Raw genomic sequence first — 122345 nt, forward strand, 5'->3', positions numbered from 1 at the left:
GATTTGTTTTTCTCTTCTTCTTTATCTATTTATTTTTTTTGGACAAAATTTTTCTCTTCTTCTTATCATTCATTATTATGTATAATTGTAATATAGTGGAGAACTTGTAGAATAAAAAGAACCGACTTGTGTGGTAGAAAAGATACAAAAAAAATAAAATGTTAAAATGATGTTTAGGGAGAAAAGTTATTATAATTAGATTCATGGAAAAATGTAATAAGATGGTAGGATACATTACAAAAACGAGAAAAGAAAGTAAGACACATTAGACACGCATGACGGACGCAGATTACACATTGGTCGGTATATCGGCAATTCTGCACATATAAAAAGTCTGTTGAAATCAATTGCCTACATCTGGGTAGAAAGTGTTCCTAAGTAAAACAATACATATATGGTACTTAATCTATACAAAAAATTATTTGGGTCAAAATTAAGATTTTGAAGGTTTACGTTATTATTTGTGACAAAAAAAAGTTTATTTTGATATGTGAAAGAAATAAATTTTTTTACATCATATGTACAATTAATCAATTGAATCAAAGATAAAGATAATTTGACCTTCGATAGTAAAAAATTAATTTTATCCGAAATAATTAAACTGCTAAAAAATAGATGATTAAGACTTTGTCGGAATGAAAGTCAAATGCTCTTACAAAAATTAAATTTGAGATACTATATCTTAAAAACAAATAAGATAGGCATCTTAGTCTTTACTTAACAGTGAGGGGAGGGGGTTCCTTTATCTTTGTGTGTATGTGTCTATATTATCCAAAAATTTTATTAATTTTTTCCGTTGCACATTCGATATATAACTTTTCTCTTTTTTTTTTTTAGTTCCTTTACATATTTGTATACAGTCTATAATACAGTTACTGTATACATTAATGTTCAAAATGCACGTTGTTGTAATGTTTAAACTAGATCTGGACCCGCACGTTTGTACGGGGTAAATTTAAAAAATTTTAAATCTTAAATTTTTTTAAAAATAGTTAAAAATTATATAAAATGTGAAAATATTATAGTTTTGATTGATATACAGTAGTGTTACAAAAATAATTTTATTTTATGTAGTGTATTAATAGTTTGGTGTAAATGGAAAATTTATGGTTAGTGAAGAGTTGTGTGTAGATGTTTTAAAACAATAGTGTGTTAACCATGGGAAAACACATGATAATTTTTTAATTGTTGTAATAATAATTTTCTAAATTAATCTTTAAACTGATTATATTATTATATGGTCCGACAATTTTAATGTAGTGATACATGTGTTACATATGTTATTTTTTATGTAGTGGGCAACATTTTATAGGTTACTAATAAAGTCTTATTAGCCTAATATATATTTACTGATTTTTTTAAATTATTATATTTAATTAAATAAATCAAAACATGAGATGAAAGTTTGGATTGTCTAGAGCTTATGAATTGCATTCAAATCAGAAAATATTTCGAGATTTTGACGAATCTAAAATCTCTAATTTATTCGAGGAATATTCTATATTTCAAAATACAAAATATCTAGTTTATATTATATTTGGGAAATATAATAACTGTTTCTTAAAACATTGGAATAATCAAATTTGCTTTTTTATTTCTTCCATCTAAACTAATCAAAATTAATTAGTATAGTTTTATTATGGAAATTTTAAAAATCAAAAATAAACTATTGTTTGTTATTTTTCAATTATATTAAATTGGACTGTCGTTTCCGGAAATATCTGACATTACCTCGCCAAATTAAATAAGTTAACATATCTACAATTTCAAAAAAAAATTCTTCCATTAATCATAATTTTTTTTTTTGGTCAAACCATTAATCATAATTTATTTTTATATTTTCTTAAAGAAATAAATTAAAATCGAAAATATATGATGATATTAAATTGATTTTTTTGTTTTCCGGAAATATTTCAAAATATATTACGAAATTAAATAAGTTTACATATATACAATTTTGAAATTAATAGTTAGATTTTTTATGGAAACTAATTTAAAAGATTTCTATAAATTTTGGGTAGTTATTAATTTGTTTATTTTATGGGAACTACTTCAAACAATTTCCATAAATATTGGGTAGTTATTAATTTGTTGATTTAATTTTGGATTTTGTTTTATATAAGAAAACAAATATCAAATGGATATTATATTTTTATTCTTTTTCAGATTTAAAAATACCAATGGCATTTTTTGTAATTAATCTACCAAAATAAGGTTACTTATGTTTGAGTGATTCCCAATTAATAGTATAGATTGTTATGTAGTTCTTAAATTCTTTATTTCCTGATTTCAATGAAATTTCGAAGCCTAATTAGAAAAGAACAGGTCCAATGAATGTGGTCGTTTCTTCTCGTTCATTAATATAGTTGAAATATCTAAGTCGTGTTTCTTTCGTATCAACTAAGTTCTTACGGAAAGAAGTTTTGCCAATGCACGAAAAAAATAATGAATTATCTCTATTTTAAGTAAGAAAAACAAAGAATGTTCATGCTATAAGACTATAAGTGATTTATGACAATAAGACATTCTATCTTACAACTCAAAAGGTTTGGCTCAAAACCACTATCATTGACTTAGATCCTAAATTTCCAAATCGAGTATCTTGGGATTTTGTGCCTTCACGCAAATAAATCAAGCTTTATACTTTCAGAGGTAATCTGCATTTTGGACTTCATATTATTTAGATATGCTTGTTAAAAATGACTTTTTACGTTTTCCAAATAAATTAAATTTTAAAATTGATAAAATAATGGTTATATAAATAAGCTAAAAATGAAACAATAGTACTTCTAATGATTAAAATTTTTACATTTCGAATCAGTTTAGTTTGAATATATAACGACTGTTTATTAATAATTAATCGAATAGATAACTATGATATGAATTTGATATTTTCACTTATATACACTAGCTTGTACAGTAAAACCTCTATAAATTAATAATGTTGGGACCATGATATTTTATTAATTTATAGTGATATTAATTTATCTATAAATTAATAATTATTAATTTATAGCGTAAATTAATATTTATTAATTTATACAAAGTTTTGTTTTAATTGTGAAAACTTTTTTTAAAAAATACGAGCTAAAGCAATGTGATCTAACTAAGATTAATGTTTTGGATGTTATAAATTTTATAGTTTTAGGTTTTAGCCTTAAACACATAATATTTTGAAAAAAATAATTTATTTTGACAATGAATAACAACGATTATAGAATTCACATATAAAAACGATATACATAAATTAAAATTCACAAAGACATCTATTGTTGTATTTTAAAAACATATACGACTATTAAAAAACAAATTCTGCATATTCAAAATTTGAAAACTTACAAAAACTTTTGGCTATTTTTATGAAAAACACTAAAACTATATATATATATATATATATATATATATATATATATGTGAAAATTCCATGATTATTAATTTATGATATTATTGGGACTATATTTTTACATAGAGATTTCAAAAAATTTATTATCTTATCATCTTATCGAATTTGGTTAATTTTTACATTGGCCCGACTCGGGACCGGCCAAATTTATTAATTTATCGTGTTTATTAATTTATCGAGTATTAGTTTATAGAGGTTCTACTGTATATCATTATCTTAAAAATTTAGACTATTCAAGTGACTATTATCTTTTTTATCTTCTACAACTTAAATATGCTTATTATTTGAATCTATGCTAAGAAATAACGTAATATCATCGATACATCAATTATAGTAAAAATATTAGTTCTTATAACTTTTTAAAAAGCTATATTTTATAGTGAAAAAACCTACAAATATGTGAGAGCTAGGAAGCTGAATGAGGTCCATGTTGAACCCATAACGGCGTTAGATTATTTGTTTTCGATGGACCATATATTTCAAAATATGGGCCAAATTAGCTAACCGAGGATTAAAAATTGTGATATGGCATATTAACTCAATCACATACGCACAATTAGCGTGTTGTCAATAAAGCCCGAAAAGTATTTCTTTCTAGAAAAACAATAAATGGCCGAAACCCGAAATGATCCAATTCCAAACAAACCAAAAGCTCAATTCGATTTAAATTCGTTATACTTTTTCTAAACCCTAACAAAATGAAACGAAGACCAAACCCGAACCAAGATTATCCATATTTAGAGAAGCATATCATTATATTGATGAGATGAAAATAAGGATCATCTACTGCTTAAACCCTCATATTGTGTTAAATATCCACAGTGGATGGGCTCACTAGCCTTTAGTCATATTATATTTTTCATATTCTCATATGCTCTTAGTGTTTTCAAACCTCATTTTGATGAGGAATAAAGTTCAGAGCCGACTTGCTCTGATACCAAATAAAGTTCAGAGCCGACTTGCTCTGATACCAATTCAAATCAAGATCACTTTATCTTGACTGTTCTGATGCCCAATTCAAATCAGGAACACGTTACTCTGACTAAGTTACTGAATGATTCAGAAAGTGATTCAGCAACACGAGAACAAGAGATTAAAGAATAACCTTTCTTTATTGATTTAGAAACTTCACAAAACTAAATCTCTCTCTTCTGTCCTCTCTGAGGTCTTATGGAACAACTCTCCATAGCCTCTCATATATAGAACTTATCTACCCCTAAGTCTATATGAGTCTCTTTCTCTAGACTCTCATGAGATCTGTCTCAACACCTCCACGTGTCTCAACTCTCATCTTCGGATGCTGGAGCTCCTCTGGTAGCAGAACTCCCCCTGAGCTGTTCTGAGCTCACCCCGAGCTATTCGAGCTCCCCTGGGCTATTCGAGCTCCCCGAGCTACACTAAGCTCCTTGAGCTTTCTCTCAAGCTCTCTCTCTTCTTCTTCACGAGCTCTCCTCTTGAGCTGCCTTCACGAGCTCCCTCTGAGCTGCTCTCACGAGCTCTCCTCTGAGCTACCCTCTGAGCTACTTCGGCTATACGAGCTACTCGAGCTCCTTAAGCTCCTCCGAGCTATTCGAGCTCCTCCGCTTGAGCTACACGAGCTCCCCTGCTGAGCTGCTCCTCTTGTTCTTCATAAGGCTCTTATTTATACTAGAACCAAGCTTCTTCTTTGCCTATTGTGAATAGGAAGACTTACAAATCTTGTCCAACTTGACATTATTTGTATTTCCTTTTCTCTTGATTTCCTTTCTTGGATTTCCTTTCTTGTATCTCTTCTAGCATCTTCTAGAAGGAGATAACTTGCTCCTCAAGTTAGTTGGAATTATCCAACATTCTCCCCCTTAATTCCAACTTGAATTCCGGGAAGCTTGATTCTCGCCAATGCCTTAGTAAGTGTGTCCGCCTTCTGCTCCACACCTTGAAAATTCTCAACTTCAACCTTTGTTGAGATACGATCTCTTGCTCCTCCTCAGCTTTTAAGATCTTCAAATTTGACAACTTCAAATTTGACTGCATCTTAGTATCCACAAGCATTCCTTGAGCATCTCCCTCTTGTTCTGCTCCTTGAATTACTTCTTGTACTAGTGCTTGTACTACTTCAACGATTCCTTGAACACAACCTTCTTGTTCTGCTCCTTGAATCACGTGTTGTACTACTTCATGTAATACTTCATGTACTACTTCAGCGAGAAGTATTCCTTGAGCACAAACCTCTTGTTCAACTCCTTGAATAACTTCCTGTAGTACTCTCTGTACTACTTCAACGACTAGTACAGAATACCCAAATATCATAATCCGACTTGGTTTGATATTCTCTAGAATCCGACTTGATTCTAGCATCATTAGAACCTGGCTTGGCTCCAATATTGACCAATCATCTACCTTCTTGAGATGCGGCCTCGTGATCACACTTCTTGACCAATCATCTACCATCTTGAGATGCGGCCTCATGATCTTCTTAGCTTTTAATAAGCTTGAATGACGTTCGGCTTCTCCCCATATATCATTCAGAATCTTTATTAGGTGCCTAGAGACTCCTCCTCTATGCAACCTCGAATCTTCATTAGATGCTTAGAGACTCCTCCTCTATGCAACATCGTAGCTTCATTAAATGCCTAGAGACTCCTCCTCTATGCAACATCAAATCTTCATTAGATGCCTAGAGACTCCTCCTCTATGCAACATCATCGAATCTTCATTAGATGCTTAGAGACTCCTCCTCTATGCAACATCGAATATTCATTAGACGCCTAGAGACTCCTCCTCTATGCGTAATCGATTGAGCTCCATAAACTCTCCTCCTCTATCGGTGCGAAAGGTTTTGATAGACAAGCCGGCTTGCTTCTCTACACACTCTTCAAACCTTTTGTACCGATCGAAAACTTCAATCGATATGTCAACAAGGAACCACCTGTTCTTCTTGATCTTGGCTCGTCTCTCACTTTCATCATAAGTTTTCTAGAACAATCCGGAAACTGTTTCTGGACATACTTACATAGTCTTCAAGGTACTACAGCTGATTCAATTGTTGACCTGACCTTCTCAGTTGTGCTAGTCCTTGAACTACTTCACCAACCTCACCCTCGTGGTTGTCTTGAGTGATATCCTCCATGACATCATCTTCTTCATGTCCTTCTCCAGCATCTTCTCCGTGAATTAACTCCAAACTTATATGACCTAACCGAGCATGTCATGTTCTTGTAGATTCATTAGCAATTCATTCAGTCAGTCCTTCAGCGAGTCCTTCAACGAGTCCTGCAGCAAGTCCTTCAGCACGTCCCTCAGCAAGTCCTTCAGCTTGCAGACATGTTGCCTTGCTTATCTCCAAACAACTTGATGCTGACCAGCCTTGTCGCATCACTTTGGATAAATTCTGCTTTTGGTTGTGAACACCGGTTACTCCTCCTTGAGATTGCAAGACGGACCTTCCTTGTCCCATGCCTCTGCCGGAACTGTCACCTCCAAAGCTTCCTCTACCATAACCAACGTAGTTATAGCTTCCTCTGTTATAACGTCTTCTTGTTATAACCGCCTCAGTTTCCTGCTCGAAACTTCCCGTAGCCTCCACGCTTAGGGTTTGAGGTCCTTGGTCTTCACTTTGGGTTTCTTCCCAACACGTTCTTCATACTCCAGTAACCTCCCAACAATGTCTTCAAACCCTATCCGCTTTAGGTCAAGAACTTGCTCCAAGGATGCTACAATATGAATGAACTTGTTTCGTGGTTGTGTATTCTCGCCTGCCATACTTGCTTACGAGTCACATACCACCGGTCTTGTCTAGAGTCTTCACACTAAGCTCTGACACACCACAGATCTTGTCCAGAGTCTTCAAACTAAGTTCTGAACTTGTACAGAGTCTTCAAACTAAGCTCTGCCATACCACAGGTTTCGTCCAGAGTCTTCAAACCAGAAGCTCTGATACCAAATAAAGTTCAGAGCCGACTTGCTCTGATACCAAATAAAGTTCAGAGCCGACTTGCTCTGATACCAATTCAAATCAAGATCACCTTATCTTGACTGCTCTGATGCCCAATTCAAATCAGGAACACGTTACTCTGACTAAGTTACTGAATGATTCAGAAAGTGATTCAGCAACACGAGAACAAGAGATTAAAGAATAACCTTTCTTAAGAATAACCTTTCTTTATTGATTTAGAAACTTCACAAAACTAAATCTCTCTCTTCTGTCCTCTCTGAGGTCTTATGGAACAACTCTCCATAGCCTCTCATATATAGAACTTATCTACCCCTAAGTCTATATGAGTCTCTTTCTCTAGACTCTCATGAGATCTGTCTCAACACTTCCACGTGTCTCAACTCTCATCTTCGGATGCTGGAGCTCCTCTGGTAGCAGAGCTCACCCCGAGCTATTCGAGCTCCCCTGGGCTATTCGAGCTCCTTGAGCTTTCTCTCAGCTTTCTCTCAAGCTCTCTCTCTTCTTCTTCACGAGCTCTCCTCTTGAGCTGCCTTCACGAGCTCCCTCTGAGCTGCTCTCACGAGCTCTCCTCTGAGCTACCCTCTGAGCTACTTCGGCTATACGAGCTACTCGAGCTCCTTAAGCTCCTCCGAGCTATTCGAGCTCCTCCGCTTGAGCTACACGAGCTCCCTTGCTGAGCTACACGAGCTCCCCTGCTGAGCTGCTCCTCTTGTTCTTCATAAGGCTCTTATTTATACTAGAACCAAGCTTCTTCTTTGCCTATTGTGAATAGGAAGACTTACAAATCTTGTCCAACTTGACATTATTTGTATTTCCTTTTCTCTTGATTTCCTTTCTTGAATTTCCTTTCTTGTATCTCTTCTAGCATCTTCTAGAAGGAGATAACTTGCTCCTCAAGTTAGTTGGAATTATCCAACAAGGAATGTGGCAGCATATGAGTCTATATCTGTCGAGCTAATAGTCAACTACGTCAAACTTAGAAGAGACATTTGCTCTCTTGATTGCTACAGCTGTTGTGAGTTGTGACTAAGCAAAATCTCTCGGTTGGCAACCCATATGATATTGCTGTTACATGGTCTGGTTGGTGACCCAGCTGAGGGTGTTAAATATGTACAGTCCCAAAAGAGTTTGGGCTCAACATTTGACCCAATATTAGTTTTTGATATTTGGTCACCGGCGTTATACATTTCTTTGGAATTTTTACAAAATTTTATACGAGCATTATTTGTATGTTATAGTTTTCTTTTTTCTTTATATGTAATATAGAATTATCTTTGTAGGTTTCTATTTCTTTTGGTTTTAATCTTTTCTGGTTTTCCTTTCAGAGATATTTTGAATTCAAATATCGGTTGTGTGTTATTATAGTTCGAATTCAAGTATCTGCATCTGTTTGAATTGTAGCCGACCAAAGAAATTGTAGCAAGTTTGTGTGAAATCCGATGGTGGAAGAAGAGAAGTTTGAGGAAACACAATTTAAATGGATACCAAGAACCGTAGATTGTCTGGCCAAGAGTCAACTTCCAGGAAATGTATCTTTTCACTTTCATTATTATGTTCCAACTTCCACATAATACACATTATGATTCAACTTCCACGTTCCATATTACACATTATGATTTACAGGCTTGGGCAATATCGTAGTGAAGTAGTTTGATGTTACATATTATAGTCGTTTTTTTGACATATTGTCAAACTAATACTAATGAATTAGTATATCTGAGCTTCGCATACAATGATACAAAAACTACTATTTTTTTTACTAAAGAAACAAAAACTAAACTATTGAAAAATGAAAACAAACACTAGCGGAATAGTCAATTCATTAGCAGACTACAATTTTGACAAGTGATTTTGTTTTTAAACAGAGTTACAACTAGGCCTGCGCATAGATATTGAATTTAATATCCAATAGGATAATTCTAAACATTCGGTTCGGTTTAATGTTGGGTTATGTCGGGTTCGGGTCGGTTCAGGTAAAACATTTCAGACCCTATAAATATCCGAAAAGATAGGTACCCATTTGGCTCGAATATTTTGTATCTAAAATATCGGATATCCATTAAAAAAACTTTAAAAATTTGTCAAAATTAAATAAATTTAGTTATATTTGCATAAATTTAGCTAAATTTTGACAAGATAACAAATTATTTTTGGATAGTTTGGTTGTTTTTGGTATTTAGGTCTAAAACTAATTGATATAGTCGGATGTATAATTATAATTTTGGATAATTGGATTATATTAAAATTAAATAATTAATATTTTGGATATTTAATTATAGTTTAGGTATTCGGGTACTCTGATTGGATATCAAGTCGGTCCGGGTATTATCTGATACCCACGGGTAAAACAAAGCATAACCCAATGAAATAATATGCTCAATACCCATACCCTATCCAACCCACTTTTTTGGGTCGGTTCCGAGGTGGGTTTTCGGATTCCGTAATTTTAAAGAAATTGTTAATTAGTCAAATGAGTTGTTGATATACGATATCACACAACTAAGAAATGGGATCTCACGGAAAATAAGAAGAATCTCTCTTTTTAATAGACGAACCGAAAAACGTAAACAAAGTGGGTCGGTTACAAAGTTTATCTCGTTCAAATGATACAAGTCCAACTACGAGATCTAGCGCTGAGGTCGAAGCTGAGTTGAGGTCGTAGCTGAGTTGAAGTCGTAGCTTGGGCATATTTTCTCTGTCAGCGCTAATTTCGGATCCTTGACAATACTTGATATTTTGGTATTTATAAGTAACAATCTCAGTTGTCCTTCGACTGGTATGACGATTCTCCCCTCTGACCTAATGACGTTTTATGAGCTTATCATTGTTCTAGGCTTTTCTTAAGCCAAAGATGGGTTGGGCTTGGATGGTCAAATCCAGTCCATAACATGAGTGACACGATCGAGCATACTGATGTTTCTTGTATATATTTATTAGTCAGATTTAACTCCATTTTAGAACTATATTGTCGGTTTCTAGTTTCTACTGTTGTTTTAGTTAGATATCAACGGAAAGAATTTGGTTTTATAAGTGTTTTTTTTTTTTTTTACATTTACTTTCAATTGCTTTTTTTTTTAAGTAACGTCGGCAAAAATGTCTTTTTTCTTTTAGTTTTTGGCTTTCTTTTTGGGGATTTCCTTTTGTGATTCTTGATACGAATCGTCACATATAATATATGCATATATTTAAAAACGTTAATCCACACACGCATACAGCCACCCTTTTACATGTCAAGCCATGTGCCAAAAAAAGCGATTGAAATGTTGAAAAAAGGTGAAATAACACTAGAGTATCCCTTGGATGACAATAAAGAGAAAGATGGTTCTAAGAAGTGACTAAAGAAATATATATACAACCCTATACAGGAAGGCCAACATATATGTATACATACAAACACGTAGATATTATGAAATTACAGTGTAAGTGACATCGATCTCGGTATGTACTGTAAAATAAAGCTGTATAGTTTAAAATCGTTTAACAAAAAACAAAACGATGTATGACTAGACTCATGGGCGGATGCAGTGTATTATTATAGGGTCAGTTGACCCCTATGAATTTTGAAAATTCTAATACATTTTATTAAGAGTAATTATAATGACCCCAATGCATTATAGTTTTTGACCCCCATATCAAACTAATTCAACTACATGGAATAAAAAATTGTCATTAAAACAACAAAAGAGCCAAATAAGTTTGGTTCATTAGAATTTTAAACCAAATTCTAATGTAATAAAATTAAAAATCCTTGACTTATTTAAAATAAAGTTCAACTATGATCTAATATTATAATTATTTATAAAAAAAAAAACCCACAATTTTTTTTGCTTTTGTTAATCTTTGTGGACCATAACAAAAAATTTTAAATATTAATTTGATTGATTTTTAGATTTTTTTTTCTTAAGTGTAGATTATTTCTAGACAAAACTAATAATAAATTTTATATAATATATTATTTTCTATTTAAAAAATTTGACTCCTATAACGAAAGTTTCTAGCTCCGCCACTGACTACACTACACGTTGGATTCATCATTTTAGACTTTTCTCCGTGTTTTTTTTTCATTGTAACAGGGTAAGTAATAATCATTGAATATGAGTATTATTCTCCGAAACATGCAGAACTAAAATTCTAGAATCGTAAATGCCTAAAAGCTTATGACATCAGACAAGTTGACAAAAAAAACAAAACAAAAAACTAAAACCAACGATAAGCTGTTCTAATGAATATAAAATTTGAACTTTCAATATAAATTTCTAATGTATTACGTGTCTTATCCTTTAATGTCACACCCAAATTTACATACTTTTTTGATAAATATTTAGAAATTCTCATTTTCTTGTCGTTAACCAAAAAAGGTGGAGGAAAAAGAGAAACATACACATAGATTTAAGGCCCTTTTTACGTATGCGCGTCATAAATGAAAAACACTTTGATTAGTATAAGAAAATTTAAATTTTAACTAGTATAAAGAAAAAAAAAAAGCACACGTAAAAGCTTTTAGCCATGCATGCACGATGTTTACTGGTTATCGAGAAAGCATTATCGTTGTTGGATAAGGCCTTAACTTTCTCTCGTATCATAAAGTTTTTTTTCCCTTTCTTATTCATAAATCTTGCCTCTTAAATCCTTATCCATTATCCACACAAAATTCAATTCTGTAGGCAGCTTTATGAATGAAATAAATTCTAGTAATGCTTTACACCATTTTGACTCGATTATATGTATTCTATATATCCACTATTCGAAATGGCCCACGATATCTGTTTTTAATATGACGTCAAATATCTTATTTTGTCTAAAGCCAAATTAAGTACAGTATGTGAATATCTTGGTTATATGCAGACTATACTATATATAGTTCAATCCAAATATAAAATATGAGTGTCGGACGTCAAAAAGAATGAATAGGTACTTTGTAGGCTCATTATTTAATTATATTCAATTTGGTCCTTATTATCTTTTATGACGATAAAATTTGAATTTTCGATCCGATGAATTTATATTGTACGTAAAAATATAAAAACATGTCGGTCCAACCCAACCTAGAGCGGTCAGGCAGGTTTAATGATGGGTTGGCCTGTTTATTTAATTTGTTAAACAGTGGGTAAATTGTGCAATACTCTTCCTTAATTTACTTACCAATTCTACAGTGTTCTCTTTAAGAAACTTCTTGTCCTGATATCTAGCTTCTGTCAACGAACCTCCCGCTATAACACTTCCCAAATTATTAATGAAGGAGAATTTAAAGGTACCTTATTATTCACCTTCAAACCAGGCGCACATGGTCCAAGTTGGAAATGGTTAACTAATTTAGTCACCTATCACTATCAAATGCCAACAGTTGGGTGTGAATGTGATGCATCATATATTTGTAATACCAGACCAAGAGATATGGTAGAATATCCAATATGGAAAACGAATCAAGTAAAGCCTATAAATGCTCTCTTTTTCATGCGTTAAAAGGGTACTATAAACCCTTTCTTTGCAGAAACTTAAGCTTTGTTCAAAACGTGATCTTATTTTCTAATTTCAACGTTAAAATGTCCAAAGAAAAACACTAGACCGGGGCATTCTTGACTATTTTTCAACTAAACACATGTTTGTTTACTGCCCCATTGTCGATTGACGAAAAGAAAAAACGAAACAAATCTGGAACCAAATATATGTCCCTCAGTAAATAAGTACAAAGTAGATCGATCATATTCATGAATATAGTAAACCAAAATCATTAACTTCTAACATTATATATAAATAAAAACTTGTATCATATACTCGATAATAAATCAAATTCTCTTTAACTTTACACATAGACATATGTAACTTAGCACAATCTGTTCGGCCGTGTATGGTATACTTACGTCATTATCAAATCAATCTATATGGAACTGCCATAAGTCGACCGGCAGTCCATCCTAAGCCACGAAAACAAACTTTTAAACAAAGAACTAAAAGTTTCCAGCCAACTATAAACAGGCCAATCTGGATAATTGACTGATTTTGACTCATTTTCACATATTTAATTCCAACATCGAACGACTACATATTTTTTTAGTTCAATAGCTTGAGATGTAAATTTCTTATAAAGTTGTATATATTATATATACATTGGTGTTCAAATAAAATGGCTCTTGGTGTCGCGAAAAAGAGAGAAGATTTAATATTATAGAATCGAAAAGAAGACACTACGGTATTTTGGATTAGATCAATACAGCCAAAAGTTCCACTTTAAGTTAATGTAATTTTCTAGCTAGCCAACCTTTCGAGAAAACGAATTGACTATCGTCTACGTGATCAAGTTTAACCCTTTGGTTTTTACCATTTAAAAATATATAATAAGTAGAAATTAATTAATTAACAAATCATCGCCAACCAAACGCAAGCACTTGCTATTTTTAAATTAGTCTTTTGGGGTTTCTTATGTCAGGTGATTAAAAAACAACCGATGGTTGAAGTTGACCGACGGCTCCAAGTGTGTGAGTGTGACACTGCTCCGCCAACTTGTTTAATTCCCCTCGAAAGCAGATTAGCAACATTATCATAATTGACCATTTTATTTTACTTTTGTTAACCTATTAATGCTTTTAGTTATTTGTCAATTTATACATTATCCTATATGTCTTGTTTTATTTTACAAGGGCCTCAACACTAATCACATTTACATATATTGGCTTTTGTCTAGAGGAAAGTTTTCGTTATCTATCATCTCAAATCGTTATCTATCATCTCAAATACACATATTCGTGATTTTTTCTTGACGACTAATGGCAAATTATGGTTTATATATTTTTCACGAATATCATTTTGGATATCCCGTTCTTGATATCTTTTGAGGGCTAGTATGAATTTCCATCAAAATCCTTCGATTACAAAAAGAAAAGAAATATATAATATATATTTATTTGTGTGTATTATATTTCCCGGGAGATTTGAAATAAGTATAAAACTTTAAAGGAGAAACGGAGGAGGCTTCCTTCAGTGTATACTATAGAATCCTTTGACACGTCAAGTCAAATCGGATCTCCAATAAGCTTTTGTCTAAAGAAATTTAGCCGATGGTATTTTTGACATTATAATTAGGTTAGGATACACTTGCGGTCAAGATTCATGCGAAAATGTAATCATTATTCTTCGAATCGTTTGAAATTAGCATTAAATTAATCATGATTAACACGTGATTAGAAAAATCAACGATTCTCTTCAAGTAGACCAATTCAGATAAATTAGAATAATAGTAGTGAAAAATAATAAGAAAAATAAAGACTATTTTGTGGGACTAATAACCCATTATAATTTTTTTTTTGATCAAGTATAATTTTTTTTATGTTGAGGTTTTAGCTGAACATTTTATTAACAATTAAAAATTTCATGTGTTAATATTTATTTTTATATGTCTTTTTCTCCCTGATTGTCGTAGAATAATCTTTTGGTGTATAGTACAAGTCTGATTTAATTCACGACTCACCTACTTAATTGAAACGGGTTTTTAAATATTTACCGGTACTTTTTGAAACTTCTGCAATTTTCTATACACGTCCACTTATGTGTATCCCATTCTCTTCTTAATTTAATAACATTGCTCACTTTTTTTACCAACCCAATCGCTAGCACAACTTGTATAATACATGTAACTAAAGAAAACACACACAAACGTATTTCCATACATGTGCATGCAATTGTCTCGTCATGGAATCTGCATAACTATTATTATAAAAAATAGTCATGGAATCTGCATAACTATTATTATAAAAAATTACATACACATAAATATTTTAAAACCTACTGTAATATATTTCTTTAATAAGAAATCCTTCGTTGTGGTTTATTATAAGAAAGCCGTCAATGGATAAAAGGCATAAATGAGAAAAGCAATATAGGGAAGGCAAAGCTAAACAATTTAAAAACATAAAAAAAAAACAATAACTTCAACACTAAACCCTTTCACAACAAAAAATACACGGAAACAAAAAAACACAAACAAGCGAAGAAAAGTATTCTTCAACTTGGTTGGCTTATTGTGTATGCCTATATATATTCCATTAAACACTTCTCTTAAAACCCAAAACCTTCACAATCTCTCTTCCTCTCTCTTTCTCTTCCTCAACATGACACCAAGAACGTTCACAAGACTTTCCAATCTCATTCATATTTTTCTCCTGCTTTCTCTCGTTTTCTCAGGTGATTTTCTTTTTTCACAATGAGATTTAAAAAACCAAATTCTTAAGTTATGCGTTATGTTACCGCCTTGAAAATATCAACGTGTGAAATTACGGATCGATAATACTAAGTAAAACTCAATTTTTCTTTTTTTTTTTTGTTTTTTAGTCTATGGATTTTTAAATGTTTGTTTAATGGAATATTTAAGATGTTTTGGCATTGTTTTCTAAAAGTTCGATTCTTTGTCTGGAAATAAATGCAGGGAATATACTAGAAAGAGTAACGTCTCTTGGCATCAATTACGGACAAGTTGGGAATAATTTGCCTTCACCTGATAAAGTCATTAACCTCTTGAGATCTCTAAGGATCACAAAAACAAGAATCTACGACACTAACCCTCAAATCCTTAGTGCCTTTGCAAATTCAAACATCGAGATCATCGTCACCATCGAAAATCAGGTTTTGCCATTATTACAAGATCCTCAACAAGCTATCCAATGGGTGAATTCTCGCATCAGACCCTATGTTCCGGCCACTAGGATTACCGGAATCATGGTCGGAAACGAGCTTTTCACCGACGACGACTCTAGTTTGATAGGGTAAGTAATAATCATTGAATATGAGTCTATAATTTGTTACATGATCGATCAATTAGATTTTTAAATTAACTGATTTCACATTTTCTAGACTAGCACTTGGTCAAATATAACGAACTCCTTTGAAAAAAAAAAATACTATATTTATTTATACTCTACTTCCATTTCAATAAGAAATGAGTGTAATAGTTTTGTCCAATAATGCTAATTTTGACTTTATTCTCTCTCTTTCTTTTGGTAATAGATACATGATGCCGGCGATGATCAACATCCACAAAGCCTTGGTTCAATTAGGTTTAGACAGATACATTCAAGTCTCGTCTCCGAGCTCTCTTGCCGTCCTTGGTGAATCTTATCCTCCATCAGCCGGAAGTTTCAAGCCGGAGGTTTCCTCCGTCATGCAACAACTTCTAGAATTCTTGGAAGCCACGAAATCTCCTTTTTGGATCAATGCTTACCCTTACTTTGCCTACAAAGATAACCCACAAGAAATCCCAATCGATTACGTTCTGTTCAATCGTAACATCGGCATGACCGATCCCAACACGAGACTACACTACGACAACATGATGTACGCTCAAGTAGACGCAGTTGCTTTCGCGGCTGCTAAATTAGGGTACCGTAACATAGAAGTTAGGGTTGCGGAAACAGGGTGGCCTTCAAAAGGAGATGTCGGAGAGATTGGAGCGTCTCCTATGAATGCTGCCACGTATAACCGGAATCTTATGATGAGGCAATTCGCCGGAGAAGGAACTCCGGCGAGACGGAATGCAAGGCTAGATGTTTATATATTTGCATTGTTCAATGAGGATATGAAACCAGGTCCTACTTCGGAGAAAAACTACGGTATATTCCGACCGGATGGATCATTAGCTTACAATTTGGGATTCTCGACAATGTCGACAACGACGGCTAATTCAGAATCTGTCACTTATTCATCCTCTGCCACTAAGGTACAATTAGTATTCTATCGTTTGTTTTATTAGAATTTGGAAATATTGTGGTCACAATGAGAATAAATGGTTGTGAAAGGACTAAATGTGTAAAATTAATTAATTCTCTGTTTTTTCTTCTTTCAGGCAAAGAGGAGCTTGGAATATTGGACAATTTTGATATTGGCGATGGTTCAAGTTGTAATGTTGAGACTACTTTAGAGGGAAAGTTATTGAGAATATAATAACGCGATTGGTTAGGATATTTATGTAAACAATTTAATTAATTAAGCTCGATAAGTTCAAATCTCATATTCAAATCAAGTCGGTCAATAGTTAAATTATTAATTTATAGTTGTCGTTAACAAGTGAATTAGACATATGGATATATAAAAAAAATTAATAACTAATAAATAAACAAAGTTTATTTTTCAAGAAAAACTTATATCGGCGTCTTGTCGTTCATGAAAAGCTTCGAGTAACTTTGACCCTTAGGCATAGAATCGATACACGGTAGCGGTTTAGAACCAACCAAATATATTTTCTCTCTAATTCAAGAAATATGATTTAGCTTGAATCATTTGTATATATTGTTGGATATTTTAAAAACAATCCTAGTTATTTTATATATTTGGAATACAAATCTATGCATTGGAGTGGACGGTACGAAGAATTGGAACTGAGGCTAAGGAAAAAAGCCATGAAACAAGAGCTTATGCTCACGATGCAAATTCACATGCTCATTTCCAATTCTATCGGCTTAATATACTCCTTTGTTCTTGCCGCAAAACGATGCGTTTTGACCTTGAATAAATAGACAAATATGCTTTTTCTCTCCATATTATCTGACCGATCTCTTAAGTTTAATTTTATAGAATAAAATCTGTACGTACGGAAAATAAGTAGTTTTGTAAATGCAAAGTATACGAACAATCAAACATCAATATGCAAAGTATTTTCATACACTTGACAGTCAAAAAATGCATCGATCATTCCGAATAAAAAAAGAAAGAAATTTTATAAAAGATGAAAATTACAAAAGTGCCACGAGAGGAACAAAATCGTTTCACGTACCGGTAACGATCTCTAGGGTTGTGTAGAAAGATCGCAAAAGAGAGTGGTAGCAGAATTAGGGTTCTGGTTATGGCATGGAGATGAACCGGAAGGAGGTACAAATCCTTTGGGAAGCATAACGGAGAAAGTATCCGGTCGAACCGGACGGTTTAAACCGTTACTCTTCTTGGCCATCATCTTGAAGTAGTCAGCACGGCGACGAAGAGTATGTCGATAGTAGAAGTAGTAGTGGTGATCGTAACGACGACGACGGTGGTGGTGGTTTCGTTGCAACCGCCGGTTCAAGATAAACGGCGTCGTTTTCTTGATGTACACGAGTTGGTGCGGTGATTCATTGCCGTTGAGATAAGCTTCCGTCTTTTGTGTTGATGATACTCTTGTTTCTTGATTCGAAGATGATGATGATGGTGAGATGAGGAAGACGAGAGTGAGAATAAGAGAGACGATGAAGCTTTTTAGAAGACTCTGTTTCATCAAAACCAAATCATCCATTGGGATTGAGAGAAAGTAGGTTTTGGTTGAGAGAAAGAGAGAGCGTAAAGATGAAACAAAAGATGAGAACGAGGAGGGAACTAGAATTATATAAATCCTTTTGATGGTGCAAAATTAATTAGTGATAAGTATATCATTAATGAAAATATGATTTTGTTTTCTAAATTTCGTCGATGTTGTTAATTAAATATGAATATAGTTTTATATTTGTACTCGCAATAGATTAAATTGAAAATTGAAGGGACTAATGTGAAGTCGAAAGAAAGTGATCGAACATACAAAGGTTCACATGTTTATTATTTTTGAATGCAAAAAAAAAAAATTCATCACTACCTCATTAGAAAGGAGGAGGAGGAACATCGATGGTGGTTCCAGCAAGAATCTGACCCTTACCAATAAGACGCCAATGCCTATCGACACGGCGGCTTAAAGCCACCTTCTCTCCTATGGTGGTACACACCGGAGACGTCAGTTGAAGTTTCACCATATCTTTCTTCACTCCAATAACCTTAGCTCCTGTAGACATGGACCCGATGTTAACCATTAGTATCTCTTCTTTGGTTAGCTTTGACACTTTCATTTGCTTCTCTTTTTCCTTTGTCCTCACTCCAATGAGACGAGTCAGAAGCTGGAAACTTACTTCAAGCTCAACAAAGACATCAGGGAGAGTTCCCATTTCACCAAGGACTTGACCAACCAACCTATCAGCACGCGTAAGCGTAGGGTCCATGGTTGTTCCAACTCCAATTAGACCTCCCGGGACAGCGAACTGAAGCTCGTTCTGTTCCGCGTAAAGTGAAGTTATACGGGAGTAAATTGGAGTGCATTTTGAGTTTCCAAGTTCATCTTTGCCAGTGATACCAGGTCTAATTTCAATCAGTTGGTTCACTTTCAAAACTCCCTAACAAAGAGAGACACATATCAATACAAAATTGTTTCACACTCAAGTAAGAACAGAGGAGAAACAGAGAGATTAAAACATACCTGGAGGATACTTCCACCAGCAACTCCACCTTTCATTTCATGACCAGCAGAGCCAGGTTTATTGACATCGAAAGAACGAATCACAATCATCTTTGGCGGTGACACAAAGTCTCTCACAGGGATTGGTATCTTCTTGACAATGTATTCACTCACAACATCAATGTTGTATTTAAGTTGTGCTGAGACAGGAACTATAGGTGCATCCTCGGCATTTGTGTTCTGCACCAAGAATAAAATATAAATGTGACAGCAAATCTGAGAACCAAAGTGAGGAAGTCATGAAACATGTAACAACAGAGATAAGAAAATCAATCAAACCGTTATAAATTTCTGAATCGCCTCGTGCTGTTCAGTGGCGGCTTTCTCATTAATGAGATCAATCTTGTTCTGAAGGATTATGATATGCTTAAGACGCATCATATCAACAGAAGCAAGATGTTCAGCAGTTTGTGGTTGTGGACAAGTCTCATTAGCAGCAATTAGAAGTAAAGCACCATCCATGATTGCTGCTCCATTGAGCATTGTCGCCATAAGAATATCATGTCCCTGATGAATACAAAACAGCTCAATTACATATAGCCATTGGTTCTAGTTTTGAGAGACAAAGTGTAAATAAAACTCATTAGTACCGGACAATCGACAAATGAGACATGTCTCAGTAGTTTCATCTTGCATTTCTCAAATCCAGGGACATCACAATTCGGGTTGTCTTCTTTTCCACTCCCATAAGACCTAAAATTAACAAATAAGCTGCTGCTAGAGCCTAGACATACCCTTATCATATAAAAAAAAAACAAGATTAAGACTCACTTGTAACACATTGGTCTAGGGCACTTGTCATCCTCACATTTGTAAATCTTTGCATTTGCATAACCAAGTTTAATGGTAATGTTACGCTCCAGTTCATTCTTAAAACGCACAGTCTGAACACCAGAGATAGCTTTCACAATAGTCGATTTACCGTGTGCGACATGGCCAATGGTTCCTGAGATATATAGCACAGTGTTGGTTTCTTTGACATCAAGTTATATTATAGACCTAGAAGAGCTAGCAAAAGCAGATTTTTTTACCTATATTTATGGTCGCTTGGCGAGAAATGACCTCGGGAGACAGAGGATGTAACTTTGTTACATCAAGTTTACTTAGATCTTGCTCAGCCAAACCCTTGTTACGCGAAATTAACACAGATTGTTGAACCATCTTTTATCCTGCTAAAACCATGAGATCAATCAAAATTCTGAAACCGAAATTGTGGTTTTATCCTGCTTAAAACTAAGAAATCAATCAAAATTCTGAAACCGATATTAGGGTTTCTATACAATAACGATTTCATGCATACCTTGGTTTCTGTTCACAAAACACCACAATAATTTCGATTCTCAGTCGATTCCGACTAATCTGCGTACTGTAAAGTCTCGCTTTGTTTAATCAGTCTCTAACACTTCGTTGCCCGAAATTTTGAGCTCGCTCGATGATAGATGAAAATTTGTAGATTGAAACTGTAACAGGATAAGCATATATCATGGTTCTGTTAAACCAAACTCTCAATTATCTTATTTCCGGTTTAGTTACTCTATTTCAGTAAACCAAGTCTAAGTGTGTTTAGATCGAGTATATGTAGGCCTTTGGCCATCTTTGAGAAACTTAATCAAACAAACAATTATCTTCTTCAATCTTTTTTATTTCTCTCGATCATCATCATCTTCCATTAACACCGAATCTTAGATCTTCGAGGTGATCTTTCACCTTCTGAGCTTTGATTTGCCAATCTCCAGATTCTCGGTGAATCTCTGGATTGGATTTATCTTACCTTATTTTTACTGTTTCAGAAACCTTTTTTATTTGTCTATCAAAACTGCCTAGGCCTAGTCTTTATTTTTAGTGAATCATCAGAACCCAATATGGCCCAATATTGAAACCGTTAAAAAATAAAGTCGAATTTAAAAACACACATCTTTTATAGAATTCCTCATTTTACTCTTTGCTAAACATACATTTTAAAGAAATTTGAATCTCTCTCTTTTTGGACGTTTTCTTGTTACAGCTGCCTATAATCAAAAACAGTTGAAAGAAGAATTGACACTAATGAAAATTTTCAACTTCTTTATAAGGAAAAGTCATATTCATATAGTTTAAGGTAACTAGGTAAGAGTAGGACCACTAGCATGCAATGCTTAAATTTCCATTTTTAAGATAGGAAAGACTTTTATACGATTTGTCAAGTACCACCAAGTGACGACCAGGTGGATGATATACTTTCTCGAATAAAAGCAAGAAATCAGTACTGTTTTCTTAATCTCAAGCATCTTTTATCTATCACGTGGACATTTTGAATATTATATATTCAAATTGCTGCATACTTGTAACTTGTCTCAGATGTTCTACATATATCAACGCAGAGATGTACAACGAATTTAGAGTTCTTTTGTTTGTCTATTAAATTTAACGTAAAAATAAAGTAATAAAAGATTAGCATTTTTATTAACAAACCAAAGTAGAGTTTCTTAACCAAACCACAATATAAGTAGAGTTTGCAACACAATAAATAGTAATACTTCAAATCTTAAACCACACAGATTAAAAGATAGATAACGAAAAAGAAACACAGAGAAATAACTTAAGAGTCATGAGGTAGATATATATAAAGAGAAGAACATTAGGCTAAGCGCGAACCTCAACCCAAACTCCGTCAATGTAAGAAACGCTTTGACCGTCATTAGCACCCCAAGTGTTGTTTCTCACTCTCTCGCGATCAGTTTTAGTGCCTATAATGGCTAGAGTTTGTGGAGATATCTGAAGACGATCTTTCATCTGATCAAAAGATTGGCCGTGGAAAGGATTCCAATCGATGGGATCATTCTCTTGAGTCTTTGAGACATTCCATTCTTGGGTTTGGAAGGTGAAGTCAAAACTATGGTCCGATAATAAAATTGATATTTTGTCCGCAGATGGGGAGATGGACTGTATAGTCGAATTATAAATGTCATGGTATGAGGTAGGGATATGAGTCACTGACCAGTCCTGATCCCATTCTCCGTTCCTCTTGGCTACATAATATATTTGTAGATTAGGAACATGCACATACGGTATATCCATAAGATTATTATCGTGAAAGCTATCGCCTAGGAGACAAGCATAAGTATTGTCTTCACGTGGATCTCCCGTGAGCACACCGTAACGGATCACACTCTCCCGACGTGGGTTTCCAAAGGTGAGAACGGGTAGTACGGTGAGAACGGGTAGTTGGTACCGTTGTGAAGTGAATGGGTTGTATAAGAAAGTTTGGTGGTGTTCGCGTCGGTGTGTGGCAATGGAGTTGGACATAACAACCCAACCCAATGTTGATCCTAAGAATTTGGCCCCTTCAAGATTTGGGTCTTTCCTATAGTGTAGACTCTCTCTCACAGGGTCATAGAAATGGGCATGTCGGGATCCCATTTCACGGTACAACAACCAAGGCCTTTCCTCTCTGAAACTTCCATCACGGAAAGAAGGAAACGTTTTCCTCCAATGACTGTTGACGCGCCTTAGTGCCTCATATTCGGCAAAGTTAGGGTTAAGCAAATTTGTAGATGTTCTGAGGAGCTCTTGAGGCAAACTTCCCCATGAATCCCTGCAAGAGAAACAAATTTGAGAGAAGTGAGATGACAGCATAAACTATAAGAATTAACAAAAAAAAAATGGAAGATAAATTTTCTGAAGGATGTTCTCAAAAATCCCTTCCAAAAATGATATGATAGCAAGAAGAATAATTTTGAGAGAAATGAAATCTGATAGCAGAAACTAAATATGAATTAAGAAAAAATGAAAGAAAATATTTTGCTAGCTACATTTAAAAAAAAAAAAAACATTGCAAGAAACAAGTTAATGAAATGATAGCAATGATATATAAATTTTGAGATGAACCATAGTGATAACACAAACTATGAGAGAAAAGAATGGAAGAGGGTAGTTTGTTTAGATACATTTCGAAGAGAGCAGTCTTTTAGTGATTCTTGTTTGAACAGAGAAATTTCGTTTGATAAATAATGTGTGTGGGGAGATAGAATGAAGAGAATACAAGTTTTATAGAAAAACTGAACCATAGCTTTAAGTTAAAACGAATATTTTCTTCAGAAGTACATTAACACACAATCTACTAAAATTAACAAAGAAAAATATATTAAAGAAATATAATTATGATTTCGTGCTTTCTTTCTCATTAGTCATTACCTAACACCAACATTATCACCATGGTGACGCGATCTCCAGCCACCATATTTCAAAGTAATCCTATATTAAGTAATTAAGCTTTTTTAAGACTTGATTATAGCCGTCAATTTTAAGTTTGTTACACTTTATCTTCTTTTTTCCACGTACCTTAAGTCCATGCTGGTCCCATATCCACGTTATGAAGTTACCAAAGACGGTAATAATGTTTTGTAGACGTAAGGACACAAAAGTAAAGGTTGAATTGGGAAGTTTCGTTTGACACTCACATTTTAATCTGCTTTACTCTATCTACAAAACGTTTCGTATGAGTTCGTCTGATAGCCTAGTCGACATATCTCTTGCACATACACGTATACAATAGATTGATGGGAAATATCTTATTCAACAACAAAACAAACATAAGATTGTTGATTATGCCAGTTAAATAACTGAGTACTATCTCTTAAATGTAAATTATCAACTTACAAAATAGGCTGTATAATGAAATTACATTGCAACACATAAACTCACGTTTTTACCAATTCAGCTATCTTCTTCTTCTTCTTCCTCCTCAGATGCTTCCTTGAGCCACTGTATGAATGCCTCACATTGATTCAGATAAACTTTGTCACATTCGTCTGCGCCTGCTTTCTCTTCGCCCCATCTCAAGATAGCACCTTCTTGCACCACGTCTTTGTCATACAGAAAATGCACAATCTGAGCAAACAAAGGGCCCAACTCTTCAGATTCCTCACACATCTCTTCGAATTTCATTATCACCTCTATCTGTTCATCAATTTGCTTTAAATAAAACCCAAGAAGTCCCTTCCATTTAGTAATGATAGTCGTTGCGTTTCTGTACAATTCACTAGCAGAATTATGTGGAGTATTTACTGCCAGTCTCATCATAGAGTAGAATACTGCTCCAGCACAATCTGCAGATGCCATGTTGTACGCAAATCGGCGTGAGTTAATCAAGCGAATTACATGGTCCACATCATCCTTTATAATGGCCATTAAGAAGGTTTCTTCAACCTCTCTCTCAAAGTAGCCATAGTCATCATTTGCATCAGTGTTAATACTATCAGTATCGGATTTCAACTCTCCAGCAGGTGGGACAACACTTTCATCCTCTATGTCATCATCGTCCATCGCCCGAGTGATATCAGCAAGTTTATCCATGGGGATTGGTACAACAGAATGTTTCCACTCCTCATCATGAGCGCTGTCACATACTTCCCATATGTAACCTGTTCCATCAGGACCAAGCTCAGATGCTTTGGACTCAATTTGCAAATTATGTACGCCTGATAAAAGATCTGCAGTCCCGCTGCTACTACCAGCATATTCCATCTCTTCATCGCTGTCTTCTGTAGTTGGCTGTTGAAGTAAAGAGACCTTTGAATATGTAGGTACAACAAAATCCCGCCCAACTACAACATTGAAAGACAAAACAACACCAGGCTGCAGAACAGCTCCTGCTCTGATTTTCACCCCATCACAGACAATAGCATTCCTTATCTCACACCCATCTTCAATCGTAACATTGTTCCATATGTATGAGCCTTGTATCACCACATTTGATCCAATAGAACATCCATTCCCAATAACAGAGTTAAAGATTTTACCTCCATTACCAATTCTGGTGCCGTATCCAATGACAGTGGAAGCTCCAATATCAGCGGAGCGTGATTGAACTGCATCAGAAGCCCGGTATATCCCCTGTCTCCCGAGCATTAGAGAGCATTTTCCGCTGAAATTGATATCAGGTACGAACGGGTATGTCCACCTCTGGATTATATTCTTGCTAACCATATCATAGCTCCGTAAATTTTCAATCCTTGTAGCATAAAAACTCGACTGAATCTCATGAGTAAAAATCTTGTAACCCATAATATCATCAACAAGCAAACCATTGACAAAATGACGGCGCAGATGTTGATAATCAAAGTTATCCTCAAAGAGACTAAGCACCTCAGGAGAACAAATGTCAATGTAACAATCCTGCATATCATTGCATAGTAAAACAGTACTATCCAACAATGACTTATCTAAGCAAACGTCCCCGATTCTCGCATTACCTTCCTCGTAACGAACAAGCTGTTTCGTTAAAGGATCTACCGCAATGAAGAGTTGATCAGATCCTAATCCTAGTCTAGACTGCTTCTTAATAACCATAGTCATGATAGCTTTCTCATCTTTCTTCTTCCTATCTCTATGTTCTTGAATCAAATCAGCAAGTGGCATATTACTAACAGTATCACCACTAACAAGAACAAAATCACCTTGAATCTGAGACGTCTCTGTCTGTTGTTCATATATATAACGCAGAGCATCACCAACACTTGTGGATTTGGGAGACACTATCGTTCTCACCAACAAGTTTGGGTTTGAGCGTGAGTACCATTCGGATTTCTCTAGGTAATCGATGACCTGGGACGAGTGAACACAACAGAACACGAAAATATCTTCGATTCCAGCTGATTCGAGCCATGCTAAAGTGTAATCAATCATCGGGATGTTCACTAGCGGCAATAGTACCTTTGGGCGTTCTAGGGTTATGGGACGGAATTGAGTGGTGAAGCTGTCCGCTAGAACTATGGCTTGTAACCGTTGACGAGTCAGATCCTCCGAATCATCTCGAACCCTAGCCACGGCGGGTTTCTTCTGAGCACCCATATCTCCGATCAATTCGATTGAAACCAAAATTCACGACAGACGTAAAGTCGTAAACAAATCCTCGCATGATAAAATCTTTAATACGATTTTTAAGATTGTTTTATTTTAATATTAACTAGGCCCAGTCTCATTTATTAGTAATTAACTCATCTAAGCCCAATCAGGCCCAATATTGAAACCTATATAAACTCGAATGTTTACGCTTAAGCGGGAAATGCTCTGTAGAATTGAGAATTCAGTCTTTGTTTCTTCTCGAGTTCTTCACATACAGAGAAATCGCAGATTGATGCAAGTGTAAACACGTGTTTCCGATCTCAATGAGAATGAAGTTTCGCCGGATAATTTCCAGGTTGCTTCTTCATCGAAATTTCTGGTTTCTTCTATTGATTCGGCATTTGACAGTACATGAATTTACTGAATATAGTTTTTGATTTGTTACTTGACGAATATCTTAAGTCACGTTTATGGATCTGGGAGATGAAATTAGCCGTTAATATATGGGATTCAACTCTAGTTTTAGTTTCCTATTTAGATATAATCATTAATAGTGACGTGAACGCCAAGTGTTTGATTATATGATCTTCTTCTCGAAACCTCATCGATTGTGATTAGTCGAGAAATGTGATCGTGTTCCATGTCATTTTTTCGATTAGCGTTTGATGGATTAGTATTCTCCTGTTAAAAGTTATCTAGGATCTTCTTTGATTAACAAATTTTTTCTATTAAACTTGGGAGAATTTTACATTGCCGGCAGATATACATACGTACTCTATGGAAAGACAATAATGGTTACTAGATATAAGATGCTGTGAAAGTGATGATTCTATTGATATGAGATTACATGAGCTTTATACAGAGACAATTGAGCTATACAAGGCAACATAATATTTACACAAAAATGAGAATAATTTGACAGAGATGATTGTGGTCAATCATATATGTTAGCTTGATTTGCATATCCTTAATACGCCCCCTCAAGATGGAGGGACTAAGGTGACTCCAATCTTGTTGCGCAGATAGTGAAATATTGCTCGAGATAGAGGTTTGGTGAGTGCATCCGCTAGCTGATCTTTGGTGGAAACATGTGAGACTCGTAGTATACCGGATTGAATTAACTCTCGGATGAAGTGATAGTCAATCGCAATGTGCTTCATTCTTGAATGAAAAACTGGATTTGCACACAAATAAGTAGCACCAATGTTGTCGCAGTATATTGACGGAGCAGCATGGAGCTTGAGACCAAGTTCAGAAAGTAGTGATTGTATCCAAATGAGTTCTGAAGCAGCATTTGCTACCGCTCTATATTCTGCTTCTGTGGATGATCTAGCAACACCTTTCTGTTTCTTCGAGGACCAAGATATTGGCTGTCCTCCAAGGTAGATGATATAAGCATTCGTTGAGACACAGTCAGCTACATCCCCTGCCCAGTCAGCATCAGAAAATCCATGAAGGCTGAGAGGATTACCTTTGCGAAAGTAGAGTCCGTAGGAACTTGTTCCAGCAAGGTAACGCAGCACTCTTTTAGCTGCTTGCCAATGATCAACCGTTGGGGAGTGCATGAACTGGGATAGACGATTTACAGCGTATGCAATATCCGGTCTAGTAAAGGCTAGATATTGAAGACTGCCAACCAATGTTCTATATTCAGTGGGATTAGAGTAAGCTTCACCGGCCAATGTGAGCTTCGGAGAAGTCGCCATTGGTGTTGTAACTGGTTTGGCGTCTTGCATGTTCATCTTCGTTAACAGGTCTAAGACGTATTTTTGCTGATTTAGATGCAGTCCAGCCTCTGTTCTTATAGCCTCAATGCCAAGAAAATATGAAATTTCTCCCATGTCTTTGACTGAGAAACGAGACCCGAGATTCTGTAAAACGCTTTCAACAGCCTTTGCATTGTTACCTGTGACAATGATGTCGTCTACATATACCAATACATAGACCAGCAGCTTGTCTCGATTGAGAACAAATAAAGATGTATCTGAAAGAGAATTGTGGAATCCAGCGCTTACAAGGTAATTCTTGAGCTCCAAGTACCAAGCTCTAGGTGCTTGTTTGAGTCCGTATAGCGCTTTCTTCAGATGACAAACATATGATGGGTGATCGGGATCCACAAATCCTTGCGGCTGCGAGACATAAACATCTTCAATAAGTCTTCCTTGAAGAAACGCGTTATTGACGTCAACTTGACGAATTGGCCATGAGAGTGAAACAGCAACATCTAGGACGATTCGGATTGTAGTACTCTTAATAACTGGACTGAATGTCTCTTGGAAATCGATTCCTTGTTGTTGATTGTAGCCCTTAGCAACCAGCCGTGATTTGTATTTATCGACACTACCATCGGGAAGAAACTTAGTCCGAAATATCCACTTGGTGTCGATGACATTGTAGGATGGATGCGGAGGGACGAGATCCCATGTTTGGTGACGAATTTGTGAGTTAAATTCATCAGACATGGAGTTTCGCCATCTTGAATCACGGAGAGCTTGAGCCACTGTTCTAGGTTCGTCATTGGATGCGGAGACAACCGTAGAGGTGAGACCAAATTTTGGATTTGGTTTAACAATCTGATTCTTCGCTCGGGTTCGCATTGGGTGATGATTCTGGGGTTGATTTTGCGGATTTGATTGTTGTTGTGAAGCAGGAACCGGCTGAATCAATTGCTCAGGTGAAGAAGATGTCGACGTTGTCTGCGTTTCTTTAGAGCTTGAGTTTTGGGCCGAAGAAGATGACATGTGAGGACTTTGAGAATGGGCCTCTGTTTGTGATGGACTCTGTTGGGCCTGTTGTGAGAGATTTGTTGATGTTGGTGAGAGCCCATTGGAGGATTGAATGTTTGAATTGTTGTCGAGATTGACAGCAGAGCCGGAACCGGTGACAGACTCCCGTGGTGTTGTCGGAGCAGCTGAGTCATCGGCGTTGGAATTTTCCGACGGTCCCGACGGTGGTGAAGAGTCGGAGCACAAAGGAGCCATTGTTGACTCCAAGGACTGTGGCGGAGCTTCTGTGAATGGCGGAGATGATAATTTGATAGTGGTATGAGATGGAGCTGAAGAAGATGGTGACTGTGAGTCATCAACAGAATTTGAGAGAGTTATTGAAAGGGATTTGAAAGGAAATTTGGTTTCATCAAAGATAACATGACGAGAGACATAGATTCGATGAGATTGTGGTTCTAGACAAAGATATGCACTTTGAGTTAGGGAGTAGCCTAAGAAGACACAGGGAAGCGATTTAGGTTGGAGTTTGTGAGAGTTATACGGCTTAAGCCATGGAAAACAGAGGGATCCGAAAACTTTGAGTTTGTTGTAGTTTGGTGTTTGAGCAAAAAGTTTGTGATAAGGTGATTGAAAAGAGAGAATTGGAGTGGGCATTCGGTTTATGAGAAATACTGCAGCAGCAAAGGCATACGACCAGTAGGTCGTTGGGATTTGAGAGTGAGTAAGAAGAGCTAGACCCGTTTCGACAATGTGTCGATGTCGCCTTTCGGCGAGGCCATTATGCTCGGGAGTGTGAGGAGGAGAAGTAAGATGACTTATACCATGAGTGGATAGAAAGGATTTAAGAGCTATAAACTCTCCTCCATTGTCAGAGAAGAGAGTTCCAATTTTTGAGGAGAAGCGATTTTCAACGAGAGGTTTGAATTTGATAAATGTGTCACGGACTTGTGATTTTTGAGTGAGAGGGTATAGCCAAGTATATCTTGTGTAGTGGTCTACGATGATGAGATAGTATTTGAAGTTATCTATAGAAAGAATGGGAGATGTCCAAACATCGGAGAATAGATATTCAAGAGGACGAGTAGAAACTATGGAAGATTGAGAGAAAGAAAGCTTATGACTTTTATTAGTTAAGCAATCACTGCAAGAGAGTGGCTTTGACAGAGAATCAGAAATAGGTAAATGAAAACTTGAAACAATCTTTTGTAAAATAGAAAGTGATGGATGGCCAAGCCTAGAGTGTCATGTAGAAGCATCTGATTTGAGATTGGTGGTGGAGGTTGCGAAAACAGAAGCTTGAGAAGATGGAATTGGCCATTCATAGAGCTCATTTTTAGTACGTCCCTGGAGTAACGGGGCCCCCGTGCTCAGATCCTTCACCTGAAAGGAAGCCGGAAAGAATTTGACCGAAACACGGTTAGCATTGCATAGCTTATATACTGAGATAAGGTTCTTTTTAATATCAGGAACATAAAGAACATCAGTAAGAGAGAAAGGTCGAGTTTTAGAAGAGAGACAAGCCGAACCAGTGTGAGTGATGGGAAGACCCTTTCCATCACCGATTACCACTTCTTCTCCGCCATTGTATGGCTGATGAAGACTGAGATTAGCCAGGTCAGAAGAGATATGGTGGGTAGCCGCAGAATCAAGGAGCCATGGATTGGTGGTGGCCGGATTTGCAGCAGTGAAGTGAGCTCTTGGCTGCCAGGCTGTAGGAGACGGTGAGTTCTGTGGCTGAGCATATGGCTGCATAGACAACTGAGTGCAGCGCCTTGCACTGTGACCATAGACTCCACATATCTGACAACGTCCCTGATAAGGACGAGGCCCCTTGAAGTCATTGGATTGACGTTGTTGAGGCTGCCAGGAGTTGTTGCGCTGGTTGGACTTGTTTTGAGGCTTGTAATTGTTGTTGCGGTAGTGAGTAGCAGCAGTGTTGGCTGTCACCGGTGTTGGAAGAATGGGTTGTGCGGACAGAAGCTTGGACTCATGATTGATAAGCTTCTCGTGAAGCTCAGTCAGAGTTGGTGGAGTGTCACGGCCTTCCACTTGGTCTGTGATGGATTTGTATTCTTCAGGCAGTCCTTGAAGAATCATCTCCACTTGATCTTCATGGTCAAGGGCTTTTCCCAGCAAAGCAAGCTCATCGAAGCGGGTGACAAGACCTTGAACATAGGCATCAATCGTTTTGTTGTCTTTCTTCCAGTTGTTGACTTGAATCTTGAGTTGACGTATGTGACCGCGGCTTGGCTTAGCATAGGTGGAGGCAAGTTTGGTCCATATCTCAGCAGCAGAGTTGGCCCGAGAGAGGAGCGGCTGGATGGAGACAGAGATAGCACCAATAAGAGCGCTATAAATGAGTTTGTCTTGTCGGGTACAATGCACAAACTCTGGATTTTGGGAGATGACACCATTGACGGTGACTGTGGCTGCGGGAAAAGCCTTGGATCCATCGAGATAGGCAGCAAGATCATACCCATCGAAGAGAGCATGGACTTGCTTGCTCCACATAAGGTAGTTGGAGGCGGTGAGTTTAGTAACATTTGACATGTTGACATGGAGAAGAGAATCAGTTTTTGTGGAGATGGTTTCAAAGGAAGCGTTCACGCCTGTGGTGGATGTGGACATGGTGAGTTTGACCGGAACAGAGAAGAAACGGAAAAAAAAAGAGGAGATTTGAAGAAAGAAGGAACGGCGGCCAAGGAGAAAGAAAAAAAAAATTTTAGGTCTAGGTATCTAGAGCTCTGATACCATATAAGATGCTGTGAAAGTGATGATTCTATTGATATGAGATTACATGAGCTTTATACAGAGACAATTGAGCTATACAAGGCAACATAATATTTACACAATAATGAGAATAATTTGACAGAGATGATTGTGGTCAATCATATATGTTAGCTTGATTTGCATATCCTTAATACTAGAGTCACGTTAGGAGTTTATAGCTTCGTACTCATTGATTAAAAAATACAAATGATCACCATCTCTAATCACATCTACATCATCTATTTCTGCGTTTTCCGCATTCATGACCTTTGTGAAGCTTTTGTATCCAAATTTGTCACCTGCATCATTTCCCACTTTGTTTAGTGAATACTGTCTATGAAAAATACGGTACATAGAAATCTCGTGTTTTCTTATTATTTCTGTAGTTTCTTAGAGCATTTAAAAGTTAATGATCTTACCTGCAAGTTTTAGCAGCTCTTCTATGGAAGCAGGAAGTATTATCAGCTTCGACAAATCTTTTTCCCGAGACTTCAAGTGGATGGTGAGTCTCTTATCTTTTGGTTTTACAGCTTCATGTTGTTTGATTTGGATGTTTGATCTGCAATATGGATATGCTTCCTGTGAATGAAATTCAAATGAGGTAAGATCTGCATTAGAGCAACCCTTTCCATCAAATTCTTTCTTTGGTTTTAACCCTTCTTCTATCTCTATCCTATGTTCTCGAGCTCTTTTCTTTTCACTGTAACCAGATCTTGAATCCCTCCATTCAGTTGACCCCATATCAATATTTTTTGTATCATGCAGTTGTAAATATTTGTGTCCCTGTCCTTGATCACTGGTGTTTCCTTCTTCTGTCTTTGGATCACCACCAAGCCACTCCTGGAGAAGTGAGTCTGCTTCTGTATTTGGATCATCAATTGCTATTGACTGTTGCCCTCTAAGTTTCTGCATATTTCAACATGAGTTGGTATTGACTATTTGATTGTGAAAACATCTCTGAAACGACTTAGTTATATTGTATCTTTCTTACTTACCATGAAGAGGTTGTTCATTATGACACGTCCATCTTCGATATGAGCTCGCATAGCACTCATTAGAGATTTCTTGCTTATGCGTAGTATTTGAGATAGTTCAGTTGTCCTAACTGTGAAAGGTTGTGGTGTATAGCATAACACACCAATCTCTCCAAATGCATCGCCAACAACCGCCTTGCCTTGAACCTACATGAATGTAAGGATTATGGTTACTGCTCTTTCTTTCAGCTAACAGTTCTACAGTGAAGTTCTTTAAAATATATTGTTCACATACCTGATCTTCTTCGCCAACATAGACAGTAAAATCCTGCACAATCACCACATGAGCGAGTAAATATGTTACAAGGTTACTTCAACATTCCTATACCGTTATTGAGTTTTTATTTTCAGCCACTCACCACTGCCCCTGAGACTAGAACGTAAAGGTCAGTAGGAGCTTCGTTCTGTAGTATTACATCTTCTCTTGGTGGGAAATATTCGGCGTCTATATCTGAAACCTTGGTTGGAAAAGGTATATCGAGTTGGTAACTTTATGGAACAAGCACATAGAGAAAGAAATGGACAAATAAAGAGTTTACAAATGAGTATTTTACCAACTGAAATAGGAAGTTGTGAGAAACTCCCTGAAAGAGGTAGACGTTCTGAACGATTGGGAAGAAGAGATAGTTTGCAATGCTTGATCGAATTGCTTTCGGCAAACCGTTCAAGGTTTCTTGTTGTTTCAGACCCTCTGTTTTGAACTTTAAGCAAATGTGTGATAACATTTGGTCTTGTATGTTTGGTGGAAGTTGGTTTCTTGATGCAAACTCTGAAGCAGCTCTTACTGTATCTCTCTGTTAAATTAAATGAATCAGGTTTCTTATTTGTTTAACTGAAAGGACAAATATTATAATGGCTGTATTTGATTATTATTAACCTATGAGTCTATTTTTTGAAGGGATTGGCGTGAAGTCGAAAGAAAGTTATTGAACTTACAAAGTTTCTGGTGCGGCTAGTCCAATGAACCACAAGGTTGGTCATATTTCCAATCAGGTAAGATGTAAAACCGAGGTTGAAGAGCATGAAAAACACAAAGAACAACATTTCTCTTGGATTCTCGGCATGTAAGTCTCCATAACCTGTAGTTGTTAATGTCGTAATTGACCAGTAAAGAGCAGTAACATATCTACTCCATACGCTTGTCTCCTTGAAATTTGGGTAGACAGCTCCAATCCATGTTTTTGTTGGATCAGGATATCGATCTGCAATGAGGTAGTTGAAGCATCCAGCACAATGTACTGCAAACAGTGTGACCTGATATAGAAAAGTATACTTTGTAAGTGAGTAGCATTTATAAATGTAAAGAAAAGAATATTCCTCTGTTTTTGAGACTTACCGAAATGAGTTTTGTGCAGCGTGTCCAGAAATAGTTGAAGCGGATATCTTTCTCAAGCCTGAAGCAGAGGAAAAATGAGAGATTGAGCTTTAGATTAATTCTTCAAATGGTAAATCTTCTAAACTTGAAAAAAATAGCTTAGTATTGAAAATGAACCTTGCAAACAGGGAGCTAACTCGTCTAAGACGCCAGAGCCTGAGCATACTAAGAACTCTGAATCCTATTTCGCTTCCGTTGTAATTGAACAGAAGACTCAGTGACTGGAATGGAGCTGTTGAGCAGACATCAAAGGCGAACCAAGTAGAAAGGTACCTGAAAACATATTCATTATGAAAATGAGATTATCTGCTTCCTTTAGAAACGTAAAAACTGTACTAGTGTCGTTATGTACTTTTTTCTCACCTTATAGCTATTTTCTTAGGTTTATCGACTAGAAGATAAGAGTGGCTGTCAAGATAAGCAACGAAGAAGGTGAGAATGATATCAATGGCAAAGAAGCCATTGACAATGTTGTCAATGATGAAAAGCGCGTCTTTCTTGTAGGTGATGAAGGCAAACTCAAAAGGACAAATCCAAGCTGAGTAAATCACAAGAATGACCAGCCACATCTCCCATGCCCTGAATTCAACATTAAGCCACCACAACTCAAGAAGTCAACAAAACAAAAACAGAACAGAACAGAACGAGGAAATGTGCAAGAAAGAGTTGTGAAGATATACAACACCTGAAACGTGGATCGAAAGGAGAGATGATGTGTTTGCGGAGCTTAGTTGATTGGTTTATTCTAGCTCCAAGAGATGGTAAGAGATCAGCAGAGAGGAAACTACTGTGTTTGAATGTATCCATATTGTATTCTTCGACGCAGAATCGTTTGAAGAAGTTTCTAGTACTAGAGATTGGCATCGTTCTTGTGTTGAGGTGCTTTCTCTTCAACAAAGGTTGGTTATAAATATATTGATGAAACTTGTGACAAGTATCACAAGCTAACGAACTTTTTTTTTTTGCTTTCTCTCTCTCACGTTGGTTCTGACTTTTACAACACCAACTTGCTCTGACCCATTTCTTATCGTTTTCTAGAATGAAAAAAACGAATTTTTGTTTTTGCAGGGGAAGGTTTTAACTGTTTTGCACGGACTTAGTGCACCATTAATGCAACAAAAACCCACAAAGAAGGCTTACACAAGAAATGATTAAGAAGGTGAAATAAGAATCGAGTTTCACGTTTGGTAAGATGTATTTTTAAGTGGCAGACATTGAGATTTTACAGAGTTTCTGGTTCTGACAGGAAGTAAAGATTTGAAATTTAGAGAGAGGAAGAAGAAGAAGAAGAAGAAGAAGAAAGAGGCAATGTGGTAATGGACTTGATGAGATTGTGACTGTGGTGGGATATCCATTTACTTAGCATTTGAGGCTAATATATATATGCATACACACAAATGTGTATGTGTGTGACTTAATAGCAAAATTTTGGTGTGTTTTTATTACAGGAATCTAGAAATGGACCAGGTAAGGGAAAATAAAAAGAAAAGATGGTCAGAATAGAATTTTGTAAGGGCCAAAAGGGATAAAGATAAGTAAATATTCTACTATTCGTTAAGTATCTAATATATATACTTTACGGTATTTTCAAAAACATTGCTTAATTGAATTCTCTTTTGGTAAAATTGCTTATTTTACAAAGAGTTTAGTTACAAGAAAAACAACAATTCTTAGATTTTTTACCTGGACAGCTAATATGTAATGATGACACGTGGACCAATATAGGTTTCCACATTTGTTGTTTCTTGTCTTTGATTCAGGATAGTTTTAATTATTATTATTAACTTTTAGCGTCTTGATTTATGTTAGATATGTTTGTACGTGTGTTTTCCCTGGAAAGCTTATATAGACCGTTCGTTTATTTTAATTTAGAAAGATTAATCCTTAATTACGCGTAAACATCTAATCAGGGAATTGACACACGAAAAAAACATCCACTCAGAGAATCAAACACGAAAGGAAAGAACAAAAATATATTAATTAGATAGTAAAAGCAGACATTTAAATTCTGTTTCACACTATGCATTATAATGGAAACTTATTGTAGTAACAATCACAACGTGTATTTCAGTGATAATGTTTTCTCAATTAGGGAAATTTTCTTAAACAAGATTAATTATATATATTGAAAAAATGTTATTATGGATCATGTTTGTCTATAGTTTTTTTTTTCTTGCAGAACTTACAAAAAAAATCAGATATAACATAATGCTAATTATATTCTTTTAAATACTAACATGCTAATTTTTTTTTTATTTTTTTTAAAATCAGATATAACATAATGCTAATTATATTCTCTTAAAAACTAACATGTATGTCGAACAAAAAAAAAAAAAACTAACATGTTCTATTTTGTCCTTATTTTTTTTTGTTTTATAAAGATCCTGAATAATTTTCACTAGAGACAAATTTTGCCTGCGGATATATTCTTGTTGTTTTAGTGATTAGTTTTTGTTCTAACTCTAAAAATAGTACAACAAATTAAATGAAGTATGTTATTACAAAAAAAAAAATCGATGGTTTAACTAAAATTTAGAATGTCTATAAGAAGACTAACCAAAAACATTCAACTCATTTTGTATGAACTATTCGATGGTTTTAACTAAAATTTAGTTCTATTCGCTTGCCAATTCTTTCTGTGCAAGTAGCACAATTATCGTAAACGGCTATTAATCCACTATAACCCACTCGGTATAAGAATCGGTTAAATCTTGCACATGCAAAAAGAGACATTGGGTCCAAATGATTCAATATTTTTTTGTCGTTATTTTTAAATGGGGAAACACAGTTTTGGACTCGGAAGTCACAACCCATACTAGGTGTCAGGTGACATACATTTGTAACTATTTGACTGAGAGAACCTAAACCATAAACCGATATTTTCCCAGCGATAACCGGGGGTGATCTTGGTTTCTAACTCTCCCCAGATGTTTGATTGATTTCTAATATAAAAATTTACCGTTGGTTGATTGGTTGTCTTACTAGACAACAGATCTTGACCTGTAAGTGATTAGTCAATCTTTAATTTTTAATTTAATACACGTTCAAATTTTATAGTAAGAAAAGAAGAGAACTTACTTTTTTTTAGAGAACTTACTTTGCGTTTTCGCGTTTTGGCCTTTTACTTTCTATTCAATATTGCTTATATTGTTTTTATCATATGATAAATCTTTGTAAACTTGTAATCAGAATTAGAGTAATGTAGCATCCTTATAAATGGTTGTAAACTTGTAATCAGAATTTTGTAGGTGTAAGAAAAAGGAAAAGAATTTTAATCATTTGCGTTTTCGGTTTGACATTTTAGCTTTATTGCCTTATCATGATAAATCTTTGTACGTAATCATAATTAGAGTAATGTACTAGCACCCATATATAGGTTTATTCTCTTTTAATCTGTCATCATGATTATTGCCGTTTTAGAACGAAATTGAATTATCTGGTTAACATGAATTAGAAAACGATAATTCTAATTAATTAGTAGGACTAGCTACGATCCAAATGACGGCTTTAGTAGTGGGTCGAACATACACGGTCCGGTTTCATCCATGGACTGTCTGCATATGGCGATTTATGTCACGTGCGTTTTATATATAAAAAAAAAGTTTGGCTTAACGTAGAATTTGCTTTCGCTCTACTCCCAAATTTTTTTGGAAGAATTCTTTTTTATCTTATGACAAATAAAAATTAAGAAACATATTTTTTAATTTTGTAAACTGCACATCTCATAACATTGGTATTTTGCGTCATTATCTTTTTATGATTAGTAATAAATCTATTAAAATACTAATGCTATATCTATAATATATATATATATATATATATATATATATATATTACTATAAACTACTAATGCTATATTACTAACCATAAAAAAAAACACTCGTAGCATGCATCGCTGAAGTACCCAATACCCGATATGTTTTTTTTGTTGTTGAACTAGGATATGACCCGCGGTACACCGCGGGTTAATTATTTGATTTTTTTTTTTTAATCTTTTTATACTGATGAAATAGATAATTGTAACTAAAAAATAGAAATTTAATTTGTATTTGTTTTGTTTAGTGTTTAAAATTATATAATTATATTTTAATTTGAAAATCCTAGGATTTCACCCGTGATATATATTGTCCCATATTAATATCAATCCAAATCCGTCCCACCATCTAATATCATCCCATAAAATTAATCATCATTTTTATTATTTTTTTAATAACACTTTTTTAAAAAGATATATAATTCGAATCAATTTAAAATTCTACTTTCAAATGGTTTCTATAATATATATATATATTTTAAAATTAATGTGTGTTTCTGGACCAACACATAAAAATAATTTATAATTGTATCTTAAAATACTAAATAATTATATTTTGATTTGTTAATTTTAGGATTTCACCCGTGGTATATTGTACCGTTTTGGATAATTGTAGAAATTAAGGAAATATCCGAATGACTCAATTCCGAGTCAGAGTAAAAAAAAACGACCTGATTAAACGCGTAAATTTGTTCTTCAAAAATATTAATATAGATTGTACACATACTTTTTTTCTTTATCGATTGAGTAATATATGTCCGTTTAAAAAATTTTGAATCATAGCATATGCAGAAAAAAAATCTAAAGTTTTATTAACTATATATATATATATATATATATATATATATAAGATAATATAAAAGTGAAATGAGAAACATATATTTATGTTTAAATTAGGTAGAGACTTTTTAGGAAATTAGCTCAAATTTGTTATATTAGCATTAAATCATCATATTTGATTTCCTTATTTATTAAAATCGTAGACAATATGCCATAAATAAAAAGTTTAGATATATTAATTATTTGAGAAAAAAAAATATATATATATATATATATATATATATATTTTATTAATTAATTTCATTTTTAAATTTTACCAAAATTTAAGGAAAGATCCGATTGAAAATTTTCGGGTCAAAATCAGAAAAAAAAAACCCGACCCGATTGTATTCCTTAAAATGTACTTTAAAAATTTTAAGTAGATTTTTTTCTTCATCGATTGAGTAATATATGTCCGTTTTTAAAATTTTGAATCATAGCATATGCAGAAAAAAAATCTAAAGTTTTATTAACTATATATTTTTTATAATATAAATATAAGATCAAATAAAAGTAAAATGAGAATCATATATTTATGTTTAAATTAGGTAGAGATTTTTTAGGAAATTATCTCAAATTTGTTATATTAGCATCAAATCATCATATTTGATTTCCTTATCTATAAAAATCGTAAAAAATATTCCATAAATAAAGTGTTTAGGTATAGTAATTAGTTGAGAGTATATATTTTTTTTAGATTTTATTATAATAATTTCGTTTTTGATATTTGACAAAATTTAAGGGAAGATCCAATTGAAGATTTCCAGGTCAAAATTAAAAAAAAACCCGACCCGATTGGATTCCTTAAAAGTGTTGCAAAAATGTATAGTAGATTTAGAATGTATCACTACTTGTACTTCTATATGATATTTTGCTGGTTTTGCCTAAACTATTTACCGTTAACCATAAAATAATTAGGTTCTCGAATTTTGCTTAGTAGGTTATGCCTCACGGGATTAGATTATATGTAGTTATAATAGATTGTGGCCGGGTCAAAATCAAAATGAATTCCTCGTGATCACAGTCCTACTATGTGAGACTTTTTGTTATGAAATTGAAAAGAAACTAAAATTTGGTTTTGATTTGGTCCATTTGTTTAACTATATATAAATGAAAAACCGTTTAAGAACTCTAATCGCACTAGCAAATAGCAATAAAAAGAACAAAAAATAATTGACCAATTCTAGTAATCAAACTTTTTTTTTTTTTTTTTTTTTTTTTTTTTTTTTTGGGCAAAATTCTAGTAATCAAACTATGCTTCTTCTTTTTTACCATGGGTTGTGTTCATTTGGTCGGAATACAAACAACGTAAAATCCTTCTAATTTCGGATTTTGTTTCAATATTTCATCAATTAAGAGTAAAAATCTAATTACATGAAAAGAAAATCATAGAATCATAAAACTATAAAAGGCAAAGAGAGAATCTTGGTGGAGGATCTTAGAAGATAAAGCCAAGAGGTAAAGTGGTCCTTGAGGACAATGATGAAGGGTGTCCTTAATTACTGCCTTCAAAGCTTCTATGTTAGGCCTTCATATTCACGTGGTCCGTTTACTTTCTATATGTTTTGTATAGCCAAATAAATTCATGCATGAGTATCTAGCAAATATTTGATTTCTTTCGAAAAATTGGAACATTAATTAAAAGATCTTTTATGTGGAAATATAATAACATTTTTTTATCAATGCGCTTTGATTTTGTATGGACTATATATAAATGATCTATGTTGACAGTATTAAAAACAATTATTATTTGAGACAAACATAAAAATTCATGAGTATCGAACAAAACTTTGACTCTTTCTAATAAATTAGAATCTTAAAACAACTTTTGGTAATATAGTAAAAATACATTTTCATGTCAATACATTTTTTTTTTTTTTTGAATTACTATACATGATAGTATGTTGACATTATTATATAGAATTGTGAATTGGCAAAAATATACATTTTTGCTTATTTTCTTAAGATATATATATTACCAATAGTATTGTTGGCAAATTTTCGTGTTTTAATTGATATCATATTAAAATGTGTTTTCTAGAAATTACATTTTAGTTTTATAAAAATAATTTAAATTTGTGTATAGAAATTAAACATCTGAGTAGATTATGTTTGAAATAGTCTCATTATGTATTTTAGTTATATTGTAATATTTTTTTTTTTGCATTTGCTTCCAAAGTTTATATTTTAACACAAGGATCTATGGTTATGGAGGTTTAATTTGTGAATGGTGCAAGACATTTTACGTAGGATATCAGTAAGAGATAATATGTACAATTAAAAGAAAAAGTACATTAGAAGGTTGGAACCGGGAAAAGGAAACTTGTTCACGAGTTCTCTAGTAATTTGAATGGAACAATTTGTTTCCACCCAAAAGAAAATGATTGACAGCTCGATTGCTGAAATTGGTCTAGCTTCCGAGTATTTGAATCTCTTTCTTGTTATTGTCAAAGAGACAAAAAAATTAAATTGTTTACGACGGAATCACTATATTTTGTTGGAGGGAGAATAAAAAATCAATGTAAAAAACTCAAAAACATCTTAGAAATGAGAACGAAACCGATCCACCACAAAAAGCTGATAGAAAGTGAATGTCATAGTTGATTCCCATCTTGAGATATGAAAATTTGAACACAACATTTGCTTCACCAATAGTTATTTACTTTTGAAATATAAAATATGAGAAATAAGAAATCATATATTCCTCAAATCAATGAAATAGTTTATAATGCATAGAACAAAACTAGTGAACTGCGTGTGTAAAGATGAATGATCTATGTTTTGTGAATTGGTTAATGTGTTAATACTTAATCCTAGATCAGAAAAATTATAGACTGACAATGTATTGTAGTTTATGGTTTTAATTAAGAGATATTGTTTTAAAAAATATAAAACCGTCGTTTTCAAATCCATGTAGAAAGAACTAGGTGTGTAGTCCACATTATGTTAACCAAAGTTTTTCTTTTGAAATATTACGCAGATTCTTTTATCTATATAAGTTTCAAAGGATATCAAAAAGAGAAAAAGAAAAGTAAATGGTTGTATTAAAAGGGTATTAGAAAGTGAAGATCAAACTTGATTCTAATATTTGTAGGCTAAAAGACACTAAAATGAAGTTGACTATTTGAATTCAACAAAAATGACTTGACATAGTATATTGATTAGCTCGAATATTTCGAATAAAATATGATTTTATATTAGTGTAATGAGAAATGTATGGTATATAGTATACTGTTTTGGTTCTCCTTATCATCAAAATTCTTTACGCCATAGTTGCGGACGATCTTAAAATATGCCATTTCCATAAGTGGTTATCATTCAAAAGTGTGTATAGTATACATATCATATAAAATAATGCAAATTCATAAGGAATTGGACGGCATAATTTTTTTTTTTCAAAAGGTGAATTCAGATTCCTCACAAGAATACCAAAAATTATACCAATATTGAAAAAAAAGCATCCCGTATACTAAAAAGTTATCTTCCGGAAACCTGTATGAATCATTTGAAATTAAGTGTTTAATTGTCTTCTTATTTAATGATTATTTTTCCTTTTATTTGTACAATTTTGTTTAATAATTGTACTAACTAGCTAGTACATGAATACCTTTAACAAAAAAAAAAAAAGGGCCTACTGCATGAATAAAATCTACTGAAATCGTCTAGATTCATAACACATTTTCTTGATGTAATTTAGTAAAGGTCTCATTCCTGCATACCAAAAAAGAACAAATACATACAATGCAACTACACTTACCCTTTCCAGATTGGTTGATTTATAGCTATATATTTTATGTATGTTAGATAAATAATTTTAAATCAAATTAAGCATGATTGATAAAATATTTATGGTGTGTTTTAAACTAGTTTTATAAATATAACACTACTAAATTCAAATATATATAAAAAATACTTCGCAGGGTAGCGCAGATTTCGACCTATGATATATATAATAATATAAAAATAACATAAAAAAATTAGCAGTTTATTAGCCTCTTCGGATGCGTTTTTTGAAAAAAATAAACATTCGTGTCTTATAAGTTGATTGACTGTATATTGTGAGATATACAGCAAAAAAATCCATCCTCAACACATACCTTATCAAACTATAGAAATATTAATTATTATTTTTATCTTTCCAAATTAATGGGGTAAGTTACTGCTACTGCATGTTTGTCTTAACAAAGTGACTATAGCCTCCTTAATTTGAGCTTTCTCAAATGTAAATTTTTTACATATGACGTACGTTCAGAGTGTCTGTGTGGGTATATATATTTTTAAATTTTATCTGAACATCCTACATATCATCATTCATCATATTTTAAACCCTATCATAACATTTTCACATAACAATATACCCATATCAGACATAATACTTATCATCGTATGATTTTAATCCGCAAAGACTCATTACCAGCAAATATCTTTCAGATTCTCTTTTCGCAGGTTATGTTCTGCTACGTATATTACAATATACTTGATCAGAAAACTAATCTTGATATGTTTTCTTTTAATATTAATATATTATAGTCACCTCTTATTAGCAAATTTGTAAACCAATGCATATTTATTGATGATTCTCATTTTTTACCGTTGTATTATTATATATATGTTGATAAATCTCCTTCTTTTTTTTTTTCTTTTTTTTTTTTTTTGCTACGGCCTCCATTTTAGCAAGTTCCAAACCAATTAATTAACTTTAGTGACTTAAGTCGCTGCCTCTTATAAGTATGTTCTTGACCAATGATTTATTCATTATTATTATTTTTCGTTAGCTATATGTTTTGTTTTCGTTTTCTCATGATGATGGCCTTTTTTTGGCCCGAGTTACTCTAACATGAGATGGATGAAAGTGGAGGTTTTAGATTTGGTCAAATCTACCATTTTGAAAAATGGAAGACCAAAATCAAAGAGCACTTATCCCTACATCTTTCGAGAGATTAGAGAAAAAAAAGTATACCTGAGAATTGAAAAATCTCTCACTATCAAAAATCCTTAATGATATTGCAAAACACTTTGGGCCTACCAACTATTGCAGGGGCATCAAAAATGTCATTTGTTACAGCATCTTGCATCTATCTTCTAATAAATATTTTGATCATGTGTCATACAATAACAATTTTGATAGAAGTTATATGGTTTTGGAGTAGTTAAATAGTTTCTTAATATTAGTTTTGATTGTTCTTGAAGAAAAACCAATGCCCTAAATTTAAATAAGTTTTGTTAGTGGAGAAGAACTCATTTTTTTGCTAAAACTTCTCAATTGACCTTTTTTCAATTGCGATTTCAATCATTTTTACCCACCTTTAAAAGTTTTTAATGGTCAGAAGATCCGGATTCCCGGATAATAGAAAAAACTTTCACTGTTTTACAAAGAGTGTCATTCTTTCACTTTCCACACAAATTAAAAAAATGTAAAAATTTATTTTATGCTCTTTAATAATACATTATAAAAGCTTTTTTCTCTAATTAATAAGTTAAAATAATATGGATAAAAAGAAATTTAGTATTAAAAGATGCATTGAAAACACAAAATGACACTTTTGTGATACTCCCTCCGTTTCGTTTTATTTGTCGTTTTAGGACTTAAATTTTGTTTCGTTTTAGTTGTCGTTTTAGGTTTTCAATGCAAATGTTTGGTAAAAATTCCAGTATTATCCCTATTGTTTTAATGTTGTGACCAATAAAATTTTTTATAAAAATATGTTAATAAAGGATAAAACAGAAAATTTAATGCTTTTCTTAATTTGTGTGAAAAAACCTTAAACGACAACTAAAACAAAACGGAGAGAGTACAAAATTAACACCTGAAAACGATACTTTTTGTAAAATAGAGGGAGTATATCCTAAAAGTTTGGTTATTTAAGTGGCCGAAAGTATTCTAACATATTAAATATCTAACTAAATCATTTTTTAATTTAATAAAAATATTAGAACGCTCAAATTAATTGTAACCTGAAACTCTGAATGTCATAGGCGTTAGGTGGAAAATGAACGTCTAAAAAAAATCATACATCATACCAATTCTTTTTTTTTTTGTCAAAAAATCATACCAATTCATATTCTCATGCATGTATATCTCTCAACATCTAATATTCGGGTTAATTGTTTTTATCCGTTTGCATATTGTATATATTAACACTTGTGCATTAGAATATTAACATTAAATGTTCTGATTAAATAGCCAAGAATATATCGATAATCTAAATAGGAGAAGAGTATTAATCAATAACACTCTTGACCATGCAGTGGAGTCGGTTTATCCTCTACATGCAGAACAGTTATAAGAATTTGTACTTCATATAGACCGCATCCGCATACAAATCGAGGGTGGAAAGAGAGCAAATGTTCCATTAATAGGTCGAGGACCAATGTGGACCCAATATAGCTCAGCCAATTGAATCTCAAGATGGTGAAGTGAAGTTGCAGTTGCATAAAATTATTGATTATTCCCTTATTTATGTCTTGCTTTCTTTCTTATAAAAAAAAGTAAAGAAAAAATATGTGGCCAATTTGTTAGAAACACTTACTTTTCAATGAGGCAAATTTAACTTTCCTTTATGGTTCCACATTGTTGGCTAGTGGTGTCCAAATATGAACTCATTATCCAATTCTCTCCTTTTAAATGCTCGCACGGGGTATTAGTAGGATTTTTATATAAATTGAAAACTATGGTTATAATTTTATAGGTCCGTTTCTCGTAGACATGTAAGTTTTTTTTTTTTTTTGAAAAAGTAACATGTAAGTTTTGATCCACCTAATTTTGTTTTACTAGACGACGCAACTATTAAATTATTGTAAAAACGTTTTTAAGTAAATATACATGAAATTTATTTTAGTTTTAAAATATACAGAATTTTGTATATTGATATTTTAAATCATCCTTGTGAAGAGAACAAAATGTTATCAATCTTTTAGGCTCAGAAAATTATATATATATATATATATATATATATAACAAAATGTTATCAATCTTTTAGGCTCAGACAATTATATATATATAACTCAAAAATAAATTTTCAAGGTGACAATGTAATTACATATATATATATATATATATATATATATATATATATATATATATATATATATATCGATATATATAGTCGGTTATCACATGTTACTTAGTGTATGTGATATCATTGTCGTTGTACAACCATGTAGCTATATTTAAATTCGTATAATGCATATTGTTGACAAACATAATGTGACATGCATGGTTTTTAAGTTGATTATTAGAAGAAGTCTTTTTAAATATTATTTTTCATAACTTTTTATCAATTCAGTTTCGTGTACACAAATGTTAGTTGTATAAAGCTGATGCCGCATGATGTTATGCAAATTGTCTCTACATATGTGCTAGGATTAACTGATTTTGTTGTACTTTCTAAGCAATAATAATTTTAGTAATATACATGTGCATTACTTGATGAGACTATCATGCGAAGGTGTTGTTGAATGATGACATGCTTAGACAACTCGTTTCAATTTTAGATTATTTTATCTTTCGTAAGTCATATCAATTGAACATGTGAGCGGTTTGATTCTTAGAGAACAGAATAGGGACTAATGTGCATGCTAAATGGTGTTGTTATGTCAAATTCTTGAGATTGAAATGGTTAGATAAACTCAAAATTGCGATCTCATCACATAATTTTGTTTGTATGGTATCGTAATTTAATTGTCGGTATGGAATAAAAAAAAATCATAGCTATATATATATATATATATATATATATATATATATATATATATCCGGTTTATAATTTGAAGTCGTTGCAAGATATTGATTGTTTTTGAGATTACATTTTTCATAAATTTTTCCAAAGATGAATAGATATATAGTGCCATGTGATTGCAAAATGGTGTGTATCCAAGTCTTGAAGGGGACCAAAGTGCTCAATCGCATCTATTATTGATGTTTCCATCTTCTGCCTCCAACCCCCCAAACTTGATAACCTCATTTCTGTGAAAGGAGTAAAATTCTAAGGGTTTCATGATCTAAATTATAGACTATTCTTGGAATTTCACGTCATGTGATTATACATTAATCACTTGCATTTGAGTTAGCCGTAATCAATCAACAAATTTTAATAGAATATTGAAACGTTGATGCTTGATGGTTTTACAAATTACTTAAACTTGGTAGATATGTAGTTAAGTAGTTAACTAAAATGATATTAGTCCAATATTTAATTAGTTTGATAATTATCATAAATTTAAAATATTCTAGCTAATATAATTTTGGCATGATGATTGCAAGAGAATTTATCCCACAAATCAATCAAAACATAGTAAATACGCAATTACCAAAAGTTAGCTACTGTTTTTGTCTGTTTCTTCACGAATGGTTGCAGACAAAAACAACGATCCTTTGTCATATCTCCAACTACAAATCCTCAAAAACCCACTGTTCTATAAGTATCTCCTCATTCCTTTTTTTTTCTTAAAAGTTTTTTTCCTTTTAAATTTCGACCATCCCCAGCCCAGCCTAGCTAATGAATATATGTGCCTAGTTACTAGTCCACGCGTTTGCCTGAAATGGGATCTTACGTTTAACAAAAAAACAAAATGGGATCTTACATATTCTTTTTAATTAAAATTCCTCAAAAAAGTCATATATACATTATTAAAATTTATTTTTCGCTTGACTATAGGCATTTCTAAAGGGTAGTTAATACCCACAGAGAAAAAGAAGAAGAAGCAATTTTAAGTTGTTAAAATCTTTAACAATTTTTTCTACGTCCATGCATAACATATATCAATTATCTATTGGCGTTGATGAAGTGAGGAGGGACGAAGAGTTTGAGTAGAACGTATAGAACATGTTTTTTTTTTGCTTAAAAAGAGTCTCAAAACTTAATATTTGCCAAACACAAACCAAAAAGAAAAATATAACTAAAGATTTTAAAGTCTAATGAGCAAAAGAGACATCAAACGAGCTTACGAGCACCAAGACATAAATTACAAGTAAGTTTTTATAGTGAGATCTCTCTTATGTTCGGCGGGTTTCGGATTTTAGTGGGTAAACCTGACAGAAATCTGATGGATTTTGGGTTAGCATATGGAAACCCAAATTTTTATCCTTCGTCGAATTCTTTTCATGTTTATCTAAATTGTTATATTTTTGTATAAATTAAATTTGTATTTTATAATAATCGGATGATATTATTTTAAAATAATTACCTAAAAAATGTTGAAAAAATTGACATTCCAAATTTGTTCAATCCAATCACACTGCAGATGAAACATTATACTTAGAAATATAAAAAGATAGTAAATTGTAAATTGCACATATATCTTTGTTTTGTACTCACGAATCTATTACACTGTCGCCGAAGCTTCCAAACTAAAATAATGAAAACAAGAAAATCCCTTTGTATTTTTGAATGGGCCTTTAATGGGCCAGAGTTACTCTGCATCAAAGCACGTCAGTTTCAAATTCAGGATCCCATATCTGATTTACTGAATGGTAAGCTCAGGTGTGGCATTGGGAGGTTCGAGTAGGAACCATGAACTGTGAATGCTACGACTTATTAGAACAAATATCTGCATTTGGTGACAGGCTTGGCTCATATACATATTGGGTCTTGTGCAAATTAATTTTGTTTTACCCAATTTATTTAACATCATATAATGTGGGCTCTTAACTATTAAAAAAATTGATCCCCAAACTATAAAGATTTTCTTAAAATCACTAAGTTACAAAATTTCTAGATGTGGATTTTTCATGATATAAGTAACACAAGTTGGGAAGGCAATGCTGCAATCCATAACGCTATATACTCAATTACTCATATTAAAATTCGGTTCGGTTTTATTTGTCATTAGATGGTTGGAAATAATGGAATTAAATCTTGACACCCATTAAAACTTTGAATAATCAGTTTGTACAAAGAATTTTAACCAGCCTCCATTTGCTAATTACTTATCATATAGTTTACCACTTTAAGAACAACATTTCATTTTCACTATTTTCCTATATATGAGCAATTGATCATCATCTTTTAGTACTCCCTTCGTTACAAAATATAAAACATTTTAGTTAAAAGCACAGAGATTAAGAAAATCCACTTTTAAAAAGTTCAACCAATCATGAATAAAACTGCATAATATAAATAATATAAAAAAATTAATTTTAAAATATAATTTGCATAGAAACTTGAAAACGTTTTACATTTTAAAACAAAAATAATACCTCAAAACGTCTTACTCCCCATTTTGAAACGGAAAGAGTATTAAATATTAACATACTAGGTTTGGCGCAAGAACACAATATTATAATAGGTTTAGACGTTTAGTTATGATACAAAGTACATCGGTAATTAAAGCCCAACTACTTATTATTCCTTTGGTCCATATTTATGCATTATTTAATTAAGCTGCTACTATGGTATTTTTTTTTCTTCTTTGAGTCTTATCCTCTTATGCATGTATGGTTGTGTTAAGGTAGTAATAATAACAAGAAAGCTTTCTTTTAGCGGTGTTGGCTCCTCTCTCTACGATCTGGAGATCCTCCACCATTTCCACTGCCTGAGCCACCGCCTTCACCAGCGTGTCCGGTCCCACTTCCATGGCCAGAACCACCGTCTGTGGCTCCTCCTCCTCCCGAGCCAGACCCAAATCCAGTTCCTGAACCTGAACCCGAACCAAACCCGAATCCAGACCCTTTTCCTCCTCCATCTGGTGACGAACCCGAACCAGAACCATAGCCATAACCACCTCCTGGGGATGAGCCCCATCCCCAACTATATCCCCAATTAGGTCCATGAGCCGAACCGCTTGAACCGCTGGATCCTCCGGTTGGACTACTTGGGGTAACGGCTGCATTAGAAGGTGTTCCAGGCTCTCCTCCTCCATGGACTAACGAGAAGGCTAGGAGTAGAGACATTATTGCCATCAATGTAAAAAACTCACTCTTCATTTTCCTCATGAAATATCTGTTTTAGCTCTTACTCTATGGCCTCATCCCGTTAAGACTTTATATACGCAATAACACGAGAACGCGCATTAGACACGTATTTATTTTACTATTATTATTATGTGATGAATCTAATGGAAAATCTTTTTAAGTAAGTGCCAAAAAGAAATAAAAATCTTTTAAGTAAAAAGGAGAGGAAGTTAGTGACATCCGTGAGATGTCTCTCTTTTCAGACATGTGAGAATCCGATTTTAGGGTTAGAATTAAAATGTCGGTTTCTGTGATATCTTTTTTAAGGCTTCCATAGTAACGAGTCACACCACTCATGCTTTGTGCTATTTTTATTATTACCCCACTAACTCTTTGGACATTGTTTTCTTTTTCTCTTTCCTTATTTGGGTCAAAATTTATATCGTATTCTTCATATTATTTCAATAATAAAATGTAATAACAATGTTGTAGCATGTTAAACGGTTCCCGTGAGATATGTAAGTTGGATATGTAACGTTTTCGAGAATTATTTTCCATGCGTTTTTTGTATGTTTTTCTTAAGATGTTGAGAAGAATTATAAATTACTTGAAAGGAAACAGTTCTCGTGACTTGTTGACAAATGGCAGCTCACATTCTATAAATCTGTCGCTATCTCTCTAGAGATTTCCACTGAAAGAGTAATTGAATTATGTTGTTGGCAGTTAAGATAATTATTCCTACCTCGAAGACTTTTTTCATGTGTTTCGAGGGGTCTCCGACAGTGAAATGCTTTATCAATACTCCATTTCATAATATAAGGTGTTTTGGATAAAAAATTTTATTTCAAAATATAAGTCGTTTACGAATTTCAATACAAATTATATATCTTTAATATTTTATAATTATTTATATTATACAATCTCTTTTATGATTGGTTGAACTTTTAAAAATCTTCTTAATCGGCGTATTTTTACTTAAAACGATTTATATTACGAAACGGATGGAGTAGTTCTTAAAAAAATATTTTAGAATTTATTTTTTGTTGAATATAGTCCTTTTTCCATATATTCTCCGAGAGGAAACCATTAACTCCTGGTGTAGAAGCACCTAGATTTAAGATCAAGTTAGTGGCTAAAAGGTTTTTCTTTTCAAGTTGGAAATGTTTATAATTAACGAGATATTTTCACATGATCTGAAACATGTCTATATCAACCTTACATTAATAGATCTGAAATAGTTGGATGTAAAGACTAAAGAATGTATTTTTACATGGCATTCTAACTGGTTTCTATATGAAAGAAGGTGATCATGCATGTATATGTTTGCTCAAAAAAATCTATATGGATCGAAAAAGACACATATACAATAAAATAAAGTTTTACACCTTCATGACATGTACATATAAAAAATTATGATCCATGTGTATATGTAAAGACTAAAGAGGTCTATCTACTGTCATAAATAGATGACATTTTTTTTTTGGTATCAATGTTAATTAAGTAGATGACATGTTAGTAGCTTCAAAAGACATAACAGAAACTAACAGATAGAAGTGAGTACATTCATGGAGAAAAACTAGTCGAAGCATTATCAACAAGGTAAGTGGGGATTACTAAAATGAGATTCAGAATCAGAAGCTAAGTTAGTCTAACATTCACAAAATAATCAAAGTTTAAAGTTTAGAGGCTTTTGCGAGTCTGACTATGCAACATGCTTAGACCTATAACTTTGATAATTTTCTCACTTGGTTGGTAGTAATTGGTAAACTTTTGAGTTGGATATCATCAAGTCTTGAACAAATAGTATCGAACTAGTTTAACATTAAACCAAAAAAAAAAAAAATTATCGAACTAATTGCGGTTCAATTCTTGATTTAAATCTTCAGTTTTGTCACTTAAAAACTAATCGGGTGTCTCGTAAAGAGAATGTGTTAAGGAAAAGGTTGGCCCAAAACAGAGAAGAAGATAAGAAGACCCAAAATACACATACATACTTTGTTCTTCTTATTCCTTGTTGTTTTTGCCATTTTTTGTTCTTCTTCAACAACGATGCGATGCGGTTTTCCTTGTTAACTCCGAGTTCTTACCGATTTTATCATCCAAATCCGTTTCGATCTCTAGAATCGATTCCTCCACTCTCGGTTACACCTCCTCGCGTCGAATCTGGATCTGTTTCTTCTTTCAAGGTACGACGATAAAACCCGAGATTGGTTGATTGATCTCTATTTGATTTTGTATTTGACATGTTTGATTGACTGCTTCTTCTCTTGTATAATAATTATGTGTTTTTGGATTCTATGCAGAGATATGGATGTAGTAGCGTGAGACATAGCTCTGTCTCTGTTAAGGCATTTGATGATGTATATTTTCAATATCCATTTCAGATTATTTGCATTCATTTGGTTTTTTGACTCACTGAGTTTGGCATCAACGTTACTGTTGTTCTTTTGCTGTAGGATTCATTTGATTTCTATTCCGGTGACATCTTCACTGCTACATATGCAATTTCGTCGAGTGAAGGCGAAGAGAGCGATGGTGATTATGCTTTGAATGTGGTTACCGAAACTACTGCACAGAAGCTAGGAAAGTTTCCTAGAGGTCGCAAAAAGCACAGGCACGTTTTATTTCAACCATGACACTACTTTTTTGTTGAATCCACTAGAATGTGTAAGTGAAAGGAGGCTATGAGTGAGTCATTTGATTTTAGGATCTGGTGTTTGTTCCCTGGAGATTGTTTCTAGTTGTCAGCTAAAGAATATTATAGAAGATTGTTCTCTTGTGAACTTCCATTTGTTTTCACATTGCGGTTTTTTGTCATATACAGAATCAGATATGGGATTAATTTGGGGCTTCTTGCTTTTTTGTCACTGCTGCTTCTACTGATGGACTCTTTTGCTTGGAAGATTGTTAGACTGCCTTTGCCTCTATATTTCTTAAGCCTGCCCTTCTTCACATCGGCGATTCTAGTTACCTTAGCCGGTTATATTTTTGTACCGCTTCTAGACAGACTGAAAGTGCATGAGCCAATTAGGACACTAGGGCCAGTTCCACATAACCGCAGACCCACAATCCCGACAATGGGTGGCTTGTTCTTTGTTCCAATTGGTGTTGTTGTTGCAATAGCCTTGACTAAAGTTTCGTCCATCGAAGTCTTGGGAGCAGCAGCTGCAACTGTAGCATTTGCAGCTATTGGGCTAGTTGATGACTCCTTAAGCCTCTACAGTGAGAATAATAATGGTTTATCTGCGAAGATACAACTTCTTTTGGAGGTTTTAAACTAATTCTTCCTCTGTATCTTGTGATTTTAAACGTTTTCATTCTCTTAACTTGATCCATCTGCATCCATCACAGGCAGCTGTTGGGACTTGCTTTGCGTTTTGGTTGGAGACTGCAAGCATATCATCTCCTTATGGCATGTATAGCCTCTTATAACTAATCTGATCAACGCATATATGATGGTAACTCGCGTATCTACTTTTATATGAATGTACATGAGAATAAGAATTCACATGATTTGATTCAAACTAGTCCACAAATTAGCTTTCTAGAGTTCTCAAAGTCTGAAAAATGAGTATTTCAGAAGTTTACATAACCGTCTTCTTGAATCTGAATTTTTTCTAGGAAAATGTTGGTTCCCTTGCCTTCACCATTAGGTCTTGTTTACTTGGGAAAACTTTACCTATTGTTGACATCGTGTTACTTTGTTTCCATGGGAAACTTAGTCAAAGCAACCGATGGTCTCGATGGATTGGCGGGAGGTATTGCTGCCTTGGCTTTCGTTGCAATGGCAGTAGCAGTTCTTCCTATTTGCTCTGGTGATTCCCTAACGATTATACCAAATCATTTACTTTCACTTTTGTAAGATTCACAAATCCTACAAAGCATGTGGGTGGCTCATTAATGCAAGTGAAGATAGTGTGTGTGGCTCACTACTTCCAATCTGTATTTTCTATTCGAGTTCAGAACTCTCTGTATTTGGAGCTTCAATGGCTGGAGCTTGTTTTGGGTTTCTGCTTCACAATCGATACAGAGCATCAGTTTCCATGGGAGATACTGGATCCTTGGCTCTAGGTGGAGCTTTGGCTGCAATGGCTGCTTGCTCAGGAATGTTCTTCCCATTGTTCATATCGTCTGGTGTCGCAGTTTTGGAAGCTTCTTCTGTCATTATTCAGGTAAAAGAATAGAATATCTTTCTCCCCTCACAATCGCAACCGCAACCCCTGATGATGGATATTCTGGCATGCAGGTCGTGTTTTACTCGGCGACTAAGCATTTAAAAGGAAAAGGGCGTCGGATATTCAAAACAGTACCATTTCATCATCACCTCAGGCTAAGTGGTTTAAAGGAGCCAATGATAGTAACAATGGCATATGTAATATCCTCTTTGCTCTCTCTTTCAGCAGCTTACATAGGTCTTATTTCTGCATAAGCTTATTTTCTTTTTGCTTCTCTCTGGCCACTTTTTGTTTATTAAGTTATTTTAAATAGAGTAATATTTATTATAGGGACTATCTATTTTTTTCCTTTGGTCCTTATTAACCATTGTTAAAAAAGAAATTATTTTCTCTGATCTTCGATCTTTTTTTACGATTTTAGTTGGCAATCTAAAATAATAAAAATAGGAAAATAATTTAATTTTAAGCTAATAAATGTAATGATAGAGATTTCAATTTCTTACCAACTTGAAGCTTTTATACAAAAAATAATTAAAAAGGTCTTGATACTATGTTTTTTATTGTCTGAATGAATGTAAAATTTATTCAACAAAAAAACTTTGTTTACAATATATGGAATTTTTTTTTTTGAATGAATGTTAACATTCAACATTTTTAGAGATAAAAAACGACCCCCTAAAACAAGTAGAGCCTTCGAGCACCAAACCAGATTCGTAGGCCACCCTCAAAATTTGTTGTGGTTTCCTTTAGACTTGAAAGTCTGTTCCAGACTATTCGATCAATGAAAGAAGACATGAGTTTAGGAGGCGAGCTTTGTTCCCCATGTCTTCGCTTATTTCGTTCACACCAAATGGAATGAACACAAACTTGAAACACATACCGTAGAATGATCGAGCAACTAAAAACTGTGGCTGGAAATGATCGCGCAATTTTTATTGATGTGATTTATCCGTAATTAGTGTAATCTTCATTAAGGACTACTCTTTATATAAAATAAATTCAATGGGTCTGGATCACATTTCTTGTTTTTCTCTCAACTTTGATAACAAAGTGAATTAAAAAGAGAAAAAGTAAAGGAAGAAAGTTGGTATGAATGGACTGGCTACCAAAGATTTCATTAGGTATAATTATATATAGTTTGTTAGTGTTTTAGTCGATGGAATCAAAGACTTTTACCCATGCATTTGTAATCATTTCAATGATCGTTAAGTCCACCGCGAGACCTGAAAGATAATGTGAATTTATAAAAAGGAAGAGTTCCCATTTGGCATATGTTTGCCTTTTGCCTTTTGTTCTTCTCAATTCTCGAGATCTGACAGAGATTACCACTTCACAAACCTTAATCTGTCCAAAATTCCACTAAAACTTAAAAATTTGGAATAGTCAAAACAAAATACAAAAAATATAATTAGTTATCACAAATTGTTAATTCGCGATTTTACATAATCATCTTTACTTCGATTCGTATGCTGCTAGTACAATTCATTATTTACTAAAATGAACTTTAATTTTTCCGTCGAAAAATAACAATGAAAACATGTATGACCAAATTCTCTCTAAAATGTTAATTTCTTATCTCTTTTTTTTTTTTCTTAAATCCGTTTTGCCAAGAGGATGTTGCCCTTGTTTCATGCAAGTTTATCTTCTTTTGTTGAATTCATGCAGGACATCGAATATATAGTTACTAATTAATGATGTGGCTTCTTTTGAAGCTTATACTGTGAAAATTAACTGAATGATGTGAAGATTGAAAGAGATTAATGAGGTCTCTTATTCAATATATATATATGATTTGCTATAACAGATCAAAGACAATTTGCAAAGGAGCTTATTAATCTATAAGCATGTTTGGCATAAATAACATCATTGGAGCCAAGAACAAGTTATTATTTGATTGCTTATGGGACCAAATTGAAAAGCTAAAAATATTACTTATTTATTCCCTTTGGTAACACATAAAGTCCAAAATCTCACATGTGAGTGGTGTGTGTGAGTCTGTATGAGCATATACAGTATACACACACAGATGCACATACTATGTGTGTGCATATATTAATTTATCAAGAAGAACAGGAATGTGATAATGATTCAATTACATGAAGATACCAAATATACAAATTGAAAATCCCCAAGCCGATAATATTTATTTACTTAACAAAAGAAAACCTTTTTGACTTGTTATAAAATGATCATGATCATGTTGGATGGTATCTTGGATTTGGTGATTGAATTTATAACATCAAGGAAAATTAACATTACTTTAATGATCATTTTGAATTTGGCCCATCCCTCCATGATCAAATTGAATATCATTACTTTAATTACTAAACCTTCAAATCATTCCATTAAAAGCCTCTTTTGCACCAGCCATCACATGCATCCTCTCTATTGTCTCCCTCCCCCTCTTATATCTCACATACTTATATGTTTCATGCATGTCACATGTCTATCTTTCATGAGTCTTGCTCTAGTTTTCATAGAAGTGATGAACTGATTAAAAAGAGAGAGAGAGAGACTAAAAGGGAATTTTAGAGAGTGGATTTTGTGCTTTGAGATTCTTTTTGTGTGTGTGGTTAATTAGCTATTGAGATTGAGATCAGAATGAGAATCTCTAAATCTCTCAGGACTGTTTTGATTTCTATTCTCTTCTATCTAACTTCTGCTCCACCATTTGTCATCTGCTCATCTCTTGAAGTCACCATTGATAACCATTCACCAAGCAATCTCAATAATAAAGGATCCCAAGAACAAGACAAGGTATACTCTTTTTGTCGTCGTTTATACTTTATATATTACATAATACTACATTTTTACGATTTTACTACTATAATAAATTTACATATTTTTATCTTAAATTTTATGACAGTTGAGTCATCAAATGATAAATAGCATAAAGCTTCATGGCATTCTCTTATGGGTTTCTATGGGCTTTCTTATGCCATTGGGGATTATCTTCATTCGAATGACCAATAAAGCTCATGCAAATGGAATAAAAGTTAAAGTGTTCTTCTATCTTCATGTCATTTTCCAGGTAAATTAATTATTCTTAGCAACTCCATATATAAATATTTCTAAATGATGTAAACGGTGTATTTTGTTGTGTTGAGAATTTTGTATCATTTTAAAATTTTGAGATATGAAAAAGTATTTATTGCAAATTGATCTTAGTTCAAACTCATGATGACATCTCAGTGATCTCACTTTAATCATTTTCTCCACTATAAATATAATATCGAGTATGCTAGGGACAAAATTATATGATAGATCGATAAGGGATATAAGATTTTTAAAAACTGAAAAACAAGAAGCACTCATAGTCTTAGATTTACTGGATTTCAACAGCTAGATATACATGCATTGAAATTATTTTCAAATAGATAGCTTATGAAGGAATTGCTTCTTGAATCTGCTATATAGCTTTGATCATGATTTCTTGAATATAAAGGGAAATGAACAGAGGACACACTATATGATTACACTCTTACACATATATTCAAATGCATTTAGTAATCAAATCTATATATATCCATAATAGACACTCTTAAATACTTTTTAAAAAAAAAAAAATTTAATGGGCAGATATTGGCAGTGGTTTTAGCAACAATAGGAGCTATACTGTCTTTAAGAACATTGGAGAACTCTTTTGACAACAACCATCAAAGACTTGGCTTGGCTCTTTATGCTGCCATGTGGCTCCAATTCTTGACCGGTATCTTCAAGCCCTCAAGGTGTATATATATACGTAATATATACATCTTTTCTATGTACCTATATATATATATATACATATGCCTCACAGTTGTCGCGATTCTATTGGCTGCATTGTAGAGGGAGCAAAAGGAGGTTGAGATGGTTCTTATTGCATTGGATTCTTGGAACAATAGTCTCAATAGTTGGCATAATAAACATATACACAGGCATAAGAGCTTATCAAAAGAAGACAACATCAAGTAGATACTCAAGTCTTTGGACAATCTTGTTCACAGCTCAAGTCACTTGTCTTGTCTTCTTCTATCTATATCAAGACAAATGGGAACATTTTCAAAAGCAAAGAGTTGTTCTTGATGAATCGGATCAGCAAAATAATAACACAAATGGAAGTAATAATAACCAAAGCATCCAAGTGGTAACGAGAAATGATCATGAACAAAAGGTCATGGTTCCTCAGCCTTGTCGCAAAAGTAATGCACTTGTGAATCTGTTTAAATTAATTTGATCGGTGTGATGTGTGAAGGTCAACTATAATACCGATTTTTTTGAATATCAGATTTCCTACATTTGTTTATGATAGATTACTGTTGGATTTGCTTTGGTTTGTTTTTTGTATTGTTTTGTAAGTAAATATTTGTTTTTTTTCTTACCTTTCCGTATATAATATATAGTATTTGAATAGTTTCATCATTATAGTTTCAAGGTGAAATTTTTATTTCGTCAAAAAAAAAAAAAAAAAAATCTTAACAAAATGTTGAATTTTTGACGAAATTTTTGGTGACGTCAAATCTGACGCGGAATTAAGTTTGGGCCTAATCAACCGAATAAAGGCCCAATAGTGATTAAGAAAGCCCAAATTAATTAATAGTTATCACTGATGAATTTAACTCTTGATTTATTTTAAGTTTGCAAAATCTGCCATTCGAAGTTAACTTGCGAGGATAAACGAACCAGAGAGATTCAAAGCTCTGCTTCATAGATTCGTGTATTGCATAGATTTAGAGAACGAGAGAGAGGAGAAGAAGATGGTAGGCGAAGAGGAGACGAAGAAGAGAGTAGTCACTGAATCGCTGGGATGGTTAACGGAATCTTCGATTATGCCAAAGAAGCATCGCGTCATCGAAGGTGTTGGTCCTTCTTCAATCATGGAGCTTAAAGCTCAGCTCTATAAATCGCAAGAAGAAGCTAAACATACGAAGGATTTCACGGGATCCGATGCTCAATACCATCGCGCCAAGGAAAGGATTGCCGCTAAAGATTCTTTCTCTGCGAAAAATTCCGGCGTCGAGAGTCGCAATCTTAAGTAAGTCGGAGATTCATCAAATTTGAATCTTCCTATTGGTGTTATTGCTGTCAATTTGGTGAAACGAGCGGATTTGGGAATTAGGGTTTGGTTTTTTTATTGTATCTGTTCTTTAGATTAAGAGTTGATGATAATTCGTAGAATTAGGATGATTGGTCTAGAATTGAACGTAGGTTAAGCAAAAAAGTATCAATTTGGTGAAACGAGATGATGGGGATTAGGGTTTTGATCATCAAATTTAGCTTTCAATTTGGTTGCTGAACCATCTATCTCTAGTGATTTTACTTTTAGTTTGTTCTTATATACGACAGTGGTTTTTGTGTGTTGGAAATGAAGGGACAAGCTCGAGCTCAAAGCAGTAAAAGATGGAGCAGTTAGTTATGCTGCATTGGAGAAAAAGGCGCAGTTGTATGATAAACTTGTTAGAGGAGAGCTTTCAGATGAAGAAGGTGAAGAGAAGTACTGTGTTGACTTCTCCAAGAAAGGAATTCAACATGAAGACCCAAAATCATCAAGAACTTACACCAGTTCCATTTCAGCACCACCTGAAGATTTCAAGCAAGATGGTGAAGATGATGGTTTGCTGTTTAGCACCAAATTTGCTGGACTTGGACACGCAATTGGGACAGCCGATGTAAGTCAACACGTGCGTATGGTCAGGTAATTCCATTTCCATCTCCTTAGTCCTTTCTCCGTTTAATTAGTTGTCTGATAATAGCTAATAAAAAGAAGGAAATAAGTCCATTGTTACAGATTCTGTTTTTAGGAAATGAATCAATATCTCTCTCTTATTGTCTCTATTGTTCATGTAAAATCTGTTGCGTAGGGAGGTTCATGAGGAAGTGAATCAAGCTAGAGAAAAGGCAACTGAGTTAAAGCAAAGGAGACAAGAGCAAGCAACAAATCGTCGGGAGAAACTCAAACAAGCTTATCTTCGGAAGCAGCTCGAGAAACTAAAGGCTCAACAACAACAAGATGAGCAAAAAACTTGATTTTTCGATTTTTTTCACTTCTCCAAGCTACTGGATGTTGAGTTGTGGCCTGAACACAGAGAAGATAAGTTGTCCACCGAACCCAAATGAGTTTGATATGGCTGTGCAACAAGAACACATAAGCCATCATCGAAAATTCCAAGCACTTCGGAAGGGATGAAGCTGTATGTATATGCTCTTAACCGCGATTTATGTACTGTGGATTGTTATGTCAATCAACAGATTCTACACCAAGTTACCAATATATAGACAACGCTTATAACAAATCTTTATAAACTCTTGGTAGTTACATCCATTTAGACATCGCAAGTATTTTCCCACAGATTCAAAATTACTTGGTATTTGCCTATTTGGTAGTAATACATATACTTGATCTTTTAAATGCGGATATATAAACATTAATCACAAAACAAACACAAAGGACAATTTGGCCGAGTGGTCTAAGGCGCCAGATTTAGGCTCTGGTCCGAAAGGGCGTGGGTTCAAATCCCACAGTTGTCAATTAGTTTTTTTTTTTTTTTTTTTTTTTTTCCAGACTTCCAATAAGTTAGAGACTAAACAATGATCGAATGTACACAAAGGTAAGTAGTTTTCCATAGTAAATAATCACCAATTCAATTGCCATTTTGACGTTAGCTCATCCATCAATTGATGGACACTTACTTTGTTACACATCAAAAAGCTCTTTTGAGATTTTCCCACAACTTTTTTGCATCCGGTAAAGGTCATTAACGAATGTACACAAAGCTCGATCAATGTCCACATCCATCTCACAATCATGGAATTTACGTTAAAACTTTACTGTTTTCAGCGTGTTTATTATATGTGTCATTGATGAAACCCGTTTTCTTCTTGCCTTGAAAAGCATTAAGCATCTTTGTTGCCCACTCGTTGTTATGATCTCCCTTCATTAAATGCAATACCCGTTTTTTGCATGGTCAATTTCTGGCCAAATCGGGTTTGTGGGTTACTCGCAATGCAAATGGATAGATTTTAATTGTTCCATAGCCAAAGAGCTTTTACCCATGTTTGATCAGTTTTGGATGCTAAGATATAGAATTGGTTTTAGCCTTATATCTTCTCTCTTCAAATTGATAATGTTATTTTTCAGTAGAACTTCAATGGAAATAGTGAAAGCCTAATTAATGAGTGGCCAATCATCAAATGAGAGCGAAAAAAAGGAACAAAAAACAATGACTTTAATTTGATAATTTCCAGCTTCAACAAGTTTCCGTCTTTTTTTTTTTTTTTAACAAATCAGCTTATCTCTATACTATTAAAATAGAAGTACAAATGAAAATGGGTCGGGTTAAAATCAGAAAATTGACCCGAAATTCTGAAATCGGATCTTTGAAATTTTTTTGGAATATAAATTCGAAATAATAATGAAAAATCGAAATAAAATCAAATATTTATGGAAATCAAATAAAATCTGATTGTACTTATGGTAACTAATAATAAAAGCATATTCCAAACAATATTATACATTAATTACGTATAATAAATTTGTTCGTATATTTTTGGGACTAATTCCATAACAATCAACGTTTTTGTCATTAATTTCGCTCATTTTTAGCCAATTATCATTAATTGAAAGATATTTTACTTGCTTCTAAAGATTTCTAGAAAATTTATCACAAATAACTCATTTATTTTATAAATTAAATTGATATTTTTATTTTAGTCGTGTAAATTAAATAAATATTTTTATTTTGGTCGTGTAAATTAAATAGATATGAAATCCATGTAACTAATTTTAATTTAATTAGATTAAATCAAAATTATGATATTTTCATACCTATAGCTTACCAAAGAAGTTTAATTTTCAATTTATAAAGATTTCTTGAATATGATTTTAGAATTATTCAACAAGATGATAAGTATTTATTAAATTTTGTGAATCATGAAAAATAATAATTAATTTTTAATCATTATACTTCATCTTTCAATCTCTCATCTAACAAATAATATACATATTCTATTATTACTATGTCCAAACTTCATTTTGTTGTATGACTAAGGGGGTGTTATTCAATGGTGGAGTTAAAATCAATTCTTTAAGGTTTAGATTTGCTTTCTGATATTGGTTTTAAGAATCTGTTTGTGTGGATTTCAAAATCTATGCAGTATATCTTGGATTTTGATTATAATAATTTATTCATGAAACTCCAATGAGTTTTCATTTGAAATGACTTAATATACAAAAATTTTACAAGTCTTTTAGTTTTGAATAACACTGGATTTTACAAACCTTAAAGAATTGACTTTAACTCCACCATTGAATAACACCAAACTTTTAAAATCTAATGAAGTATAAGATCTAATAACACCAGATTTTAACGTTAGATTTATAATCATTAGTTGAATAACACTGGATTAGTGTTGTATTTCAATTCTATTAAAATCCATCATTGAATAACACCACCTAAATAATATTCCCATTAGAACTGTCAAAGCGAGTTGATTCGTCCCGTTAAGTCCGTTTTGCGATAGACAAAAAATATTTTGACTTGTAGTTAGTCGGTCCGCACGACCCGCGGGTAGCATATATGAAATACCAACCCGTCCCGCGAATGTATGCGGATTTGCGGGATTGTCCATGGATTTTGTTTAAATAATTTTAAAGTAACCAAAATTTAAAATACTACTAAAATAAATAAATAAATCAAAATACTATTAAAATTTTGTTTAAATTACCACATGTTGAATAAATTATAATTTTATCAATAAATACTAATATGCGGGCTGATCCGCCAACCCGCGGATGAAAACCGATTAAACTTATGACTCACTGCGAATTAATCTATGTGGCCTGCTTATTTGCGGGTTTAATATATTTTCCTAAATCTGCCCCATAGTGAGATGATGTGGGCTCGACCCGCGGTTTTTGACCTATTTTGACTGCTATAATTCCCATGAATCGTCTAATTTTAGAATTTTAAAACACAAAATTCTATTTTGTAAATCATAATTAATACGATGGGTATATTTATAAACAATTTTACATTTTCTCTACAATTCGTTATTATGAATATTTATAAGTATACTACATGATTCGTTCTACTAAAAAACACACACAATATTAAACGTAACGTATGTAAACCAATATTCTCCCGCGGCGGATTGCGGGTCCGATCCTAGTTTTTTCTATTACTATGAATATTCTTTCATTTTGTGTTCTATCAATTATAAAAAATAGCCAACTAGTTGCTAGTGGTGTGATTCTATAAATTATCCAAACGCCCCCACACATGGCAACTAGTGCGTAGTTGGGAGACGAAAAATCAAAACACGTTTGTAGTTTATGTAAAGACGTTGATGTTTATGTTCCTTGAGGAAAAGAAGAAATCATTTTTTGGAAACCCATCAACCCACATTATCCTAAATTATTGTGGTATTCGTAATTTATGTGTTTAGTCTAGATCGGCCTTTTCAAATTCGTTTTACTCTGCAACAAATTTGATATATTATCTCCTTTGATTTTTTATTTTTGTAAGAAATAGTGTAAGTCAAAATATAACAAAAATTTGACAACCAAGGAGGAAGAAGCAAGCGAAAGCATATCACTGTTAATACTCACTCCTTGGAACATTTCAATTTTCTTTTAAGCTAATGGCGAAGAGGTTGCCATTGATTTTCCTCCTTGCTTCATAGTTGTTCGTAACGGGTACGATTTATTTCCCGATTGATGATAATTTTCTTCTTCTTCTTTCTTTCAATTTTTTTTTTAAATAATATTTGTTTCTTTCTAATCTTAATTTTGTTCATAGGGGTATTGTCAATGAGTATCCTTACCATAGAGAACAAATGCGATTACACAGTCTGGCCAGTAATCTTTTCATGGAAGTTACCGATCTCCCCAAACGGCTTCGCTCTCACAAGCGGGGAGGCACGTACCGTACATGCGGAGTCTTCGTGGTACGGTCTTATATCTGGTCGGACGCTCTGCTCAACCAACTCTAGAGGAAATTTCTCGTGCGCTACCGGAGACTGCCAATCCGGCAATATCGAGTGTCCCGACGAATACGAGTGGTCTGCTGTGACTTATGTGTATTTAAGAATCGATGACGGTGGAATCAACAGCTACACCATCAGTCTCGAGTACGGTTACAACATTCCGCTAATGGTCGTCCCGTCACATAGTAGCGGTACATGTATCAGCTCGGGTTGTATGGTTGATCTGAAAAAGACATGTCCTGATGATCTTGAGTTATTCACCGGGGAGAAACAAATCGGTTGCATTAGCGCGTGTCGAAAATACGGTACCTGGGAGATTTGTTGCACACATGACTTCAGTTCAAAGCAAACTTGCAAACCAACACAGTACACGCAGAACTTCGAGCAAGCTTGCCCATCTGCCTATAGCTACGCCTACAACAATAATAACAGCACGTTCATATGCCCTAACTCAACTGACTTCGTCATCACGTTTTGCCCCTCCTCGATTCCTAACACCACCAGGTATGCGTGTGTATAATTACTATTTGAGATATTTTATAAATTGATTGAATAAATGCATCTTCACACACACACAAACAAGAAAAACAAATGAATATACCGATACACTTATAATGTGATAAACTAACAATATATGTTATTTGCTTGGAGAACCAACAGAAGTTCGATGGCTCCATTAGGACCAAAAAGTAAGTTTTGTTTTTATTTTCCTACAAATATGTATGCAATGTTTCTTTTTGTTTTGTTAATCATATTTTTTGTTTGCTAAATTTTCAGATAATTCTCAACACAAGTTTAAACCCATACTCGGTACCACCTTCTTTTCAACCACATCCCTCTTCCTTACTCGGCATATAACTAATTTTTGCTTGTTTTAATTTTCAAAGGTTTCTTCATCCTACGTTTTTTTTTGCAGGAGGCTCGGCGGCTTTAGTTGTCTTGATCATTATTGTTGGGATTGTGGTAATGGTGAGAGCAAAGAATGAGAGAAATTCGAACTATGAGAACGTTGAAGCAGTTGTAATGTTGAAAAGATATAGTTATAAAAACGTCAAGAAGATGACAAACTCATTCGCTCATGTTATCGGGAAAGGAGGATTTGGAACTGTCTATAAAGGAAAATTACCTGATGCCAGCGGCCGAGATATTGCACTAAAGATCTTGGAGGATACAAAGGGGAATGGAGATGATTTCATCAATGAATTAGCTAGCATGAGTATAGCATCTCATGTTAATATCGTTTCTCTGTTTGGTTTTTGCTATGAAGGAAGCAAGCGAGCTATAATTTACGAGTTCATGCCAAATGGATCACTTGACAAGTTTATTTCCGAGGATATGTCAACGAAGATGGACTGCAGAACTTTATACAACATTGCAGTAGGTGTTGCTCACGGGTTAGAGTACTTGCACAATAGTTGTGTATCCAAGATTGTGCATTTCGATATAAAGCCACAAAATATACTCATGGACGAAGATTTTTGTCCCAAGATTTCGGATTTCGGTCTTGCTAAGCTCTGCAAAAAAAATGACATGTATCATATCAATGCTAGGCGCAAGAGGGACTGTAGGGTACATTGCTCCTGAAGTTTTTTCCCAGAGCTATGGAGGAGTTTCGCATAAGTCAGATGTGTATAGTTATGGAATGGTGGTTCTTGAGATGATTGGGGCAATGAAAAGAGAAGAATTTGAAAATTCTACGTCCAATATAAGTACAATGTACTTTCCAGATTGGATCTATAAGGATCTCGAGAGGAAAAAAACGATGAGACTTTTAGGAGATCATATAATTGAAGAAGAAGAGGAGATAGTGAAGAAAATGACATTAGTTGGTTTGTGGTGTATTCAGACCAATCCAGCTGACCGTCCACCAATGAAAAAAGTTGTTGAAATGTTAGAGGGAAGTCTAGAAGCTCTCAAGGTTCCACCTAAGCCGACCTTGACTTTACCCGCGGTATTGGCCGGTTGGGAAACTGATGAAGATAGTCAAGAGACTTCTAGTCTTTTGAAATCAAGCTAGTTACGGGTCAGAGTAGGTGGTCCGACATAGACATGTTTCTTGCATGTATCGGATAGGGTATTTTCTTCTTCTTCTTTTTCTATTCGATTTTTCAGGAAATGTAATACTATCCTTGATTTCCTTGTCAATGTAACAGTAGCTTTAACCAAACTGGTAAGGTCTGAAATTGTCAACAAATTTTATATATCTCACTAACCGAGAAACGCAACGCAAAAATCATATAACCAGTTGTTGTAAGTAAAAAAAATATACAGACAAAAAAAAGGTCACTTAAGAACATGAGTAGAGATGCCAAAATTCGTTTGTGAAGATTTTAAATTGTAAAAAGAAATTAAGTTTAAAACTTTTGGTCAATTACACAAAATTGAAGATCGAGGAAATAAGGTCCAAAAAGTGTTAAAAGAATTGGTTGGTTTTATTCGATATGAAAGTGAGATGAATTACGAAACGATGTGTGAATAATCGTTGTATAACTAGAAAAGTTCATACTTTAAATGGTAACAAAATACAGCTAGAATGTAATTTTTTTTAAAGCTAGGTAAAAAAAATAAAAATAAAATGAAATTAACAAAAAACTTATAAACCATAAGGAGAATATATTTTATGTTTAATGGGCTTTTGGTTGGGTTGATATGTCTGAAACCAGGCATGGTGAGCTTCCGTCTTCTCCTAATCAGCTGCTCAAATTCATTGACCGGCTCGTCTGAAACAGATTAAGCACTCTCAAGCTTCGTGGTAACTCACAGTTTGAGGACACACTCCGGGTTTGGTTTGGGACACGACCCAATTCCCTGGCACCCACTTAGTTTTCAACTTTTCATCTTTAAAATCTTTCAATTAATTTCAAAACAAAGATGCATTTAATGTAAACAATGGTATTTTTTTGTGTAAATAAATTTAACATTCATTCAAAAAAAAAAAACCAACACCAACATGAGAGTCGATGATATCCTTACCATAGAGAACAAATGCGACCACACTGTGAGGACAATTTCCTGGAAATTTATTTCTTTTCTTCTCATTCATACTAGTTGTCAATTCTTTTAATTTTTAAATTTAAAGCCTAGCTAGTTGATGACTATTTTATTGCTTGTGAAGTTTTATAACTAAGATACCAATCCCTACTGACCAACAATGAAGAAGCAAGAGAAAACATAACACAAAGTGTATTGGTAGTTCGTATTCACTCTTTGGAACGTTTTTGTTTTTCTTTAAGCCAATGAAAAAGAGGTTGCCATTGATTCTCCTCCTTGCTTCACACTTGTTCGTATCAGGTACCATATTTCTTAACCCGATTGATGATTATTTGATTTGCTAATCATTTCTTTTTTCTTTCTAATCTTTATTTATTCCTAGGAGTGTTTTCCACGAGTATCCTTACCATAGAGAACAAATGTAGTAACACAATTTGGCCAGTCATCTTTTCATGGCGGTCACAAGTCTCTACCACCGGCTTCACTCTCAAGACCGGAGAGGCGCGTGCCATAGAAGCGCCATCTTCATGGTACGGTCTTATCTCAGCTAGGACTCTTTGCTCCAACTCAACAGGAAATTTCTCATGCGCCACGGGAGACTGCGAATCCGGTGAGATCGAGTGTCCCGGCGCATACAGTTGGTCTCCTGTGACTTACATCGTATTTAGAATCGATGATGGCGGAATCAACAGCTATATCATCAGCCTCGAGTACGGTTACAACCTTCCACTAACGGTTGTTCCGTCAAGCCCGGCATGTAGCAGCTCAGGTTGTATGGTTGACTTGAATAAGACATGTCCAAATGATCTTAAGAAATTCTCCAAGGGAGATTTAGTCGCCTGCAATAGCGCGTGTCAAGAATCCAAATCCCAGGAGAATTGTTGCACACATTACTTCAAGTCAAAGCAAACTTGTAAGCCGACACAGTACGTACAGAACTTCGACCGTGCTTGCCCATTCGCCTATAGCTACCCCTTCCACGGTAATAACAGTACCTTCACATGCACAAATTCAACTGACTACATGATCACGTTTTGCCCCTCCTCCATTCCCAACACCACCAGGTAAATTCCCCTAATTAGTCAAACATAACACTATGATACATATTCTGGTTAGGTAGATAGTCATTTTTAGCAAAATTAAGTGATGATACTTTCGTAAATAATGCATTTCACTTTTGTTTTGAAAAAAAAAAAAACATTGTATCATGTAAAAATGACATGTTATCATATAAAATATAAATCAACGCGGTATGTTCAAAGTTTGCGTGGAAACCCCTATCAACTTGAGATTACTTTAAAGATAAAAGCAATATAATTTATTTTGCAAATTAACTACTACGTACAATTTGGCTATTCACTATGAATTTTCTTTCATTTTGTGTTCTATCAATTATAAAAAATAGCCAACTAGTGGCTACAGGGGCGGACCCACGTTGGGGAAGAGAGGTGCAGTTGCACCGGTTAAAATATAAAATGTTTTGATTATATATAGCATTTATTGATCTGAAGTGGTCTAGTGGTAAAGACCTCATCCCTTAAATATGAGGTGGAGGGTTCAATTCCATCCAAACGCCCCCACACATGGCAACTAGTGCGTAGTTGGGAGACGAAAAAATCAAAACATGTTTGTAGTTTATGTAAAGACGTTGATGTTTATGTTCCTTGAGGAAAAGAGGAAATCATTTTCTTGGAAACCCACCAACCCAAATAATAGAAGTGGACTGGAAATAAACCGGATATCCTGAATTTTGTAGTATTTGTGTTTCACTTTGTTTCGTGGCATTTCAAATTCGTTTTTATTCCATCAAAAATCTGATATATATATATATATACTGGATATCGAATCTCGTCCTTAGATTTTTTATTTTAAATAAAGTAAAAATATAGAAATTCTTTGCAATTTTTGATGTTGAAACATGATATTTGATACCAACATAGAAGTATGCGGTACGGTTTTAGTGCCTAAACAATATTATGTGATTGTCTAGCCAAGCCACTAATCTATAGTTTTGGCGCCAACAAAATATTATACGTACGTTTTTGCGGCAAAACAAAATTCTAGGATTTTGATGCCAAAACAAAATTCCAGGATTTTATTAAAACGATAAATCTACATTTCATGATTTAGGTTATAGTTGTGTAAATTTCTATAATAGTACTTTATATTATTGGTTGTTTTGGATGGAATTTAATAAGCTAATTTATGGAATTATGTTATTTGATTGGAAAAACAAAACCAGAAGCTCGATGGCTCCATTACCAGAACCAAAACGTAAGTTTATTTTTGTTTTCTGCATCCTATATAATGTATCATGTATGAAATGTTTATTTTGGTTTTGTTTAATTAATCTTAATCATAGTTTTTGTTTGATACATTTGCAGATAATTCTCTACGGAAGTTAAAACCCATACTTGGTACCACCTTCATTGCAACCACATCTCTGATGCTTTCATTCATGTAAATAACAATTAATATTTACTTGTTTTCTCTTCTAGGAGGCTCAGCAGCTTTAGCTGTGTTGATCATTCTTGTTGTGATTGCGGCAGTAGTGAGAGCAAAGAATGCGAAAAGAAAGAACGAATTGAACGACGAGAACATTGAAGCGGTTGTGATGTTGAAACGTTATAGCTTTGAAAAAGTCAAGAAGATGACAAACTCGTTTGATCATGTTATAGGGAAAGGAGGATTTGGAACTGTCTATAAAGGAAAACTACCGGATGCTAGCGGCCGAGATATTGCACTGAAGATCTTGAAAGAGTCAAAGGGGAATGGAGAAGAGTTCATCAATGAACTAGTTAGCATGAGTAGAGCTTCTCATGTTAATATCGTTTCTCTGTTTGGATTTTGCTATGAAGGGAGCCAGAGAGCTATTATCTACGAGTTCATGCCGAATGGATCGCTTGACAAGTTTATATCCGAGAATATGTCTACGAAGATAGACTGGAAAACGTTATACAACATTGCCGTAGGTGTTGCTCGCGGGTTAGAGTACTTGCACAATAGTTGTGTATCCAAGATTGTGCATTTCGATATAAAGCCACAGAATATACTCATAGACGAAGACTTTTGCCCGAAGATTTCGGATTTCGGTCTTGCTAAGTTGTGCAAAAAGAAAGAAAGTATCATATCAATGTTAGACGCGAGAGGGACAGTAGGCTACATTGCTCCTGAAATGTTTTCCAAGAACTATGGAGGAGTTTCGCATAAGTCGGATGTGTATAGTTATGGAATGGTGGTTCTTGAGATGATCGGGGCTACGAAAAGAGAAGAAGTTGAAACTTCTACGACCAACAAAAGTTCAATGTACTTTCCAGATTGGGTCTATGAGGATCTTGACAGGAAAGAAACCATGAGACTATTAGAAGATCATAGAATCGAAGATGAAGAAGAGAAGATAGTGAAGAAAATGACATTAGTAGGTTTGTGGTGTATACAGACCAATCCATTGGATCGTCCACCAATGAGAAAAGTTGTTGAAATGTTAGAGGGAAGTCTAGAAGCTCTACAGGTCCCACCTAAGCCTCTCTTGAATTTACATGTAGTAACAGATTGGGAAACTGCTGAAGATAGTCAAGGTACTTCTACTCTCTCGACACAAAGCTTGTTAAACAGAAAAACTCTTTCGAATCGCCACTATACTCTAAGCGTTTCAAAAGAAGTGGCTTAAGAAATTGTTGAAAGAGAAACAAGATTGTTGTCAAAATGTTCGGATCTTCTTGTTGATCCGAACATAAACAGATTATTTTCTTATGTAGTAAATTACTGTATATAGTTTAGATGCAGTTGGTCAATGATCATTCTATTGAGAAGTGACTAGTATGAGAAAAATGATGAACGTAGAATTATTATTGGGAAAAAAAAACATTTTATCATATGAAAGAAAGGAGTATAAATCATTTGAATATGATTGAAACTCCCCAAAGTTTTTTCTGTTATGAACAAGTAAAGTTATGTGTTACAAGAAAGAATCTCTACGAGCCATGTGAAACTCACATGCGGTTAGGAACAGCTCTGGCTCTGGACACTGATCTTGTGTAGAGTTCTTCGTACTGTGTAGCCGATGATCCCCAACTGAAATCTATACTCATCACTTTCTCTACAAGTCTCATCCATTTCTCTTCATCTTTCTTGTAGTGATTAAATGCTCGCTCCAATGCATAATTGAAACCCTGTTTTTTACATTTTCTTTTTCAGTTAAAGACGAACATGTAAAACCGAACCGAAATTTCAAATGTCCACCCCTATTTTGAGCTATGATGAGGAAAGATTGATAAAGATTGAAAAGAAGAGAGAATCGTTAAATTACCTGTTCGTCCGCGGATTGAAATGTAAATCCATTTTGAAACTGTGTTGGTATTGTATCATCATCGATGTCGAAGACACTGAAAAAGATTTGAGAATAAAAAGAAATGATCCTAGAAACCAATGTCATTTGAATATAAATAATGTTTCAGATCAGGTCTTAAGTTTTGGTTTTACCTGTCGTTTAAGCCTCCAGTTTTTCGCGCAATTGGAATGGAACCGTATCGCATAGCAATCATCTGCGTAAGAGAAAAGAATCCGAAAACAGAGATTAGCCAATATTTAGTTACATTGATGATGATTCGGTTTCCTTCTACAGAGCATGTTTTGTATTGTAACCTGTGTAAGTCCACAAGGCTCAAAAATTGAAGGAATGATGAACAAATCAGATGCTGCGTAAATCGTATGAGACAGAGCTTCATCGTACTTTAGTAACAACCGGACATGGTCATGGCTTTTAAACTGTTGTTCAATACCTTCAAATTCCCTCTAGAGAAAAAACAAAATGCATCAAAGCTCAAAACCACGAAACTGGAAATTAAATAGAAGAAATGAAGAGGGAGAAGCCACTGAGAATTAAGGGACCAGGCAGGTTACCTGAATATGTGGAACCGGGCTAGAACCAAGAAGTACAAATTGTCCACCTAACTCTAATGTTCTGTATATGGCATGTCTGATTAGATGAACTCCTTTCTGTGGTACTAATCTTGTTATGCAACCAACCTATACCAAAATAAATGTATAATAAATTAACTGAATTTGTATGCTCAAGACTCTCTCAGCATTCGCCGGAAACATGAAGTTACCAGCGGCCGTCTTGACTCGGCTGAAGAAAGTCCAAGCTGCTTTCTAAGGGCGTTTTTGTTTTCTTCTTTCCCTTGTAGATCTTTAGCGTTGAACTGAGCCTTGAGGAAAGGGTCGGTGGCAGGATTCCATGAATCCGTGTCAATGCCGTTAAGAATTCCAATGAACTTCTTGGAGTGAAAATTGAGTGTTGAATGGAGTCCTTTTCCTCCCTGCAAATACATTAGACCAATTATTATGGAAGCTTTACTTAATTAACATCGAAAAAAACCAAAGGATAGTCTGCTTCCACTAAATTAACATCGAAAAAAACTAAAGGTTATTCTTCTACCTCAGATGTTCGAACTTCTTGTGCATAAGTAGGGGACACGGTTGTTACAATATTTGAGAAAATTATAGCACCCTGGACCAAAAGGAGAAAGAGAGATGAATAAGAGTAAAATGTCGAATTTCTCTCTCGATTTATATTGGCTTTGTGATCATTATTTACCTTAACAGGGTTGACTCTATCTCCAGACGAGTGATCCTGCATTCTGTCTGGTCTATTTAACTGGTTAACATCAAGCCCACAAGATCCCAATTCTGAAGCAGACGCGGTACCTTGATACTCAAAATTGTGACATGTAAAGCATATTCTTGCAGAATCTAATCCCTTTGGAGCATACAGATCCCAATACAGTGGTGCCTGTAATAAATATTTAAACAAAAGAGCTTCAAACTGTATCCTAAACAAAATGAATTATGCAAATGCTTCAAAATAAGATCAAACCGTACAACAAAAGCTGTTTGCCAGTCATGACAATGTATGATGTCGGGTTTTTTGCCGGACTGAAGAAGCAACTCTAATGCAGCTCGGCTAAAATACGAGAAGCGTCTGAAATCATCTTGCTCTCCATAAAACTGTCCTCTCCAGAAGAATTTGCTTGGATGTTGAGGTTCAATGAAATGTACAGGCAAACCTGTAAACAGAGAAACTTTAAAATCATTTTGAAAACCAATAGACACAAATGCAAGAAAAAAACAAAGTCTTGCCACCTTCAACAGTGCCAATCCAAATTATGTTTTTATATAACTTCCCATCAAAATATGACTCCACAACAGTATCCAAAGCCTGCAGTGAATAAATCAAACCATCACCAAGAACAACTAAAAAGTAAAGTTAAAGTGCTCTTATAATTTTATTGTAACATCATATGGGACAACCACATTACCCTTAAGTCACGGACACGGTCATACTGCATACAGTCATATTTGGGGAGAATAATCTCCACCAGATGACCTTTTCTTTGCAATGCCTTACCAAGACCTGCCACAACATCTCCCAAACCTCCCACCTACAGAAATTACATAAGGAAATTTGGAATGGTGATAAAGTTGAAAAACCATGCAAATTACCATGCAATGCTTCTATTTCGGAAAATTAACATGTATTTTTTGGGGGTTTAGCTGAACACACCTTAGCTACAGGTGCCATCTCAGCTGCAATGTGAACGACATACAATCCTGAACTAGAATCAACACAAGATGAAGAAAATAGGTTACTTTTTCAAAAATCTTTGAAAACCAAAGAAAAACAAGCATTTCTAATAGGCGATGATAACCTTGTTGGAGATGACACAAGCTTGAGAAATGCAGAGATGGCATCACGTTCATTCTTATCTTTGACGTCAAGATAAGTATCATGAATTCTTCTATCTTTCTTCCATACCATGTCTCTCAGTAAGTCAGCATCGTTGCTTGCTATTTTCTTTTCAAGCAGCCATCCATCAACAGTTAAAAGTAACCGACTCCAATAATCCCAAGGCATATCATCAACCGGTTCATCTCTTGATTTTTTCTTGCTTTCTTCCTTCAAACTTTCAAGTGTTTCCTGGAATTCTTTTATCGATTCTTGATATAACTGGACATATGAGAATATCTCTGCATCAGACTTTTCAAGCCGTTCCTCGAGTAATGTCACCTTATGTTGCATTAGCTCATTGTAGTGCTGAATTTTCTCTGAAGATTCTTTATAAACATTGGCCTCTTTAAGTGATTCCTCGATTTTATCAACCTTATTTCTGAGATCTTGATTCTGCTGTAACACCATAACTGCTTGCTCTGCTTGTTTGGTAGCCCTATCTAACAACAGCTGTAGATTCTCTGCCTTCGCCCATAGATCAGTGACTTCGGTTTTAAGAGTAGAAACCTTCGAGACATCTTCCTGAGAAGCCAATAACTTAGACTCCAAATCCTTTACAGAAGTTTCCAAACCTGAGCACTCCTTTTCCAACACAACCACACGTTCACCAGTATTTTTAACACTGTCAAGTTCTGACTTAAGCATTTCTATATCGTTTCTCAAAGAGAGATTCTCCATCTTCAATGTTTCGAGCTCTTTGCTAAGAGCTAGAACATAACGATCACTTTCTATAGGGGAGGTCATTTCATGTCGAAGCTTCTCTAACTGTTCTTCCAGAAGCTCTACATGTACTTTCTCTTGAGCAGCAGGTTTAATCCTATCATCAGTCTCAGCCAATTTCATCTCCAAGACATTGATTTCTCCCTGCAAAGCTTCCTTTTCACTTAGAATCTTGTTAAGGTCGTCAAGAGCAGTGGCCCGTGCTTGATCAAGCCGAAGAATATCTGCCACAGTAAGACATCAGGAATTAACAAAGGCTTTCACAAGATCAGGAAATACACATAACTAATCAGATAAGCAAAGTTACTTTTTTCTGCATTTCTTATAATTGTCATCAGTTCCCCAAACTGTCCATCTGAAATCTGCTCACCTTCACTTTTGTTAAGCGACTGAAAAAATGATCCAGAAAATGATCAAAAGAAGGCCTTTTTCAGAAGAAGAGAGTTACAATTATACCATTAACATTAATATGAAATCCATACCAAAGCTTTTGCAACCTCAGGCACAGTTAAATTATTTAAATTCTGCCCATCATCATGCCCAATATCAACTGTGGCATGAACATTCTCCTCCTTCTTCTTTGCAGGTTTATTCTTGCGCCGAGTTACTTCAATTGTTTGTATATCATCTTTCTTTTCAATATTCTCATCAGCATGATTCATATCTATGGTATCCTTTTCTGCATCTGACTTGAGGCTCGGAACACTATCCGCAGAACCATTCTCCAGATCAGATTCCTCATCGTTGTTGCTCTGAAGACCTGAATTTATCGATAGGATCGGTTTAGGGGATCCTTTCTTGATTTCTTGTCTTTTACTAGAGCTGTAAATCAAATGGGAATTGAAAAGAACTTTAGCTACATAGAGGCTAGCTTAACAAATTGGAGTCATATCAAAAATCAAATGCAACATTTTGATCTGAATTACTAAGTAAAATCAAAGTTTTAATTCTCAGACTCTTCTCCAAACTCATCTTTCCCAAACAAATGAATCTAAATCAAGATAATCATAACCAAATTCACATCTATGAGCATTCACCAAAACTCTAAGCTGAGAAAAAAAAAAAAAAAAATGAAATTTTCAAGATAAGTTTGTAAGACAACCACATCACGCAAGATATCTAAGAACAGAATCACTAAATTCAAAAATGCCAAACTAAAATTGGTTACACAAATCAATCAAAGTCTACATACTTCTCAAAAATCAACACAGCAATCGAGTGAAATTGACAAAAAAACACTCACTCGAAACCCCGTTGTTGTCGCATCTTACAAGAAGTAGAAGCTAATCGACGAGAAGGGAGATAGAAAAAACGATGAGAACTTCCGTGTTCTCTCTCGCAAGAAATTCCCGCTAATCCATGGGTCAAGAAACAGAAGCTCGATAGCTTCGTCGTCATGTTTAATTAAAATAATTTCTAAACGAAGAAGAAAGATTCAAAAGTTGCTTCAATGGAGGTTTTGTGGGAAAATCTCATATTTTTCGAACTGTGTAATATCTTCTTCATATGAGTTCTTATATCTTTTTAAGATTTAAAACAAAAAATTGGGAAAGAATTACATGTTCGCTGGTCCACCACAAGATAAAGCCACGTGGTTACACGACGTGTATTCTAAGCAATATCCAAATCGGACGGTGGTAAAAAGAAGACACACGGTAACCAATTAAATTCAATTCCCTAATCCTTTTCGTTCCCGTCACCGCCGGGATTCTCCGTCGCCGGTGAGTTTTTTTTGCTTCTTTCTCCCTAATAATCGCCGTCGTGAATCTTCAATTTCGGTTTTCAGAAAATGGATTTGTCTAATTTCGAGCTCGTTTTTGTTTTGTGATCTGATTTTGAGTTGTTTCTCGATTACGTTTGGATTTTGACGTTTTCCAATTTAGTTCAAATTTTTTTTTTTTTTCAATTCATTGAGATAGATACTCATGTTTTGTTGTTTGTGAAGAGAAGAGTGTTGTTATCAGGATCATGGAGGAAGGTTGCAGCTGCATTTACTCGAGGATGGCCTCAAGATTCAGCATTGGTTTATTGATGATTTTGGCAATCGTTCTTCTTATGGTTCGTGTACTCTATGTTATATACCGGTGTGGCAAACCTCTTCCAAAAGGAGTTTCACAGTCTTTTACTACTCTTATTGTTCTTGGTTCTGGTAAGTAGAGTTAACACAGTTTCCTATTCCATTGGATTCATTATTGGTTAGATGGAATTTTACTGTGGGTTAATTTTATTAGGGGGACACACGGCTGAGATGTTGAGTCTCCTCTCTGTTTTGCGGAAGGACAGATTTACACCAAGGTTTTACATTGCTGCAGCTACTGATAACATGAGTCTCCAGAAAGCTCGTAGTTTTGAAGATTCTGTAGCTGAGAAGGTTTAGTTTAAATCCTTTATTTCAAATTCGTTTTTGAGTTTTTGCCCCTCTTCTTTGGATTTTGCTGCTTATCGCTTATTGACTTCTTGTTTGTTTGATACTGCATTGATCAGTATGATACTGGATAATTCTTCAACCGAATGATTTATTCAGGTTTTTTTGCTTGATTTGACTGTGGTGTAGCCTGCTGTTAAGGAAGCATCATCACAGTTCATGCAAATTTACCGGAGTCGTGAAGTTGGTCAGTCTTATGTGACTTCTGTTTGGACTACCATTGTTGCTATTGTTCATGCTCTGTGGCTAATGATCCGGATCAGACCACAAGTGGTATGATCTTTATCTGAATGCTTTTCAGACTTTCTCTAGGGGTTCTTTATTAAACCATTTGAATCAGGTTATTGATTAGATCTGGTTGAAGTTTTTCAGATTCTTTGCAATGGTCCTGGGACCTGTATTCCTCTGTGTGTGATCGCTTTCGTATTCAAGGTATACACACTTCACTTCAAGATTCTTTTCGGTTCTTTCCTCTACTTTTTTGGATGACCTTGAATGGACTTGTGACCAAAAAGTCATGGTTTCTCCATTACATCTAGAATACCAATAAGTGTGCTTGTTTCATCTTGGGTTACAGGTACTGGGAATTAGATGGTCATCAATCTTTTATGTTGAGAGTGTAGCAAGAGTGAAAAAGCTCTCATTAAGTGGAGTGTTACTTTACAAGTTGAGGATAGCTGATCAGTTCTTTGTTCAATGGCCACAATTGCAAAATAAATACCCTCGGGCTCACTATGTTGGGTGCCTGATGTAAGCTGATTGGAACTCTCCTTACACCTAGATATATTACAAAAACTTAGAAAGCTACATAGTGTACACCTTCTCTTTATATGCAGGATTGAGTTTTAAACAATGAATTTTTGTAATCAGCTGTTCTGACTTTGTTAATGACTTAATGCCATTTCAGTGAGCTTATAATGTGGTTTTGGTAATCTTATTCCAAACTAAACCAGAATCGTTCACTATATATTTAAATAAAATATATTTCATGTTACAATGATGCAAACATTTTCAAGCTAAGACATCACTTGAGTCGCATCACAAATCTATTATGTTTATTCTTCATTGTAGGCTGCCTTCAGGCCAATAAAGAAAAGTAAGTTTACTCGATCAGCTCGCTTTAGTCTGTAAACTGTGTGACACTCTCTTTGAAATAACAGCTTATTTTGATTGCTCACTTGACCCTTCTGCTTCAGGTGGGTCAGGGGATTCTGTTGTTGGGATTCCATGACTTTTCTTCAAGTTTTCTTCATTAAGATATTGTTGGTAGACATAGGATACGAAACCCCAAATAGCTAGGATCATAGAAATCACCTTTAACCCATTCATTTTGTCATGGAAAATGATGACAGCCAGGATAGGAACCACAGGGAGTCCCAAAGCGCTTATTGCATTTGAGAATAGGGAGGAAAGCTCGAAGATCAGTCCTGTGCCACCAATGGAGAATACCTGCCAGGTAACAGCTGTCCACACTAGGTTCATGACATAGGATACCTTCCCAAGTTTGTAGTTTTCCATTTCATTGCTCAAAGTTTTCCACTCGCTACTAGCAAAAAGACCCACCAGGCTAACACAACTGGCCACTAGACTCATGTAAATTATCAGATCCATAACTTCTGAGAAAGTTTGCTTCTTTAAAACTTTACGGAAGGCTAGCTGTTGTAGGGATAAGAGTAGACCAAAACCAGCAGATGCACCAACGGTGCATATGAAACCTTTGACATACTCTTCTTTTGTAACCTTTTTGGAATTTGATTCCTCACTATTAAATGCAAGTAGGGTGGAAGATATAGTGAGGAGGAAAAGAGAATTCAAAATGATAGGAGTAAGTTTTTGTGAGTTGAGTAAATAAGAGAAGAAAGCGGTGAAGGCTAACTGTGATGCACAGATCAGGGAAAGGGTAGAAACAGGTAGGTATAGCAGTCCGATAGAGTATAGGTAGCAAGCTGCTACTACAAGAAGTCCAAGCACTATGTAAACCAATACACGGTTCCTAAGTGAGGTTATTTTGCCATCTCTATGAGTTGTTGTATGTGTTTTGACTGACAAGAGATAATATGGAAGTAGAATAGGAAAGCCTACAACCTGAACTACTGTTGCTAGCCATTTGCTGTTTCCTCCATTGTCATAGTATAGTCTGCCCAGAATTGTAGCAACTGATTGGCCTGAAATGACAAAGAGTGTATAGACAGCCATCCGCAACCAACGTTTGTATGTAGAGTGAGAAACTTTTGTTTGGCTGCCACTGACCGAACTTCTTTCGTCCTGATCTGTTGGAATTGGTTCTTTTGCCTGCTGAACTGGTGAGTGATGGAAAATAACGCAAGAAATTAGTGTATGATTTATTGGTTGTCACACATGAAAAATATTGATATATTGAATAATAAGATGATACCATAATCATCTTTTTCTTTATTTTCTTTGAAGATAAAAGACCAGTAGGTTCTGGACGAACTGGTTTATGGTTACTCACCAATGACTTGTAGTTCGTGATCCCCCTTCATAGTTGATGTGGAATCTCCCTCCTTCGAGATGGACAAGGAGGTACTAAGAATGTTCTTAACAGATTCTAAGTTTTAGGTATCTTATTATCAAATTGCTTGGTTGCTAATGCTACCAAGTGATTGCTTCTGTAATATGGGTGAGACACGCTGTAGCTATATACTTAGAGATTAGGAATCGGTCACCGTCTATGTTTTGATTGTATTTGTCCCCATTCAGTAAATGCCAACTGTATATCTTCTCTTGCCATGAATTTAATTTCTTTTGTTTTCTACATGCTGTGTGATCTAGAGCTGAGTGAGTCAAGTCAAGAAGAAAATGATGTGGAGCCATTATTCACTCAGTATTTTAAAGCTGTGTGACACATCAACCATATGCATAGTTTCAAACTTAACACGCATGCACACAATTTGTATGATTGTATGACCTTCAGGATGACTATTTTGAAAGTTCTTCTTCTTCTATAATTCCTTTGGCTTGTTCCGTCTGACTATCTTTCTCTTATGATCAGGCATGTGGATTAGGAACACATTTATGGAGATTATGTCTCGCCTATCTTTTCAAAAGAAGACATTTGCAACACAATATTGGATGGCAGAGGAAGTCACTTTATTAACTGCTAACATAGAGACTTCCAAAATGGTATTATTTCTGGTCATTACTTTTTGTACAAAGCTCTGTTTCCTCAAGGATGTTAGTACCTATCTGATTAAGATTTCTTCTTTCTTCATTCGACATGATTTTCTGTTTGTCCTTGTTTCACAATATTTCAGGTAAAACTAGAAAGCGGAATAGTGCATTGAAATCTTCGTAAGTTATAGCTAACTGGTCAATTGGGTGTCACACTAACAAAATGAAAATATCACAAAATTGACATGGATTTTTTGTTAAATAAATGTCTGCTTTTATCACTCTGCCTACACCTGCACGTTCTCGTTACATACAGGGTTGAGTTACATTTTATCTTTAGTTGCTATGAACGCAAGTTGTAATCAGCTGTTCTAAACTTGGTAATGCTGTTTCACTAAACTAAACCAGAGTCATTCAGTATTTATTTAAATGAAATCTACTTTCTGTTACATTGATGCAAAAAATTTCAAGCTGAGACTTCACATTAGTTGCATCAAAAATGTATTGTGTATTCTTCCTTGTAGGATGCCTCCAGGTCGATAAGTAAAGTAAGTTTCTTAACCAGATTGATTGAGTGTGTAAACTGCAGGACACCATCTTTCAAAAATCAGGTTATTTTGATTGCCAACTTGACTCTTCTGCTTCTGGTGGGTCAGGGGATTTTGTTGTTGTGATTCCATGACTTTTCTTCAAGTTTTTGTCATCAAGATATTGTTGGTAGACATAGGAAGTGAAACCCCAAATAGCCAGGATCATAGAAATCACCTTTAACCCATTCATTTTGTCATGGAAAATGATTACAGCCAGGATGGGAACCACGGGGAGTCCTAAAACGCTTATTGCATTTGAGAATAGAGAGGAAAGCTCGAAGATCAGTCCTGTGCCACCGATGGAGAATACCTGCCAGGTAACAGCTGTCCACACTAGGTTCATAATGTAGGATACCTTCCCAGGTTTGTAGTTTTCCATTTCACTGCTCAAAGTTTTCCATTCGCTACTAGCAAAAAGCCCCACCACACTAACACCACTGGCAACTAGACTCACGTAGATTATCATATCCATAACTTCTGAGAAAGTTTGCCTCTTTAGGACTTTAAGGAAGGCTAGCTGTTGTAGGGATAAGACAAGGCCATACCCAGCAGACGCAGCAACTGTGCATATGAAACCTTTGACATACTCTCCTTTTGTAACTTTTGTGGAATTTGACTCCTCATTATTGAACGCAAGTAGGGTGGAAGATATAGTTAGGAGAAAAAGAGAATTCAAAATGATAGGAGTAAGTTTTTGTGAGTTAAGAAAATAAGAGAAGAAAGCGTTGAAGGCTAACTGAGATGCACAGATCAGGGAATATGTAGAAACGGGTAAGTAAAGAAGTCCGATGGAGTACAGATAGCAATCTGCTCCTACAAGAAGTCCAAGCACTACGTAAACCAATACACGGTTCCTAGGTGAGGTTCTTTTTCCATCTCTATGAGTTGTTGCATGTGTTTTGATTGACATGAGATAATATGGAAGTAGAACAGGAAAGCCAACAAGTTGAACTACCGTTGCTAGCCATTTACTGTTTCCTCCGTTGTCATAGTATAGTCTGCCCAAAATTGTAGCAACTGTTTGGCCTGAAATGACAAAGAATGTATAGAGAGACACCCGGAGCCACCGTTTGTACGTGTTAGAGCGAGATACTTCTGTTTGGCTGCTACTGACCGAATTTCTTTCATCTTGAACTGTTGGATTTGGTTCTTTTCCCTGCTGAACTGGTAAGTGAGGGAAAATAACGCAAAAATTAGTTTAATACTTTATTTTGTTGTCAATCGTATCATATATTGAATAATAAAATATCATAATTAACCATCTTATTCTTTCTTTTTTTTTGAAGATGAAAGACTAGTACGTTCACTACGAACTGGTTTATGCTTACTCACCGATGACTTGTAGTTCTTGATCCGCGGTCATGGTGGATGTGGAATCACCTCCTTGGAGATGGACAAGGAGGAACTAACGATGTTCTTAACAGATTCGAAGTAATAGGTATCTTATTATTAATTCTCTTGATTGCAAATGCTACCAAGTGATTGCTCCTTTGATATATATTCAGGGATTAGGAATCGGTCACCGTCTAAGTTTCATTTTTCTTGGCCCCACATTCAGTAAATGCCAACCATATATTGACTCTGTCCATGAATTTAGTTTCTTTAGTCTTTCTACATGCAAAGATGCCACTATTGTTGACCAATAAATGAGTTAAGTCCAGGCGTAAATGATGTGTAGCCCATATTCATTCAGAATTTCTTCTGCAACTATGTGGAGAAACATGAACCCCATACGCATAGACAAATAGAAACTTAACACGCATACGCATATATGACGTATGTATAGTTCTATGATTGTGTGATCTTGAGGACGAAAATTTTGAGAGTTCATCTGGCTTGCTCCGTCTGACTTTTCTTATGATGTGGCATGTGGATTATGAACACACTTCAGGTTTCCCTGGCTAGTCTTGAATTTTTTGTCTCCCCTATGTTTTCAAGAGAAGATATTTGCAACAACAATACTGGATTGCAGAGGAAGTCGCTTTATAAACTGTTAAGTCATAGACTTCCAAATGGTATTATTTCTGGTCATTTACTTTTTGTTCAAAGCTTTGCTTATGTTGGGACCTATTTTTCTAAGATTTCTTCTTTTTTCATTATACACCACGGAAAAATATCACAATATAGACATGGTTTTCTGTTAAAGAAACGTCTGCTTTTATCACCCTGCTTGTATTATACAATTCGTTGCTTAATAGCAGTTCTAAATATCTGAAATGTGTGTACCTTATCTACAGAATTATTCATTTATTTATTACTGAATATTTGACCAAAAGAGACTTGCACATTTCTGATATATATGCTCTAGCTGTATAGAGAGACATGTGTCCCATTTACATGGACCATTACAAGAATTACACAGACAAGATTTATATATATTATATGCATGATTGTGTGCACAACTTTGTATGTTTGTTTGTGTGACCTTCAAGGCAGCTACCTTTCATCAAGTTTGTGTATCTTCCTTGACAGGTTTTGTGTGACAAGTCTTTAACTTCTTTTCGTCGAGGTAGTGCTGATAGACAAATGAAAGGAAGCCCCATATAGCTAAAATGATGGAGAAGATCTTCGATGCGTCCATCTTATCATGGAAAACTATCACTGCTACAACTGGAACTATAGGCAACCCGACAGCAGTTATGGAATTGGAGAGCACAGAAGATGACTCGAAGATTAATCCAACACAACCAACAGTGTATATACTTGCCAGGAAATAGCTGCTGAGGCCAAAGTCAAGATATATGACACTTTCCCCAGTTTGTAGTTTCTCATCTCACTTGGCAAAGTTTCCCACTCTCCACTTGCAAATAGTCCTATGAGAACCACACAACTTGCAACGAGAGATTGGTAAATGGCCAAGTCCATGACTGCCGAGGATGTATGATCCGTGAAAACTTTCCTGAAGAGCAGTTGTATCAGAGATAGTAGCAGTCCAATCCCAGCAGAAGCACCGATGGTGCATATGAACCCGATCACATATTGTACTCTAGAGACATTTGTTGAGTTCTCTGAATCAGTGTTGACCACGAGGAGAGCAGAGGAAACAGTGAGGAGAAACAAAGAATTGACGATGAAAGGAGTGAACTTTTGCGAGTTAAGGAAATATGAGAAAAAAAGCAGTGAAGGCCAACTGCGAGGCCAAGATGAGGGAGAAAGTAGAGACTGGTAAGTAGAGCAACCCAACCGCAGACAAATAAGCATAAGCAGATACTAGCAGTCCAATGCACAAGTAAACCGATGCAAGGATGGTGAAGGAAGGGGACTGACTGAAATTGGTATCTGTTGATTTGGGTTGTCTGATTCGTGAAAAGAAACGGAAGAGAACCAGTACAGGGAAGCCAATGAGTTGAAGAAGTGTTACCACATATGTGCTGTTACCTCCATTTTCATAGTACAATCTACCCAGAATTGTAGCAAGTGGTTGGCAGAAGATGACAAATATTGCGTAAATGGAGACGCGGAGCCACCTTTTACAGTTCTTCGTTTGAGGTACCGATAATGATTCACTTACCTCATGATCTATAAGGTTTGCTTCTAAGTTCTGGTCACCTGAAAAATGAACACTCAACGTTAATATATTTCATCAAAAAAGAATCAAATGATCTAACGTTATCAAGGGCCTTTTGCATACCATTGGCATAGAGTTCTTGAGATTTTCCCATGAGAAATGAAAGAAAAAATATTGTGTTTATTGATTTCTTTCGTTTGATATGTCTTGCAGATACACAAGAGCCTTTCTTTATACACAAGATAAGTTGCACTAATCAAACTTGACAGACTTTTACTAATTTGTGTATAATAAAGATAGGGCAGGCGATAGATGACAGCAGTATCATAATTTAGTAGTATCATGGTGACCATTGACTTTTCTTATTTGCTTACACTTGACTTGGAATTCTTGAACTTTTGAATGGCGGCTCTAAGAGAACTTTTTTTCATTTTTGGCTTACGCACATGACTTGGAATTCTTGAAACCTTTGAATGCTCTAAGAAAACAACAATGCAGTATGTAACTATCTATTGACATTATATCAATTTGGAAACCTTTGAATGCAGCATCAACAAAGATACAAGAAGCCAAACTCCTGGAGTACATTTTTTTGGTAATATAAGAAGTTTTGTTGCAAAGGAATAAAAGATTTATTGTTCAAGTCACTACATTGTTTATTTGTTATGTCAGCGAGTCCAAGTGGTATTGTTTCAGTTCCCTTGTTTTTTTTACTTAAAGCTCTGTTTTCTCAAGGATGCATTAGCCTATCTGTCTCTCTTCTTTCGTTGTTTGCTCTTGTTTTCGGTGTTTCATATGCATTGCATCAAAGCAGAGTATAGCATTGCATCTTTTTGTTATGATTATCTCTGGTGTCACACTCACGAAACGGAAATATCACAAATGTGACATGGTTATATCTGCTAAAATCAAATCTGAAATATTGGTATCTTATTGGTATCTTATGTACAAAATCAGCAGTTACATATCACACACTAGTTGGCGAAATAGAGTTCCATTTTTTTATCTTTTCTCACACTATACAGAGAGAGAGTCATGAGCTTCATATAATATATGCATGATCATAAGTTTGTATGTTTGTGTGACCTTCCTCAACAGGTAGGTGAAGATCTTCTACAGCACTTGTGTGGCTAGTCTTCAACTTTTTTTCGTCGAGGTAGTGCTGATAGACAAATGAAAGGAAGCCCCAGATAGCTAAGATGATAGAGAAGATATTCGATGCGTCCATCTTATCGTGGAAAACTATCACTGCTACAACTGGAACTATAGGCAATCCCACAGCTGTAATGGAATTGGAGAACACAGAAGATGACTCGAAGATCAATCCCACAAGACCAAGAGTGTATACTTGCCAGGAAATAGCTGCTGAGGACAAAGTCAAGATATATGACACTTTCCCCAGTTTGTAGTTTCTCATCTCACTTGGCAAAGTTTCCCACTCTCCACTTGCAAATAGTCCTATGAGAACCACACAACTTGCAACGAGAGATTGGTAAATGGCCAAGTCCATGACTGCCGACGATGTATGATCCGTGAAAACTTTCCTGAAGAGCAGTTGTATCAGAGATAGTAGCAGTCCAATCCCAGCAGAAGCACCGATGGTACATATGAACCCGATCACATATTGTACTCTAGAGACAGTTGCTGAGTTTTCTGAATCAGTGTTGACCACGAGAAGAGCAGAGGAAACAGTGAGGAGAAACAAAGAATTGACGATGAAAGGAGTAAACTTTTGCGAGTTAAGGAAATACGAGAAAAAGGCAGTGAAGGCCAACTGTGAGGCCAAGATGAGGGAGAAAGTAGAGACTGGTAAGTAGAGCAACCCAACCGCAGACAAATAAGCATAAGCAGATACTAGCAGTCCAGTGCACAAGTAAACCGATGCAAGGATGGTGAAGGAAGGGGACTGACTGAAATTGGTATCTGTTGATTTGGGTTGTCTGATTCGTGAAAAGAAACGGAAGAGAACCAGAACAGGGAAGCCAATGAGTTGAAGAAGTGTTACCACATATGTGCTGTTCCCTCCATTTTCATAGTACAATCTACCCAGAATTGTAGCAAGTGGTTGGCAGAATAGGACAAAGATAACGTATATGGAGACACGGAGCCACCTTTTATAGTTTGTCGTTTGAGGTACCGATGATGATTCAGTTTCCTCATGTCTTATAAGGTTTGCTTCTAAGTTCTGGTCACCTGAAAAATTAACACTAGTGGTTACTATATTTTTATGAAAAAAGAATCAAAGGATCTAAAGCTACCAAGTGTTTCTTGCATACCATTAGCATAGAGCTCTTGAGATCTGTCCATGAGAAATGAGAAAAACAGTTGGAAGAAATCAGATTGAGTTAATTGATTTTTTTTTTTTTTTTTTTTTTGAGATGTCTTGCAGATACACAAGAGACCTTTCTTTATACACAGATTGATCGTTTATTATAAAAGCTAAATGCCCTACACAAGTTGCACTATCAAACATGGCATGCTTTTAGTAAATCTTATTATATAGATGGGGCAGGCGATAGATGACTGCAGTATCATAATTTAGTAGTCTCATGTTGACCATTGACTTTTCTTATTTGCTTACACTTGACTTGGAATTCTTGAAACTTTTGAATGGCCAAGCTCCTGTTTTTTGGTATTTTTATGAGTTTTGTTGCAAGTCACTGTTCAAGTCACTACATTGTTTGTTTGTTACGTCAGTGGCTTCCAAGTAAGTGGGTATTATGTTCTGTTCCCTTGTTTTTTCTTTTTTGTTCAAAGCTCTGTTTTCCCAAAGATGCTTTAGCCTATTTGCCTCTCTGTTCTCGATGTTTCAAATGCATTGCAAGATGACAAAGTTATGGCTATCTCTGGGCTATATAGAGGTACAAAAAAATCTGAATTATTGGTATCTTATGTACAAAACTTATCAGTAACTTTTAACTGACTAGTTGGCAAAATAGAGTTACACGTTTTTATATCTATGCTCAAACTGTACAAAGATACATTGGCTTTATACTGGATATATGCTTTGATCATACACTTTGTATGTTTGTGTGACCTTCCTCAACAGGTAGATGAGGGTCTCCTACAGAACTTGTGTGGCTAGTCTTCAACTTTTTCTCATCGAGGTAGTGCTGATAGACAAATGAAATGAAGCCCCAGATAGCTAAAACGATGGAGAAGATCTTTGACGCGTTCATTGTATCATGGAAAACAATCACTGCTACAACTGGAACTATAGGCAATCCCACAGCAGTTATGGAATTGGAGAACACAGAAGATGACTCGAAGATCAGTCCCACAACACCAATGGTGTAGACTTGCCAGGAAATAGCTATCGAGGCCAAAGTCAGAACGTATGGCGCTTTCCCCAGTTGGTAGTTTTCCATCTCACTTGTTAAAGTTTTCCACTCTCCGCTTGCGAAAAGTCCTATGAGAACCACACAGCTTGCAACTAGAGATTGGTAAGCGACCAGGTCCGTAACCGTTGAGAATGTTTGCTTCTTTAAAACCTTCCTGAGGATCAGTTGTACCAGAGATAGCAGCAGTCCAATCCCAGCAGAAGCACCAATGGTACATATGATCCCTATCACATATTTTACTCTAGAAACTTTTGCTGTGGTTTCCGAATCAGTGTTTACCACGAGGAGGGCAGAGGAAATAGTGAGGAGGAATAGAGAATTCACAATGAAAGGTGTGAACTTCTGCGAGTTTAGGAAATATGAGAAGAAGGCAGTGAAGGCCAATTGTGAGGCCAAGATGAGGGAGAAAGTAGAAACAGGTAAGTATAGTAAACCAACAGAGGACATATAAGAATTAGCAGACACTAACAGTCCAGTAACAATGTAAACTGATCCAAGAATGGTGTAGGAAGAGAACTTTCTGTAATCTGCATCTGTTGATTTGGAATTTTTGATTCGGGAAAAGAAGCGGAAGAGAAACAGAACAGGGAAGCCGATTAGTTGGACAAGTGTTCCCATCCATGTACTCTTCCCACCATTTTCATAGTACACTCTGCCCAAAATTGTAGAAAGTGCTTGGCAGGCAAGGACAAAGAACACATAAATGAAAATACGAAGCCATTTCTTATAATTCTTCGATTGAGGAACAGACGAAGATTCGATTTTCATGGTGGTATTCATTTCCTCCTGACCTGTTAGGTTTGCTTCTATGTTCTGATCATCTGAAAACATAAATAAGACAACACTCATTATTAGCATATATCATGAAATAATCAAATAATCTGCATGGTTTCAGATGATTTTCAAAGAGATCTACACTTCGAGAGGCCTTTTTGCTTACCATTGACATAGAGTTCTTGAGTTCTTTCCATGACGGCTCTAAGAGAACTTCCCACAAACAGAGTTTTGACAAAGCTGTTATATAGATGGACGGAGGTTGGCGGCAAGTGCGTCATATTTTGGTAAAGCTGTTTACCGTTGACTTGGAATTCTTATAACCTTCTAATTGGCGGCTTTAAGAAAACTTCTTATACACAACGCTGTTAAAATAGGCTGAGTTTGGTGAAACAGATGGATCTTATTGTAATCTTATTGGCTCGAGTGTCCACTTGAAAAAAAGTTCTTACTTTCTTTTGTTAGTATCTATTTTGTGGATTTAGAAGTCAACAACGATAGTGCTTAATGTATCAAATTATCAATTAACACGAATCAAGCAACACGTTATTAAAAGAATGTGATTATATAAAGGAAAAATCATTGTCAGCTACACGAATTATACGCCAACACATCACCACACATGCAGACTATTTTAATGTCTCGCTAACTACACGAACTATTGATATTACATACGGACATCCCCGAACTATCATCGGTTATGTGTGCAACACCATAACCATCATTTTCAGATAATATAAATGCCTTGTTAACTACACGAAGTATTTCTTTTTTTTGTCAACTACACGAAGTATTTTCCATCAAATTTTTTTTTTTTTTAAGTAATTAAAAAATAAAAAATAACTAAAAAGTAAATATTACACTATTATAAATTATATATATATATATATTATAACTTTTAATGCATTATACTTTTAAGTTAAATTAATTTAACTAATTTAATATTTATTATATTAAATTGTTAAAAATTTAAAATAGTCACTTAGTTAAATTATACATCACTATAAGTTAAATAAAACTATATAATATATCAATGTAAATTATATATACCACAACCATCATTTCCAGATAATATAAATGTATTGTTAACTACATGAAATAATTCCATCATTTTTTTAAAACTAAATTACAAAATGAAAAAATAACTAAAAGTAAATAATACACTATTGTTAATTATATATATGCATTATAACTTTTAAAGTTTAAATTCTACATATGCAGTATCCCTTATAATTTTAAGTTAAATTAATTAACTAATTTTTAATGCACACATATGTTTTATATAAAATTAATTTAACTAAATTTTTAAAAGTGTCACTTAATTAAATTATACATGTTCATTATAGGTTTAAGTTAATTAACAAATTTTTAATGAACACATATATTTTTTATGGAACTAGTTTAGTCTTTATTACATTAAAATTTTAAAGTTAGAATAGTTATAATGTACATATATAATTTACATTGATATATTATAAGTGACAGACTTGTTTTTCATTATGTCGTAGTTTTAGTGCTTTCTATCGTACAGAGAAAAACAGGAGCGTCACATCCAAAAGCTACCGAGTTAAGGATTGTCACATCCTTTATATATTACCCAAAGATCTTAATCCCAAGTAATGTGGGACATTCTAATAACATCCACAATCACTTTGAACAATTAAAACTAGACCGGATTTTAGGATATGGCATGACTCATCGAGACAGGGCCAGCCCTGAGCCCAGCAAGGTGAAATATGGGCTTAGGGACCTCAGAATTTCCAGTTGTTTTTATTTAAGAAATAGGCCCCCAATTTTATAATTTTTTTTAAAAGAGGTCCCCAATTTTAAAAATATTTAAACTACTCTAAAATTTGCTTGGGCCCCCCAAATTTTCAGGGCCGGCCCTGCATCGAGATCGTACAGAAAAAAATAGAGATCATTGAGAAGACGAATAATGACAAAGAGAGAAGCTTTACTGTTCTTTGAGATGCTTGTTTGGATTCAGAGTCTGCTTTCGTAGAGAATAATCCATCAAAACTTACAAAGATCTAAACTTTGAACAGTTGTTCTCGTTGATCAACTACTATAAAGATTTAATTTGGTTTCAATCACGAACCGACCGGTTCAATTGATAGGTCCGGTTCATCATACTCTATCCGGTTCAATATGAATAAATATTTTTATAATTAAATGTTTTTTTTTGTGTTGTAAAATGTGTTGACGACAAAAAAGAAAAGAAAACGGAATGTTGCCGTGCGTTAAAGAAACTCACTTCAGCCCGAATCCGAATCCAAATTAAGTCCGTCCACCAGAAGTCTGTGTTTGAAAAATTCTGTAAATTTCGGGTTTTAGCGAGTAAACCTTAAAAAACAACACCAAGATAGATTTTGAGTAACAATGTGGGGACTCGACCTTTATTTAACCTTTGTAGTGGTTTTAGTTTATAAAAATTTGAATAGTAAATTCATTCGATACACTAAAATCTCTATAAATTCAAAAAAAGTTGAGACTATGATATTTTACTAATTTTAAGAGATATTAATTTATAAAGAGACTTGTTTTAATGGTTATTTTTTTGTAAAAGATGAATTTTTACTATAGAAAAAGATGAATTTTCTATAAAATTAGTGTTTTGGATGTTTTCATCCAAAAAGGATTGTTATTAATTTTGTAGTTTTGGCCTTGAAATTTTAATATTTGAAAAAAAAACTCTTTCGATAATAAATTACAAATATTAAAGGGAGATATCCCTGCAGCCACTTTTTGCTAGATGAATTCACTTATACAACGATATACTTAAATTCAAAATTATAATTAATGATTAATGACCTTAATTGTCGTATTTTAATAGCTATAAGATTATCAAAATGAAAATGATACATATTCAAAATTAAAAATTTACAGAAATTTTTTAATGAACTGAGTCGCGCTAGACAAAACATGAGATTGAAGTTTCAATCGGAAGAAGTGTGTCGTCTATTGGCGACAAATAATGAAGTTGTGAGGGGACAATGAGTCATGCAAAATTCATTCTTCTTTTCAAGCCATCTTACCTATAATATATTACCAATTATTGTACGTAGTTTCCCTACATTTATCTATGTAACTAATAATAGTAGACTCACCAATCAAAATAGAATTATCTAATCAAAGGTATTGTCCAATCAAAAAATAATATCAAATAAAACCAGGCACTAGAGTTATGTTATCACAATGAAACAATAGAAATGATACAAACAGAGAGTAATATTAATAGTGTTCCAATACTAACTATATATGCAATGCTAAAAAAAACAAAACATGTTCTTTTATTTACTTTTATTTATTATTACCTCATAAAATGTTTTATTCTTTTTTTAGCCACCTGTGTTGTGGAGCAAGTCACGGAAACCTAGACGAAATAAAAATAAAATCAAACCGGAAATAAGAGAGACAAGAGAGAAGCGAAGAGCGTTTCTCACAGCAGGCGATTTGACAGCGGAGGTTGAGGTAGTCACCGGAGAGCGAGTGACAGCGGAGGTTGGAGTAGTCACTGGAGATCAAGCAACGATGGTGCTTGAGGAAGCTATGAGAGTCGGGGAAACGTAGACGAAATTAAATAAAGAAAATCAGATCTACAAATGACAAATGAGAACGCCAGTGATGGATCTATGAGCCGTGTGAGTTTTATGCAAATATTTAAGCCCTCTTACCGTGAAGTTGCTCTCTGGTCGGCTTTCACGTTGAATGCCTCCAGGCCTGATGGTTATTTAAGTTTGAGTGAAATTCGTTTAGCATTTATTCATCTTGGTGTTAACTTCACTAAAGTTGAAGCGTATGATCTGTAAAGATGTATCCAGCCGTTTCTATAAGCCTATCAAAGTCTCTTACAAAATATTTTGTAGGCTAACTTCCATGGCTTGTCTTTTCATGCACCGCACCTCTAATCCTTCCAGCTGGAACAATCTAGTTCGGAGCACACACACATTTTTTTGGGAGATGATTGGAGGTATGTTGGGAAGATATTTCATCAATGAAGGTCTTTTTGGGGCTAGCTTTGTCGGGCTCGGACCGTCCCAAAACGTTCTTAAAATGATATTTTGACTTTTCTTTTGTTAATATTTTTATTTAATATGAGATTTGTTTAAGGATTTTTTTAATAGAGTTGAAAATCTTAAACCTATTTTTTATTTGTGTTTTACTAGAAATCTAAAAATCAAATCTGTGCTCTTATATATACCTAGTTTGAAGCAGAGCCGTGCCTAAGATTTTTGTTGCCATAAGCGAAACTGAAAATATAATTCAAAAAAGTAATAATTGATAACACATATAATTCTTAAATATTTTTAAAAATATAACACAACTTCTATGGAAATAATTCATAATATCATTTGTTAAAAACAAATTACAAAAAAAACTGTTATAAATTTTTTCTTTATCTAGTGGTTTATGATAATGTCGTTATTGTGTCACCATCCGATTTCAACGTGGCATAATGCATGTTACTAAAAAACTAGAATAAAAACGAAGATATAGCAAATACGGTATATAATTTAAAAATTGTATTTTAAAATAGTAAAATAAGTATTGAACAAAAATAAATTGGATAAAAATGACTAACTAAAAGAATCTGGTAACAAATAAGAAATTAGTACAAAAATGATAAAATGGAGAACATTGAGGTGAATAAAAAAACGTATGGACACATTAAAATATCTATAAGAAATATATATATATATATATATATATATATATATATATATATATATATATATTAGCATTTGAGTTATTGGTGGGCATTTGAGGTCAAACGAACAATAATTTGACAAACAACTTTATCAGTGATGAGTAAATATTTATAAACATGATCTCTTAAATTTTCTATTGAATTTGATGCCGTAGGCGAACGTTTCTTTATTCCTTGCATAGGCACGGCCTTGGTTTGAAGTCTTCTGATTTTATATTTTATTAATTTGATATGAATTTATACAATTTATTTGATTTTAAACTTTTTATTTTAAACTAAATTGGCTTTAGTTGTTATCTTAATTCTGATTGACTCGTTTCATACATAAATTCTTTTTTTAAGAGATATTATAAATTATAAGTTTGTTTTTTTCGTCGAAAGAAAAACCTAAAAAAACCCGGAAAAGAATTGTAGTCGTGTTAGAGCTCGGCCAAGCTCAAATATATGCGGTTTTGTGGACTTCCAGCCGGGCCGAGCTGGGTAGCCCGATTTCCATGCCTTTACAAAACCAATCCCTCGTCTCTTCCAAGTCACTTGAATTGTACTCAGAGACTCGCCATCGTTGGTTTGTGGCCTCTTATCTACGTATCACTTGAACTGTATTCAGAAGTTAACAAAGGTACAAGAAGACAGAGTACACTTGATATTTTAAAAACTTTCCAATTTTATTCTAGCTAGTGACTACTATATATAACTGTTTATTGGTTCTTATTTACAAGCTTTGGTTCTTGGATCTTTGTCTAAGCTTGGCCATGAATATTATCTTCTTACATTTCTTCTTTTTCTTCATGTTGTGGAAGCTCTTGCTCTTCTTCTGGTTTTCGATCATCGACATAATGCTGGTAAGCATAAGAAACAAATCCCCATATGGCCAAAAACATTGCAATCAACTTGATTCGGCTCATCTCATCGCGGAAGAACACAACAGCGAGAACAGGAACCACGGGTAAACATATAGTACTTATGACATTCGAAAAAAGCGATGAAACTTCAAGAATCAAACCAACACTACCAATTGAAAAAGCTTGCCATGATATCGTTGAACCAATTGTTATCAAAAGGTAAGAGTTTTTCCCTAGTTGAAACTCTTGCATTTCTGTACTCAACATTTTCCACCCACCACTTCCAAAAAGTCCAACCACAACAATACAAGTAGCTACCAAAGATGGATATGTAGCCATATCTAAAATCGCCTTAAAAGTGTATTTCTTTAAGATCTTTTCGAACGCGTAATCTGTTAAAGAAAGCACCAGAGAATAACCAGCTGAGCCACCGATCGCGCAGATGTATCCAATCACATAGTTGGACTTAGAGGAAGAAGAATTAGAAGATTCAGGCTCATGTTGGATAACAAGAAGTGTAGAAGATATGGTTAAGAGAACAAGTGAATTGAGTATAAATGGTGTGATTTTTTGTGAGTTTAGGAAGTAAGAGAAGACGGCATTAAAAGCCAATTGCGACGCGGAGATCAAAGAGAAAGTTGAGACAGGAAGGTAGAGTAATCCAAAGGAGTACATAACACTGTGCCCCGCAACAAGCAAGCCAAGTCCAATATACACTAAAGACAGTGTCAAGAAGGAAGGAGTAGGTTTCTTGGTTATGGTTTTATTCTTGGAAGGCTCAGGCTTTATGTAATAATAGCAAGGAAGGGTTAGAGGAAACCCAACAAGCTGAACCAAGGTCTCGAGCCATGTGCTTTTACCGCCTTTGTCATAGTAAAGTCTACCTAAGAGAGTGGCTATTGTCTCTCCAGCTAAGAGAAGAGTGACATAGAGAGACACTCTTAACCTCCACGAGTAGTTGTGACTTCTCTCTTCTGTTGAAACTTTCCCTTCAGGTTCTATCATTAACACATGAAACAGAACAAGAACATAACGTAAGAGAAGAACAACACAAGAAGCTCTACGCTGGAATTTCTGTAAGAATACTTACCGCCATTTACGCGAAGATGGAGTTCTTGAGTTTCTGATTCTAGTTCCATCGTAAAAACCGGAAGGAGCAATATCTCAGGGAACAAATAAAGATGGTGTTGCTTACTTATATAACAGGCAAATGCGTATGCATATATTATTCTTTTTATAAACAAAATTAGTATTATTTTACATTAAGATTTCAGTTTTTAAAACTTTTAAGTACTATATCGTTATAATTTGTGCTACTAACCATTCCCCGGAAATTGTTAAATGGCACTCTTGGAATGGACCATCTCCTCCATTTTTGTAGGAACCAATCTTTAAACGAACCAAATTTCATTACCAACCAGTATTTTCATTTTCTAATCATATATCTTTTATTATTTAGCCAAATAAATTCCTTAGGGTACTAGCAATTTATCTATAGACACAAAGTATCAAACTTACCAACCAGTATTACCAACCGTTAAACACGAACCAAATTTTATTACCAGCCAGTATTCTTGCCATATTTCTTTTATTATTTAGCCAAAAACATTCCTTAGAGTACTAGCAATTTATCTATAGACAACAAAAGTATCAAAACTTAATATGACCATATGAAGATAACAACGTGTCCGAAAAGAAAGCACAAAAGTTAAGTACAAGATAAACTTAATATGACCATATGATGATAGTGATGATGATAATTAGTGACATGGAGGTGGGATTTGAGTTCCAATGTAATTAGCTCTAACGTTTCTACAAGAAGAAGAGACAGCTTCATTTCCTCTGTTTCTGCTCTGTTTTCTTCCTCCATCAGAAGAAGAAAGATCAAGATGAACATTCTCTAAGTACACTTTTTTACATGGCATTCCTCTGCTACAATGCAGCTGCACCGCGACCCGTGAAGATGATGTCCCTCTTATATTCTTGAAGTATATCTCACTCAGCTCCACCTTCGAAGGTACCTACAACAACAAAATGAATCAAAAGAAAACTCTCAGTCCCAAACACAATGCTAAACCGGCGTTAGCCCCTGTTTAATCTAAAAGTAGCTAGAGATTTGAGTGTTAAAGAAGACTCACATTTGAAATGCAAGAAGAGAAAGGACAATAAGACTGATCAATGATGATTGGATTAGTCACATTGTTCATAATAATATTCTCAAAAGTCATGTTGGTAGCAGCACTTAGACCAGGAGAATTAGCCCACGTTTTGATCCTTATCCCATTCGTCGTACCGCTAATCTTGCAATCCTTCACCACCAGTCCTTTAACATCTTTCTCATTTGGATATCTCCCTAAACTCCCAACGCTTTAAACGCAAGAAAACAAACCGTTTAATAAACTCAACAGCAGATAAACAGTTACAAAAAAGCGGTTTTTAACATTTTACCTTATACCATGTCCTGGTCCACATTTGATACTTGTGATTGTGATCTGAGAATTTCCTTGTCCTATAGAGACACAATCATCTCCAGTTGCGATATGTGAACGCGAGAAATACACATTCGAGCTGCGTTCGATATGTATACCATCTGTATTTGGACTATCAGAAGGAGCAGTGATGTTGAGTCTTGTCCCTTTGAAGTCTCTGCACTCTACTAATGCTATATGAAAGAACTTGCTATTCACTGAGCTTATCCTTCTTACCACTGTTCTGTTCATCCCCACAAACTTCAAGCTCTGAAATCAATAACCGCACGGGTTTCGATTAAAAAGGAAAATAGTTTAAGATCAAATTCAATGTTTAAAGAGTTATCTCACAGTTGGGAGGAGTTTGCAGTTAGAATCAGAAGTACAGTTATTAAACGGCCAAGCTAAGGCGCCTTGACCGTCAAATGTTCCACCTCCAGTAAGAGTTAACCCATTGATCCATCCAAACTCAATCCAAGCACCGCCTGATCTATACTTTGATAGGTCAGTTGATGCCTTAAGATGACCCTAATTTCAGTTACGTGCAGAGAAAGAAATCATTAATCAAACACACAACAAAGACAGATTTTGGAGAGTGTTGATGAAAAAACTACCTTAACTCGAACAGTGAGATTGGATACATTAGTGCAAGGACCAGAGAATCTGAGAGGACCAACAGAGAATTCACCTCTTGGGATTATAAAATGTACAGAGCTTGAAGATGATTTACATGCCTTGTCCCATGCTGCTACAAAGGCCTTTAAAATCATCAATTACTTAGCTGAATCTTGTAACTAAATTAGATTCATCTAAAAAAAAAAAAACACAGATCTGTTGTAAGAAAAAAACCTTGGTGTGGTCTCTGTGGTCGTTAGCTCGAGCACCAAAGCTACGGATATCAACAAGGAAAACAGAGCTTTTGTCTACTCTGGTTTCTGCTTCAGAAGAAGATAATAATATTACAAAGATGAAGGAGAAAATTTTCAGGTAACGAAAATTCTCCATCTCAATGTGCATACATACACTGCTCCTAAGATTGAAAACTGCTTTGCAAAACTGTAAATTTTAGTGAAGTAAAAAAATGAATCATTTTTTACAATTAGTTAACCGTTTATTTTACCCCCACGATCTGAGCTAGTGGGAAGCTTGAACCTCGTGAGAGCTTTATCGCTCTTTGGATCACAACTTTGGGCTCAATTTGGATTTCCATACTTTTGGGCCCATTTATTACAATTTTTGGAGAAATTAAGGAAACGTCATTAGGAACAAAAACAAGATAGAGGTTTTCTTTTTTAATGTTACGAATATAGAATTTCTTGTTAATACAATCCTTCTACTGTATACCTTTAAAAACCGTCAAGAGTGAGATTATTTATATCCACTTAGAATTAATAATGTTGACACTTAAATTGACGTGCCTAAAAGTTGGATTATTGTATTTGTATCTGTCATTTAAATAAGAAGAGACGTATCAAAGATGTATGAGGAGGATAGTAAAATACATTTATTTACCAGCAAACTCCAATTATTGATTGAGAAAATTGGTCATTAAAAACATATTATATAATTTCAACAATTCTATTCACTATATAATATGAATGTAAGTCAAAAAGAAGGTGGTAACAAAATTTAAGACCAATGATATCCTAAAGCATAGTTGTTTATAAACTAGTATATGTTTGCCAACTTTAACTCTAGCTTTCGTACCGGTTTGATACAAAAGTATTTTAGGTATTAATTCATCATTACTTGAATACATTTAATTATGGGTAGCTCTAATTGTTGACATGGAGGATTTGGATTCGAATGTAGTATTTTGCATGAACCCATGAGTTTGTCAACTATATATAAATATTTTTTTGCAATATCCACGCATTTTTCATTAGTACAATCAATCGGTCATTGGCAATTATTATTCTCTCCAATAGTTAGAAACGATATTTACACGTCCAAAACGATTTCGATGCTTAGATTTGTGTTTGATTCATCTTGGAGAAGTATTTGAGAGATGATATTCCGCCATTAGAATATGATTTGAATTCTTCTTTAAAATTGACGTGATGAATTGATTTTTCTTGAGATATAAGATTCTTTTCACTTTATAAAACGGAGCTTTTTGTATGTATTTTTCTACTATTATATAATGTTTGTCATATCATTATAGTTGTCTAGGGACTAGGGGGTTTGGCAATTACTTGATTCTCCCGGAAGATCTTTTATAACTTTGCTTCTCTTTCTAACATTCTGGCTATCTTTTTGTTTTTGTTAGGTGAATTCGATTACGACCCCGAAAACAAAAAATCATTATCACGAGATTTGTTTGTAATTTGTATCATCAGCAAATTAATATATTACTGAAAAATACTAAATAAATGTTTCTCTAATACAGATTTGCGTCAAATGGATTTTCCGTATGATTTGATTTATGATTGGACTTGGTTTGGTTTGATTTGATCACATCAATTATCATCTGTGTAGGCCAAATTATTCTCAGTCAAAACATGTACAAATTTAGTCAAAATCTAGAACATATGAAGGATTTATATAGGTATATATTTATTAGGTTTCTCAAAATTGCTATACCTTAGCTTTGTAAGAATTAATACGTAATGTTATGGCTCTATTGATACAATTTTCAATTTTTTTTTGTTTCAAGAAATATTCCAATGCAAATTTTGCGAGTGGCTATTGTGAATGTGTCACACAATTAAAAAGAACGTCTTTAGAAAATCTACTGTATTTGAAGTGAACTAATACAAATTGAGTATGATGATTGATCATGAAAAGATTCGAGATTGGACATATCAGTTGAATTTCAAAATTTAAGCATAGTTTTCAAATAGGAAACTGAAGTTACATTAGCCACATGATCTATAATCTCATATGACTCATCATTCATCTCATATATGACATAAATGCGCTCCCAAATAATAGTATTGCATATTCAGAAATTTGGTACTATTACTTTCGTCATAAAATACTTATATATAGAAATACTTATATATAGAATCCACTATTACTTTGTTGCCTATATTTTCATATGCACAAACACATTTACAAGTTAATAAAGAGATCTTTTTTTCTAAGATTCTTCTTCGCATCCTTCCCCTTCCTTCATTTTTTTTTTTTTTGCCGTTCATTAATTCTATAAATCTGAGATTTGATATATTTTTAAAAGAATATAATTTTTATGACTGTTTTGTATTCTTATTTGTATTTTTCGTTTCTTGAATTTAAACATTGTTTTCAGTTTTGATGGTAGGGGTAATATTATTGGTCCACAGTCTATGTTTCCATGTGTGTGTGGATAAGATAGAAAGCAGAGGCAGTCAAATCTTTTATTCGGTCCATTCTCTAATTAGGACACAACGTAGAACTCAACTTGTTTTGTTTTTTCTTTACTTGTTCACACACATAGATATTCGTCGTCCACAACTTAAATTCTTTATATCGACACCCTTATTTTAAATTCTTGTTCATTTTTTTCTGTTAAATTAATCAAGAGATGTTTAAACTAATTCTCACAAATTGTGAAAATGCAGATACTTTAAAATTAAATTTCCACAATGATCAACCATAATTTAAATCAGTAGGAAATTTACCATTTAAACTTGTAAATTTTAAATTAAGTTTCCCGAAAATCATATGTATCTAATCAACATTTGGGAACTCTATCGTAGGCTAGAGTTATGTCTTTTTTTTCGCTTCTACATATGATAGTACACATTACATAACATAATATCATATTGTAAAACTACCCAAAAGAAGAAAATATAATCTTACAAAATCGAAGCAAAAATATGTATCCAACGTGCGGTAACACATTACACATCATCAAATATAATCAAGCCCAATTTACGTCTCATTCTCTCATAAAAAATATGTACATGCAAATAAGAGAGACAAAATAAGATCTTAGTTACATATAAGTTTTTTTTCTCTACCTCTCTCTCTCTCTCTCAATAAATATAAGTAGCTAGTATATATAAGTGTATATATAAGTAGTTAATTATAACAATGATCGATCAAGGTTCTTGCTTGAAGAAAATTGAAGGAAATATCTCCCTCAAGAGTTCGTACTCACCCCCTTGATGATACTCTTGATGAGAACTAGGGTTTGCATTCACACTACCATAACCACTTTGTCCATATCCATAATCCAAAGCCGCCGCCGCCGCAGAACCACCGTTAGTATAAGCCGCCGTCCTAAACATATCATGTGCAAAGCTTCTTGGAGTCAAGAGATCTGCGGAGAACATAGCAGCTGCCGCGGAACTTCCCCGGAGATTAGTCGGAATCGGGTGGTTGTGTTGACCCTCGTAAGTTGTGATCACAACCGTTGGATCTTGAAACGATCTCTCCACTCGTTTCTTCACGTTGCACCTCTGCGTTGTACATCTATAGTAACTCCTATATTTTCGTTTGCATTGGCTATTATCAGTTACACTATAATGTTCCGAATTTTTCTCGCACGATTTTTTGGTCAAACTAAAAAGACTATAAACGAAAATGCAAAACAAAAAGAAGGAAAAAAAAGATAGTAATTACCTTGGATAAGGGCTATTTTTTACAGCCTTTTGGCCGTATTTTCTCCATCTATAACCATCTTCAAGATGATCAACTTCACTTTTAGTCATAAACGAGACTCGTGGCTCTCTTTGTTTCTTCACCTCATTCTTTTTCGTTTTCCCACTGAAATCATATATACACTATAAAATTAGTATACATGCTAGAATAAATTCCTAAACCATGGTTTTATTTCATAAAAATACTTATATAGTTATGACTTACACTTTTTTGGAACTTTGATCTTCTTCTCCGACTAACTCTCGTTTCCTCCTACTCTTGCCGGAATCTTCCCCGGGATGATCAGCCTCACTAGATGAAGAATTAGATGCAGAAACCCTAGTTTCAGTCTCGTTGCATGCACCACCATTGATTACATCATTAGTAACATCACGGTTTGGTTCTTGATCGATCGAAGAGTTGAAAACCTCTGATGAAGAGGGAGAAAGACCAAAAGATTTTTGAAGTAGAGATTCATACGCTCCTGGAGAACTTTGGAGGCAATCGGTGAAGGAGTAAGTAGATGGATACAAACCGTTTTGTGATGAGATATTTCCATAAGAAGATGGATTTGAAGTAGGTAGATTCATCATTTCGTGCAAGGAAAACGATGATGGGTATTGGTAGTTGTAGAGATCTCTGGTTTCATTAGACATGGTGAAGAGAGAAAAAAAAAAGTAAAAGAAGACAAAGAAGAAGAGAGGAGATAAGCCTTTTAGGTTTGGGGATTAGGTTTTTAGGTTTTTTTCCTAGAAGGTCTAGATTGGTGCTTGGACTTTAATTGGGTCTTCGTCTCTCTTTCTCGTATTTATGCATTTTGAAACTCAAAAAAGGAAGAGAGAGAGAAGAATAATATGATTTTGGCTTTAATTAAGTAAGTATAATGGGATATTATTCAATGGTACGTGTGTGAATCCAAATTCATGTCAATACTTTTATTTTTCTCTTAACTTTGTTTTTTTATAGGTAATCTCAATTATAAAACGTTCAAATAGTCATTTCTATTGTTTTATCAAGGGATCAAATGTGTATAAAGTAAATTTAAAATAAATTAATGTGAACGAGCAAGTTAATGTGTGTGTGTATATATATTCAACAAATAAGATATAAAAGTGGATATTTTTATTTGTGATATCATGTTATGCCTTTTGAATGACTTTTTGGCTTATGGCAATAAGAACTTTACATAAAGCTAAGTTGACAAAAATAGAGCTGCAAATCTGGCTTCTAGTGAGGAAACATACTTAAGCTTCTATATTTTTAATGCATAGTTCTTTCTTTACGAATTTATTTAATTGCAAGTCCCTCTATACTACTAAATACATTTCTTCGAGTCTTTGAATTGTATCTTCGTTAAAATTTCCTAAAAATCTACTTTCTATTTTTCCACATTTGATAAACATACAAAAATTTTGGGTTCTTTTTTTTTTTTTTTTTTTTTTTGTGCCAATAATTTTGGGTTCTTTTGGTGTGCTACATTTTTTATCGGGCCAAAAAGCAAGACATGAAAAGTTCTCACCTTTTATTTTCTTTCCCACATAATACGTGGCACAGTGAACGGACGCGCTACGACTAAACGGCGCGTGGAGGTGGAGGAAGACGACGTAATTGAAGGAGTCTTAGTCACCGTAGACTATGTGTTACCGGAAACCGGAAACAGTCCGTCACTCGTTGGTCCCTTGGTGAGCATAAAGAAGTAAGAGGCAGTCAAAGATTCAATCGAAAAAAAAGTTAGGAAAAATAAAATTTTATGTTTGGGATGTTGGAGATACAATCCAAGTCCCACATCGGAAGTTTGATGGGACAATCAATAATATATAAAGGGTTAGGGCCAATCCACTAATTGCCAATTAGTTTTTAGTTGGAAGCCCAGAATTAGCCCAAATTTAACATGGTATCAGAGCCCAAGATTCAAATTCTGGTGGACCTAGAAAAGTGGATACGGACATACCTCAAACCCGAGTAATGGGGGCCCGAGAAAGGGGCTTATTATCGATCCGAGTGAGGGATCGAGGAGGTGTGTTAAGATCCATGTGGTCCTTGGATTGAAGGGGAGATTGTTGGAGATACAATCCAAGTCCCACATCGGAAGTTTGATGGGACAATCAATAATATATAAAGGGTTAGGGCCAATCCACTAATTGCCAATTGGTTTTTAGTTGGAAGCCCAGAATTAGCCCAAATTTAATTTGGTATCAGAGCGGTTTAACGATCGCCTTGTGAAACACGGATTCAACAAAGCCGAGTGATGGCAGATGTTGTTGATCCCGTGCCGCGCCAAAAGAAGGTGGCGAAGACCGTCATCCAATGTCCTATGCTAAACGATACAAACTACACGGTATGGGCTATGAGGATGAAGGTCTTGTTACGCATAAACAAGGTTTGGGACACCATAGATCCTGGTTCAACGGATGCAGAGAAGAATGATGTTGCTATCGGGTTATTGTTCCAATCCATCACGGAAGCCCTAATCTTGCAAATTGGTGAAACAGACTCTCCAAAAGGTATATGGGAGTCAATCAAGTCTAAAAATCAAGGAGCTGAAAGAGTTAAGGAAGCTAGACTTCAAACCCTAATGGCTGAGTTTGAAAGGATGGTGATGAAAGACTCGGAATCAATCGATACCTTTGCGGGAAGGTTAGCGGAGGTGGCGTCTCAATCCGCAGCTCTAGGTCATACGATTGATAAGCCAAAACTTGTTAAGAAATTTCTTAACAGCTTACCACAATCAAAATATATTCAAATCATAGTTTCATTGGAACAAGTCTTGGACCTAAACAATACTAGCTTTGAAGACATAGTAGGACGATTAAAGGTATACGAGTCACGTATACGTGGTGTAGAAAGTAACATTGATACACAAGGAAACCTATTGTTTACAAGCACGGATTCGCGTGGGTACCAAGGAAGCTTTGAGAATTCCCGAGGAAGAGGGAGAGGTCGTGGTAGAGGAAGGAGTAATCGGGGTAGAGGCCGTGGAGGTTTCAACACACAAGATCAATCAAAAGAGAAGAAAGATCGATCTAATGTTGTGTGCTTCCGATGTGATAAGGCAGGTCACTTTGCTTCGGTTTGCCCTGAAAGGAAACAAAAACTACAAGAGGCTAACAAGGTAGAGACACAAGAGGCGGATGCAGCTCTCTACATGCATGAGATAGTGTTCCTTAATGAAGAAAATTTGATTCCTAAGAAGTATGAATCGGATAAAGGAGAAGAAGGAATATGGTACTTAGATAATGGAGCTAGCAATCACATGACCGGAGTAAAGACTTATTTCTCGGAGTTGAATGAAAACGTCAAAGGCAAGGTAAGATTTGGAGATGGATCGTGTGTTAACATTGATGGAAAAGGATCAATTCTGTTTCAAGGAAAAACAGGGGAGCAACAACTTTTAACCGAGATTTACTACATCCCCGAGTTAAAGAGCAATATCCTAAGTCTAGGACAAGCCACCGAGTATGGTTGTGATGTTAGGATGCGTCAAGATTACCTAACATTACATGACCCGAATGGACGTCTCTTGGTAAAAGTTGAAAGATCTCCAAATAGACTCTACAAGATTAATCTCAAAATTGGTAAGCCTATTTGTCTACATTCAAGAATCGAAGAAGATACATGGAGATGGCACGCAAGACTTGGTCATGTAAGCTTTAAAACCATTGAATCGATGTCAACAAACGAGATGGTCTATGGTCTACCAAAGCTAAGTAGTGAAAAACGAATTTGCGAGTCATGTTTGGTGGGAAAACAAACTCGTCAAGCCTTTCCTAAAGCATCACAATTTCGGGCCTCAAGTGTGTTGGAGTTACTACATGCGGATTTGTGTGGACCAATCACACCCGCTACTCTTGCTAGGAACAAGTATATCTTTGTGATCATTGATGATTTTTCAAGATATATGTGGACAATTTTGCTAAGAGAGAAAAGTGAAGCATTTGAGAAGTTCAAGATGTTTAAAGCTCTTGTCGAGAAAGAACTTGGAAAGACCATCTTTACTTTACGGACGGATAGAGGTGGTGAGTTTACTTCAAGAGACTTTCAAGAATTTTGTGACAAGAATGGGATAAAGAGACACTTGACGGCTCCTTATACACCACAACAAAACGGCGTAGTTGAGAGAAGAAACCGTACATTGATGGAGATGACAAGAAGCATTCTAAAAGCAATGCAAGTGCCAAACTACCTTTGGGGAGAAGCCATACGTCATTCTACTTACCTAATCAACCGGATACCTACGGAAGCTTTGAAAAATCAGACTCCATACGAATGCTTGAAGGACAAGAAACCAAGTTTAGATCATCTTAGAGTATTCGGCTGCCTTGCTCATGCAAAAATTGAATCCGAACACTTAAAGAAGTTAGATGATCGGTCTCAAACTTTGGTGAACCTTGGGATCGAGCCGGGATCCAAGGCATATAGGCTTTACAATCCAACGACTAGGAGAATTGTTGTGAGCCGCGATGTTGTTTTCAATGAGAAGTCATGTTGGAATTGGAAGGGAGACGACAAAGAAACTACAAGGAGTCCGGGAATGTTTCAAATGATTTGGGGAGATGTGGTGGATGAAGGTCATGGACCGTTTATCGGGACTCAACAAGAAAATGTGGATAATCCCGAAAACGAAAACCAAGACACACATCAAGAAGATCAAGGTGATGATAATGATGAAGAACCACAAGAAGACACAAATGATCAAGCTCAAGAAAATCAAGAAGTTGTAGCTCCACCGCCACTAAGAAGATCGGGTCGCCAAGTAAACACGCCTAGATATCTTGAAGACTATGTCCTTCTAGCTGACATTGAGTGTGAGAAATTACTCTTGTCAATGAATGACGAGCCAACATGTTATCAAGAAGCTAAAGAACTTGCGGTATGGACTAATGCATGTCTTGAGGAGATTGATTCAATTGATAAGAACAAGACGTGGTCTCTAGTTACCAAACCTATTGGAGTTAAGGTAATTGGTCTTAAATGGGTGTTCAAGATAAAAAGGAACGCGGATGGATCAATTAACAAGTACAAAGCTAGGCTAGTCGCTAAGGGATACGTTCAAAAATCCGGGATTGATTTTGATGAGGTTTTCGCGCCGGTGGCTCGGCTTGAAACAATACGGTTACTAATTGGTCTAGCTGCTTCTTATGGATGGGAGATTCATCATCTTGACGTCAAGACGGCATTCTTACATGGAGAGCTCAATGAGGAAGTTTATGTGTCTCAACCCGATGGATTTGAAAAGAAGGGAGAAGAGCATAAGGTTTTCAAGCTCCATAAGGCTTTATACGGTTTGAGACAAGCTCCACGAGCATGGAATACGAAGCTTGATCAAATCTTGAAAGGAATGAAGTTCAAGAAGTGTTCTAAGGAAAGCTCCGTGTATCGCAAGGAAGAAGGAGAAAATCTTCTTATTATTGCCGTATATGTTGACGATCTCTTTGTCACAGGAACAACAATGAAGATCATCAAAGATTTCAAGTCCGGAATGTCTACAAAGTTTGAAATGTCTGACCTTGGTAAGCTTACTTACTACCTTGGGATAGAAGTTAACCAAAGCAAAGACGGGATTGAGATAAAACAAGAAGCCTATGCACGAAGGATTCTCAAGGAAGCGCTCTTAGATACTTGTAATCCTGCTCACATACCTATGGAGTTTGGTTTAAAGCTATCTAAGGGACAAGTCGAAGAACCCGAAGTTGATGCTACCTTGTATCGAAGAAGGATTGGTTGTCTAAGGTACCTTTTGCATACAAGACCCGACCTTGCTTTCTCAGTTGGAGTAACAAGTAGGTATATGCAAGACCCGAGAGAATCACACGGAGGAGCCTTAAAGCAAATCTTAAGGTATCTACAAGGAACAACGGCTTACGGTTTAGTTTTCAAGAAAGGAGGATCAAAGAAGCTACTTGGATTCAGTGACAGCTCACATAATTGTGATCAAGATGATGGAAGAAGTACAACTGGACATGTCTTCTACTTTGGTGAATCACCGATCACATGGTGCTCTCAAAAACAACCAGTAGTAGCATTGTCCTCTTGTGAAGCCGAGTTTATGGCTGCAACGGAAGCTGCGAAGCAAGCGATATGGCTCCAAGACTTGTTAAGTGAGATCACGGGTAAAGAAGGAGAGAAGACTACCATTCTTATTGACAACAAGTCAGCCATTGAGCTTACTAAGAACCCCGTCTTCCATGGGAGAAGCAAACACATCCACAAGCGTTACCATTTCATTCGAGAATGCGTTGAAGATAGGCAACTAGAAGTGGAGTTCGTACCCGGAGAAGAGCAACGTGCGGATATACTAACAAAGGCCCTAGCAAGAATCAAGTTTAAGGAAATGAGGAGTATGATTGGAGTTCAAGACCTCTGAAAGACTAGCTTGAAGCTTAAGGGGGTGAATGTTGGATAATCTTCAAGAGGCTTAAGGCCCAAGATGACTTTAATGAGGAGGTTAAAGTTTAAGAAAGGCCTAGAATGTTCTAATTAGGTTTGGAGTTATATTTTCCTAATTGTAATAGGATTAGCAAAGTTGTGCTACCTATAAATAAGACTCTAGGGTTGAGTTGTAACCTCAAGAGTTTAGAGAAAGCTTGTTTAGTTTTGTGAGAGTTTCTAAACAATTAATAAAGAGAGTTATACTTTGTTGAATTCCTTTTGTTCTAAGCTTTCTAGTTTCTCTTTATTGTATTAGGCTGCCACGTGGAAAATACAGGCACCGGCATTTGACCGTCGTCGACACATGACTTGGCACGTGGTAGCTTGTCTTCTCTTCTTCTTCTTCCTTCACTGCTTCACGAACCTTAATAAATTATTCATAAGTGAATAGATAATTCCTAGTCAAGGGGGGCAATAATTTAGACCCTACATATTTTGGTATAAAAAAATGTAAATATTTGAATCTCTTGATATAGAAATATTTATTATAAAAAACTATAGTGTAAAAGAATCATATATATATTGCTAATAACATTCAAAGAAAGTTAGTTACATCTGGGACTTTAAGTGACGTAGCTTATGGAGTGGATCGTTACTTGAAGCTGACGGATAAATGAGATCATGACTACGCTATAACAATTTCTTTTCACATTCGAACTTTCGGTTGGCAAGTAAAAGAGCATCATAATTTATTAAGTATATTAAGGAAAAGATGGTCAAACCAATAGGACTATTTAAATTATGAAAATGGTAAACAATTATGTTAACACTTTATACACAGTCCGAACTTTTTTTTATAGATAATCGTACAATTTTATCTGCGATAATTGTGGAGAATTGAAGTTGTTATGAACCTTATGCAGTTATGCTTGAGGTTTTTTTTGGTTTTTTTTTTCTTTAGCTAGTAATCGTTTTCATGAGTTTGTGGAAATTGATAGGAACATATGAGGAAAAAAAAAGGAGACATATAATGCGTAACCGACATGACAAATGAGAAGGGGACATACATCAACTTTAAATGTGGTCAAAGTAAAATATTTACTACTATGAAAAATCACTAGAATATGGCAAGATATAAACAAATACTAGTATATATCTTGGATGAATTCGTTTTAATCACTAAAAATTTGATATTCAATGGTCTTTTGGTCACAATCCATTTTTTTTGGTAGGTGAAGGGTTCAACTCTTTTTTTTTTGTCACACCTAAGTTTTTGGATTACAAATTACAGTGGATTACGTCTGATAATCATAATGCGTTTAATAATCAATGATATAATAACTAGCATATTAGATACATACATACATCACACCATTAGGAGTATTTTAAACGATGGGATTAGTGTATACTCCCTCCGTTTCAGTTTAGTTTTCGTTTTAGGTTTTCAATGCAAATGTTTGGTGAAAATTTCAGTTTTATCCCTACAGTTTTAATGTTTTGGCCAATGAATTTTTTTTATAAAATATATTAATAAAAAGTAAAACAGAAAATTTAATGTTTTCTTAATTTGTGTGAAAAAAATTTAAACGACAACTAAAACGAAACAGAGGGAATAATAATTATATCAATGAAAAAAGGAATAATAATTTTCATGTTTTTTAACGCTTTTTTGGTCAAAACAAACTATGATGAAAAACGTTTTCGAGAAAATCAATACCAATCTAGTAATCTTTTGTCGAAATAATTAAAAAGAGCGCATAATTCTCTTTGAACCAAAAAGAAACATTAACTATTCTCATTTGACCAAAAACATCAAATCGAAGACATGCTTCAAACTGGGGAAAAATAAATAAACAGCAACTATTATCAGATTCCATATAAGTAATATATATTCAATCTTCAAGTCAAATATATATTCAATCTTCTATTGTATACTATAATAATGCCATAATGGTAGTATGAATCTGTTACTCGTACCTAACCACATAAATGTATACTAAGTAGATGTACATATTATTACACATTTATAGTTTAATTTAGGCACAAACTAAACGCCGTAATTGGTGCCTAATCGTTTGCGTTGTCATATCCATAAGCCCCACATTTAAATTAAGTTCTTGTTCACTTAATTTCCCAAAGTTAGACCGTGGACCTCAATATATTTGTAACTTGTAAGAGCAAAATAAAACATTAGCTCTATAATTACACGTATTCATAACTGTATCTGTCTGCAGTTGAAATGTCTGACCTATTTTGGGGATATGTGCCTAACATCTAAAGATATTATAGAAAAAAACTATTTCTTTTTTTTTGAATAACCGCGGGTCTCCCAAAGGCTTCCTAGGCCCAAGGACTAATCCCACGAGGCTGGCAATTCCCCTATGTAAACCTGCCAGTGGCCGTGTCTCGAACCCTGGTGGCGGAAGTCACAGCTGTGATCCCTTTACCACTAGGCCACAAGGCCCGGTTGAAAAAAACTATTTCTACTTTCTAATAAACACATAATTATTACATTATATTTAAGTTAAATTTAAAAGGAAAAGAGAGTGAGATTGTTGACTTTAGCTTTAGAATAGAATAGTTGGGGCAGGTTTGTTGTTAGGTTTGTCATGTGTGACATTTTTATTATTATTACTACTCATGTCATCATATCTAAATATATATATATATATATGAATAAAAAGGAATCTCTTGTATTTTCTGTTCTTTCACACACATTATCCTCTTTCTGAATTTGAGTTGTTAGAGCTGATTAATTTAATATATATGATAGTATTTGTATAAATAAGAAAATACATTTAAAAAAATAATCAAAAAGACTACATTTTCATTACTTGGTATTAGGCCATCTCTATTGGTAGTGTCTCACCAAAAAACTCTCATTAAAATTAAATAAAAAATACTGAAATAATATTATTTTAATTAATTTTGTTGAGAAACGTTTCTCATTTGAGAAACCACGAGAAACTCTCTCTTTTTTCAACATGTCACTTTCTTATTAGTTTAGTTTTCTTTGTAATAAATCAAATAATCTATAGTTTATAACATTAACTAAATACTTTATATGTTTGCTATTTTAATTTTTTTTTTAAAAAAATTTATAAAATAAAATTATCTATATATCAAGCTCTATTATGTATAACTTTAAATTATGTAATAATATTATTTGAAATTGGTGTTAGTTAAGCTTAATACATAATATTGAATTAATATTGTTTTAATTAATACAATAGTATTATATTATAAAATAAAATTTAAAAATTAAAATTTATATTTTGCAATAATTTTTAGATTAATATATAATAGTAATTTCAAATATATGTATTAAAAATTAAATCACAAATATATCTCATGAAATAATGCAAAAGTTTGGCGCATCATCAAGTGAAGAGTAAAACCAAGTTTACTATATTATCTAATATCTATTATGGTTTTGTATGTTTTTATTTGCATTTTAATTTATGTTATCATTGTTTGTTATGTAATTTAAAGTTCAATTCATGTTTAATTGTGGTTTTAAAAATAATAAACTCTTTAATGTATTATTATAATTTATAGTACTATTAATTGTTGCTTTTAAAATTATTAATATTCATTATATTATTTACTTCTATTAATAAATACTCCCTCTGTCCCATTTTATAAGATGTTTTGTGTAAAAGCACAAAGATTAAAGAATAATTAATGTTTACTTTTTTTTATAGGAATTCAGCCAATAGAAAAAAGGACTGCAGAATTTAAATAATCATAACATACTAAATAAACATAAATTATGCATAGAAATCTGGAAAAATCTTATAAAATGGAACAATGAAAAAATGCTAAAACATCGTATAATTTGGGACAGAGGGAGTATAATTATTTAGTGAGAAATTGTTAAAAATACCCCTTTTGGTGTGCTCCTTTTCAAAAATGCCCCTTTTAGATGTCTATTTTAAAAAATGCTCCTTTTTAAATCTGAAATTTTTATAAAGTTTTATTAGGTTTATAAGGTACTTATGGATTGTAACTACTACTTGAAGACTCGATCCAAGTATTTATAAGGCTTTATAAGGTGTTATTAAAGGTTTTACAAGTTATTTTAAATTTTTAAAGTTTTTCAAAGATTTTACAAGATATTTTAAAGGTTTTTAAAGGTATTTAAAATGCATTTATAAGGTATTTATAAAGTATTTATAAGAATTTAGATACATAGAAATGTAGTTTGTGTATGTTTTAATAATATTACATACATATTGGGTAAATCTTATATTTTTAAGAGCATTTTTTATAAGGTTTTTAAAAAGAGGTAATTTTGAAAAGTGGCATTGAAAAAGTGGCATTTTTCCAACAACCCCTTATTTAGTTTGAATGACTATATTTAAGATGCAATTTGATATGTTTAAAAGTATTATTAAGAAATTAAATTTAATAAAAAATATGAATATTATATTGATGAGATATTTGACCAATGGAACTAGAATTTTAGTACGAGTTTCTCTAAATAAACTAAAGGAAATTTGGTCAATTCTAACACATTTGACCAAAATCTTTCCACTTCTACCACATTTGATAATTCTTTTCTACTCATACCACATTCATGTGGTATTGTGGTATAAAAAAGACTGTTTTGCCCTCAGCTGATATGGTAGATAAAGTGCAACATTTAGGGACAAGTATCTGGGCGACGGACAATAAACCTATTCGGAGACAATAATCAAACGAAATATAAACATCAACCAAAATGAAAAGGCCGCAATTAGAATTTTGGAGAACTAAATTGAAGAACAATGAATTAAAATCGAGGGACAAAAATCAGCTAACATGCAAAAATAAGATCAAATTGTGGAAGACTCAAACTTCGGGGACAACTGTATGTAAACTTCCTTTTGTGTGCTCAAACAATGAATTTTGTCCCCGAAGTTTGAACACACAAAAGGAAAGGCAAAATGGTCATTACACACGATAATTGTGGTATGAATGATAAATGGGTCTGCAATGTGGTAGAAAGAAAAAAAATTGGGCCAAATGTGGCATAGATGTTAACTTTTTCTAAATTAAATATAAAAATATTAATATTATATTAGTGAGATATCTTATGGATATCTCACCATTGGAGATGTCCTAATATGTTGAGTTAGTACATGGTGTATTACATTTTGGCTACAATGCTAAACTAAAATGAAAAAGCTGATAATACAATAGCAAAACTTTTTATAGAAATCTTGATAAAGAAAATTCGAATTTATATTATTTAGATTGAAAGTTACAGTTTTATTTCCATACTGGACCAACAAATTTGGATCAAACCTTATCCAACCAAATTTATTTACCTTGAGCCCATATAACTTTTGTTCCTAACTATATATCTGCAAAAATTACAGGGGTCATCAAAATCTCTGATTCAGATGAGAAACATATATTCATCGTACCAAAGTAAACCGACGACATAACCATTTGGCGACATATCAAACCCGGTTAAGAAAATCCACAATTCCTCTTCATAATCTTGGGTGAGAAAGGAGAGGATAACTTTTGGTGATGTGAACCAGTGAATCCTGCTTAACCAATAATGCAAGACAAGACCAAAGACATAAGATCGGTCCAACCAATTTACACTGGACTCCTCATCATTACCATTAGGATCGTTGATCCGTTGTAATTAGCAACTGTAAATCTGTAATCTAAGCTAAAACAAAAAAGTTGCAGAGGATCATCAATCGCCACTGCCACCTTCCAAGAGATCTAAAAGAGTAATCTTTCCGTTGCTGCATCGGTCGAGTTTGTCAAACTGTTTGGAGATTGGAAGTATGTCCTTATCGGTTATTTTCTCCATCTCCTTCAGTTTGTAAATCACATACTCTGCTTTACTGCGAACACACAAAAAATCCAGATAATACCTCAGATTAGAGCTAGCAAACAAAGCATTTACATGTCTTAAATCCAAAATTGCGACTAAGCCTTCCTTTCACAGTAATTCAAACTTTATATCAAGCTGAAAACATTATAATCGAGATGACCACAATGACAAAATTAAAGAAGTTTTCGCATCACACATTCACAGATCTTCAACTTAGCCTAAGACCATAAACTATGTTGTTGAACAAAAAGATTCATAAAAAGAAGTGCAGAAGATGAATTAACTCAGAAATCCAACACCTTCTAATAAACTAACGAGCTAGGAATGTTTATGTTTTCAAAGACCCTCTACACGAACGAAAATTAAAAGACTGCTAGCAAAGACAATATCTTTTAGATGACTCCTAAGAAATGCATAAAATCTAAGGATGCCCCAAATGGGTATATTAACAAACCTATGGATCAAACAATTAATTCGGAAATCGGTTTAAGATTCATAAAACCTTAAGGAGTGTGTCAGAGCATAAAAAATGGACAGGGAAATGAGTCAAATACCTCACACAGCCATTGTTATCAATATCTGCAGCAAAAAACTGAGAGACAGACATTGTCTCACAAAGCACTTTCTTCGCCCGTTCTCTATTCCTCTTATCCACTCTCGCCTCAGCCAAGTACAAAAAAGCCCGAGCCACAGCTAATGTGGACACAAGCAGCCATATCGCAGCGAAAAGCCTACCGGGCAATGTTTTAAAAGCCCGATCTCCATACCCAACAGTAGTAACCGACATAACCGAGAGATAAAACGAATCCAACCACCCGATTTCCTCAATGAAATGCATTATCCCAATACCAACAGCAATGCATAAAACCACAACACCTAATGCCAAAGCCACTTTCAATCTAATCCTCATTCTCCCTTTCTTCACATCAATTATATAAGACCTCCTCTTTTCTGGCTCATCTCTCCGCTTAGCAGAGTCTAACATATAGCTCTCTTGAAGGTCAAGAACATAAGAGACCATCCCACTAAGCAAAATATCAATGAAACCAAACCCAACAAGAACAAACATAATCGAAAACAGCTTAGTAACCACACTGTTTGGAGTGATGTCTCCATAACCAATGGTGCACATTGTAACGATACAAAAGTATAATCCATCAACAACAGGATGGGTTTGATTCACAACGTAGTGATCACGATTCAGCCAATAGATAAGCACACCTAAAGATAGATACACAACGAGAAGAGCAAAAGCTTGTCTTACTACAGATCGTGATGTCTCTGTTGGATCTTTTTGAGGAATTGGGTGATGAAGATCATTGATTACTGCCATTGCTGGTGCTGTTTTGGATCGGTGAAGTGCGTGGCCGTGGCAATGACTCGAATTTTGATCGGAAAACCATGGCTCTGGTTGTGGTGGTGGTGGAAGCAGAGGCTCTAGGGTTGAGGAATCAGAGAAAGGATTAACGGCGGTGGAAGAAGACGACGGTGACGGTGAGGGTTGTTTCTGAGAGATGGAATCGATGAAGTGAGACGAATCTCGCGGAGAACGTGAAAAGGGTCCGAAGATTAAACGTTCTTTAAACTCCGACGGTGTCATCGGCATCGGAATCGCGACTTCGTTGTCTTCTGGTAATGGAAACAGAAGCTGTGGAGGTTTTTTCAATCTAGGGCTAATCATGTATTGAAGTAATGGGTCACTTCCTTCGTTGGCCATCTCGCCGGAAAACAGGAAGTTACTGAATCGGGGAAAGATCGTTTTTTTGGTTTGATCTAAGGTCTGAAACTTGAAGGGCTTGAAGCGAAGAGGAAGAGGTAAGAGGAGGGACGTGAAACGTGGGAAAAAGGAAGAAACTTTATCTCTCTCACAAGGATTGAAGTAAAGAAGAAGCAGAAATGGCGCTTTCTTAAAGTTTCTTGTGGCTATTACAATTTTTAGAGAGGAATCAAGGTTTTATTATATATATTCGATATTCATTACATTAAATATGATTTGATGCGGTTAGCAAAAAACAAGAAACATTTGCATATGATACTACAAATGATACTACAAAGCCTGTATAATATGGGCATTTTAAAAATAATATGGCATCTTTTTTTCTATAATCAATAATTTGGCATCTTCTTCAGTAATAAATATATTCAAATGGATTTTATTTTATTTTATTTCAGATGTTAGATTGCACAAATTACACATGCTGGCTGATATTTGAATTGGTTTTCTTGAAACTATTTGTAAGAAAATACCCTTCTTAAGTCTAAATTGAATTTGAGTCCTTTATTATTTTTTGCTAACTAATTTATCAAAAATAGTCTTTGATATATAAAATTGACGTTATGAAATTTGTGTTAATTTTTCTGATAGATCTAATTGTTAAAATTTTAAAGCAACGGTAAGAAATATAAATATTAAAAATATAAAAAATATTTTAAAATATAAAAAAATTAATAGTATAAAAAATTAATAGTTTAAAAATTAATATAAGTCATAAATATAAAAAGTTAATAGTATAAAAAATATCACTATTTATTTTATACATTAAATGTTTTATTATCATATATATTTTTTCTTTTGCTAATTTTTTTTTGTCGTTTGTTCTAACCTATGGAGTATGGATTATATCGCTTAATTCATTATGCTATAAATTAATGTTTTAAAATATACTTTAATCGACCATTAGGTAGTAAATTTTTATATTGTAACATAAACTTTTTCCGTTTCAGTTAAAAAATCGTTTTAGAGTTTAAAATTTGTTTTATAATAAGTGTTGTTTTAGTTTTTTTTTATGCAGATTTTGACAGTTTTATCTTTAATGTTTTAATGTAATCAATAATTTCTTTTAAAAATATATCTAATAAATAGAAAATTCGTTTATTTTTCTATTTTGTGTAAAAAAAACTTTAAACGATGCTTAAACTGAAATTTAAATTTTCTCTCATTAGTATTTAACTATTTATGTACATAATAAGGCTCAAAGATGGAGGGTGAGATAGTTAATTTTAAAATGGACGGGTCAAAGTTGTAAAGCTTAAATTCCATTAAACACCTCGACCGAATTAAGTGTCAACTATGTTTGACAAAACGGCACGGCGTCTCTCTCTTTTTAAAACACAGATGACATGTTTTTTTGGAGCTGAGAACAAATAAAACGGCGAGATGTGTCGTTTTCCATGACGTGGTTTTTCAGAGTTAGATAACTCTCTATTAATTAACTATCCAATTAAATATGTGTGGACTGGTACCAAACAAAGAACACATGATTTGATTAGCTTTCTTCATTCATAATTTCATATTTGTTATTGATACACACAACTTATTTAAGGGAAAATTGGAAATAAAGGATATCTACTTAAAAATTTGTCCATATACACCTTTTTTGTGAGATTGTCAGTTTGGACGATTTTACCCCTACACCCTAATTTAATTGTTTTTTAAAAAAAATAATCATAAAAACAGGTAGATATACAAGAGTAGAGGTGATTTGAAGTATAATTTTTTAGATTTGGTTTACAAAAAGTTGATTTTTTGATAGATAAAGTTTCATCTAATTTTGGTAGAACACGTTTTCTAGAGTTCTGCGAAACTCAGAATGTGTATTCTGCATTTTTGTACATGTTCTACATATTTCAGATTAGATTTATGTTCTGAGAATTTTAGAAATCCGAAAATCAATAATCTAAAATATTTAGAACATGCATTCTACGTTTTCCTCTATGTTCTAAATGTTTTAGAATAGACGTTCTAATAATTTCTACATCTTCTGCCATAATTAGAAATTGTAATCTACGTTTAGAATGTAAATTCTACGGTATTGCAGATTTGATTTCTGAAATTTTTAGAATGCTCTAAATATAGAAAGTAAATATTCAGAAAAGGAAATAAAATATTTTTTTTAGATTACGATTTAAATGAATATTAATTGTTTAGATTACGATCTACAAGATGTAGAAGTTTTTGTCTACGGTTTTTAGACTAAGATTAAAACCTAAAACGTTTTTTAAACCCTAAAAAGCTACACGTCTTAATCCTACACGTCTTAGTCCACCACTTTCGTTTCTAAAAAGCTAAGAACACGTTTTCCTTCAAATTTTCCCTTTTTTGATCAACGATTTCTCGATGTACATCTATGTAAGGAGTGGTGTATGGAGATTGTATAACAAGAAAGAGTGGAGATTTATCATTGATGAAAAAAATCGTGGGAGATTGTTGAGTTTGGAAACGACTACAACTTTTGAAGAGTTACAAGCGATTGTTGCAGAAGACTATGGAATAGAACAGAGTACAGTTGATGTGGAGTTAAGTTACTTACCCACGGATCTTAGCTTGGATTGTCCTCCTGTTGTAATGATGAATAACAGACAGGTTAGTAATTTCCTTTCGTACTGTAAAAGGAAAAATACGATCAAGTTATGTGTGACGTTCAATGGTGGAGATAAAGATACAAGGAATAAAGAAAAATTCGATCTGAATAAGGAACCCGACGCTGCAAGTAATGGAGATGATGATGTTAATGTCGACGATGGAGATGATGATGTTAATGTCGACGATGGAGATGATGATGTTAATGTCGACAATATTTTGTCATCATGGGGTGTGAAAGAAACTAGAAAGATGCCGATAGTTTCAAAACTCCAAAAAATGCTATTGTTGGTCACGGACTCGGATCGTCGTCACAGTATTCTTGTGTGAGCCAGGGTCAGTATTTCAGAAGCAAAGAATTGTTACAGTCAACCATGGAATTGTATGCGATGAAGTATAAATGTGACTACATGATTACAAAGTCTGATAGAAAACTGTGGTGTATACGATGCATAGATGTTGGCTGCAAGTGGCGACTTCGAGCTGAGCGTTTAGAGAGGTCTTCGTATTTAAAAATCAACAAGTACGTGGGTAACCATACATGTGCTCCTTCCAAGAAAAGTAAATTCTGTCGAACACCTTCAGCAAAAACGATTGGACATATCATTATGCATAATTATGAAGGTGTGTTGGAAGGACCTAAACCGAATGATATCATCAATCTTATTCGGTCACAGTATGGACACGAGCTTAATTATTCGCAGGCGTGGGAGTCTCGTGAGTATGCAGTTAATGAAGTCAGAGGAATTCCTGAGAAAAGTTATGGTAAGATACCAAAATACTTGTACATGCTACAAGCAGCTAATCCCGGTACGTATACAAATTATGAAGTTGATTGTGATGGTAGATTCCAATATCTATTCATATCTTTTGGTCAGTCAATTAGAGGGTTTTACAAGTCAATTCGGAAAGTGATTGTTGTTGACGGTACGTTTTTGAAGAGTAAATACAAAGGAGTTCTTCTGGTTGCTACAGCCGTAGATGGTAACTCTAATTTGTATCCAATCGCATTTGGCGTTGCTCGTTCTGAGAATGATGCATCATGGGAGTGGTTTTTCTTGCAACTTAAGACACTCATAGCGGATGATCAAGGTTTAGCTTTTGTGTCAGATAGGCATTTGTCGATCAGTAAATCGCTTGAAAAAATCTATCCGTTAGCTTCCCATGGTATTTGCATCCACCACTTGATCGGTAATGTTATTACATATCACAGTGGAAGGGGTGTGGCTGGTATGGTTGCAAAAGCGTCTAAATCCTATAGAGTTACTCAGTTTGAGAAGTTGTTCGAGGATATTTGCAACATCAGTCCAGCGATTGGTGCATACTTAGACGATGCTAATGTTGAAAAATGGGCTCGCTGCCACTTTCCGGGATTTAGATACGACATTAACACCAACAACCCTGCAGAATCAATCAATTCTGCTTTGAGATCACCTAGAGAGTATCCGATAATTCCTTTGTTAGACAGCATTAGGGAGATGTTGACACGTTGGTTTTATGAGCGAAGAGTATTAAGTGCAAAGCAAAAAGATCCGTTGACTATTGAGGTGGAGAAAAAGATTTCTAGAAGAATAGAGAAAGGTAAATTTTTTAAAGTTTATCCGATTACTAGTAACAGATTACAGGTTAAAGCAAACGGATTCGACTTCGTCGTTGACTTGGAAAGAAGAACATGTTCATGTGGGAAGTTTGAGATAGGGAAACTTCCTTGTAGACACGCTATAAAAGGAGCTTATGCGATAGGCAAGTGTATATACCCATATGCTGATGATGTGTATACCACTGCCACTTGGAGATCGTTATATGAGGAAACTATTAATCCAATTGGTGTTCCCGAAGAAGAATGGCGTGTCCCAGAGGAGGTTGCAGCTGCAATTGTGTTACCACCTGAAACAAGAAGACAACCTGGTCGACGAAGAAAACGAAGATATGAAACGGCTGAAGACAAGATAAAAGCGTCACAACAATCACAATTGTCAAAGAGACATAGGTGTAGTCGTTGTGGAAAAGAAGGCCATAATCGAACAACATGTGACATAGCTATATGATTAAGGTTTTTCTAACTACTGGTTGTAATCTTAAATAGAGACTTTAAAAATTGTCTTTTGCTAACGGTTTTGTTTTTAATTTACAGGATTAGAAAGCAACTTCAAATTATGAGCAACTTCATGTTTTTCCGATTCACTACCATGGGAGGTTGCGGGGTTCAGTTCTTAGTTTTTGATTTTATTCTAATAATTTTCGTTTTGCTTTTTTGAGTATTACATTCACTTATACTTATATTTTTGTTTTTGTGTTTTGATTTATGGATTCAGTATTAGTTAAGTTTGTGGTTTAGTTTTGAACTATGGATTCACTTCTACTTATGATCATTTTTTGTTCCTGCGTTTGTCTCTAATGTTTGTGTTCATAATCAAGTTTGTAATGGATCAAATTATACATGAGTAGAACACGTATAAAACAGATAAGCACAAGAAGGAGTGGAGAACAAAAAATCATCTTGCTCGAGCTAATAGGAGATATTAGAGACGAACTCAAGGAACTTACTTTCATAAAACGCCTAAATAATTAGGAAAAAAAAAACAAAGGTCATACAAAATACATGTCGCAAGAGTAGGACATAATCTGTTTGCACGATAAAAAAAAACACCATAATGCTAATTAATCTCAATCAATTTCAAGGATATCCGACGATTGATGTGGAGGTTTATAGTTCTTCATTCGCTCAATTAAGATAGGATCATGAGCAGCCTCCCAAAGGTCTACAGCAATCTTCATGCGCGCCTCTTTGATGTTCCCATCGTTTATCAAATCCATGCTTAGATTAAGCATATGACACTCAATGTGTTTCAATGCATACACTCCGCAATCACACATAGTAGTGTTCAGATTTTTAGGCACCTTGACGTTTATTATCTCATATTGTGTCAATAGAGGGACTTTTCCATATACCTTCCCGTGCACGTCTTTCACAATCCTTGGGATGATGTATGCAAACATTTCCACGTTTCTTCTGTTGTTGTTGCCGAAACAATCGAAGACTTCAACAGTTCTTAAAACAAAGTTGACGCAAATAGAAATCCAGTGACTATTATTGACGTTTACCGGAGCGTAAATTCTGTCGAAATCCAAAGCCCAACTTTTACCCGTCTTTCCATGAGATGGGGACTCACCGGTGACGAAATCAATAAGCCGACTATCCCATTTGTGGGTCTTTTTATTTTTCATGAACTTTGGGTATTCGTTTTTGATTCGCGCGCTAAACTCGCAACTCATAAACCCAACACGAGCTGAATTTAGTCGGCGTAAAGATGTGGATTCCCGATGTAAGTACAGTACTGCATCTATTTCCTGCGTTGCAATTATTTTTAAAAACAAGTTAGTATTTATCGAAATGAATACGTAATCAGTCATGAAAAAAAAAAATAGTAAAACTTACATCGTTGCCTAGCCATTCTTTTTGATCAATCAGACGCTTAAATAGTGCATCAGTTAGATGAGATGGACCGAGTTTTGGAACATCACGACTGTAATGAAGGTAAAACAAAAAGAATAAACAATTATACAATCAGGTATATTTAAAAGATATAAAAATAGAATCATAGGACTTACTTTACGTTCCTAAACCATGCTTCAAAAGCAGTCCATCTAGCTTCAGGTAAGTATACCAACACCGCGTCAGCGTCATATTTACCCGAATCACCCTTATCATTCCAATCCATAAACTCTGCAGTGTCGTCTTTGCGCTGTTGTTTCTCGAGGTTTTGTGAAAATATACCCTGTGATGGATCAAAACCCGGTGCTTGTGATTTTTGAGAAAGATGCCCCATTTCTTTTTGCAGAAAATCTGGATCTTGCGAATCCATATTAAGGTCTATTTCACCCGGACGGGTGAATAATTCATGAAACAGACAATTATCGTCCTGCAAAGACAGTCAATGTAAATATCAAAACAAAAACAAACAAAATAACTAAGTCTGAAATTACAATACATGCCTTTAAATATTATAATGCATAAGTTACTAAATAGCCTAATTACAAGGTTTTACATAAGTTTTTACTTCTTACGAAAGCTACAAACACAAAACATATAACAGAATTACAATGTCATACAATGCTAAAATACAACAACAGAAGCTTTGGTTTTTATTTTTAACGTACCACTGGTTGACCATTACCGAATGGTGGTGCCTTGTCTTTTTTCGAATTCTCATCCATAGTGATCACTGCTTTCTTGAGTGTTGCTACATCTAGCTCTATCTTTCCTAATTTGTTGCTTACTTCTTGCCCAAAATGCTTGAAAGAAGTTTCAAACATTTCTCTGATGAATGTTTTCATCTCTTCATCAAAACCATGTGGTGCGGCTGGAGCTCTTTGACATAACAGTTTCATCTTCCTTGTCTGTGCACCGTGGTCACCGTCCTTACTCCTTCTCTTCTTTGAACTTGTCGCCATTTCATGCTCATTACTCTGCAAACCAGAGAGTAGGCTACCTTCAACAGTGACATTCGCCTCTTCCTTGTCATTTGTATGTATCTCACCTTGACCTTCCACATAGCCATCTTCTACTAAATCCTCATCTATCGTTTCTTCCTCGACATCAGGACTCTCAACAGCATCCCACTCAAAGTCAGAAAAATCATAACCAGTTCTTATCAAAGCATTTAAGTTCTTCAAAGCAACATCACTGTTCTCACCTTGCCTCAGGAAATCCACTGACTCATATACATCATAATTTCCTGTGATGGAAATGTATGGATATACAATATCCTACAGAATAATATTTACTTATCAGAAATGCAGCAAACCCATATGAATTGTTGAGTATATATGTATGAAAATTAAGCTACTAACCTCTGCTGTCATTCCTGACTCTAATTCGATAATTTCTTGATAAGAAACTTTTGCTGCCCCTTTCCA

General features: G+C 34.4%; 23 protein-coding genes, 3 long non-coding RNA genes, 1 other non-coding gene and 2 pseudogenes across 34 annotated transcripts; 11 read left to right on the plus strand and 18 right to left on the minus strand.

The window, feature by feature from the left end:
- Nucleotides 1-5921: 5921 nt before the first annotated feature.
- Nucleotides 5922-6781, minus strand: LOC110226924 (annotated as a pseudogene).
- Nucleotides 6782-15265: 8484 nt separating this feature from the next.
- LOC9306124 (glucan endo-1,3-beta-glucosidase 14) lies at nt 15266-17366 on the plus strand. Its single transcript, XM_021019740.1, has 4 exons — nt 15266-15515; nt 15757-16093; nt 16335-17043; nt 17170-17366. Exons 1-4 carry the CDS (start codon nt 15359-15361, stop codon nt 17242-17244), a joined length of 1278 nt encoding a protein of 425 aa, XP_020875399.1. The 5' UTR covers nt 15266-15358; the 3' UTR covers nt 17245-17366.
- Nucleotides 17367-18021: 655 nt separating this feature from the next.
- Nucleotides 18022-18752, minus strand: LOC9304075. The gene has a single exon (XM_002870007.2). The coding sequence runs from the start codon at nt 18586-18588 to the stop codon at nt 18109-18111; it is 480 nt and encodes a 159-aa protein (XP_002870053.1). The 5' UTR covers nt 18589-18752; the 3' UTR covers nt 18022-18108.
- A 59-nt stretch (nt 18753-18811) lies between these two features.
- LOC9306125 (eukaryotic translation initiation factor 2 subunit gamma) lies at nt 18812-21070 on the minus strand. Of its 3 annotated transcripts, XM_021019739.1 has the most exons (8): nt 20912-21070; nt 20643-20780; nt 20383-20557; nt 20202-20304; nt 19891-20118; nt 19573-19791; nt 19229-19489; nt 19002-19104 (listed from the first exon to the last, which is right to left on the minus strand). In XM_021019739.1, the coding sequence occupies exons 2-8, from the start codon at nt 20770-20772 to the stop codon at nt 19084-19086; spliced, it is 1137 nt and encodes a 378-aa protein (XP_020875398.1). In that variant the 5' UTR covers nt 20773-20780; nt 20912-21070; the 3' UTR covers nt 19002-19083. The 3 variants fall into 3 exon arrangements, with proteins under 3 accessions (XP_020875396.1, XP_020875397.1, XP_020875398.1); XM_021019737.1 differs by having other exon boundaries at nt 18812-19489; XM_021019738.1 differs by having other exon boundaries at nt 18812-19489; nt 20643-20783.
- Nucleotides 21071-22031: 961 nt separating this feature from the next.
- On the minus strand, nt 22032-23226 carry LOC9306126. Its single transcript, XM_021019991.1, has one exon. It carries the CDS (start codon nt 23224-23226, stop codon nt 22234-22236), a length of 993 nt encoding a protein of 330 aa, XP_020875650.1. The 3' UTR covers nt 22032-22233.
- A 969-nt stretch (nt 23227-24195) lies between these two features.
- LOC9306127 (translation initiation factor eIF-2B subunit epsilon) lies at nt 24196-26505 on the minus strand. Its single transcript, XM_002870010.2, has one exon. It carries the CDS (start codon nt 26440-26442, stop codon nt 24307-24309), a length of 2136 nt encoding a protein of 711 aa, XP_002870056.1. The 5' UTR covers nt 26443-26505; the 3' UTR covers nt 24196-24306.
- A 637-nt stretch (nt 26506-27142) lies between these two features.
- On the minus strand, nt 27143-35417 carry LOC9306128 (potassium channel KAT2). The gene is made up of 12 exons (XM_002870011.2): nt 35026-35417; nt 34704-34919; nt 34458-34613; nt 34302-34359; nt 33902-34219; nt 33520-33759; nt 33325-33423; nt 33201-33233; nt 32927-33112; nt 32351-32837; nt 32091-32230; nt 27143-27239 (listed from the first exon to the last, which is right to left on the minus strand). The coding sequence occupies exons 1-11, from the start codon at nt 35202-35204 to the stop codon at nt 32097-32099; spliced, it is 2106 nt and encodes a 701-aa protein (XP_002870057.1). The 5' UTR covers nt 35205-35417; the 3' UTR covers nt 27143-27239; nt 32091-32096.
- Nucleotides 35418-49231: 13814 nt separating this feature from the next.
- On the minus strand, nt 49232-49980 carry LOC9306130. The gene has a single exon (XM_002870013.2). The coding sequence runs from the start codon at nt 49831-49833 to the stop codon at nt 49399-49401; it is 435 nt and encodes a 144-aa protein (XP_002870059.1). The 5' UTR covers nt 49834-49980; the 3' UTR covers nt 49232-49398.
- Nucleotides 49981-51363: 1383 nt separating this feature from the next.
- On the plus strand, nt 51364-54366 carry LOC9306131 (phospho-N-acetylmuramoyl-pentapeptide-transferase homolog). The gene is made up of 8 exons (XM_021019582.1): nt 51364-52050; nt 52168-52224; nt 52321-52478; nt 52689-53133; nt 53216-53280; nt 53486-53679; nt 53828-54036; nt 54111-54366. The coding sequence occupies exons 1-8, from the start codon at nt 51919-51921 to the stop codon at nt 54291-54293; spliced, it is 1443 nt and encodes a 480-aa protein (XP_020875241.1). The 5' UTR covers nt 51364-51918; the 3' UTR covers nt 54294-54366.
- Nucleotides 54367-56116: 1750 nt separating this feature from the next.
- On the plus strand, nt 56117-60354 carry LOC9304076 (uncharacterized protein At4g18257). Of its 4 annotated transcripts, XR_002330726.1 has the most exons (6): nt 56131-56796; nt 56906-57070; nt 57619-57767; nt 57868-59053; nt 59365-59713; nt 59880-60354. XR_002330726.1 is itself a non-coding variant. In XM_021019545.1 (4 exons), exons 1-4 carry the CDS (start codon nt 56641-56643, stop codon nt 57885-57887), a joined length of 471 nt encoding a protein of 156 aa, XP_020875204.1. In that variant the 5' UTR covers nt 56117-56640; the 3' UTR covers nt 57888-57965. The 4 variants fall into 4 exon arrangements, 3 of the variants coding, with proteins under 3 accessions (XP_020875204.1, XP_020875203.1, XP_020875202.1); XM_021019545.1 differs by lacking the exons at nt 59365-59713; nt 59880-60354 and having other exon boundaries at nt 56117-56796; nt 57619-57748; nt 57868-57965; XM_021019544.1 differs by lacking the exons at nt 56131-56796; nt 56906-57070; nt 57619-57767 and having other exon boundaries at nt 58649-59050; nt 59387-59713.
- A 112-nt stretch (nt 60355-60466) lies between these two features.
- On the plus strand, nt 60467-60546 carry TRNAL-UAG. The gene has a single exon. It is a non-coding gene; the product is annotated as a tRNA-Leu (tRNA).
- A 2719-nt stretch (nt 60547-63265) lies between these two features.
- Nucleotides 63266-66587, plus strand: LOC110226076 (annotated as a pseudogene).
- Nucleotides 66588-67165: 578 nt separating this feature from the next.
- On the plus strand, nt 67166-70778 carry LOC9304077 (LEAF RUST 10 DISEASE-RESISTANCE LOCUS RECEPTOR-LIKE PROTEIN KINASE-like 2.4). Its single transcript, XM_021018719.1, has 5 exons — nt 67166-67293; nt 67376-68057; nt 69236-69267; nt 69378-69410; nt 69492-70778. Exons 1-5 carry the CDS (start codon nt 67239-67241, stop codon nt 70661-70663), a joined length of 1974 nt encoding a protein of 657 aa, XP_020874378.1. The 5' UTR covers nt 67166-67238; the 3' UTR covers nt 70664-70778.
- A 90-nt stretch (nt 70779-70868) lies between these two features.
- LOC110226622 (probable starch synthase 4, chloroplastic/amyloplastic) lies at nt 70869-76002 on the minus strand. Its single transcript, XM_021018712.1, has 16 exons — nt 75747-76002; nt 74986-75325; nt 74811-74892; nt 73704-74727; nt 73559-73610; nt 73314-73436; nt 73138-73213; nt 72877-73061; nt 72593-72787; nt 72434-72505; nt 72105-72314; nt 71896-72021; nt 71638-71787; nt 71476-71537; nt 71303-71378; nt 70869-71165 (listed from the first exon to the last, which is right to left on the minus strand). The coding sequence occupies exons 1-16, from the start codon at nt 75899-75901 to the stop codon at nt 70986-70988; spliced, it is 3108 nt and encodes a 1035-aa protein (XP_020874371.1). The 5' UTR covers nt 75902-76002; the 3' UTR covers nt 70869-70985.
- A 78-nt stretch (nt 76003-76080) lies between these two features.
- LOC9304078 (UDP-N-acetylglucosamine transferase subunit ALG14 homolog) lies at nt 76081-77872 on the plus strand. 3 transcript variants are annotated; one of them, XM_021018716.1, is made up of 6 exons: nt 76094-76224; nt 76449-76652; nt 76735-76874; nt 77058-77201; nt 77301-77360; nt 77506-77872. In XM_021018716.1, the coding sequence occupies exons 2-6, from the start codon at nt 76472-76474 to the stop codon at nt 77680-77682; spliced, it is 702 nt and encodes a 233-aa protein (XP_020874375.1). In that variant the 5' UTR covers nt 76094-76224; nt 76449-76471; the 3' UTR covers nt 77683-77872. The 3 variants fall into 3 exon arrangements, with proteins under 3 accessions (XP_020874377.1, XP_020874375.1, XP_020874376.1); XM_021018717.1 differs by having other exon boundaries at nt 76454-76652; XM_021018718.1 differs by lacking the exon at nt 77301-77360 and having other exon boundaries at nt 76081-76224; nt 77506-77843.
- A 1-nt stretch (nt 77873) lies between these two features.
- Nucleotides 77874-79557, minus strand: LOC9304079 (probable purine permease 9). The gene is made up of 2 exons (XM_021018714.1): nt 79402-79557; nt 77874-79228 (listed from the first exon to the last, which is right to left on the minus strand). The coding sequence occupies exons 1-2, from the start codon at nt 79430-79432 to the stop codon at nt 78090-78092; spliced, it is 1170 nt and encodes a 389-aa protein (XP_020874373.1). The 5' UTR covers nt 79433-79557; the 3' UTR covers nt 77874-78089.
- Nucleotides 79558-80455: 898 nt separating this feature from the next.
- LOC9306132 (probable purine permease 10) lies at nt 80456-82080 on the minus strand. Its single transcript, XM_021018713.1, has 2 exons — nt 81983-82080; nt 80456-81814 (listed from the first exon to the last, which is right to left on the minus strand). Exons 1-2 carry the CDS (start codon nt 82011-82013, stop codon nt 80673-80675), a joined length of 1173 nt encoding a protein of 390 aa, XP_020874372.1. The 5' UTR covers nt 82014-82080; the 3' UTR covers nt 80456-80672.
- On the plus strand, nt 81728-83208 carry LOC110226624. The gene is made up of 4 exons (XR_002330564.1): nt 81728-81817; nt 81937-82088; nt 82542-82665; nt 83123-83208. It is a non-coding gene; the product is annotated as an uncharacterized LOC110226624 (long non-coding RNA).
- On the minus strand, nt 82881-84394 carry LOC110226623 (probable purine permease 21). The gene is given in 4 exon segments (XM_021018715.1): nt 82881-83348; nt 83351-83764; nt 83766-84199; nt 84282-84394. Coding segments are annotated over 4 exon segments (1131 nt in total). The 5' UTR covers nt 84313-84394; the 3' UTR covers nt 82881-83096.
- LOC110226625 lies at nt 84047-84679 on the plus strand. The gene is made up of 2 exons (XR_002330565.1): nt 84047-84139; nt 84372-84679. It is a non-coding gene; the product is annotated as an uncharacterized LOC110226625 (long non-coding RNA).
- A 392-nt stretch (nt 84680-85071) lies between these two features.
- On the minus strand, nt 85072-86543 carry LOC9306133 (probable purine permease 7). Its single transcript, XM_002870016.2, has 2 exons — nt 86435-86543; nt 85072-86351 (listed from the first exon to the last, which is right to left on the minus strand). The coding sequence occupies exons 1-2, from the start codon at nt 86463-86465 to the stop codon at nt 85201-85203; spliced, it is 1182 nt and encodes a 393-aa protein (XP_002870062.1). The 5' UTR covers nt 86466-86543; the 3' UTR covers nt 85072-85200.
- LOC9306134 (probable purine permease 8) lies at nt 86542-88705 on the minus strand. Its single transcript, XM_002870017.2, has 2 exons — nt 88440-88705; nt 86542-88320 (listed from the first exon to the last, which is right to left on the minus strand). The coding sequence occupies exons 1-2, from the start codon at nt 88552-88554 to the stop codon at nt 87170-87172; spliced, it is 1266 nt and encodes a 421-aa protein (XP_002870063.2). The 5' UTR covers nt 88555-88705; the 3' UTR covers nt 86542-87169.
- On the plus strand, nt 88220-88815 carry LOC110226626. Its single transcript, XR_002330566.1, has 2 exons — nt 88220-88297; nt 88395-88815. It is a non-coding gene; the product is annotated as an uncharacterized LOC110226626 (long non-coding RNA).
- A 4776-nt stretch (nt 88816-93591) lies between these two features.
- On the minus strand, nt 93592-95090 carry LOC9306135 (probable purine permease 6). Its single transcript, XM_002870018.2, has 2 exons — nt 94914-95090; nt 93592-94821 (listed from the first exon to the last, which is right to left on the minus strand). Exons 1-2 carry the CDS (start codon nt 94960-94962, stop codon nt 93749-93751), a joined length of 1122 nt encoding a protein of 373 aa, XP_002870064.1. The 5' UTR covers nt 94963-95090; the 3' UTR covers nt 93592-93748.
- A 396-nt stretch (nt 95091-95486) lies between these two features.
- On the minus strand, nt 95487-97338 carry LOC9306136 (exopolygalacturonase). The gene is made up of 6 exons (XM_021016710.1): nt 97141-97338; nt 96906-97049; nt 96643-96819; nt 96272-96561; nt 95962-96190; nt 95487-95844 (listed from the first exon to the last, which is right to left on the minus strand). Exons 1-6 carry the CDS (start codon nt 97306-97308, stop codon nt 95584-95586), a joined length of 1269 nt encoding a protein of 422 aa, XP_020872369.1. The 5' UTR covers nt 97309-97338; the 3' UTR covers nt 95487-95583.
- Nucleotides 97339-100054: 2716 nt separating this feature from the next.
- LOC9306137 (probable WRKY transcription factor 28) lies at nt 100055-101777 on the minus strand. The gene is made up of 3 exons (XM_021016520.1): nt 101083-101777; nt 100840-100983; nt 100055-100701 (listed from the first exon to the last, which is right to left on the minus strand). The coding sequence occupies exons 1-3, from the start codon at nt 101511-101513 to the stop codon at nt 100317-100319; spliced, it is 960 nt and encodes a 319-aa protein (XP_020872179.1). The 5' UTR covers nt 101514-101777; the 3' UTR covers nt 100055-100316.
- Nucleotides 101778-112430: 10653 nt separating this feature from the next.
- On the minus strand, nt 112431-115022 carry LOC9306138 (two-pore potassium channel 3). Its single transcript, XM_002870021.2, has 2 exons — nt 113620-115022; nt 112431-113075 (listed from the first exon to the last, which is right to left on the minus strand). Exons 1-2 carry the CDS (start codon nt 114780-114782, stop codon nt 112922-112924), a joined length of 1317 nt encoding a protein of 438 aa, XP_002870067.1. The 5' UTR covers nt 114783-115022; the 3' UTR covers nt 112431-112921.
- A 3009-nt stretch (nt 115023-118031) lies between these two features.
- On the plus strand, nt 118032-119571 carry LOC110226681. Its single transcript, XM_021019130.1, has 2 exons — nt 118032-119478; nt 119560-119571. Exon 1 carries the CDS (start codon nt 118034-118036, stop codon nt 119471-119473), a length of 1440 nt encoding a protein of 479 aa, XP_020874789.1. The 5' UTR covers nt 118032-118033; the 3' UTR covers nt 119474-119478; nt 119560-119571.
- Nucleotides 119572-119804: 233 nt separating this feature from the next.
- Nucleotides 119805-122081, minus strand: LOC9306139. The gene is made up of 4 exons (XM_021016972.1): nt 121587-122081; nt 121038-121348; nt 120865-120952; nt 119805-120776 (listed from the first exon to the last, which is right to left on the minus strand). Exons 1-4 carry the CDS (start codon nt 121878-121880, stop codon nt 120093-120095), a joined length of 1377 nt encoding a protein of 458 aa, XP_020872631.1. The 5' UTR covers nt 121881-122081; the 3' UTR covers nt 119805-120092.
- Between the last annotated feature and the right edge of the window lie 264 nt (nt 122082-122345).

Source organism: Arabidopsis lyrata, assembly GCF_000004255.2.
Source record: "Arabidopsis lyrata subsp. lyrata unplaced genomic scaffold ARALYscaffold_7, whole genome shotgun sequence".
NCBI classification, from domain to species: domain Eukaryota; kingdom Viridiplantae; phylum Streptophyta; class Magnoliopsida; order Brassicales; family Brassicaceae; genus Arabidopsis; species Arabidopsis lyrata.

Excerpts from the sequence above, each read along its gene's own strand:
- LOC9306124 (XM_021019740.1), top strand. The coding sequence starts at position 15,359 with ATGCCTATATATATTCCATTAAACACTTCTCTTAAAACCCAAAACCTT. Across the intron at positions 15,516-15,756 it reads GCTTTCTCTCGTTTTCTCAG|GGAATATACTAGAAAGAGTA; the intron begins GTGATTTTCTTT and ends AAATAAATGCAG. Across the intron at positions 17,044-17,169 it reads ATTCATCCTCTGCCACTAAG|GCAAAGAGGAGCTTGGAATA; the intron begins GTACAATTAGTA and ends TTCTTCTTTCAG.
- LOC9304075 (XM_002870007.2), bottom strand. The coding sequence starts at position 18,588 with ATGGATGATTTGGTTTTGATGAAACAGAGTCTTCTAAAAAGCTTCATC.
- LOC9306125 (XM_021019737.1), bottom strand. The coding sequence starts at position 20,772 with ATGGTTCAACAATCTGTGTTAATTTCGCGTAACAAGGGTTTGGCTGAG. Across the intron at positions 20,305-20,382 it reads CCTAGACCAATGTGTTACAA|GTCTTATGGGAGTGGAAAAG; the intron begins GTGAGTCTTAAT and ends TGTTAATTTTAG. Across the intron at positions 19,490-19,572 it reads CTGGTGGAAGTATCCTCCAG|GGAGTTTTGAAAGTGAACCA; the intron begins GTATGTTTTAAT and ends TCTCTTTGTTAG.
- LOC9306126 (XM_021019991.1), bottom strand. The coding sequence starts at position 23,226 with ATGCTGTCATCTCACTTCTCTCAAATTTGTTTCTCTTGCAGGGATTCA.
- LOC9306127 (XM_002870010.2), bottom strand. The coding sequence starts at position 26,442 with ATGGGTGCTCAGAAGAAACCCGCCGTGGCTAGGGTTCGAGATGATTCG.
- LOC9306128 (XM_002870011.2), bottom strand. The coding sequence starts at position 35,204 with ATGCCAATCTCTAGTACTAGAAACTTCTTCAAACGATTCTGCGTCGAA. Across the intron at positions 34,360-34,457 it reads GTTAGCTCCCTGTTTGCAAG|GCTTGAGAAAGATATCCGCT; the intron begins GTTCATTTTCAA and ends CCTCTGCTTCAG. Across the intron at positions 33,234-33,324 it reads TTCTAGTCTCAGGGGCAGTG|GATTTTACTGTCTATGTTGG; the intron begins GTGAGTGGCTGA and ends GTGATTGTGCAG.
- LOC9306130 (XM_002870013.2), bottom strand. The coding sequence starts at position 49,833 with ATGGAGGAGGAGAGCCTGGAACACCTTCTAATGCAGCCGTTACCCCAA.
- LOC9306131 (XM_021019582.1), top strand. The coding sequence starts at position 51,919 with ATGCGGTTTTCCTTGTTAACTCCGAGTTCTTACCGATTTTATCATCCA. Across the intron at positions 52,225-52,320 it reads CTGTTAAGGCATTTGATGAT|GATTCATTTGATTTCTATTC; the intron begins GTATATTTTCAA and ends CTTTTGCTGTAG. Across the intron at positions 53,680-53,827 it reads AGTTCTTCCTATTTGCTCTG|AACTCTCTGTATTTGGAGCT; the intron begins GTGATTCCCTAA and ends ATTCGAGTTCAG.
- LOC9304076 (XM_021019544.1), top strand. The coding sequence starts at position 58,776 with ATGGTAGGCGAAGAGGAGACGAAGAAGAGAGTAGTCACTGAATCGCTG. Across the intron at positions 59,051-59,386 it reads GGCGTCGAGAGTCGCAATCT|AAGGGACAAGCTCGAGCTCA; the intron begins TAAGTAAGTCGG and ends GTGTTGGAAATG. Across the intron at positions 59,714-59,879 it reads CAACACGTGCGTATGGTCAG|GGAGGTTCATGAGGAAGTGA; the intron begins GTAATTCCATTT and ends TCTGTTGCGTAG.
- LOC9304077 (XM_021018719.1), top strand. The coding sequence starts at position 67,239 with ATGAAAAAGAGGTTGCCATTGATTCTCCTCCTTGCTTCACACTTGTTC. Across the intron at positions 68,058-69,235 it reads TCCATTCCCAACACCACCAG|AAGCTCGATGGCTCCATTAC; the intron begins GTAAATTCCCCT and ends AAACAAAACCAG. Across the intron at positions 69,411-69,491 it reads GAAGTTAAAACCCATACTTG|GAGGCTCAGCAGCTTTAGCT; the intron begins GTACCACCTTCA and ends TTTCTCTTCTAG.
- LOC110226622 (XM_021018712.1), bottom strand. The coding sequence starts at position 75,901 with ATGACGACGAAGCTATCGAGCTTCTGTTTCTTGACCCATGGATTAGCG. Across the intron at positions 73,214-73,313 it reads ACCGTGTCCGTGACTTAAGG|GCTTTGGATACTGTTGTGGA; the intron begins GTAATGTGGTTG and ends TATTCACTGCAG. Across the intron at positions 71,379-71,475 it reads ACTGGAGGCTTAAACGACAG|TGTCTTCGACATCGATGATG; the intron begins GTAAAACCAAAA and ends AATCTTTTTCAG.
- LOC9304078 (XM_021018716.1), top strand. The coding sequence starts at position 76,472 with ATGGAGGAAGGTTGCAGCTGCATTTACTCGAGGATGGCCTCAAGATTC. Across the intron at positions 76,653-76,734 it reads TCTTATTGTTCTTGGTTCTG|GGGGACACACGGCTGAGATG; the intron begins GTAAGTAGAGTT and ends TAATTTTATTAG. Across the intron at positions 77,202-77,300 it reads TCCGGATCAGACCACAAGTG|ATTCTTTGCAATGGTCCTGG; the intron begins GTATGATCTTTA and ends GAAGTTTTTCAG.
- LOC9304079 (XM_021018714.1), bottom strand. The coding sequence starts at position 79,432 with ATGAAGGGGGATCACGAACTACAAGTCATTG. Across the intron at positions 79,229-79,401 it reads TCACGAACTACAAGTCATTG|TTCAGCAGGCAAAAGAACCA; the intron begins GTGAGTAACCAT and ends ATCACTCACCAG.
- LOC9306132 (XM_021018713.1), bottom strand. The coding sequence starts at position 82,013 with ATGACCGCGGATCAAGAACTACAAGTCATCG. Across the intron at positions 81,815-81,982 it reads TCAAGAACTACAAGTCATCG|TTCAGCAGGGAAAAGAACCA; the intron begins GTGAGTAAGCAT and ends CTCACTTACCAG.
- LOC9306133 (XM_002870016.2), bottom strand. The coding sequence starts at position 86,465 with ATGGACAGATCTCAAGAGCTCTATGCTAATG. Across the intron at positions 86,352-86,434 it reads TCAAGAGCTCTATGCTAATG|GTGACCAGAACTTAGAAGCA; the intron begins GTATGCAAGAAA and ends TTAATTTTTCAG.
- LOC9306134 (XM_002870017.2), bottom strand. The coding sequence starts at position 88,554 with ATGACGCACTTGCCGCCAACCTCCGTCCATCTATATAACAGCTTTGTC. Across the intron at positions 88,321-88,439 it reads TCAAGAACTCTATGTCAATG|ATGATCAGAACATAGAAGCA; the intron begins GTAAGCAAAAAG and ends TTATGTTTTCAG.
- LOC9306135 (XM_002870018.2), bottom strand. The coding sequence starts at position 94,962 with ATGGAACTAGAATCAGAAACTCAAGAACTCCATCTTCGCGTAAATGGC. Across the intron at positions 94,822-94,913 it reads CCATCTTCGCGTAAATGGCG|AACCTGAAGGGAAAGTTTCA; the intron begins GTAAGTATTCTT and ends TGTTAATGATAG.
- LOC9306136 (XM_021016710.1), bottom strand. The coding sequence starts at position 97,308 with ATGCACATTGAGATGGAGAATTTTCGTTACCTGAAAATTTTCTCCTTC. Across the intron at positions 96,820-96,905 it reads ATCTCACTGTTCGAGTTAAG|GGTCATCTTAAGGCATCAAC; the intron begins GTAGTTTTTTCA and ends AACTGAAATTAG. Across the intron at positions 96,191-96,271 it reads GGACCAGGACATGGTATAAG|CGTTGGGAGTTTAGGGAGAT; the intron begins GTAAAATGTTAA and ends TTGCGTTTAAAG.
- LOC9306137 (XM_021016520.1), bottom strand. The coding sequence starts at position 101,513 with ATGTCTAATGAAACCAGAGATCTCTACAACTACCAATACCCATCATCG. Across the intron at positions 100,984-101,082 it reads GATCAAAGTTCCAAAAAAGT|TGGGAAAACGAAAAAGAATG; the intron begins GTAAGTCATAAC and ends ATATGATTTCAG. Across the intron at positions 100,702-100,839 it reads AAAAATAGCCCTTATCCAAG|GAGTTACTATAGATGTACAA; the intron begins GTAATTACTATC and ends ACGAAAATATAG.
- LOC9306138 (XM_002870021.2), bottom strand. The coding sequence starts at position 114,782 with ATGGCCAACGAAGGAAGTGACCCATTACTTCAATACATGATTAGCCCT. Across the intron at positions 113,076-113,619 it reads GATAACAATGGCTGTGTGAG|TAAAGCAGAGTATGTGATTT; the intron begins GTATTTGACTCA and ends GTGTGTTCGCAG.
- LOC110226681 (XM_021019130.1), top strand. The coding sequence starts at position 118,034 with ATGCATAATTATGAAGGTGTGTTGGAAGGACCTAAACCGAATGATATC.
- LOC9306139 (XM_021016972.1), bottom strand. The coding sequence starts at position 121,880 with ATGGCGACAAGTTCAAAGAAGAGAAGGAGTAAGGACGGTGACCACGGT. Across the intron at positions 121,349-121,586 it reads TCGGTAATGGTCAACCAGTG|GACGATAATTGTCTGTTTCA; the intron begins GTACGTTAAAAA and ends CTGTCTTTGCAG. Across the intron at positions 120,953-121,037 it reads GCATGGTTTAGGAACGTAAA|TCGTGATGTTCCAAAACTCG; the intron begins GTAAGTCCTATG and ends CCTTCATTACAG.